This window comes from Apostichopus japonicus, chromosome 1 (genome assembly GCF_037975245.1).
Source record: "Apostichopus japonicus isolate 1M-3 chromosome 1, ASM3797524v1, whole genome shotgun sequence".
Classification (NCBI taxonomy): domain Eukaryota; kingdom Metazoa; phylum Echinodermata; class Holothuroidea; order Aspidochirotida; family Stichopodidae; genus Apostichopus; species Apostichopus japonicus.
The window spans coordinates 18,799,784-18,922,184 of NC_092561.1; the positions used below are offsets into that span (position 1 = coordinate 18,799,784).

A 122,401-nucleotide genomic window follows, 5' to 3' on the forward strand; every position below is an offset into this window, starting at 1 on the left:
AAACAAAATAAAGTCCATGTGATTGGCTACTTACAGCTGCACTACTAGTAAGGAATCTGTTTTACTACTAGGAAATCCGGTGTTACCTGACAGAACATACACCACATTTAAACACGCAGCATGAACAAGAGCAGACTATACAGAGTGAATCGTCGATACACTTATCATTAGAGTCCAATCTTCGTTATACCAAGTTAGTCTTACGCCGAAGGACCTAATGCCTATTTGACGTTTTAAACCTCTTAAAATTAAACACACATAACGTTAGTCACGTTGCATACGCTAATCAATGATCATCTTACAATTAAATGTTCAAAGGACTTACAGGAAATGGGCTTATTGTAGACTTCACTGGCAGCCACTATCCGGAGGACCTCAGACAACGTACGCTCTATGTGCTTCCAATATTAGGTGCAGTAGGTGTTAGCTCTTAGTCCTACGGTATGTATACGTGAATACAAAGGGAACGGGGAAACGGTTGTGTTGTATTACGAGGTGTTTGATTGGTTGTACATCGGGTGTGTTGCGGGTATTTCCAGAGCCGTATATTTAGAACATTTAGAAACAATAGTCCATGCGATTGGCTACTTAACGTGCGCTATATGTTCTTCCAATATCAAGTGCACATACGTAGGCCTACGTGTTAGCTCTTATGGTATGTGTACGTGAATATAAAAGAAACGGTTGTGTTGCATTACGTGGAATTTGATTGGTTGCACGTCGGGTGTGTTGAGGGTATTACATTTAGAAGCACAAATGTCGATGTGATTGGCTATTCAACAGACACATCTGCATTATAACTATGAAATCAGTTTTTGGAAGGCGTGGGGGTTTGACAGAACAAACAGCTCCCGAATTTCTTTTGCAAGAAGAGCCATCAGCGTCATTGACAAGAATAGACTATCAATCGAGTCCAAAGTTGGTGGTATAAGTTGTATTTTTCAGTACTGATAGGTAGCCTACAATCAAAACGGTGTACTTGTTCCCACTGAAAAAAAGTTCTTTGCAAGTAGGCAGCAATCAGTTGTCCTTTTTTGTTTAAGTTTGTGACGTACATGGAACTACCAGCAAGTCAGTTCCTACTGGATATAACAACGCTTTGAAATGCTACGGTTGCATTCATCTCAAATCAAAGACCAAATTTGCAAATCCACCCCTACCTAGCACATGGTCGAGATTTCTTGATTTCGTCGTAAAATGACAGTCTTTGAGCGGTGAGCAACATCAGATAGCAACCAAGTTTGTTCCCAAGAGTTGCGACGTTATTTCCCTGTCAAACTTGCCACTGCCACATGAAGAAAGTTATCATGCCGTCTGCTACAGTCTGTTTACAGACGAACAGAGGGTAGAAAGATGCATCAATAGAAATTTACCCATAATTACTTCAACTTTGTAAGTGTGACCAAACATGTATAACGAAGGCAAAACTGCTTTGTTCCCATATAGTAGGCCCTAGTACATTAATATAACAATCCAACGGCAAGGATGTTGATATTTTGATAGCATATATGCCTAGGTCCCAGTTAGACTTAATTAGAACAAGCTTTACATATATAGACTACTTCGACCCCCAGTGCTGAATGTTACCAAAGTTCGGTCACCAAAGCCTCGAATTTGATTCTGATTCAACGATTTCTTACCAAATACTTTTGAATTGCATATTATGGTGTTACCGTGATTCTATGGTTGATCACCTTTAAAACATTACAATACAATAAACGCTAGTCTAGGCTTACTAAGTTTTATCAGTAATTATTACAAACGTTTTGAGAAGGAATTCACTGCATGCTAATGTGTTTTTCACATAGGCTTTCCTTGACAAGGGTATGCTGGGAATGCTATATTTATGGCACGAAAAACTAGGGGATGCACACAATTAGGCAGATGTAGTATACTGGCATTAGCCTAGGCTTTAGGTGTTAAGGAAAGTTGTGAGGTTTGTAGGATAACTGTAAGTGAAAATGCTTACACTGTAGACTCTAGTATTTAAAGCTTCCAAGAAAGTGTTAATAAACATAGGCATTGCCACTTGAAAAGTATTATGCAACAGCACGCACTGGCGGAGCTGTTAGGCTTGCCCCATTTCTAACAGTTACACAAAAATATTTTGTACGTTCAGTACAGGGAGAAACCAAAACTCTTTTGCTACATGCGGTTGAGCAATAATCCAAAAGGCAACAGCTCCAACGTTTGTAACACATATTAGAACAGACACGCTTTGCATATATTGTAAGTCGTTCAATCTTTGTGAAATAACCATTTTTTGTTAAAAAAAGACATCATCTGCATAATGTAAGCTCCATATTGGTAGCAAAAATTACGATTTATTCGAATTATTTTAGAAATGTTTAAAATTTAGTGCACATATTTAAATATTGCCTTGTATTTGCCACTACTAGGGTTTGTTGACTAGGTGCAAAATAATTACTTTGGTGCACAATTATTGGCTATGGGAGGACTCTATAACCACATTTATTGACAAGGTAAAGGCTGAGCTATGATAAAAATTCACTTCGTATATTGTCTATTAGTTTGTACTTAAATGTTACTGGTTCGATATGTTGATCTTACTGCCATAGAAGAAGAAGAAATGTTTAGTAACGTATTTCTTAGCCGTTTCAATGTAACAAGTAGCAGTGGTTTTCATTACCACCGGCTAACGTTAGATATAATATAATGTTTCATATCAGTTTCCACGAGAAACTTTAGAAGATGGTTTCAGGAATCAATCAGCAATTCTGACGGCAGCAGGCACGACTACAATGATAGCAACAGTGATAACAACAATGAAATTTCATCAGGTTCTGTCCCTGTTTACATCACGTTTGCTTCATTCGATTGGAGAATTGAATAAATTTAATTTAAAAATCCCTTCTATATATTTATGTAAAATTGACCTTCTTCCAAAGCTGAGTTCACCATCTTAAGTAATGCACAATTTGACTGCTTGGATCAATATTTCAAAACTCACCGCAATATATGTTACTCGCCACATTTGAAATGCACGTAATTACCCATGTTCACTTTTCATCACATGCATTACATTTCTCCAACCGAAAGAAAAAATCGTGTAAATAAATCATTTGTAACTATATCGTAACTGTAAAACTGGTAAAATGTGAACGTGATTTGACCAAATTTTTCATGCATGAACAAAATACTGACCTCTTCAATATATTTATATATGTTTAATCAGCAGCGTCAGGGTCACTATCAAAGGGAACAAACAATGGAAAGATATTGAGATGTTTATTCAAAGTGTGAAGTCCATAATTCTGTAGACGTGAATTTTGAAGGGGCAGGTAGTTCGTGTGCTGATTACAGTTCTAACGATAAGGAAGAAACTTGTCTGATTGACATCCAGAACGATCTTAAAGTTATGTTGCATTCCCATGTCAAGTGTTCCAGTCTCAGTATGACCAACAATGCCTGCACTAAGGTGGGCATCATCCCTTAATTCCATTGTATAAAGGAGTTGATACCTAACATTTATCTGATATGAGGAACACTTCTAGACAATTATAGACAGAGTTATACCCTGGTGAACTTTTCTTTTGCAGAGGAGGAGAAGGGAGTGAAGTCCACTTTTCTCAACCTAATTCAAATACATTCTGTCTCCTTCATTCTGCCTCATAAACTATAAAAAAGAAAATATTTATAAAAATAAACCTGCTTATAGCATCACAGACTTCCCTAAAAGGAATGATCATACACAATCAACTGACCGACTTCAAGTACTTTTTCTTGGACTGCAGGTCAGTCATCATCAACACTACAGCAACTTCTGATCCAAGTATTAGCTACTAGTATTAACTACTAGTATTAACTACTAGTATTAGCTACTTGTATTAGCTACTATTATTAGCTACTAGTATTAGCTACCCAGTGTTAGCTATTAGTAAGACTGCAGCGTTCTGACTAATATAGTAGGTTTTTACAGAGTTCAGGTTTATTGCAACCAATGTATGTAAAGTATGCTTAATTTATTGTGTTGCCAACACCTCTGGGACACTCACTGTGTTATAGCAACTCGTGCTTTCCCGTAGCATGCAATGCTACCTCTGACACAGAATAAACAATGTGGAAGTTTCCCTCAAAAGGAAATAACCCTTGGGTACATTAATTGTCGGGACCGCATTAAACGAAACGATATATCGTAACGGATATACTTGGTATTGTTATGCAACATAAAGTAAAGTGACTAAGCAATATTATTCTCTGTATTTCACGCGATGAAGGGAAACGTTCGTCGTGTCTTTAACTTTGTTGTTTACTCTATACAGTTTTCTGGTACTGACCTACTTTTGACTTTCACATCAACAATAGATAGACAGAAAGTCCTCCTTTTTTATCTGGTTGTCAACAGTTGACGTTAGTAAATTCTTTTGACCTGAGGGGAAAAACGGGGGAAGGTGGGGGAAGGAGACTTAGATGTTATGAATTATTCTGTAAAATCGATGGTGCCACTAAATGCAAAATGGTGTTATATTTTGAAAATATTGGAACAATGCTGAAGAAATGCCAACACTTTTCCCATGAGAGGGTGACGTGTTCCCCTTTGATTTGAGATAAGTTTTTGTAACAATGAAGTTGCTTATTTATAACAAAATATACCTTTTACACAAATTGATATGTAGAATATTCAACTGTTTTCTAGACCTGCAGGGGTTTGTATTCTCTTTCGATTTTAAGAAATAAAAATGTAAAATTGTGTTTTCCTAGTTGCAACATTATGTCATATTTTGTAACTTTTAAAACATTGATGCAGAATTTTCAACTGTATCGGTTGTAATATACATAAATATGAATGTACTATACACTAGTTTTTTGTAAATATGTCTTTCAGTGGGGAGGAGGGGGGGGGGGATTACAGAGCTACGCATTGCTAATAAGTTGTTGCACCCCTGTCCTTAATATATGGATCATCATTATCATACAATGTATACATGAAATTATGCTATGTAGCGTTCGATGCATTGATACGATATATCAAACATATTTTATGTAGAAATACTAGTAAAAAGGCAGATAAGTAATGACTTTATGTTTTAACTCTGCTCTTTAATTGAAAGCATTGCAAGAATGGAAAATGAAATTAAATGTTATCTCAAAAGTTCCACTTAGTGATCACGAACTTGTCATTTCATAAAATGAAATAAATAAATGAAGAACTTCTAAGTTACAGTATTAAAAGTTGCAAACAAACTAACTCTTAATGATAGCTCTTAAAATGTAATACAAATTATTAGCTTAATTGAATATCTTTATTTCACATATACAGTGCTATCATTAATTACAACTATAAAATGATGGGAAGCTTTGACCTTTAAATATCTTCTGATACATGTCGCACGTTTGATCCAACCCTCAATCTGAGGTGAGTCGATTTAAAACGCTTCCTTGCCAAAAGTAGCCGATAACAATTGGTCCTTCATTGCACCCCTTCACTTCAACAAACAGATTTATTAATTGGTCCCATGCTGTATCAGTTTATATTGTGTAAGAATCACTCAGTGTGCACTAGGTATTGATGATGCTATTGATATCCGACTAAATCTGCTACAACTGGCGGCGCTATTGTGGTTCCGTTCATTATGTTCACAGTTTTTTATAACTACAAAAAGGTATCTGGGTGACCAGGCTACAGACTAAAGCTACTGAATGTGTCGCTATGCAAATCCGGAGTATGCGGTTAATGGCGAAGTATTTACAAATAATGGTATGGAATAGAGCGACGACATGTAACTCGGGTCTAATTAATGACTATTACATTTCCGTAAATCTGTTAGGACACGAAAACATAGTTATTATGTAACCCAAAAAATGAAATACACACTATTACTCTCAATTCAGTTCCCACCGATGTCGGAGAAGGTCGGTATAACAACAGTCTGACATATTTTGTGATCATTTCTTCGACAGAAACGTTCTGATTTGCTAAATAGAGAGAAGAAATGATAGGGGCAAAAGAAAGTAAAATGTTTATCGTAACGAGAAGATGAAGAATGAACAAATGTGACAAATTTTGTTGCACTGTGCCATTCGTATTTCAGGTTAGTCTGTAGATGTTGAGCTCGATAATAACTATGGAATGTTCTGAATCACGCAAACTTACATATTTTCTATATTATTTCTTTACAATATACATGTGTTACTTGCAAAATTAACTTTGAATGATGGTTTCTAAATATGTGAAAGTATTTTGTAAGTATTTAGATGGCTCAGACAGAGTAGTGCAAGTTACATCCCAACGCAAAATGCTGTCTCAAAGGTCAACTCTGCTTCCTCCAGCAAACTCCATCCCTCCCCTCTTCCCCCCTTTCCTCTCCTATCTCCCCTCTCCCCTAAGTCTCAAATTGAAAGGCATTGAACAGTTCTAAAAGAATCGACAAAGAAAGCAGAGATATAATACATGAAATCAATTAAGCTTCCAAAGATGTAAAGCCGACTGCGTACCATTCAGACTAAAAAGGTTTAAGTCTCAAATTTCTGGACGTGGAATGAAGGCAGTTTACTTGATGGGAGCCTCACAGAGCAGGATGTGTTTCTTTTCCAATTTTGTTTGTTTCTTTGTTTTCAACAACAGGTTCATAAATTTCAATTGGAGATCTATTTACGCTGCTATTTACGCTGTTGGTTGATCCCAAATATTAGTATAGAAACTATTTCAGCAACCTGGTGAGTTTGCATCCTGTTCCTACGAACCGTTGACACTAGTTCTACTAATAGGGAACCTGAAGCAACCACGTGTGATGTCACAGAGGGACACTGACAATTGGAGTGAGTTTATCTCAACATACGTGTCAGTAATTGGCATAATGTTACGTTTACATCCCCCTTGAGCAACACTGGAACTATAGCTTATCTAAAGTATAAAGATACAGTGACAAAGAAAACAAAACACATTTTAAAGTTAGTGTGCAACCCTGACATCACGCCTGTCTGCTCCTACATCACTTATGGTACAATTTGTGAGAATTTTAATTATTTCGTTTATTTATTTTTCTGCCATTAAATCACAGTACATTTCTTAATACATAGTTACAGCATTGAGGCATCGTGACCAGAAGTAAGATCACTTTCTAGTCTGGTCCCATACAAAGTTAAATTATCAATATCTTGAAAACGGCATGTATGAATGAGATACAAATTTCACTTAGATGCATAGAACACGTTCTCTTTTCATCAATCAAAAATAAACTTTTCTCAGAACTATCCTCTTCATTAAGAAATGAAAACTTGACTAGGCCATATCAGTTGCTACTCAAAACCGTGTAGCATATTATGCGACCATCTCTTTACCATTAACTATTATACCTCAGTGAGAGAGAGATTGAAAGGTTCACCGGATAGCCTTTGCCCTGGCATGTTGGGTATCGCACTGGTTGCATCTTCCTTTTTTGATTTTCTTCACATCGGTGTTGTGAGCTGGGTTGAGAAATGGTACGTTATCAGTCCACATTTGAGCCATATGATCAATTAATGAATTATTTGCTGCCAATCTGCTGAAATATATTGCTGACTTAGATATGAATATGATAATGATAAAGAAGAGTGCCTATAGATTATTTCATTTATTTAAGGCAAGAGGCGAAGGAACAGGAAATTGATGTTGGAAATTAGTTGCAATAAGGTTTCAGATATAAAGCCTTATAGAAAACCGTGACACCTACTTAGAAAACTAGTATTTTAATAAAGCTCTGAAGGATAGATCTCTTTCTCAAGCTGTTTATTATAATTATCTGGAAAGAGTAGCCAAAACTCCTACTACAATTAGAAAGTGGAATGCTCTGTTTAACGACTAAAACAGCGATGATTGGAACCGGATTTTTAAGATGCCAAGGTTATCAGTAAATGAAGTGAAGATCCATTATTTTCAGTTTCTTTAAGTTTGATGGGAAAAAAATAATCACCTTTCTGTTCATCTTGTAATACTAAAAACATCTATTTTGGAACTGCACCTATACGTCTATTTTTATTTTCGACGTATAGGAGATTTTGAAACCGAACATGAATGTAACATTTTGCAAAGAAAAACATTTATCGTTTCCACGTGATGATACTGAAGAAAATAAAATGTTTGATAAACGAATCCCTGGATTGATTAAGTAGAATGGCAAGGTGACGGTATTGTTGCCTTATCCAGTAAAATGTATTACTGTTTTGGTGGTGTCAAGGGAGACAAATTTAGTTGCAAGGGGGTAAGTAAGAAAAGAAACAGAATCGATGAGAAAACGTATAAGGAGGTTCTTACAACGAAACAAAGCAAAACTGGGGGAAATAAAGGTCTTCGAGTTAAAGACAATCACGTGTATACGTACAGACTCAGAAAGGGTGCTTGCACTTACATTTGATCGAAGAGAGAAGTTCAAGAAGACGGTGTTACGACTACATATCTTTATATTTAGTGAATAGTATGCAGTATGGCATAAATATGTTCTCATGTGTCGTGTGCTTGTGCATATATTGTAGAACTCTACAATCTGTCAACTTCACTAATAGGTTTAAGTTAATCTACCTATCTATATGTTAAGAATACTTCTATATGTACAGTTATATTTATAAACTTTTTACGTTTTATTTTTCATGAACTTAGTGTAAATTTGTCTAGTTTATGTGACCAATGTACCGATGATTATAATTAATTGTTGATTGAAGAACTTTTTGTGTTGATTAACCACATTTTGTGAATTCCCTCGTTGATTTTAATATTAACACAATGTTTTGTCATCTTGTACTCTTTTTAAATTTTATCTGAAAATATATTTTATCAAGTGTGATAACGGTTTAAGAGGTGTAAATCAACAGAAGAACATCAATGATTTAACCTATACAACTTACTTTACTGGTAAGGCAAGGGTACTTTGTAATCGAAAATGTATTGCCGTAATGATTTTCACGATTTGTTAGTATTTTTCTCTATGTTAACGTATAACTTCCTGATACATTGTAAAATAATTGTTCTGAAACATATAACTGCGGCATAAAACTCCTGTTTTGTTCAATAATTCTTGTAAGGAAAATCAATGTTAAAATCTCTTACATTTATTATGGCACAACATTTTGTTTTTATCTATTTTGTTTTGAGTTTTGATTTCTGTATAAAACAATTGTGAATTTTAAAAAGATTTTTACTTAATTAGGAAAAAACAATGTGTGAAAAAAATTAAAACAATTAGAGGTGATGAATATGAAGGAAAAACTAAAATGATATTAAAAATATATAAATAGGTATTACATTGTTTGCACCTCTTATAGTGACGTAATCACCGAATAATATCATTCACGAAGGAACCGCAACTAATCCACCTCATTCCACTTCCACCTCCAAAAAAGGTGTGAAAAAGGCATACTATACTACTAAGGTCACGTCAGCAGATTTCCGACTGGTACAAAGTAGAAACTCTCCTCGCCGAAAACGACCGTTACTGCGCAATTTTCACGAATCCGATGCACAAACCGGAAGTGGCAAATCGGAGATGGCGCGGAAATAAGCCGAGTCGCTTCCAATACCGAAGCACACGTTAAAACATGAATTATGCATGATCTTGATCACCGGAAATTGCCGTATATGGTATTAGAGCTTCCTTATATAGTGCAAAGACACATCTTCGTTAGAATTCGGTTGAACTCGTTCTCATCTAGCTTCGATCAATGATTTTCTCTGCCCTTGTGGAATGGCGAGGAGAATTTGCAGGTAAGTAACTCTGACTTTTCGGTTCTGTAAGGTTTCCGTATTAGAATGTAGGATATCATAATGTTGGTTTCAAAATGTTGGCAATACGTTAAAGCAGCAATTTGCGTTGATTCTCGAGATTTTTCAATACTTGGTTACTATACCAATGACGTTAACTAAGCTAACTGCAAATTTTCAACTCAAACTATTCCCGAAAAGTGCAAAAAATATGACATTTTCTGATTTTCGTATTTTGAATCTTGGACGTCGATAGACTCCTCCCACTTATAACCTTGTGAATATGTATAACGGACAAGGTACTTTGAATAGCAAGGTAAACATTAAACAAAATCAGCTGAGGAGATGTACGTACTGCGCTAAGGGACAGTTACGCCCTATCTCATTGCATACGATGCTCTAAAAACCCAAGAAAAATTCGTCGCTCCGCGAAAATAAAAGAGCAAGGATACATAAGAAAGAAAGTCATAGAACCAGAAGAACCCGATCGGTACGTAACTTTCGCGAGAACGATATTGTATCACTCTACTCGGTGTTACATAGGCTAGTTACTGTAGTTCAATCAGACCTATTTGTGTGTGACTTACACTGGTTAGGCCTGAATAACGTTATGTACACGCTGTGCATTGTGCACTAAAAGCAATGTAGCTATGAGTGTAGCGCAATGGGGCCGTTAGTTTCCGGACCCGTTAGTTTCCTCTCTTGAAAAACCTTAGCTTCCTCCTCTAACAACATGGGAGAAAATAACGTTTTACAGGAGAAGAAAGTAACGTTTCTCATAAGGGAATGCAATAAGGCATATTGGCTAGGCCATGTGGAGATTTAAGTAGTGCTTTGCAGCAAGGGATTACCATACCGGTGAATGAGTCTATTTTTAGCGCCGAGTCATACATAAACATCTCTTCACTGATTGGTTGAATTTGAATAGGCGGTTTTATAGAGCTGCATGTGATAAATACTAAATGATTCGATGTGTCAGGGAGACACTTCTCAGAATCATATAAAAGCCTTAATTACTTGCTAATTAACGTTTGCTGTGGAGAAAAAAATATGAGAAAGTCTTAGTTTTGTCTTTTGTGATTGTATTATGATAAAAACTTGATAGACACGGAAAAATTGAGGAAAACGGCAACTCAACGCAAAATGCTGTTTAAAGCATCGACGCTGTAAGTTTGGATTTTGTTCACCCGTAAAAAGTGTACAAAAATTTAGCTCAAACATCGTGCCAAGTTCTTGCTTAATCGTCAGCAACAGTACATACGGCTTTACGTTGTTGTTGCACTGTAATGTCGCCTAACACATAGGTTTTGTATACCTAGTAATAGCATAGGCCTACGTACTTTTAGACATAGTTGTTAGCAACGTAGGTAGGGCTTCGCCACACCGTAACTTCTTTAAATTCGTTGTGACAGATTTTATATTGTTTCCTAATCGCGGAACGCTCTTAAATTTATGTATGATACTATTACTACTAGTATTAGGGTTCTGTATTCCTAAGTTAGTATAGGCCTAGGCATATACTTTAGTCATGTACTATTTAGGCTAGACCCAAATCATCATATTTTAATTACTTCAACTTTAAGTTCCCCTTGGCTTTGGCTCTAGTAGTACTAGTACAAGGTAGGGCACGGCGTAAGCTTAGGTAGAAAGTAAGGCTATGGCCTAAGTCTGTTGACTGGAGTGTCACTTTTAGGCAATACATTACTTAAGCCTTGGGTGGAGTGGTGTTTTACTAGACTAATTCTATGCTACAGTTAGTAGGCTATCCTTGCATTTACAAGGCTAGGCCTATCTATATATTCATTTATCCCTAATAGTTATGTAGAATAAACAGCATCCTATTTCCTAGCTGCAGTTTTGCCCACTAGTTGTACCAGATGCACTAACCAACATTTCAATACAAAGCAGGGTTTAATTTTTTTGGAATGATTTTGAACCTTTTGAGACACATGCAGCCTTGGGATTTTGGGATGTAGGTACAACATAGGCCTACATTCTGCTTGTACTTGTAGCTTAGAAATTGAAAATGTCAGTAAGCAGAGATTTTGTGTGGAACTTGTCATTCTGTTTTCTTTTACTGTTTAACTTTCATGACATCATGCCAAAGAAAACAACTTGTCAGTTATACCATGAAGAGAAAGTTGGTGGACCAGATACTGTTTGTAAAGAGTCCAAGCCACGTTACTGACACATAGCTCAAGCCACTCCTGCCAATTTTCAGTTGGTTATAGTGCTAAGGCAGAAAAATATCTTGGATTATGACTGTGTTTGCTATGCATGTAAACTTAGACTAAGCTCAGTCAAAGATGAAACTAGACCTCCCTCTAAAAGGCCTTCGTCAAATACATGTCAGTTGCCAAATTGCACTAGTCAAGAAAATGTGCATCAGACATCAACATTTGTTAACCGTAGCACTCAAATAAAATTGTTAGACATTGATGATGCCACTGCTATTGAGCTATGCTGTAACAGGTCAGGAATTTTTCTTTGCCATGCTCATTACTGTATTCTAACAAACAAAATCATCTTTAAGGATTGTTCCATATGTCTTTCGACAAGTTCAGCAATGCGTTCATACAGAGAACCTTGTGTTGTTACTGCTTATATTAAACATTCACTTAAGACAGATGTCACTATTGAAAGCGATAGTTTACTGTGTAACACCTGTTATCAAGCAGTTTCAAGGTATGCCATGAGCTCAGAGTATTTGGAGAGTGTTAAAACTTCAAAGCAATATCTCTCTGAGTTGTTAGACCATTTTCGAACCACCATACTTGAGAGTGCTGACAAGTGTAAGGTTTATGCCTTTGCACAGTCTTTGTTATTTTTAGGTAGAGAGTTATTAGAGGATAAAGCAATTTTACTTGAAACAGTCTATGATTTTTATTCCAAAAGTTATTACAATAGCTTATCAGTATGGGTTGAAAATAGCAATCAAGACTTGCCAAGTAAGAAAAACAAAATGCAGTTCTTCGCCCAAGTTAAGTCTGCTATAAGTGATTGTTTTATTGCTCCACACATCAGTGAACAGCGTAGGCTTGGTACTCTCATCCGGCGATATGGGACTGATATACTAACATGCTTACATACATCTTCTTCTTTTTTTCACGAGAAAAGGTGGATCTAAGAATGCAGGTAGAGTTACTCAGAAAGCAAAAGCAAGTTCCACCAATTCAGCTCAGCTCGGAGTACTTTTGTAATACACTATCAGAGCAAATGATTCCTGCAACCAAGACCATACAGGACCAAGCAGTCAAATATTCTGGGATAGATCAAATCAACATTGAAGCTGAAATACTCAAATTACCCCCCTTCCTTTGGAATTTCATTTACCACAGCACACTAAATGATGTTGAGAAGAAGCAACTGCTGTCTTGTGGTGACTTCAGTTGGCATACACATTTTCTTCAACAGCTTCATGTATCATCAACAGTACATCGTAAGAAGATGCTGAAGCGTTATTTTATTTGTGCTAACATGTTATATATACTTAACGATAACTGCCTTTCACCCCTCAATTTAGCTATCTCAGACGTCGTTGACAGGTTCAGTTCTTCATCATCAACATGCTTTAATTATCTTTCTTCCTTTGGTGTTACTGTCAGCAAATCCACATACCAACGATTCCAGACACAAATTGCAGCCCAAGAAATGGCTGATAAGCCATCCCTACTTTCTCGTGGCTTTGCAATTGCATCAATCGATAACATTGACAGAAGTGCAAGTTATGCAGCTGTGTCTGCTGGTCAGCTGGACAGGGGATTTCATGGCACATCCATTCAGGCTGTGCAACCCTTGCCAACTTCCACAGAAACACTTAGAGAAGTGACTCTTGCTTCCAACTATAGTGTGCCTTCTACTTCACAGCAGATTGACTCCATTACCCTTAACCAGTATCATGAGGTTCAGTCTTCATATCCATCGGGAGTTCCTACCCGCTTCCATCCTCTTATTTCAGATGTATCCATTAATATTGACTCGTTTTCACTCTCAGATGATGAGAACAATGCACTTACAAACATGAAGACAAAAGTTTTTTGTTATATGTTCACAAAGTATGTATGTCACAATGAGGGGCTCACCCAGTGAAACAGAACAGTCATCTGTACATCACACAAGCATTTTAGGAGAACCTGCAGATAATGCAGAAACAATGAGATATGCTATTGATATTTTGCATGATAAGCATGGAGTTGGTAAAAATATTCAACATCTAGTTGTCGCAGGGGATGCTAAAATATATGAATACATGCATAATGCAAAACGAATGTATGGTGATGATATATATTGGTTGTTACCATACCTTGGGGAGTGGCATCTTCTAAAGAACATACAAGCACCATTAATGAAATTGTATAATGACGCAGGCTTGAGAAACCTACTGAGTATGTTCCATCGTGGAGCTACACATGCTGCTGTTGCTTCAGCATCTGGATTCAGGAAAACTCATATATTTTTAATGCAGTCATGGGAAGCCTTTTATAGACAACAAATTGCAACATTTGCTACAAATCAAGCCATAACATCTCAAGAAGCTGATGTAAACATTTATCAGTCACTTTATAGTTCTGTAAAGGAACAGATCGGTGTGAATGGTAGTAACGTTTTTCATAACATTGATGAACTTACAAACGTGTTTTCATTCTTTCAGGAGAAATTTCTCCCATATTTTGAAACTATGAGTACAGCAGATGCCACTTCCGAGTTTTGGCACTATTTCATCCATAGAGACATGCTACACTATGCTAGTGTGTTCATGGCAATAAGGCTGCGGTAATTCAATTTTTGTACTGCTTCAATCAGAAAGCTTGCTCCCATTTTTCATGCAATGGACAAACCAATATACCTCAAATTGGTCCCTTGTCATATGGCAGAACTGAAGCAGTTTCCACCAGATATTCTTTCCAATTTGAAAAAAGTGCATTTGCTGTCATTATTTCTGGTAATGATGGATGTTCTGTAGCTTTTGATGAAGCACACGAAATGCTAATTAATAAGGAGTTTCAAATATCCATGACAACAACTGGCATGGGAAGCATGTCCCGTCTTCTTCATTACCTACCATATAGGGCTAGAGTACTAAAAAATTTGAAAAGTGAAATTCAGTTCACTGACAAATCTAAAAGGTCTAATGAAAGTCTTCCTCTCTCATTGTTCAAATCACATGAGGCGAATGTCGTGCAGTACTTTGGTAAGTTGACAGATGCTGGTTTGTTTTTTAATGAGGGTCCGCAACCTGATCGCTTACATCATATTTTCACTGGTGAGGTTTCATCAGAAGTTGTGTCGCAGGATCTGCAGATTTTTTATGACAAAGGCGAGAAAGATCTTGTTGCATTTATTCGTTGTGTTGTTCTGAACACTTCAGGCACAAAGCCGCCTAAACGATCCAGGCGAAATTTGAAGACATTCACTGTCAAGAAAAAATCTATTCAGAAGCAATCTTATGAAATTAAAGATAAAAAGTTACAGATATTGTCTTTAAGGAGACAGGTTGCTCTATCAAGGCATCAAATCAGCCTGTTGAGTGTCTATATCAATTTGTTTCCCTTCCACGTGCCATTTGTTGTCCAGATGGATCAACCTTAAAAGCCTGTAAGTCAAAATCTGCATCAGAGTTGCAAAAGAGGTACGCCGATGCCTTCTGTTCAAAATTATGCCCTGCATCTTCCCAAACAAAAACATCATGTATAATTGAAGGTATGTTCATGATCAATTGTCCCCCTTAAGAATACACAAAACTTTCAGAGAGTATGCTCGTTTTTTGTATAGACGTTGGGTTGTTAAAGCAATGAGGGAATTTAATGCTTGTGAAGTACATATTGTTTCGATCACCCGGGAAGGCATGGTTGTAGTCCGAAGGATATTGAACGGGTCCGTCGTGATGGCACTGTTGAGGAGGCACTGTACACTGAAATACTTCCCGAGACACTCTGTCCATCTAATTGGAGAAAATTTCTTTGTGTTCGAAGTCAGAAGAGGTTATTAGTTAATATTTTATCTATGGAGCCCCTACATATTACTAAACAGGCTGATACAGCACCTATTATTTTGATAACTGCTGGTGGTTTCGATGGAGACAACACAGATCAAGCATTATCTGTTTTAAAGAACAACCCTACTATATCTGTAGTCAGTGAATTGACCTCCAATCATGAAGGAGGTGACTCTAGGGTTAGGTTTCACACAGGAAAAACCAGTTGTGAACGAGTAGTTATTTACTCCCCTGATCGAGACACCTTCCATGTGGGACTACCGCTTATGTCTTCTTTTACCTCAAAGCAGGTGCATGTGCAGTTGAGAGCTGCTAAGAATGACAATTTGTTTATAGATATGAACGTTCTTATTAATTTACTAACATGTGATGTCTCCCTTCAGAAGGTTGTATCAAGTCTCATTGACCACATCCCTACTTTCTTCCAGACTTTGTATGTGGTTAGCGGCTGTGATTTTACATCTTTCCTTAAAGGTCACTCTAAAAAGGTTTTTTCTTTTTATGTTCTCTTCAGGGACTGTGAGTTCATCACTGGACCTGATGCTTGTGGAAAACTGAATGACATCATGCATTCCGAAGTAGACCTTCTAGCCTTCTATCGCTTAATAGGTTCAGTCTATTTCAGAAAGCACTGCAGTGCCTTTGAGGCTGAGAGTCCACGTGAACTTCTTTTTCCCTCTGGTTAACAGCAAAAAAAAAACCTTGAGAATCATATAACCTTTCTTGAGTCTATTAGAAATGGACACTTCCATAGGATTTCTGGAGAGTCTGAGTGGATGCCTTCAACAGATGCACTCCGGTTGCATTGGCAGAGATGTTGCTGGGTTCTTACTGTATGGGCTCAGGCATGCTCCTCGAATGTAACAGTTCCGGAATTGACCTTCCCATGGTTGGACTGTTGTAAATGACAAAGTTAGTGTTGTGTGGGATACTGAAGTAAACTTGGAGAAAGTTAACCGCAACATTCACACCTGAGGGAAGGTTGCAAATGCAAGAAAGGCTGCACCCGATATTGGTGTAAATGTAGGAAAGATGGTAAAATCTGTTCCATATTTTGTCAGTGTCAGAGTTGTGAGAATAAAACTCTGTCAAATGTTGATACCGTGGAAATCTCACCGAGTCCCCTAATCCAGCACATCTTGTTAGTCATCAAGAACAGTTTGACAGTGACTCTGGTTCTGACTCTTCAGATGCAGACTCTTTATCTGGTAATGAATTACAAGAATAAGAAAATGAAACTGAATTGTTTGATATTGATGAGTTTGCAAATTAGTTGCTGCTGCTGCTGCAACTGAAACGGAGTATTTTGATGACATTTGTATATAACTTTGCCTCTACATCAACTGGTGAATCAACTTGTTACTGTTTTTCTCATTCTCAGATGCCTTCACAGCAGTCATAGTGGAAAGTTACAGGTTTGGGTTTTGACATCCAACATTATTATTTCCTTTACTGTTAGGTACTAGTGCCCCTTTAAACAGTGAGTTTGCCATAAATTGAGTGCTTACCACTGTGTTGATTACATGAGAAATTATGCAAAAATTATCTCCAAAACTCCTGTCATCATCACGTTTTGTTATACATGTGAAATAAAAGATCAGACTTGACTTTCAATCCGGAATGTGTTGTGAAGCTTTTGTCAATAAACTTTAGATAAAAAGAGTAACTTTTAAACTGCCAAGCAATAGTAGTGAGGTTCCTTTGTTTACTTATGATGATATTCATGGTAGGTTTTTTTTATCAACAAATTCTTGCACTATGAATGATGTACTTGCACTATGAATGATGAGTAATTGCTTTGTGGAGGGAAATATACACAAAATGAACATCTTTAGCTGCCTTAATCCTTCAATACTGGAGTACTGTAGTGATTTATAGTGAATTGGTTTACATGTTGGATGTCAAAACATAAGTCCTATTCTAGACAAAAGTATAGTGTGGTCAAAATTTGTTTATACTCAGTTAAGTTCTTATTTATTTCCTTTTTGGGGTGGAGGAGGGAGAGGGATGGTTGAGCTATAGGGTTCAGTTAGTGGGTGATGGAGGGGAGGGAGGAACTAAGTGGATATTTAGGTGCATTATTTGTGAGAGGTGGCCCTTTTTGGGAAGGGGCTTTTGTGATTTTTTCTCAGTTCACCTTTCACCACTTTGTGAAATTAAGGACTTTCTGGTGTTTTTAGACCAATTTTATTATTTATCTTAATGATAGTGCAGTAGAGGGAATGCTGAAATGCAAAGAAAATTTAAAACTGCCCAGTATCAAACATGACAAAATTTTATCTCCAGTAGTTGCGCATTGTGGCATTACTACATAACCTTTACATCTCATGATCTATTTTATTTTTTTATTTTATTTGTATAAGTATATATTTGAGAAAACTTGATCATCTAGCATTTGGTGCTCCCTAAAACCTGCCTTATTGCCACCAATGATATTGTTTTTTTTTTCTCCATATCTTTTAAATTTCCTTCAGTACTTAATAGACCTTGAGCAATTAAACCTTACGCAAAGTAAAGTTTGTCATAAACCAATACCTTGCCTTGCCATTTTTAAGCACTACACTAATGCTTGCCGATATTATTAAAGCCTTATAAACGTTCCAGGCATTGAGCATGTCACCTTGTTACTTTTAATTTTCTCATATAACACATATTCATATATCAGCTGATCTTGTAACAACATCACATGCAGTCTTTCACTCCGTCCCACAAAAACTTTGTAAAAGACTCCGTCCTTCTTGTGCTGCAGCTTTTGTACGTACCTTCGTTATGTGTTATGCAGAGAAGCTACCATGTATCTGGATTACACTTCATTCCATTATATGGGTTTTTTTTGCCTTTTTTCTTTTTGAAAGTTCTTCAGTACTCCATAAACCTTGAGCAATTAGACCTTGTGTTAGGTTGTTACTGTAAGTTATTTCATATATCAGCTGATCTTGTGAAAACATCACATGCCGTCTTTCACTCCGTCCCACATAAACTTTAAAGCCTCTGTCCTTTCATGTGCTGCCTCTTTGTACATACGTTTGTAATGTGTTGTGACTGGCTCATTGATTGCTGTGTCCGGATTGCTGTGTCTGCATTCTGTACATGCTTTCAACATTTACATCACTTCTATTTTTTAGTCACACCTTTTCTACATGTACATTTTTGATATATTCTTTTCTTTATCTTTAAGTTACTCTTTTATCTTTCATTTTTCACCTTGTTCAGTGCCCTGTGCTATGTTGATTCAAAATCATAGCATACTGTAGTCATACATCTGGTCACATAGCTGTCATTTATTTAAAAAGAAAACTGCCATCTTTGCTCCCTGGTAAGCACATTTCATTATGTGATGTGAATGGTTTAACTATCATCTCTTTCTGTTTTATAATGCTACGTATTCGTTCAACACTAAACAGGTCTTTTAAATTGTAAACACCTGTCTAACTCTACATACTTCATGTATGGTGGGCTTCTTTCAATCATCATATATTATTTAGCCTTGTCACATCATTTATTTAAATTTCTATGTGCATCTTACCTCCATGTACACAGACCAGCTGTTTTGGTCATATACAGTATAATTATAAATATCTCTATATGTTACCTTCTATGCCATTGTAATGTTATATGAATACCCTTTTCATTTTTGTGTGCTCTCCTCTACACATTTTTTTTAAATTTATGAAGCATTATTACATTTTTTGGTATCTTTCATTTCACCTTGTTCATTGCCCTATGCTATATTGATGCAAAATCATAGCATACTGTTCTCCTACATCTGGTCACATAGCTTTAATATATTTAAGAAAGAAAACTGCCATCTTTGCTCCCTGAAAAGCACATTTCATTATGTGATGTGAATGGTTTAACTATCATCTCTTTCTGTTTTACAATGCTATACTTTTAATACTTAATAGTTCTTTCACTTTGTATACACCTGTCCACCTCTACATGCTTCGTGTATGGTGAGCTTCTTTAAATTATCATATTTTATTTTGCCTTGTCACCTTTTTTGTTGAAATGTCTATGTACCACATCTTACCTCCATGTTCCTCCATGTACAGTCGAATTATAAATGTCATATATTACCTTCTATGCCATTTTAATATTATTTACATAACCTTTTCATTTTTGTATTCATTCCTCTACACATTTGTGTTGAAATTTATATAGCATTGTTTCATGTTAAGTACCAAGAAGTTTATAATAAAGATAATTTCCAAGGATAAGTAAGGACTTGGAGACACTTTATCTTTCTTCTTTATTTGGTCTTTATTTGTTACTGGTACTGGAGGACAGTGATGATGGCACAGAATGTTACTACCGATGCATGAAGGATGTCTTCCAAGAAGTATGGTTTAGCTTATCAAAACCAGGATTTGACTATTCAAAAAGACCACTTTGTCTAACATGAACATGTACTTCTAAATGATGAGTTTATTTCCATGTCAACCTCTCCCACCCCCTCTTATCCCATTAGTACCCCAATGGGTTAGATTTGTTTTGTGTTGGCAGCCAATAAGCTTTCCCCTCCAATCTGTTCAATATCACCGATGCCCCCTCCCACCCACCAACAAACACACACATACCCCCTCCACCCCATCCCTTTCCTGTATAGTCCCAACCTCAGCTAGCGTTTTTTTAGCATGGTATTTTGTCAGTGCTCTTTTGATCTTGAATACTCGCAAGCACCGTTAAGTCGATTATAATCGTAGTAACATTCACGCCTACTGATTCAGCACTTACTTAGTTTGGCAGATGCAATTAGCTAAATTTAGCCTATAGCCTATTACAAGTCTACAGTTGGCCACTGCGTAATAAAATACATATTGCCTACCTAACCGCACTCTATGGAATGTCACGTCGACAACGTTCGTTCTCATCCTTTCTATGATTCGTCCTAAGTTGGTGCACGAACAGCATATTATGAAGCTAGCTAGCAATCGTACGTGATACGCACTTCCTATAATAATTATTACACTGCTAATACACTGCGATAACGATATTTGTTTTTAGGCCATTGCATATCTGGCTATATTACAAAATATGAAAGTTTATATTGTCCAACAGTTAAGTTCGTCAAATGTATTTAAGTCCAGACATTGGACAATAAACAAGAATCATCCTACTGGAAAAATTGTAAAAGAGCGCTATGTTTGTCTTTCTGATATATTATGCAAAAGAACATGTAAAAGAATTCAAACAGGATACAAAATCTGCTGATAATGATATTATATGATCAGGGGCGTAGCCAGTATGTAGCACTGTAGGCCCGGGCCTACATTTGTTTTGGCCAAGTTATCTTTTTTTTTAAAAACACCCATAATTCAAATCCATAAGCTTGCTGGACGAGTTTAAGAGTCTATAAACAGGAAAAACTCTTGAAATGAACGTAGCAAGAACATGGCTAAATTAGGTGACCTATTCTTCTGTCATCTAGGCTGTCATTTCTATCGCGTGCTGTTTCATTCAACACTCTAACCGCAGAAAAAGACTAGGATCCGATCTTGTCAGTTTTTTAACATGTAGTTAAGAACCCGTTTACGCAGATAATATGTCAGTTGAGAAAACAGTTGAGAAATTTGCATCAGATGGCAATCGTCGGATAGCTCTCGCCTTCTCTTATTTGGCTAACTTAAACATTTACTAGCTACAGTTGTATCAAAGACAATTACTGGCTATAGTTGTATCAAAGACATTTCTGGCCTATCTTTGTATCTACAAGTATCAGAAGTTGAAAAGTAAGACATACTCTGTACATGTACCTTGCTAATTTTAATACATTATGTAGTATTAAATTACGTACTATTTTCAATCGTTTATTTTTTGGGTTTACAAGTGATATTGAATGAGGTGTCTCAAGTTAGCAAGAGGCCAGGGAACCAGAATGAACTCTCGGGAAGGGCTGTTTCCGGCCATCTGGGGGGTTTGTAAAACCAAAATTTTTCTGGTACGCTCCGCGCCAACCGATGGTGGCGCTCCGCTCAGATAGTCTTGCATACAACTTTGTAAATCCATATCAATCGCAAGAAGTGCTCCCCCCCCCCCCCTTCGAATTCCTGGCTACGTCTCTGGTTGTGACCCGCCGTAAGTGTGTAATTTCTTTTCGAAAGTTTCTTACAAGTTGATCATGTTGTTTTGTTGTGTGTGTGTGGGAGTGAAATCATCGTTATGCCACTTCTTTAAGAGATATTCAGCTGTAAAGTTTTGTTGTCTTCTTTTCAAATTTAGTGCTAAAATTCAAAAAAAGCGTCACGTCACATATCTTGAACATAATGAGGGTCACCAGGTCAGATTACCGACTGAACCTCGTCATATAACACAACCGTTTCCGTTGCCTTTACCATGGAGCTCCATGCTTTTACGTATACATACTGTAAGCGCTAACACGTACGTAAGTGTACCTAACAGTGGAAGCACAGAGATAGTGGCTGCCAGAGAAGTCCACAATAAGCGTATTTTCTGTAAGTCCTTTGAAATTTTAATTTTAAGAAAATCATTGATAAGCGTATCCGACGTGACTGTCGTAATCTGTATCAAATTTTAGGAGTATTTATTGGTTCCTTTGGCATAAGACTAACGTGGTGAAACAAAGAGAAGTACTTTTGGCGGGGCGGCAGTCGGCGGTAACACACAGTGGAAACCATGCTTAACACTTGTTCACGAGAATCCAGAAAATGTGGCCAAAATTATACTTTCGTATATGTTTACTATATTACATATATAAACGGGGTAGGAAGCTTCCAAAGGTGGGGGGGGGCACAACATCAGAGGGCACTTTCTCATTCCACAACCACCATTCGTTATGATATAAACCGATACACACCGGCGATATAACTTTCGGCCATTTATAAAACTTTGCACAGAGAAGTTGTATAGAATATGTGTGATAGCAGAAAAGAAAACGTTCGAACTGAGTCGAACTCATAATGAAAGAAGACACTTACACCGTATTCGTTTACGAACGTTACATACAAGAAAAAAAATTAGAAATAAATATGGAATAACAATAAACATTTCCCGTGATACTAATTCTAAAATTCAGTAAAACAGCGATCTTCCCGCGCTGGGCCGTGTGACACATACCTCCGTAGTGTGCCTATGTAGTCATTGACATTACCCTTGTGAGTAGGTTGGGATATTTGGGAACGCACATCATTTACCGTGAATGGCATTTTTACATTCACGAAGCCTGTGCACCATAGTTAGATTTTTCCATTGGCTTCAGTGTGGTATTAGGCTACACACAATCATGGGATATTAGTATTGTGGAAGATGAAATGAAATTGAACCAATCTTACGGCAGTAAACCAAGGCACAATGAATGCGAACAATAGACCATTGGTAAGGTGCGACGGACTGTGCAAGTATTATGTTACTCTTATTAGCCTGATATGGAAACAAAATGTAAATGCTCACGATGAATTTCTAAAGCAGATTCAATCTTAAAATCCCACAAAGATTGTTGCTTTCAATTTTGCAATTCCACCGAACCTTTCATAGTACTGTGTATACCTTGCCCATGACAGACATTTTCATTTATATATTTTCAATATAAAATATTAAAATCAGGCTCCTACCCCTGCATATATATATATACATATATATATATATATATATATATATATATATATATATATATATATATATATATATATATATATATATATATATATATATATATATATATATATATATATATATATATATATATATATATATATATATATATATATGCTGTACTGGAATATTGTTAAGTCTATTTGCTCTAAAAACTGAGGACTAAATTGTTTAGTTGGCATTCCTGGTATGGTAATGAAAGGGCTAGTAAAATATGTATATCTGGTTACAATATTTAACAGTTAGCATGAGGAACTTTCCCTGTAATTCACAAGCCCTCCTGAAAACAAATTTAAATGGACATGTTAAGTTGCAAAGTGTAAGCTGTAACTTATTAGCTTCAGAAAACTACTAAAGGTCAAACAATGCTGATTGAAAAATTCAGCCACCCACAGAACAAGAACACAAAAGCATTATATTTCAGGAACACTGGTTTATTCAAAAATGTCATAAGCTTGTTATTACATGTGTCTTATTATAGACACAAAGGAGTGAAGGTGTCCCCAAAAAATACTAACCCACTTGTGTTTTCTGTGACATGTGTACCAGTACACAAGGTCAATCTAGGCAACACAACTTCCGAACACATGCCCCATGCAATGATCATGCAATGATCACGACCAGGGTTGTCACCACGCCGGGCGGCGCCGGGCGGTGCTACCCAGCTCTAAAAATTTCCGCCCGGTACTCAAGGTCAATTTCAGCCTTACCGCCCGGCACAAATTAGCCTACAGTACCGCCAATAAGTATAACTTGGTAAAGATTAGCGCGATTCAGTGCAAAACGCAGCTTAACTGTAATTAACCCCGCGGATCACTGTCACAAATTACCCGGCTCTAAAAATGGTCTGGTGACAACCCTGATCACGACCAAATGACATCAACTGCATATGGATAGTGAAACCGTAGAATACTGATGAGCAAGGAAAATAATTTCAAGATCTTTACATGTTGTCTCCAGATATTAATCTTGAAAAACTAAAGCAATTCTTACATTATATCTGCAGTTCACGGTGTATTAATATGCAGCCCTCCCCCCTAGATGTTTGTGCAAAACCAAACTCTCTTATGAATACAGAAAACTCTCGTAATGTAACATATAGTAGCAAAAAGCAGCAACAAATTTTACACCATGGTGAAAAATGTGAACATATGAACATAAAATATCCTACTGGAAACAAACATGCTAAAACTTTCTTATCAACATATATTTCAAATAATGGCAGTCCCTAGTAAAAGCTCAATTTCATAAACCTGTGTAAACATTTAAGATTTCTTATTGATAGCATATGCATCATTTCTGCCACATTCCTAAGACATATCTTTCTAATTACAAACAGTTAGCTAGGTACAGTACAAATTGTAAGCCTCATCTGAAACAACAGGTACTTTGAATTGTTCTGTAGCTGTTTTAATTGTCATATATTAGCATTATAATTATTAAGATCAGACAATTGAAGTAAAACAGACTATAACACATGCCCTAAATGTAATGGCAATGATCTAGCATGGTCAACAGGGAACACTTTCCACCAAAAATAGGAACAGCATAAAATGTGAATAGAGTCAGAGAATTGGCATATATAGAACCACAAATAGTTGCAAAAACAAACAAAACAGAGGACTTGTGAATTCTCTTTCACTCACTTTTGCAGAGGTTATGGCACTGTGGAACTTATATAGTAAGTTTACAATCAAGCATCCTCTCGATTGCGGTACAGGTAAACACAACAGGGGTTTCGAATGAATTTGATGCAGTATCTAGATTTCACTGTGCAACTTATGCTTGTACTTTAATTAAAAGTTCTTGCATTTTACAAAAAAATCCACTTTATAGTTCTCAATCCAGTATTATATGCTCCTTAAAGTTTCTCCACACCCTCTTTTGCATACGCATGAGCTTACTTCTTGAATAATCAAGGTTTACCATTAATAAACATATGCAACTGAAAAATGTGGACATAGTATTTAATAAATCACTATGATAGAAATATGTTCGTCAAAGGAACCAACTGGAACAACCTTTATGATTGTGGATACAATATTCTATAGACATAAAATTGAAATGAACTTAATTATCAAAACAGCAACCATCTTCTTATAACCTGTGTCAATGCAGCACATAACCACACAGTTTAAGACTAAATATGTTTTATATATGTAACACCTGACACAAGTGTTCTGTTAAGACAAACTTCGCTCCACCATACGTTTCTGAAAAGCACACTACTGGCTGTACATGAGCGCGCCAAACCTTTTACAGCAAATTGTCGCCTATAGAAAATGTTGACCTATAGTACACTCTTAAAGCGTAGAATGTCGACCAAAGGTGGAATCCAGGTTAGATAGCTAGCTAGCTAACTAGCTATCGGACGGACGGACGGACGGACGGACGGACGGACGGACGGACGGACGGACGGACGGACGGACGGACGGACGGACGGACGGACGGACGGACGGACGGACGGACGGACGGACGGACGGACGGACGGACGGACGGACGGACGGACGGACGGACGGACGGACGGACGGACGGACGGACGGACGGACGGACGGATGGATGCAAATGTACCACCAAAGTAGTTTAAGTATGGGGAACATAGTAACTCGAAAGAAATTTATGGAATGCAAAAAAATAATAATATCTCACATAAATTTGATGGTATGTGACTTAAAATGGCAAATAAACATAAACTGCTATGAAATGTGCAGAAGAACCTTAAAAACCTTTGAAAGCGTGTTTATTAAGAAAGCGATATTCGATAGACATCAGGTATATTAAAACTGAGAAGCACACACGAAAATATAGGCAAAAAGAAAAGTGCTGGAAGTTACAGTTGAGACTTTCACACAGACAATAATAGGCTCATATATCTCGAAAGTTTCAAGGTAAAGTCAGATATAAACGTAATGCATACTAACTTGTGCCGTCGAGTCGTGTCCGACCCCTGGTGATCACCATGACTTTCATCCTCCAATCCTTCCGGCTCCTGGTTGCCCCTCGCAGTCCATCCAGAGTCAGCCCAGTCGCCTGCTTGACACCATCCATCCATCGTGCTCGTGGCCTGCACCTCTTCCGTGATCCATCACCCATTCCCATCATTATTGATTTTTCCAGGGAGTCGTCCGCTCGCAAGATATGTCAGAAAAAATTTAGTTGCTGCCTCAGGATCTATTCTTCCAGTGGAAGTGAGGGTTTTATTTGTTCCATAATCGAGATGTTCGTTCTGTGTGCAGTCCAAGGGATTCTCAATAGCCTGCGCCAGCACCATAATTTCAAATTGTCTATTCTTTCTCTCATTCCCTTTGCTATTGTCTATGATTCACTCCCATAAAGCACAACTGGGAAAACGAGTACTCTCATCAGTTAACTCTTCGTTATTATTGAAATTGCTTTGTCCTTCCAAATCTTGTTTAGCCCCGTCACAGCAGCTCTTCCAAGAGCTAGCCGTCTCACAATCTCTCCCTTAAAGGTACCATTGTCATCAATTCTAGAACCGAGAAAGTTAAAGTCGTTGTACTATTTCAACTTTGTTTCCATCTAGAATAATTTCGTCCAGCTCCTCTGTGCACATAACCTTGGTCTTCTTAAGGTTCAGGTGTAGACCAGCCTGAGCGCTATGTGTCTGCACACGTTCCATCAGATTAAGGAGCTCTTCTTTGCTTTCTGTGAGCAGTGTGGTGACATCAGCGTATCTGAGGTTGTTGACTCTTCTGCCACATATCTCCACCCCTAGCTCTACATTGTCTAGATTGGTTTGTCTCATTATGTACTCGCTATAAAGGTTGAAAAGGTAAGATAAAAGGATACACCCCTGTCGAACTCCCTTGCCGATTTTGAAACTTTCTGTATCCCCATATGCGGTTCGAACTTTCGCTTCCTGTTCATCATATAATGATTTAATCACATGTACTAGGTGCTTGGGAATTCCCATTTCCGTCAACATGGTCCACAGTGTTAGATGGTCAACACAATCAAAAGCTTAACTGCAGTCAATGAAGCACATATAAACGGGACGCTGGAACTCTCTTGACCTTTCTAAATTCCATCGAAGGTTGGCAATTTGGTCCCGAGTGCTATCGTTCGGTTGTTTGAGCAAATTCGGGGATCACCTTTCTTCGGAATCGGGATGTATATGGATTCCTTCCATCTTTTTGGCCTAACACCTGTGCACCAGATTCGCTGACAAATTACAATTATTACTGTTACGACCTCATCACCCACTTCCTTAAAGAGTTCAATGGGTAATTCGTCCGATCCCGGAGACTTTCTATTTGCTAGTGACTTTACAGCTTTTCTGACTTCTTCCTCAATTATCGGTGTTTCATCTTCGTAGATCCCTTCCGTAAATTGTTTGGTGATATTATGATCACTTCTGTACAAGTCCTCTGTATAAACACGCCATCTCTCCTTTACAAGTGACTCTTCAAAGAGATCACCTCCTGCATTGCTCTTCATACTTCTAACCCTCAGTTTGAACTCTCCTGTGATGTCTCGGATCTTTTTGAAAAACGTCTCTTGTTCTCCCCCTTTGATTGTCTGCTTCAATTTCAGCGCAAGCTCTATTCAGATGATTTTCTTTGTCCTTCCTTGCCTGATACTGGAAATCAGCATTCAGTTGTCGGAACTCTCTATTGTGAATCCCTTGTTTCTTTGCCTCCCTTCTTTTATCTGCAATTTAAATTGCTTTCTTCGACGGCCACTTGCTTTTTGTTTGCTTTTTAGCCCTTGGGATGTTCTTTTCTGCTGCCTTTTTCATGATGTCTTCTACCTCCTGCCACAACTCATCCGGTTCCCTCTCAGTTAAGTCTAGTGCTGCGAAGGAGTTTTTGACCTCTATGTTGTATCTTTCTGGGTTCTCGTTCAGGCTGTATTTGTTGACTCTATCTTGCTTCTTGACCTTCCTCAATTTGATATGAATTATGGCAACTAACAGTTCATGGTCTGTGCCACAGTCAGCACCTGGCAATGTATTTGCTGATTTAACTGCGCCTTGCCACCGTTTACGAACAAGAATATAGTCAATTTGGTTACGGTATTGTCCATCTGGGGAGGTCCATGTGTATAATCTGCGCTGAATACTAGAAAGCCTTAAAATCAGCAACAAAAAGTGCCCATGCAACATTCAAAAGGACGATATTGATGTAACCAAGGTTTAAAGAACATCCAAAGAATACAATAATGCCATCCATCTACACAGTATCAAGTACATAACATTTAAATCTGTAGTTTACCAGCACAAATAAAAAGTATGTTTGTAGCAGGTCCAAAAAGCAGGAACCCTTACAACATATTGTTAGTAAACAATGTTTCTTTCCCTCACCAAACCATTTTTAGTTTTCAGCCAGTTCTTCATTTGGAAGCACATCTGTTTAAATAATTGAAGATTCCGTCCGTCTGTAGTGCAAACTGTCTTGATGTGTCATCGGGCCTTGTGTGCGAGGGACAAACATGAATCCTGCGAACAACTGCTCTTACACAAAAATATTTGTTGTTTGCCTTTATATACTTTTCCTGTCATATATGTTGGGTTGCTGCCTTAATTTTGTTGAATTACTTAAATAAAGTGCTAGAAAGGCAAAAGGGTTCTACTTAAAATCAGAATTACAAAGTTGTTAAGTGAAATTGAGATGTAAAGTTGAAGATTGGCTCAGCCCATCACAGGCACATTGCAGACTATTTAATCACAGGTATCATACTTGGTAAGCATCAGAGAAGTAATTGGCCGAACTAATCCATTATAACTAGAGGGTCATGAAATATAACACGCGGTTTGTGGTAAGTTAAGAATTACTAGGAGAGATTTCACAAGAGCAGGCAGCTATGACCATAAGGGCCCATTATGGTAATGATTATTGCAGACGTGGATTTGAACAATGGGAAAAAGAACATCATCTTGTAGCCCTCATTATGAACGTAAGACACACCGCTGCCATGTAGTGTGTTAAGTCAGTGATGGCCAACACTAAAAAATCTTTTTGGCAAATGAAATAAAATAGAGCAAGTTCAATCACTAAGCAAATTTGTTTGGATTTTTTTCTTTAGTCGTGCAGTTTTAATACCTGATCATGTTTGTTTTGTATAATTATTGTATGTTCATGTAAAATTAAATCATCATTTGTTACAGTATATTACCATGTAACTTTGTTGTCATAAAGTTTTAGATATTTAAGACCTGTGCCAAAAGTTTATGTCTCTCTGCCGATAAATTATAGTGATCTACTGCAGAAAGGTTTCAACTCAATTAGCATGATTACATGTCTTGTGATTACATTGATGTACAATAAGCCAGAAAAAGATCGACCAAACTTTATAAATCAATAATTGCTTGCAGGTTTAAAGCAGTAGATTCAACTTGCCAAACAATTTTAATATTCTAATTGGGATGTATAGTCTGATGTGACTGGTCGCAAACTTTTTTAAATATGTGTACAATTGTACAATGAAACGAACTGAATATACGCTTAGCAACGTGCACACGATGTAATATCATTTGTTTTTCTTTGGCAGAACGTTACATGGATGGAACAGACGGAAGTCTAACTGGTATAAATGTGAAGACTACAATACTTGCGTAGTTGTCTTGTGAATCAATTTTGGTTCCAATACTAACAACATTTTTTATGCACAGAAACAATAACATTTATAATATACAAAATTCAGGTCTCCCAAAACAGCTATACAATATTTGAACCCCAAATTTTTCCCTGGTATGTGATGCTTGCTTCTGCACAGTGTAACTTAAATAATTCATTGTAGATGAACTCCACACTTGGTTTGTGAATTCATCTTCTTTACTAAATGGTCATTTGAGGTCAACAAAGGTCAAAGTCTGAATACCCTGTGAAAGCGTCAGTATAATTCAATGAGTGCATGTTTAATCAGGCTTATCTCTGTCCCCCCAAAAACCTTATTGGAACTGGATGAAGGTCAAAGGTCAGTTCAGTATAACAGTCAACAGGTCAACTTGCAGGCTCTAACCTGTTTTATGAATTTCAAAGGTCATGTGATGTCAGCCTACGTCAAATATGAAAACATAGAAAATGCAAAATTCCAAGAAGTAAATCTTTATTAACATCATAATATGCATGTTGATCCACATTAGTGAGTAAAAGAAGCTTGGATGAAATTCATACTTGGTAGTGGTGGGATCACATTATTGCAAGAACATTGCTGATCATTTGAAGTCGGTAATAGTGAACACTCTTTGTTTGCAGTGCTACTGTTTAATGTTCGTATACAAAGTGTTTGTTTGTTTCAAAGAATCAATAATGAAACTGGCTTTCTGTTCTGTTCTCCAACTGTCCCATGGACACAATTTCAACATTCTTATTGGGATATTTAGTCTGTTGTGACTGGTTGCAAACTTTTTTAAGATAGAAATTCTTGTACAATAAAACGAACTAGCTATACGCTTGGCAACTTGCACATGATGTAATATTTTTCTTTTTTCCTTTGGCAGAACGTGACATGGATGGAACAGACGGAAGTCCAACTGGTATGAATGTGAAGACTAAAATACTTGCGTAATTTTTCTTTGTGAATCAATTTTGGTTCCAATACTAACAACAAGTTTAGTGCACATAAACAATAGCATTTACAATAGACAAACTTCAGGTCTCGCAAAACTGCTATACAAAATTTGAACACTAAATTATTCCCTGGTATGTGAAGCTTGCTTCTGCACACTGCAACTCAAATAATTCATTGTAGATGACCTCGACACTTGGTTGGTGCATTCATCTTATTTACTAAATGGTCATTTGGGGTCAACAGAGGTCAAAGTCTGAACACCCTGTGAAAACTACAGTATAATTCAATGAGTGCATGTTTAATCAGGCTCATCTTTGTCCCCCAAAAAACCTTTGATGACCACAAGGGAGTTATGCAAACTGGTAAACTTCTTGGTTATCACAAAAGTTATCACTTAATTCTTGGACAAAGTGAACTAACTTGCTCTACATTTTGTGAGATGTGCATGTGGTTATGTGGAAAATGAGCATATTATATGACAAGTAATCACAAAGCTACCTAGCTTGCTGGTTTGAATTTGTTTTCAATCACAGTTGAATTTGTTGTCAATTGCAGACAATTAATACAACTTACTTGTAGCTGCTGGTGTACTGAGTGGAATATGATAATATATAACAATGAACAATCAGTACTAACAGTATTTGTGCATGTTGCTTTCCTTCAGGATTTGGGCTTTTTAAACTATATGTAGCTGATCAACTGACCAATCCTGATATCAAAAAACTTACAACTTACTTTAATTTTCCGCCGGCATTGAGTGGAAAATTGGAAGGTGATGGACTGGGATTTGTCAACAAACTTGTCGATAGAGGTATTATAAAAGAAACTGACATTTCAAGGCTTCTTAAAGCCTTGAACCAATTGAAGCTATGTGGAATACAGGAGGACGTTCGGAGTGAATTCAAGAGACGTATGGAAGTTGCCCCTCAGGGTAAGTGATACAATCATAATTCAGTGTTTATTTAAACAGTGCACAATAGAACAAAGGAATGTGTAAACGCTGGGACAACACATCGATTTGGGCTGTCAATGGTCATCTCTTATATAAGTTCAATTCTGCCAATAGAGCTTGGTAGAAACAATACCTGTCTCGTAAACATGAACTCACTCACCAGTATATGGTGCATGAACTTGGGAAGTAGATTACACTTAGTAAGTCACTGGCTGATTTTTTTATTGGCTAGCTATAAGTCAATGGTCACTTTAGCTCGCTAAAAAAGACCCGTAAATAATCTTACCGAACATATGTAGTATTAGTGGACATGTCATACTTGGGTAGTAGGTGAATGCCTCTTAAAGGGTCGGCTACTATCCTTCGAGCAGTTGCGGTTGGGGTTCAGTGTCATTTGAGGACAAAAGGAGTCAAACCTGAAATCATGAACAAGTTAATTCAATAATTATTCTTAAATTGATGAATCATAGACGTCGTAGGTGGGTGCCTCTTATTAAGTTTTTACATGTGTTTGTTCTTGGGAAATGTCAAAGGATATTTGAGGTCAATAGATGTCAAAATCTGAACTTCGTGTAAACTTGATAAAAGTAAAGCCACAATGAATATGATACTCATTATGTACTTAAAGCTTAGTGAATTTAAGAACTTTGATGTTCTTTGTAGGGTTCAAGAGTCACTGAAGGAAGTTAACGTCAATATAGGTCAAAGTCTGAAAACCTTGTTCACATAATGACTCAAAAATTTTTAGGGTAAGTTGTCAAACTATTTTAGAGGGAATAAGCACAATTTCTGTTTCCTTCATTAGTAACAATTGTTAAAAGGGGTTGGTGGCAGAGCTGTGCGTTTAGCTCAGTTAGGTAAACGAGAATGTCCATGTGTTTGTAGAGCATTTATGTGACTGTATTCAACATATGAAGACATATTTCTGGATATTGACAACAATTTTGCATAAAACTGATATAATGTAAAATTATAATCAGTGAAATACCTGGTTGCTGCCCACAAGTGAGTAATTTCAAGTATAGGTAATAATCTTCCGGTTCCATTGTATACTTGGACAAATTTAACTCACTTGTTCAACATCAGTCCGGTAGTTGAATGGCAAAGTAGCACATGGTAGCTCTTTCTATCATTTGATGGTATGGTGGATGTTAATTACCAGCTGATTCCACCCTTTTATGCCAGAAAATACAAATGTATAATATATACACTACTGTGTTACAAACAACATTAATGTGAGGAATCCATGAGAGTGCAGTAACTAAAATTACACCAAGGCATTTTGTAGAATGGGGAACAGGTATTAAGCAATTCTGAAAAGCGATGCCTATATCGTTAAGATTGATTATTGTTTTTGTTATGATGATGAAAAAATTCACAGACAGATTTCTTAGCATTAAGATGAAGCTTGTTAGCAGTAAACCGTGTTATTACTTTACGAATTTCAGTGTTAATAATATTTATAAGTGTGTTCAAATATTTTCCTTTGGATAATATATTCGTGTGGTCGGCATACATGGTAAAGTCCAAATTGGTAGTGCAGTTAGGAAGATTATTAATGTAAATAATAAATAGTAGTGGCCCTAGGATCAAGCCTTGAGGCGCACAACATTTCATTTCATCCAATGGAAAATGGTAGTTAGACATATAGATACAAACTGAGAACGACCAAATAAGTAGCTTTTAACCAGATTAGGGCAGTTCTACGAGTACCATAGTGAGAAAGCTAGATGTAAGAATAGAGTGATCTAAGGTATCAAAAGCTTTTGAGAGATTGAGGAAAATACCACACGCTTATTTTTGTTCTCAAAACATTCAATTTATTTGTAAGATGTGTGATGGCATGTACGGTAGATCAAACTGGTGTTGAAAAATTATGTTGTGTTTGTTTAGGATAGTGTTTTAAAATAGGGTAATATCGTACGTAATAATACCAAACAATAAAGCTTTATTTGGCACATTAATAAAGATATTGTCAAGAAGAGTTTCGCTGTCGGGCGTTAAAAGAGTGGGCTTATTTATGAAACCTTGAAAAAAGTAGAGCTAAGAGTATTAATGAAGTGTTTTAACATCAAAATTGTTAACCGTATACTAATGTACAAATTTATGAGATACAAATTCGTAGCCTATACCAAACAATTAGTTTTTTAATGTTACTATCCTACTTGGAAGTTGACTAAAACTGTTGTCAGACTTGCATGTGATTTTGTAGCTGTAGGAGTTACATTGATTTGAAGTTATTTGGGGGTTTGTACGGTGACTGCCTTTTTCAATGATCCTATTCACAAAATCGTTAAAATGACGCATATTATATAAGTGACCAAAACGCTAAAAATTGATTCATCATAAACTCTTTTAAGAATTCGACGCTTAAAGTTGTAACCAGTTGTACTGATGTTAAATGAATTTCGTAAATATTTCATTTATATTTAAAAGCTTATTAATACGTCGATATCTGCTTTCACAGATAGTTGTTATACTCCCAACGTTGCCAACATCAGTTGTGAAGAGAGTCTTTTAGAAGACGGTTTAGAAGAAAGTAACTCCATCGCGTAAGTTGCGTACATGAATTCATGCCATCGCATTTGAGTAGAATGTCAAGCATTTCATAGTATTTTAATAGTTGTATTGTAATGTACATTTGTCATTTATTATGTTAAACAAATTCCTACTTGCAAACTGAACTATTTGCATGACATTGACAAACTTCACATAGACCCATTTTACATTTAAGAAGATCGTTCAATGTTTTGTATTTTTCTTCGGTTTTCATTTACAGGACAATTATGGATCTTTCATCGAATTCACAGAATATTGAAGTCCGTTGTTCATACTGTAAAGATTATTTTACAGAACCCAAGCGTTTACCATGTTTTCATCGATTTTGTAAGGGATGCTTGGCAAAAGTAGTACAAGTGCACCATGAAAAGCATTTGGAATGTCCTACATGCTCACACACGTGTAACATACCAGATAAAGGATTGGATGGCTTCAAAACAGACTATCACATGGAAAAGATAGTAGAATTTCAAAAGTTTAAGTCTTTGTTCATCGCAAAAGCTATCAATGACTGTTTTGGCTGTTCCGAAGAATCTATACCTATGGTTGCTTACTGTTTTAAATGTAAAAACTTTCTATGTGACCGATGTTACCAACTTCATCTTACAAACAAGATCATAGATGATCATAAAGAGAAAGTGATATCCGCCAAGGATTGCGCATCAGACGGTTTCGATTTGCAAAAATATTTATGTCTAAAGGAACCTGAGAAGTGTGATGTACACGTTGAGTTAACAGTCGATCTTTGCTGCTCGACTTGCAATAACATCCCAGTGTGTTTGACATGCGCTACTGTTGGTCATGCAGAACATGATACTTGTGGTATGAAGTCTCTCGCTGCAAAAGAGGAGAAAAAGTTCATTTCAGTGAAAGAAGATCTGGACAAATGTAAAGAAACGTACGGAGAATTGATTGAACGAATTGAAAAAGCCAATTCCAGTATACAGAAAATTGATAATCCAGCTGCTCAAAATGTTAAGGACCAGAACGAAAGAGAAAGGATTGCAATAATAGATAAGACTAAGGAAATGAAAGACTGCCTAAAGAAAAGTAAAGATAAGTTGGATCAAAATTTGCAAAAGCAAGAGGCGTCGAATACAGAAAACAGGGATAAAGAAATTCGACAAATCAATGAAAAATACACAAACACACTAGTTGAGATTCGCAAAGACGACAAAGAAGAAAGAGACAAGTTGGACAAAAATCACGACTTTGCCCTACAAAAATTATCAAACGAGCAAAAACAAATAGAGAGGAAGATGGAGAAACAAAAGAACGATGCAAAGCAGGAACAGGAAGAGAAAGTAGCCAAAGTTTCGAAAATATCGGAAGCTGTTAATCAATTAGCAGTCAGAATGAATAATTATAACGCAACAAGGGAAAGCATTCGTCACGCTGACGATGACAGGATTACCATACAATGCCTGCCTGAGTTACATATCGCCTGCAGGCGTTTGACTGATGATTTTGAAAAGAAATCCGAAGAACTTGCCACGATACTGAGCACCAAATTTGTCATCACAATTGATAAAATGAAAGGTACCAAGCAAAAGATTCAAAGTATAACTAGTTGCGGAGAAAACCGAATAGCGATCACGGGTATTGAATCAAAAAATACCTCATTTCTTGCTCTTATAGATTCCGAAGGAAAGCAAAGAAAATTCATCAAAACAACGGAACAAAATGCCCAACCAAGATGTTCCATAGCCATTGTTTCAGATTCAAAGGTCGTTACTGTTTCAAAGTTTAATTTGATAAACATTTTTAATACTCAGGATTGGTCAAGATTGTTACATCAGGACATTTCGAAAATCATTTCATTTTGGTCAAACAACTGGCGTTTATCGTGTGTAGCCACAGATCGAGCCACTAAGAAAATATATGTGGGTGCAAGCAACTTGAACATCTATGTTTTTAACGAGAAACTCGGCCACGTGCAAACTCTAGATTTGGCAAAGATCGTAAAATCCATTGCAGAAATTCTTATTCTTGAAAGCGATCTCCTGGTCTGTGATGAAAGTGAAAAAAGTGCCTACATAGTAACGAGGCAAGACAAAATATGGGTTCGCAAACATGAAATGGAAAAGATTGGAAGTATCGAGTATTGTCCAATAAGTGCCTGCACTGACAAAGATGGGTTTATTTTCATGTTGTGGTCCGCCAAGAAACAAAGAAAAGTTGTTGATTGCCGGTTTGCAAAATATAGTCCAGATGGCCGAACTGTAATCACAACAGGACCTCTGGACAAACGGTCAGAGTGTGTAACTATAATGAAGCAATCTGAAGGAAAAGAATGTCTGGTAGCTGCAACAACAAAAATCAACAATATGTTTTGTTATACACTAGTAAGTATGCTACAACATTTCTTTTAAATACATTGTCATTTTCGGATTGATAGTTTTTTAATTACAAACTTATTTCCAGAAGGCCACATACACGGCACATCAAAGTGTTTGGCCAAGGGAATTTTTATTCTGCATAACTTGATCAGAAGTGTATCTGTGGCATTCATTAACATGTTCATTTCGGCAATCATATGACTCATTATGAATACCACCCTTATCTCTACAGTTTGTTGGCCGACAAATAAATAAACTTGTGTGCAATATAATTTCAAACTTTAATGGACAAAGGCAATTACTAATCTTAGTTTATGTTTTCATGTCTCGCTAGCCTCGGTCAACTAATCCTCACACCAAGGATGCCCGCAGCAAAAACCCAGTGGAGAAGGCCATCTATCAATCAAAGTACAACAGACCAGATAACAAAGCCACTTCTGCATTGGTAAACACAAAATCGATTTATATTTTCCGTTGATTGCGCCGCCTTAGAAGAACATTTTCTTGATTCAGTTGATCCTCTCAACCAACTCATTGGCGTTTTATAAACTTTATCGGTTCGGTTATTTGTCAAATATCTTTTTATCCCTAAAAACGTCAACTGACATTACCTTTTCATTTAATTAATTTCAAGATCTAGGTGAAAGGATACACGTTTACTGTGGTAGGAGGATGTATGTTAAACCTGACTATATATGTTAGGTAGGATATCCATCAAAAGAGAAAACTATAAAGAAGATAGCTCTATCGACAGCTCTTTTGAAATTTAAATGAAATTTATATTCAATCATTTACTGTTCGTTGATTGTTGAATAACGTATTGTTGTCTTTTTGTTGCAAAATAGCGAATATCGGACTTAGGTGCTTCAACGTCTGGTTATTCCTCTACCACAAAAACTATGCAGCTCGGTACAACACAGACAGGTTTTGTAGTTATTTCAATCTCTTCAATAAGTACAGGGCAATGTATCATCCTGATTCTGCTGTCTCCTCCAACATAGATAGATTGATAGATAGATAGAAAACTTTATTGTCCATTTCAGAAAAAAACAATACGTTAAGTTCAATATGCAATGTAGCATGTTATAGTTCTTTTCTGATCATGTCTTTTTATGATTCTTTCACCTTTGGTCAATACCTCAAATATCTCCTTTAGTACACAACAGAGGCTTCTGGGTATGAATTCTATGGCTTGGCTTGTAGTACTCTTTTATTCCTCGCCAGAGGCAAAATGAATCTATCATATGCGATGGTGTGTGTGTGTGTGCGTGCGCGCATGTGTGCGTATGTGACGCTTGTTAACACGGTAACTAAAAAAGTTAATGGTGGGTTAACTTCATATTTGTTATGTGCATCTCTCTCATTAAATACAAGGAGCAGTTTGTTTGCTGCGAAGTTCAATGGTCATGTTGGGTCACAGATGTCAAAGTATGAACACTTTGCGAACACGATCAATGAAAAGGTTCATCTTTGTTGAACTTCATATATGGTATATAGATTCAGCTTGTTTAGTACAAGAACCCTATTGAAATTGGTGGAGATCGAAGGTCATTTCGGTCAACATTTAAGTGAAAATCTTTCTTTATTTTGATACGTAGTATGTACATCCAGCTTGGTGAGTGCAAAATCATATTATAATTGGTAGAGGTGAAAGGTCACATGATGTCAACAGGCATCAAATCTGAAAACTTGTTAAACATGATAACTCCAAGTTAAAGCTACAATTAATCTAGTTGGGTCAAATTCAGTTCAGTTAAGTTCTGTGAGGGGGCTCTATAGGTCTTCAACGAAACATACCTGGCATCCAGGTGAATAGAATCTGCTTCAGAATTCATACTCTTGCTTTAAAAATTCTCTTAAACCTTCTATCATGCCCCCCCCCCCCCTCTCTGAGCCTCAATTAAGGTGTCAACAGGTTATCTCAAAGAAGCACAACCTGGCTCTCGGGTTCAAAAGGTGAAAAACATGACAAATTTCTCAAAACTATTCCACAACAATGTTATGTAAGTCTCAACAAGTATTAAAGCGATTGCTAGCTTAAAATTAGGAAAATGTTCTTGGTTTAGACATCTATCCTTAAAAAATCATTTTCAGTGAATGATTTGTTTCATGCCTGCAAGTGATTGCTACAAACCTTTACTGGTTCTCACTTCATTCTTGGACAAATTTAACTCTAAATTAGTCAGATAGATATTTTGTATTTTGAGGAAAAAATGTAATATTGTGACAAGCCCGGCTCCTCCGATAGTAAAACTATATCGGGACTCGCGATAGAAAGGTACTGGGATATCTTGATGCCGTATTTACGCTTCTTCAGGAGATGTCTCGAACGAAAGAAAACAATGACTTCACACAAAAAACAATTTGACAAGATAGGATTTGATTATTGATTCGGTATAATTTCTTCTCTGTCGATTCTCTTTACAAATAAAACTAAATTACAATGATTTGACTTGACTTGACTCCGTCAATTAAACAATTAGGAGTGATGAAATAGTAACGAAGCAATGACGAACTGATCACGGAGCGCTGACGGAGTGATAAATTTTCTGATCAAGTGATAAACTTTGCTGACGGAGTGCCCAAACTTTCGGCCTCCTTTTACTTTTAAACCTTACTTCCATAAAATCTCACTGCGCATAATCAGAAGGCAGCCAATAACCTGACCATCCTGTATTAACTTAATGATATAAAAATAAGTGCACTGGCACTGATCTGCCCTGATTGGTTGGGAGTTTGGAAGTCCATCCCCTTTTCTATGGAAACTTCCATACCACGTGAGAGAAGCTTCTCGAATGTTCCACAGACATAATGGAATCTATTTTGGGAAAAGGCCCTGTACCAAGATTCAATAAGATAGTTAAAAACTTCTCGTGGGAAAACTGAATCCATGACCTAGATAAATACATAAGAGGCCTGTAAGGTGTCTCGATGGAGTGTTTCGGTAACATCAAAGAGATGGTATCACTATTTCATAACATCCCCCTCAATCTTTTAAAATTTTTGGTTACTCCAAAATTTTAACATCATACTGCTTTAACTTATCATTATCTCAAGAAGGTAGAGTACTGTAAGCACATTCACTAATATTCATTGACTTCAATAAATGGTCTTCATATATCTCAAAGGTTAACATCTTGGTTACGAATTGTTAAAATGATCATATGGTATATACATTGACACTATCTCCATGAAAATTGAAATTGAAGTGTACCTCTTCAATATTGATGACATCATATGATGTAATCTAAAAAAAAAAATATCATTAAGATATCTTAAAGTTACATGACACAGCAAAATATGCAGTATCTCTTACAAAATACATTTATGCTTTTCATACATCAATAATACATTTATATCAAAAGTGAAATCATGCCGTGATTGGGGAGAGATCAGAGAATACTAGACTTAGTTATCCTTTAACTGAACAGAAGAACACCTTAGCGTTCCATAAAAAATTCGTACATTAAAAAGAACCTTAAAATATTACAAACTCATTTACAAAACCTCCTCTTTAATGAAGGCATAGTTTCAAAACTGCTTTGAAACCTTGTAAATCATATACATTCACTTCAAGAAAATCAACAAAATGTGACTCGATAGCATGGTGACCCTAGGTATGCACTCCGAATTGAAAGTCTAGTAAAGTACCAAAGTACTAGATATTCGATACCATAAAAGAGACCCCATAGACTATGACATCAACAAATCTTTCTTCAAATTAACATATTACTTAACATCTTGTCTTTTCAACTTCATGATGAAATTTACTTTTGCATGAATAATTGAGGAAAAGAAAATATATACATAATTTCCTCAAAAGATCTATACTTTTATTTGCTTCGATAACTGTTGCTGTAAGCAAAAGTTGCACATCTTCAATGCTGTCTCTGAATAGCCTTCAATATAACATAAATGATGCAATGTAAATATCCCTAAAATATTTCTCAATATATGAAAACCCATGTTGCTAATATTCCGGATATGTTCTAATTGCCGGGTAAACGTTTGAACGAATTCATAAGGAGAAATAAGGTATACTCATTACACATTTGTCATAAAAGATGAAACTAGGTCACTTGGTGGCGTTTTTAACAATAAAGCTTATATTGTTACACCATATAGTACAATGACTTCCACTTAATAGGTATGCAGGTAATTGCAATGACGCATTCCATTCATACAATTGTGGGCAAAACACCTGTTCATCTGAAGGTAATATGCAGTTCTACATATTAACCATATAATGTTTGCAACATCCTGCCTGGATTGCCTGTAATGTTCAATCCCTTTTCATGGAGAAAATTCATTATTTCCTCTGTGTTGGAATATTTTCCTACATTCCACCAAAAATCATGACTCTTAAAGCCTGTTGGAAAACATGGTGTCTGATAAGTGACCAGAACCTGTAATTCACCCAATTTGTATCGAGCACGTTGGACTTTCATGTCTCCTTGTGGAGCATTTGCAAAAACTTTCTTTTGCCTTAATATGCTATCTTTCATGGAAGGATATGGAAGTGCTAATCCTTCATTATGTGCTCTATTCTCTAGAAAGGATGCAACATTCATTGGCTTAGTGGTCATAAGACACATGACGTGATCTGAAGTTACCCCTGGCAAAATGTTACCAAACTCATCATGAAACTCAATATGTGCATCTTGCATGACATTAACATTTTCTGCATTAGAAGTGTTACTACTCAAAACATTTCTCATTCGAGCAACCTTTTCACTTGATGAACCCTTTGTTTTCAAGACATTCCGCAATTTCTGAATGTTGGTGATATTCTTAGTTTCAGAAGATGCTCTTACAAAACATGGTTTAAGCCTGTTATAATTGAATACATCACTAAGAATTTCTCCTTTGAGAGTGGCCAACAAATAATGAGTCCTATCCAAAACTTGATGGATCACTAGTGGTCCACACCATTCTGCAGCAATTTTGCGAGAGTTCGCAGTCAAGGAGGAAGACGTTGGCTTATATAGATACACTAATTGACCCGTTGAATAAATTGCACCTTTGTCCAGTTTTGCACTTATCTTAACATTTTGTGCATCTTGTTGCTTCTTTTGTAAGACTAACATTACCCTAGACAAATGATCAAATCGTTTCTTTAACAATGCGGCATATTCTCCATGAGATTGTGATAATCCTGCCATTGGATTGAATGATAAATTTGTAAGATTTGGCGGCTTACGTCCAAATGCAAGTTCAAATGGGCTATAGCTACCTAACTGAGGAGAGGAAAATGTGTTATGCATAGGCTGATGTTGGGACAAATCGTACCCAATCCGTACCAAACTGATTTAAGTTCACTTTGAGGAAATTTGAAAGAGTTTGAATGTGTCTTTCAACCTGTAAGCTTCCATGATTGCTTACACTGATGAACTTTTGTTCAATGCCTAAAGCTTTACTTAAGAGCTCCACTAATTTTCCTGTAAGAGAAGCTGCCGCATCACTTATAATACAAGACGGTGGACCAAAGGTTGTGACTACCCTCTGCAATAATGCTTCACATATTGTTTCAGCATCAAGAGTCTTAAGAGAAACACATACAACAAATCTAGTGATCTCATCACAAACAACCATCAAATGTTTAAATCCTGTAGCCGTTATGGGCATAGTCTTGAAATCCAGACTAAGTCTGTCAAAAGGACGATAAGAATCAGGAATGCGAGCATGATATTGTCTCAATTTGTCCGGTTTCTTACGGAATTCTTGACAACGGAGACATGCCTGAATATAATTACTGATGCGTTGAAACATATTGCGCAGATAGAAATGCTGTCTAATGGTCAAATATGTACGCATTACACCCTGATGATTACTTAACAAGTCATCATGATATCGAGATATTATCTGTTCTACCATAGTCTCAGGTACGACTAACTGAAGAGTCATCTTAGCATCATTAGTCTCATGCAAAAATATCCTGAATAACAAACTATTACATAACAAATAATCCTCTGCTTGAGAACGAACAGTTCTAGCATGCTTAGCATTACTTGGAATAATGTCATGTGCAAGAAAATCATAAATTGGTTTGTAGTAAGGACAAGTTTGTTGTTGAATTTGCAACTCTTTTACATTAAATGGCAGATCATAGTTCTTGATCAGCTTTCCTTGAATTGCCTTCATGACTTTATTCAATTCCTTTTGTTTTGGAATGTGTCCTGTAACCAAATGATCAATGTTTGTTATGACTGGCTTTGGCTGAGAAAATAATTCTGGTGGTGGTTCTCTGATTACCTCTGGCACTCTATGTCTACTCTGATCCACTAATCTTGGCTCTGTAGGTTGAGAAACACTTGTAAAATTTGGCACAACTAACATGTCAGGACTATATGTATGTCTATTTTCACTCGGCATAGAAATAGTAGGCCTTTGAATATATGTTTCTCTCTTATCAGTAGAAATTACTGGTGTAGTCGTCTTTTGTGACTCAGATTGTGGTCTCTGCGTAACATGATCACTAGAATGTGTTGCCTTGGGAACGGATGTCCTTTCAACTCTATTTGTCGATACTTTGGCTGGGGAATCCTGCTTGGACTCCTTAGTGACTTTATTTGGAAATAAATCTGGAACTTTGACTCCCATTGACCTTGCCATTGACCTTGTCATGATTGGATTAAATGTCTCCTTAGGTGGAGTTGAAAAATCCTCATAAGAACTGACCTCTTGAGCAACCTGATCTATTTCAGAGTGAAATTCCTGTGGTGCTCTAGACAAATAATCTGCCAAAACCAATTCTGAGCCTTTCTTATAACCAACCTGAAATGTATATTCTGACAACTTGAAGAGAAGCTTACGTAAGCGTGAAGTTGCTGGTTCTTGTTTCGATTTAAACAATTCAACAATGGCCGAGTGATCAACATATGCCTCAAATTCTACATTTTGCAATAAATGTTTGAATGCTGTCACATTAATAAATAGACCCATCATTTCTAATTCAGTTACACTATACCTCTGACATGCTGGTGGTAATATCTTAGAGTAATATGCAATAATATTCTCTTTGCCATTAACTCTTTGTGTCAAGTATGATCCTGTTGCTACTGTGCGAGAAGGATGCAGACAAAATTTTTGGTTACCTATGTTCCTTAGTAGAATCTTTGTTCTACCTTTATGCATTTTCACTAACATTCGTGAAGGACACATACGAGATATTAGAGGAAACGGTTTAATAACCACATCTGCATTTCGTGCATATAGTGGAAGACGTCCCTGTACAGTAATGTATCTTTGCTGACCTGGGTAAATAACAAATCTCTGCACTGGCCTAAGGAAAACTTTGGCTTGTTTAATTCTAAAACAATTTGTGGTAAAGTCCAAAGATCCATTCAATTCCTTCAGAGTTTGACTACCTAATATTAAATCAATACCTGTCAGGTTTGCAGCAATTAAAGCAGAAAGCTGAAATTCATGACCTTGAATTTTGACCTGAAATGTTATCGTGCTATACGCATGAATAAACTGACCATTACCCAACCTTAGGTTTACTACATCAACTGAGACTGGTTGTATAGAGGATAAATACTTTGAATTTTGCACTGTAGAAGAAGAAATGATAGAGCGTGTCGCTCCACTATCAAACAACAATGAAATTCCTTTACCATCATGTAAAGTACCTCTTACAAAATTACGTGTGTCCAGTTGAATATCCACATTACGGTCGTTCCCTGTATATCTAGAACTAGGAATATTACTATTCTTCCAAATATTATTTGCTTTACGTTTCGATCTTCCCTTACTTGGTACTTTGTCTGGAGTCACTGTATGATGAGTGCAATCATAAGTGCTCCCTAATGAAAATTCTGTGTTGGTACTTTCTTTACATTAGCCTCTATTTCATGGCTTAGGCGAATTTGGCAATATTGTGCAAAATGACCTCGATTTTGACAGTAGTAACATGTGACTGAAGGATTAAAATACGGTAACCTTCTCCTGTTATTATTCTGACCTGTCCTAGGACCACGAGAATCACGAGAACTATATCTTTGCCTCATATCTTTTGGATTGTCTTGCGATTCTGACCTACGTGACTGATCAAACTTGGTCTCTAATTCCTGAATTTTGGTACACAACTCGTGTATCTCAGAAGATGCAGAAATAGTAGGAGTCTGAACAGAAGACGCTTTGTCGTGCATTGCCTTAAATAGTTCGGAAGAAGCTGTGGGTTGACTTTGGATTTGTAAGTCAAAATAGCATTGCACTTTCATGACCAAATCTGCAATTGTTGCTTGTGGTGATGCAGACATTAACACTGCTGAGCGGCATTGCAAAGGCAGGGTCGAGATGAATTTATCTCTAATTTGGTCCTCGCCATAGCTTAATTGTGCTGCAGCTTTTGAAATTTTGGCCAATGAGCTTGAGCTGTTTCACCTGGCGTATAGCTTAATGCTTGAAATGCCTGTGATTTAGCGTAGGAAGAAGTCCCTGGACTGAAACGAGCAAGGAATTGCTTGCGCATATCAGCAATAGTTGAAAAACTTTTGTTTTCAATCCAGAGTCTGGCTTGGCCTTTAAGTGTTCGCTTAAATATGCGACATATTTCATTAAATTCTTCCGCTACAGCCTCAGGGGTGGTTTGGGACGGCAATTTATGCAACTCTAAATAATCTTCAAATCCCAAATAATGAGCTTCGGCTAAATCTGCATCAATTACATCGCCCTGAAATCGTGATGGCAAAAAATCAGTGGGCCTATGTTTCTGCATAACAGAGGTCGAAGTTTCCTGTTTACTGACGGACATTATGCCGCATACAATCCTAGGCTAGTTATGAGTATACAACATGAGCCTATACTTAATTGAACACACTATCGACCGTTATTAAATACAAATCACAAATATGCAATACATGGACACGATTAAAATAACTTATCGTTACACTCTGATCTCAAATAGGGGTTGGGATACAAATTGGCATGATTTCACTCACCCTTAAGTTTAACTAAGAACTGGTAGTGGAACTGCAAACGATGATTGAAGTCCCTCGGCTAGTAGTAATAGTAGCGGCAGGTAGTAGCAGGTAGGCCTACATCTCGTAAGAACTTCAGATTCGTTCGCCGTTAACATCGGGTAGAGTCTAGGCTTAGATCGCGAAAATGTTCAGTTCTGATGTTTAGAGCTGTAGTATTCTACGTACTAGTTGCGCGAATGTTCAAACGCGAACTGCATGCTGGGTTGATTAACGTTGGTGTACAGATCAGTGGTTCCGGTGTACAGACTTAGGCTAGTATAGGCCGTCTTCCCTCGTAGAGTGTTTCCGTTAGGCTAGGTCGTGAACATACGTTGTGTTCGTCGTTAGGTCTTCGGGCCAAAAAAAAATCTCTGTTCGTTATTGATCGTAACGAACGAAAGTTGTGAAAAGTTCCGTTTTGTTCCTGAAGAAAGCACCCGCTCTCCACCATGTAATATTGTGACGAGCCCGGCTCCTCCGATAGTAAAACTATATCGGGACTCGCGATAGAAAGGTACTGGGATATCTTGATGCCGTATTTACGCTTCTTCAGGAGATGTCTCGAACGAAAGAAAACAATGACTTCACACAAAAAACAATTTGACAAGATAGGATTTGATTATTGATTCGGTATAATTTCTTCTCTGTCGATTCTCTTTACAAATAAAACTAAATTACAATGATTTGACTTGACTTGACTCCGTCAATTAAACAATTAGGAGTGATGAAATAGTAACGAAGCAATGACGAACTGATCACGGAGCGCTGACGGAGTGATAAATTTTCTGATCAAGTGATAAACTTTGCTGACGGAGTGCCCAAACTTTCGGCCTCCTTTTACTTTTAAACCTTACTTCCATAAAATCTCACTGCGCATAATCAGAAGGCAGCCAATAACCTGACCATCCTGTATTAACTTAATGATATAAAAATAAGTGCACTGGCACTGATCTGCCCTGATTGGTTGGGAGTTTGGAAGTCCATCCCCTTTTCTATGGAAACTTCCATACCACGTGAGAGAAGCTTCTCGAATGTTCCACAGACATAATGGAATCTATTTTGGGAAAAGGCCCTGTACCAAGATTCAATAAGATAGTTAAAAACTTCTCGTGGGAAAACTGAATCCATGACCTAGATAAATACATAAGAGGCCTGTAAGGTGTCTCGATGGAGTGTTTCGGTAACATCAAAGAGATGGTATCACTATTTCATAACAAAAAGTCACTAAGGTATATGGCTTTCTGGTTCTGTTTCAATTTTTAGTTACTTCAGGAGCAAAGGTATCAAGATTCTTGCCTCCAAAGCAACAACAAGTGTTGCAAGATTCTGACATTCCTATTGCAAATAGGGACATTGGTACCACATACATCAGGTCAGGGGTAAGTGTATGGACAGCGAAGGTTAGTCTATGAATCAGGTAGTTTTTCCTAATTCTATTAATGTCAGTGAAGTGGTCTGACAAACGTTGTGCTGGTCTAGTGGACCCATACTCTTTGCTTTCGTAATCTGTCATTGTTAAGGGGTCCTCGACCACGACATTAAAAGATGATGAAGATTGCGATAACGATGATCATTTGTAAATAACTTTCAAAATAAAGCAACCCATAGGAATTGGCTTTGCCAGACATTTCAATCTTGGGGGCACCGCACTTAATTAGGTGGGCAGAATGTTTATATGTGAATGCTACCCTGGGGGGGGGATTAATGGGATGGGAGTCCCCATTTGAGAAAGTTTTGATTAACTAAGGGTCCTTAGATATAATCTGGTACTATATTTTGCAACTTGAAGCATTTTCATGTTCACGAATTTTCGGGTTTAGTCTGTCCGATATTTATGTGTTTAATTGAAGCAGATAAAGTTTTTGTTTGAGTATATTTCTTAACCCTACAAATCGCATCTGGGGACACATTTTTGGGGAGGACTGCACGTGCCCTGCACCCCCCCCCCCCCACAGGCTATCACCTGGCAACGCCACTGCCCATTGGAATGAAAAATATTGTTAAAAATAATAATATTATGATGCAGCTGCAACTGACTATTGAACCAGGATTGTATAACCTAATTCAACTTACTATGGACTTGAAACTGTATTTGGACACGACATTTTTGGAACTCTGGATCAGTTTGGAATGGGGGGTGCGGTGAGCGACTGAACTCAAGTTGAATCCGACATCAGGCCCGTCTATCAATATGGTATATCCTCTCCTCTGAAATATGACATGACATTGCTACCGGACTTACAGTTTGAGAATCGACCTGTAAATGATACGATTATTTTCTTTGCGTGTGTTGCTGAACTTGACTTCAAACCTGGTTTGAGCTATAAAATAAATAAGAATTTATAATAAAAGTATGCACCTTTTTTATCACAGGACATAAAGCAACAAGGAAACAGAGAAAACTCTATGGATGGTGGAAAATCTTTACAAGCAATTAAAAGACCTTTTCCTACGTCATCAAATCGCAGTTCACTTACCTCAAGCTCTGGTTAGTGAATTAATAAAACAGAGGTTATGATAGTCTATATGTGACATTTGATACTTTGACTTATTTTATGAATATTAATAGTTTCAGTTATAAATATATAAAGCGGCGCCGGTTGAAGCTTAAAAGGCACAGGTGTTAGTCGATTCATGCCAATTGATTACTTCCTGCTTTATCTATCTATTAGTGACACTTCATTTATGAAGCAAAATAAAACAGTCAAAGGCGATACAAACCCAACCATCATAACTGGTTCATGTGATGGAAGTAAATGTCATGCACAACTTACCAAAACAGCTATATGAATTTTATTCCATTTGGGAGATATCACAGATGTAATATCCCTTCACGCAGCATGTTGAAGACTTGGGGCAAGTCCAAATATTACATGATCCAGCAACATGTGCCATTAATTTAAATGGGGATTTCTACGTATTAGAAAATGCTTATGTTCCGTGACGAAGATTGATTTTGCAAATGCTGAAACTAACATGTTGGACCTGTTAACATGACAATCCTCTCAATGGTTTTGATTGCAAAGCTGGTAAAATTCTACCTTGAAAATATGAAATGCCATATAAATGACATATTATCTATTTATTTATTTATTTAATTATTTATGTATCTATCTATTTATCTATCGCCTATTTCACAATAGCTTAGTTCACAGGTATAAAGTATAAATATAGAATACAATGAGAGGGTACCTTTCTATCACAAGCTCCAATAAGAACAAATCACTGAATATCAAATACGATGTACCAAGATGGTAATGCCTTGACAAGAACAGAAAAAGGTATAGTGAGTTCCACGACCCAATAGCGTCAATAACGATACGACTTCGTCTGTTTTGCTGGTATTCGGTTTCAAACAAATACCATTAATGCTTTTTATAGTTAATCTGTGTAATGTTCAGGTTTAAAAAAAATTATATAAAACGGTTAAAAAGAATACCAGACAGAAAATGTTCTAATTTCTGACGGGCAACAAATTTCTTGAGTTTGTATCCATATCCTACCAAATATATGCATCTTAACTTGTAGAATACATTTTATTTTGTAAGAGAAGACATTAAAGGCTGGTTTTTCTTTTATCTGTTTACAGCAGAAAATGAAATATTTCATATGTAGGATAAGGAATTTATAAGGATGCAAAAGTGTATTTTGATACCCGGAAAACTATCCTGCTTTGTAAAACACAAACTGCTTGTTAAGTAATTTCATATCAACGTCGAAAATAAGAATAGACGTGTAGGTGCAATTTCAAAATAGATGTTTATAGTATTACAAATTGAACAGAGAGGTGATTAATGTTTTCCCATCAAACTTAAAGTTCTATTGGTCGGTAAAATCATGTGTAAAATCTAAAACTGAAAATAACGGATCTTCACTTCATTTACTGGCAACCATTGCATCTTAAAAATCCGGTTCCAACATCGGGGTTTTATCGTTAAACAGAGCATTCCACTTTCTAAATGTAGTGAGAGTTTTGGTTTCTTTTTCCAGATAATAAAGATAAACAGCTTGAGAAAGTGATCTATCCTTCAGAGCTTTATTAAAATACGAGTTGTCTAAATAGGTGTCACGGTTTTCTATAAGGCCACCGTGTTTTATATCTGAAACTTTATTGCAACTAATTTCCAACATCAAGGTCCTGTTCCTTTCCCTCTTGCCTTAAATAAATGAAATAATCTATAGGCACTCTTCATTATATTTATCATATTCAAATCTAAGTCAGCAATATATTTCAGCAGATTGCCAGCAAATAACTCACGTTTCACTGATCATATGGCTTAAATGTGGATTGATAACGTATCATTTCTCAACTCAGCTCGCAACACCGATGTCAAGAAGAACAAAAAGGAAGATGCAACCAGTGCGATATCCAACATGCCAGCGCAAAGGCTATTCGGTGAACCAGGCAATCTCTTTTTCACTGAGGTATAATAGTTAAATAGTAAAGAGCTGGTCGCACAATATGCTACACGGTTCTGAGTAGTAACTGATATGGCCTAGTCTAGTTTTCTTTTCTTAAAGAGGATAGTTCTGAGGAAAGTTTATTTTTGATTGATGAAAGAGAATGTGTTCTATGCATCCAAGTGAAATTTGTATCTCTTTCCTACATGCCGTTTTCAAGATATTGATAATTTAACTTTGTATGGGACCAGACTAGAAAGTGATCTTACTTCTGGTCCCGCTGCCTCATTGCTATAACTATATATTAAGAAATGTACTTTATTGTGATTTAATGGCAGCAAAATAAATAAACGAAATAATTAAAATTGTCACAAATTGTACCATAAGTGATGTAGGATCAGACAGGAGTGATGTCAGGGTGGCACACCATCTACATACTTACAAAATACTTTCACATATTTAAAAACCATCATTCATAGTTAATTTTGCAAGTAACACATGTATATTGTAAAGAAATAATATAGAAAATATGTAAGTTTGCGTGATTCAGAACATTCCATAGTTAATATCGAGCTCAACATCTGCAGACTAATCTGAAATACGAATGGCACAGTGAAATTATTTTTGTCACATTTGTTCATTCTTCATCTTCTCGTTACGATAAACATTTTACTTTCTTTTGCCCCTATCATTTCTTCTCTCTATTTAGCAAATCAGAACGTTTCTGTCGAAGAAATGATCACAAAATATGTCAGACTGTTGTTATACCGACCTTCTCCGACATCGGTGGGAACTGAATTGAGAGTAATAGTGTGTATTTCATTTTTTGGGTTACATAATAACTATGTTTTCGTGTCCTAACAGATTTACGGAAATGTAATAGTCATTAATTAGACCCGAGTTACATGTCGTCGCTCTATTCCATACCATTATTTGTAAATACTTCGCCATTAACCGCATACTCCGGATTTGTATAGCGACACATTCAGTAGCTTTAGTCTGTAGCCTGGTCACCCAGATACCTTTTTTAGTTATAAAAAAACTGCGAACATAATGAAACGAACCACAATAGCGCCGCCAGTTGTAGCAGATTTAGTGGGATATCAATAGCATCATCAATACCTAGTGCACACTGAGTGATTCTTACACGATATAAACTGATACAGCATGGGATCAATAAATAAATGTGTTTGTTGAAGTGAAGGGGCGCAATGAAGGACCAGTTGTTATCGGCTACTTGTGGTAAAGAAGCGTTTGAAATTGACTAACCTCAGATTGAGGGTTGGATCAAACGTGCGACATGTATCAGAATATATTTAAAGGTCAAAGCTTCCTATCATTTTATTAGTTATAATTAGTGATAGCACTGTATATATGAAATAAAGATATTCAATTAAGCTAATAATTTGTATTACATGTTAAGAGCTATTATTTAGCGTTAGTTTGTTTGCAACTTTTAATACTGTAACTACTTGTGATAAGTAAGTGGAACTTTGGAGATAACATTTCATTTCATTTTCCATTCTTGTCATGCTTTCAAATTAAAGAGCAAAGTTAAAACATAAAGTCATTACTTATCTGCCTTTTTATTAGTATTTCTGAATAAAATATGTTAACATCTCGTATCAATGCATCGAACGCTATATGGCATAATTTCAGGTATTACAAAATCGAATGAGAATATAAACCCCTACAGGACTAGATAACAGTTGAATATTCTACATATCGATTTGTTTCAAATGGTATATTTGGTTATAAATAAGCAACTTCATTGTTACAAAAAGTTATCTCAAATCCAAGGGGAACACGGCACCCTCTCATGGGAAAAGTGTCGGCATTGTTCCAATATTTTCAAAATACAACACCATTTTGCATTTAGGGGCACCATCTATTTTACAGAATTATTCATAACATCTAAATCTCCTTCCCCCACCTTCCCCCGTTTTTTCCCCTCAGGTCAAAAACATTTACTAACGTTAATTGTTGACAACCAGATAAAAAAGTAGGACTTTCTGTCTATCTATTGTTGATGTGAAAGTCAAAAGTAGGTCAGAACCAGAAAACTGTAGAGAGTAAACAACAAAGTTAAAGACACGACGAACGTTTCCCTTCATCGCGTGAAAAACAAAAAATAATAATGCTTAGTCACTTTACTTTATGTTGCATAACAATACCCTGTATAGCCGTTAGGATATATCGTTTCGTTCAATGATATCGCGACAATTGATGTACCCAAGTATTACTTCCTTTTTTGGGGGTTTCCACATTGTTTATTCTGTGTCAAAGGTAGCAGTGTATGCTACGGGAAAGAACGAGGTACTATATCACATTGAGTGTCCCAGTAGTGTTGGCAACACAATAGACTAAGCATACTTTACATACTTTGGTTGCAATAAACCTGAACTCGGTAAAAACCTATTATATTAGTCAGAACGCTGCAGTCTTACTAGAAGCTAATACTGGGTAGCTCACACTAGTAGATTATACTATTAGCTAATACTAAGATCAGAAGTTGCCGTCGTATTGATGAAACGACTGACCTGCAGTCCAAGAAAACGTACGTGAAGTCGGTAAGTTGATTATGTTTGATCATTTGTTACTTTTTAGAGAGGTCTGGGTTGCTGTAAGACTTAAGAGTCATGCTTAGCAGGTATTTTTAATTGTTTCTTTATAAACATGTTCTTTCTATAGCTTATATATATATATATATATATATACCGGGTTCGAATCCCGGTGGAGGCTGGAAGTTTTTTTCACTGTTCTTGATTTCCAACTCATTACGATTTTCATATATATATATATATATATATAAATATATATATAATTGAAATTGTAGTGATTTGGAAAATCCGGAACGGTAAAAAAAAATTCCAGCTCCACCGGGAAACCCTTACCACTAGGTTATGGACGCTGATTGTATGTCCAGAAGTTCGAAACCTGTAAGGAAGGTCGTAATTCCACTGTAGGCGCTTGTCACCTGTTTCGAACAATACTACTTCTGTTTTGGTGACATATTTGCCTTACTCTAGGGATCTAACATGATGCACATATATCGCTCTGTCTATATCCATTGTGAGTCGTTAATTCACATCAATTAAAAATAAATTCACCTTTCGGTTTCAACAAATTATGCTGAGCTAGAATCAAAGTGTATACAATGTACAAAACAAATTGTTGTAAACCCTATAAGCAGAAAATGCTATAAATATATATGTAGACCATTAGCTTTTTAATTGCTGCTGTCCTGAACAATTAATGACAGAAAGGAAGGGACACGGGGAGAGCGATTAACGTGGTGCGGCGATGTTGCATTACGGATGGGACCGGTTTATCTTTTTCAGAAGTTTTACCTACCTACCTATTATACATTGTAAACAAAATGAGATCATAACGTATAAACAAACACATTTGTTTGTGTTTCAAATATAAATGGTGTAAAAGTAAGTTGGCCTGACGTTTCGATCCTAGCAGGATCTTCTTCAAAGGCTAAATGACAAGTTACAGTAACAGAAGGGACAAAAACACACATAGAATACAGACAGGTTAATGAGCGTGGTGAACACAAAGAGATAGATGTAAGGGGATTAGTAGACAAGAGATGGAGAGAAGGAAGAAAGAAACCAACAGGGGAAGAGCAGTGGGAGGAGATAAACAATGGAGGGACAAAGAGAGGACTAAGGGAAGGGAATAAACTGGAGAAGGACAAAGACAGAAAGATGAGGAGAAAAAGGGGTGGAAGAGAGCTTTGAGAAGCGGAGTGATGGGGGGAACTAGAGCTAGAAGGAGGGGGAAACAGAGGAAAAGTTAGTCATGTCCTTCCTGAATGTTGAGCCCATGAGGTTGAATGGTGCGAAGGCGTTTCATCTACAACCTCTCTCTGCTGATTCGTATTAGGTCAGGACGGCTACCTTGATTCAATCCCCTGTAGGGACATGTCATTAATTGTATGGTTGGGAAGGTTTAAGTGTTCTCCAACTGGGGTCTGTCTTCATGGTGTTGACTGTGGATCTCTGACCATAGTATCGCTTCTTGAGGGTGGTTTTGGTTTCGCCAACATACTGGATGCCGCAACTCTACAAGAGATCAGATAGATGACATTAGTGGTTGTGCAAGTGATGTGACCCTTAGTCTTGTGTGTGAGTTGCATGCTGTGGCTGGTGATGGAATTGGATTCAACAATGTGGTGGCTGCAGATGATGCATCTCGAAGTACGATCACATTTGAAAGTACCATGCTGAATGGGTGTAGGGTTAGAAGTTAGAGGTGGAACAGCAGCATGCACCATAGGCTATCGTAGCTTTCGTGGTCGTCTGTAGGCGATGTGGATAAATGGATAACTGGATAAATGGTCTTAGAAAAGGTTAACCATAGTTTGGAATTCAACCCAAGAAAGTAGTACTTTGTTCAACGTTATAGAGTAGATTATGTGTCCAATTCAAGCAGTTACTTTTCGGATAGCCAAGTCCCTAGTAGATTGCACGAAATTGTTAGTGGGTTGCTTACAGAAAAGCTGAAGGGCCATCATCATTTAACTGAGAAAATTTATAGAAATGAATAATAAAACAAATTCTTGTCCCACGTCTGCAGCGATTCTTGTCATCACGTCATTTGCCGGCCGTTTTTACAGAAAGTATTTCATCTTATTTTAACTTTTCTTCAAACATATTTTATTCGAGAACGAATGTGAAACGACATATCTCAGTTGAGTGACGTCATTCTGTTTCACTGTTTTGTTGCATCGGCAGAATTGAACCACAAATTTAAAGTTCAATTCGCGAAGAAGAAGGAGTTTTTTTTTTGGGGGGGGGGGGGGAAATTCGGTCATTTTGATCGCATTAGCAACGTTTGAGTTTGGATAAAGCTGGATTAAATTACACAATAATCCAGCAAGTGTTTAACTCAATAAGAGGAGACCAATGTTGGGAAAGTCAACATCAGGAGATCACTCAAAAATGTCATGGAAAATTTCGGTCAGTCTGAAAAATCGTGCTAGTCTATGTTCTATTTGCAAAACACCATTTTGGCCAAACACCAAACACCACACACCAAACACCAGGCTGAATGGAGGAGACAGAATGTATTTGAATAAGGTTTGCGAAAGAAGGAATCCACCCCCCCCTCCCACCCCTCCCCTGCAAAATACAATTTCACCCTTTTATAACTCTGTCTATAATCGTTTGGAAGTGTGTTTTTCTATTAATAACTTGACTGTTTACTTGTTTATAAATTTACAGAATGTGAGGGAGAAGGTTTGCAAAAGATGCCAAGTTACCCATCAATAGGCCCAAAGAATTAAACTTCAATGGAATACAATTCTTCTGTTGAGTCCAAAGATCAGCATTATCATTAAATGTCCGTGTATTTTCGACGTGCATTGTGTGCTAAACATGCAGGAAATAAAGTATGCTTAAAGATTCGTAAAACAGAGATAAATGGAGAAATTCTGTAGAAACTTACAAATATTGTAAGTATAATAACTACGATGAATTATCTTATTTGCGAGATAACCATGATAAAAGTTCACATATTAAGATTATAATTTACAAGGGCAACATTACAATATGGCCAATGTCTACACCAACCTTCGATAAGCTACTTCATTATGACATGAAAAGTTTCCAATTGTACTTCAATTTGCATTTACATCGTCCTCATACAATTCGTTCAATAACAACAACAAAAACCCTAGGAGGCATATGATTAAACCTCACCCCGACAACAACAACAACAAAAAACAGTTCCTCATTCTCTCATTTTAATGCTGACTAAACTTCACTCGATATAAATGCAATGAACTAATTTCCTCCACTTTTGCAATCATACGCCAAATGACGTGGTCATACCGATGTCAAGGTTAACTGTTTGGACCGGTCGGTCCCCTCACATCCGGTAGAAACTGACCTATAACTTCCTGTCGATTCTCATTACTACCATGTGTAATATGAGACTGAACCGTGCATAAAACTGTCCTCATGGTATATATATATATATATATATATATATATATATATATATATATATATATATATATATATATATATATATATATATATATATATATATATATATATATTCATTGGAAACTTCTTGCTTGAAGAGTACATGCAAACATTATCGGTGTGCTACAATTTGTTGGAAATTTGATAAATGCATACAGTTACTTCTCGAATTACTTTTGGAAACAATTCTATTTATCTTACAGTAAGGCAAAGCGATCAGTAGGTATATTTTATTTACCTTCCCTAAATACAAGCTAGCTTTCTTGTAGAGCTTCAATAATTAGTACGGTAATTAACATCTAGTACGATTTTTGTATCTGTTTTGCGTATATGCGCGTGTTTGTGTGCTTATATTGTATGACTAATGCAAGTTAGGTAGCATTTAAGGTGATAATATTTCAGTATTCTAAACAGTATTCTGATCGTGGGTGTGGAAAGACTAAAACGGTTATACTTGAGGGAAGGCGTTATACAAAGGGTACTCTTTCTTTGATTTTGCCTTTCTGTTTGGTTTTAACAGTATTATTGTTGTTCAAATGTCCATCATTATTTACTATAATTTCATTACTTTATTAAAACTACTTTTGTCAGTGAATTATGTACATGTGAGAGAAAAAAAATGGAGGACATGTAACGCTCCAAATACTGGCATACAATAAGTGCTTTGTTATACCTTTTAATGTGATTAATACCCTGTATCATATTGGCCAGTAGCCAACTGTAATTGGTCGATAAAGTATAAAAACTTTCATAACATGCACCAATGTTTACTGATGTAGCACCAATGCGGCAACTGCGTTGTTTAATAACACTTAGTTAGTATTACAACTATTAGAGGTTACAACCCAACCCTCCATTCCCCTCCCCTTCGTCCTCCAACTACTCATGTTCTGGTAAATCTGGTTCCAATACTTCTCGTAACCACATTTTTACGATGCATGTTGTTAGGAACACCATTGTGGTGGACCATTTAATGTGAAATCTAATTCCTGAGAGCCTATATTGTACCTTTCCCAAGCTACAGCCAAATTGTGAGGCTAAAATATCACATGAAACTGTTTTCAGTTAGTTTCCTTTACGCTGTATTGCAAATACTCCATTTGTTCGACCTTCTCTGCCAAGTAATCCAAACGAAAACAAGGTCAACAATTTTGGAGAAGCTTTTTAAGGGTCATTATATCAAACGTAAAGTTCCACAAAGTTATGATTCATAAAACAAACAAAAACTTACCCAGGTTCTTCCTGTTAACTTCGAACCACTTCTTTACATTTCAACAAAATTTATTTCCTAATAAATATGAAGTCTTTTTATTAAGTGATACCTTGTACTGATGTCAGGAAAACATAAACAAGACGAGAATAAAACTAACACAGACAGAATACTTCAGACTTAAAGTACTCTTTTGCCCCAGGCGATTTATTAATATCAACAATATGGGAAAATGATAATAAATAAATAAAAAACATTTGGACAAGAATAACGTTTCTTTCATATGTTAGTCCTATTATTCGTGTTATTCTTTCCGCAGTTTTTAATTCTATAAATAGTTCAGGAATGTACGTGCACAAAATCGAGTTCATATTATAATTTCTTGGTATATGGGAACAGTTTTTTATAGTGTGGGGACTAGTCAATTGGTCAAATAAAAATAAGTTTCTTTAGTATAATATGCAAGATCAATATAAATATAATTTGCGAATGAAAGAATATCATTATATCATATGGTTTACAATGAGGAAGATAACAAGAGACACATTTTTGAAAGTTAGTCCCGTTTGAGCGTATCGCCATATACTGTCAAATGACCACTGCTATCTCTATAACCTCACATTGTCGTTTTCGACAATCGTTGACTACAAAGCCAACTTGACTCAAACATTCAGACGTATCCCCGCCAATGGACTCGTCAATTACAACATAGTATTTTGTTCTCTTCCCAGCTCAACAAGATGGACACAACCGGCTTTCTGCGAGATATTCAGCCAAGTTTCTTCCAGTGTCCAATTTGTATGCAACACTACCAGAAACCAAAACTATTACCATGTCTACATCGATATTGCGGCAATTGTTTGCAAAAAGTTCTGCATGATCAGCGAGAACGGTTTAGCTGCCGTTTGTGTAATTACGTTTGTCTAATACCTAGCAACGGTGTGGAAGGGTTTAAGACAGACACTCATATGGAGTTGATGGTTATTTTTGCCGACATACAAAACGCCTTTAGCAGCGGAGAAACAAGAGAGTGCGTTAGTTGCTCGTACGATTTCAAAGTAGCTGCGTACTGCTTCAAATGTCATGGGTACTTGTGCTTCAAGTGTTCCACTGCTCACCCCAGTGGAGACACGACCGCCGACCATCTTCATCACATGTTGGCGCGAAACACGGTTGACCCAGAGAACCTCACCCTGGATGAATTAGCTTCCCTTACGGAGGCCCCAAGATGCCATGTGCTGAATCACGGCAACAGATTCGCACAGCAATGTTGTTCTACGTGTGCCAATCTTCCTGTGTGCGTAGATTGCATTCACAATGACCATCAGACCCACAGCCTTGACAGCGTCACGTTGGTATCCAAGTCGGAAAGAGAACGGATGAACAACAAAATTGAAGTTCTAAGAAGGGAAATGAGGTATTTGGATAACCTAAAGGGAAGGATTAATAACGTGCAAAGACAATTGGATGCAAATGTTACCGAAAAGAGAAGTAAAATACGCTCGTTGTATGACAGGGAGTCAAGCGAAATCGAGATACGGTTGAGGGAGAACAGCGAAGAGTTAGACCGCTCTCTTGACCTCATAAACAACGAAGAGAATGAGGTACTTCGCGGTGTACACCAGGAGAGAAATGAAGAGATGTTTGCTATATCAGAGAAGTATCAACGTATCATTGACTCGATCCTGATAGAAAACGAAAACAAAAGACAAAGGTTAAAGGTCAAGCATCTCAAAAGAGAAACCAATATCACCTCTAAAGAGCAAACATTAGATAAAGTCTATCAAAGCTTGAACTATACCATAGCAAAGGAACAGAGTGAAAATCTTGAAGAAATTGAAAGGATCTTGGAACATTCTAACAATACTCTCAGCCGATTACAGAATCTCGATACGACAGTGTTCAGTATCATGGGTATGAGAGACGAATGGAAAGATGTTTTGTATCTTCCTGATATCAGTGTGGCAAGCGAACCGTTGGTAAAGGACGTCATTAAAGAATTCCCACAGTTGGAAGAGCTTTCTGATTTTCCGGTCGGGGAGCTAAAGCCAGTTTATATTGATCATGGAACGATCACTGAAGACTCTGTGGTCGATATCGAGGGCATTGATGCAAGAGGATGGCAGATCAACGGGATGACAAGTGTCGGTGAAGGCAGTATCGTTGTTACTGGTAGGGTTTCGGACGAGGCTTCACATATTACTGTAATCAACGCAAAAGGTAAAATGTTACGGCAACCGGAAAGGAAAAAGAAAACTCGACGCTCAATGTACTCGCCATTTCGTTACTGCGCATCGTTGACGGAATCAAAGATTGCAACAACTTGCCAATGTTCATCGAACATATTAGCATTGTTTGATGCTCGCAACGGTTCGTCCAGCAGGAAGGATATCACTGAAGTAACAACTAAGGAAGGATCATCGACGTCATGGCACGTCTCCTGCATGGCAACCAGTTCCGCGAAGAAACAGATCTTGGTCGGTAGTTTTGACAGGCGAGATGTCCATGTATTTACTGATCAGTTAAAACACAGCCATACATTATTATTACCAGACGTGGTACGGTGGCCAAGAGACATGGCGGTTTACCACGGTAATCTTCTCGTGTGCGACGACGAAGGTGGTAGAGCATGCCTCGTCACCATGGCAACACCTCAGGCTGACGAGGACGCGGTAGTGGAATGTAGCCTTGTCTGTGAGCTACCTAAACCAGGGCTTCAGAATAGTGACTGTAGACCCATATGCATTTGTACAGACACAAGTGGGTTTATATATATGTTATGGGATGTGACAATTGCTGGACAGTTAAAGTCTGTACTTGTACAGTACAGCCAAGATGGCCGCCAACTGTTAACAAAAAGACCAGTCGATGGCAACGCGAGATCACTAGCGACTATGGAGACTAAAAAGGGAGAAAAACTTCTGATTGCTACGGAGAGGACAGGGAAATTGTACTCCTACGGTTTGGTTAGTATATACACATCATTCATAACTTAAAGGCATTGAACACTCGCCCCAATCCGCGAGCCGCCCTCAAAAAAAGTTAAGTTTCCGTTGCTTGCAAGTGAAGTTTTCTTCTTGTCGCTACAAAATGCAGACAGTAATAAAACGTGATACCTTGTTATCTTTTATCTGAACCTGAGATGTCCATTGCTGCTATGTACACTGTGTTATGGGTATTGACCGTAGCTACATGTATTGACTGTATAATAGTGTCTCATTACCGACGGTATCAAGCTGTGTGTGTATTTTCTGGGATCGATGGTGGTGTTCATCACACGTTTGTTACACCTCATTCGAAACTAGATCAGAATGCCGGCATCAGACGTTTCTTTGTACGCGAGTCTTCACTCCCTTTAAGGCACAAAATCAAATGTTGATATATTGTAGACCGAAAAAGAATATCTCTATCTTCCCAGTTTGTAATGGACCATGTTTTGTTGTATACCATTTTCAACTTTCAGAGAAATGTTCCTTAAATCTAACTTATAAAATTTGCAACTTATGTTACATATTTTTAACGGTTTCATATTTTGTTCAGTGTTATTGGGGGTTTTGTTGTATATGTTGTTACAAATCACATATGACGTCATAAAGGTTGACATAGAAGCATCCTGTCAGTGGAAAGTTGCATTTAAAGTCATATCATGCAGTCAGAGAATATGTTTTTCTTTTCATCTCTGCAGGTCAAGGGATCATATGACGAATAACCTGAAATGAACTTCTGCAATCAGTGAAATGTCTTCCACCGCCTGTATAATGAAAAGACGTCGAGAACATTACTTAAAACCAAACCTCGAATTGACTTACTTGAAGTTATAGTGACGAGATGATACCATGTGTGCAATACGTACTGTCGAGAACTTTAAGCCTGCGATCAACTTAGCAATTGCGTTCCTCTGAGATGAAGATAAAAGATGTCATTAAGACTTTAACATAGCGACGATTACATTAGATGATAGGCGACATCTGCCACAGACTCAATGTTTCTCCTCTCAATAGAGGGCGTTGTGGTCAAGTGGTTAAAGCAGTGGACTTGTGATCTAACAGGTTCGAGCCCTGGCCAGATCATTGCGTTGAGTCCTTGGGCAAGGCGCCTTATCCCCATTGCCTCTCTTCACCCAGGTGTATAAATGGGGACTTGCGAGGTGACTTGTAAATATAGTTGTGTGTGCCGGTTTGTGGCTGCATCCTATGGGAAGTCCCCAGGGGGACACGTGGTTGTGGTGCACTGTGGTTCCCCAGGAGAGATTGATTGAATTGTGAACACTTTGGTTTGTAGGTGTGTCAAGTTACCAATGACCAGGGTACTAAAGTCGTGTGAGAGGGCTTTGGCCCTGAACAAGACTGTAAACCTAAATAAATAAATAAAATATAACTTTGAATTTTCTTAACATTAGAAAATTATCATCTCGGTAAAAACGGTAAAAGACTTCCCATATAATCCCATATTGTTAGGGTTTGAAACCCAAATATGGAATATTCTGGAAGAATTCAGAGATAATTTCGTAACTCATTGATCTCTTATCTCCTCAAGTTACATGAAAAAATGTCGATTAGCATCTTATACTGCAGGTTGGTCCGTTTTGGAAGTCAAAAACAAAATTGGTAACTTCAGTCACAATTCGGCCAGTTCAATACCAGACATTTCATGGTTTAATATTTGTAATGAACCTTGTGGTGCTATACTATTTATTAATCGTTCCAATGTTACACTCAATTCTGTTATAAAACCAAAGAAGTGTATAACATTTCAACAGAAATATCAGCAGGAAAATGTTCATCGATCTGGTTTAGCTGCTCTAAGATGGTATATGATGGTTTATACAACACCTAATCGTATTCTGGTCATTTGATTGGTCAATTGCTCGTTGATTGCATGCAAAATCCGCTCTATTCCACTCTATGAAATAGAACCATGGGTTATACTTTTTTGGTAGCACTTTTTCAATGGTAAGAGAGCAGAGAAACCTGTCTGTTCAAAGCAATATGTTGCATGAGTGCATTTTACCCATCTTACTATAATAAAACAAATAATGAATGGTTTCCATTCAAGGAATAGTTCGTTGAAAGATGTAATTTGTTCCATTCAACTCGGCTGCGCCTCGTTGAATGGAACATTCCATCTTTCAACTCGGGAAATATTTGCACTATTGCACTCATAACCATTCATTATTTGTATAATATTTGTATGAATGTAATGAAACAACACTTATATAAAATACGTCGTTTCGTTTTAATTTACAAACTATTAAACCATCAAGCATTTGCGTCTCATCATGTAGTGTTAACGTGTTACACGTCGAGTCAATATATAGCTGAAAGGTGTCCATATACCATTACTGTTAATGAGTTCTATCTGAATGACTCTCTAAATGCGGCTGATAACTAGCCTATATATTATATACATGATGATATTAGCATGACCTCAGACCACCACCATGACCTCAGACCATCAGACATGCCTTTCAATCATACCGGTCCCCGGTTCGAATCACTCCCAGATTAATGTATGTCGTCCAGTTGCAGAGTTGTTGACAATGAACAATTCATAATCATGGACGTTAAATATGAATGTAAGAGACTGACTTCGGTCAGTTGCGGTTTTGATAAGCCAATGAGGCTTCTTCGCGAGTTCCTGCTTGCAGGAGGATCTAATATACATAAATTATATGAAAAAAATGGATATGCAAGATATGATATGATATGATATGTATTTTTACGTTTAAATGACTTTTAATGGTGCATGAAAAATAATATGGTTGACAAATTGAACGAAATGATTTCTCAGGGTATTAGAAATAAACATATATATGCTTTTAAGGCCAACAATTATCAACTGCTAATTTCGGTTCATGATCAGGTCTGACATGATTATTAATATTGATCCACTGTCTTATAAACAATTGCACAGAACAATGTTAACGTCAGATAAACATCAGAGCTCTGTTTCAAGTTTCAAGTTTATTTTTCCACTTTCCATATATATCAACAGTAACAGAGTCAATGAGTAATTTACTCATATTATGATGAAATAACAATCAACAAAGTTCAAAATATGCTATAATGGAATTGAAGGAACCAGAAGTAAGTAGAGACTTTTCGAATCTGGACCCTTAACAAACAAAAGAGAATTTCAAAAATCACATAAGTACAGAGAGAGTAAAGAGATAAGGAAATACAGAGAACAAAAATAAAGAGGAAGCGAAGAAAGGTAAAAGCAAATCCTTACAAAGAGACAATGTAACAACTCAGCATGGGTGGTTTGTACTATTATATAAAAGGTAATGCTTGAGTTTTCTTTTAAATGAGTTAAGAGTATTTGAGTTGAGATTATTAAAAAAAATCAAGGGCGTAGGAACCGGGGGGGCTGGGGGGCCCCAGCCCCCCCCCCAGTGAAAAATGTGGAGGGGCGGAAGTATCATTCCGCCCCCCCGGTTCGCAAGTCAGAAAACCCCTTTTTCATTTCCAAATGAGAAAAAAAATCTCATTTGGAGCACCAAATTGCATCTAAGGCCAGGTGAAAATACAAAATTAAGTTTACAAAATGGAGTGCGTGTTGAAGTGTGCTATATTGCACCAAATTGCATCTGAGGCCACCTGGAAATGCAAAAAATTCCAAAGGGGAGGGGGCAACCCCTCCCCTTAGACCCCTCCCCAGGCCGGCCATCAGTCTTCAGCCCCCCCCCCCCCCCCACTCAAAAGTACCTTCCTACGCCACTGAAAAAAATATACTGTAAATAAGACACTAAAAGCGCCTCCCCCCCCACCCACCCACCCCCATCCCTTCCTTCCCTTTCCCTCCGACCAGCCCGCAATGTCTATATTCATATGTGGGCTTCTCCTAATAACAACCTTTCTGGATAAATAACGCAGTTGCAGACTAAGTATGAGTCACGTACGGTGTAAAGTAGAAAACGAAACCATGCCATGGTAGTAAGATATCTTATCATATTGAGCGTATAACGGGATGCCAAGCAGACACAAGGACAATTCTAAAACGCGGAAATAAAACTAAACCCTTTTCCTGTATGGATTGTGTTACACAAACTATCATGTGATAAAGTACGTGGTCAGCAAATCTCGTCAAGATTATGCTTGCGTTTGTTTACATAAGAAATGTTTCGCATGATGTGGAAGACTAACTCATTGCCATATCATGTATTATTATTATTACAGGATATAGAAATAATATACCGTACATCAACGTCACAAAGAAATAACTATACAGTCGGCAGCCATGCATGTGTTTTCTAATGTACTTACTATACCGAGGTATAATTTGTTGAAATTCCATATAGACCTCGTCGGTAAAGGTACAAGTTCGTGTTATACTATCTGTATAAGCCTATATGTCAACGTGTATATATATATATATATATATATATATATATATATATATATATATATATATATATATATATATATATATATATATATATATATATATATATATATATATATATATATATATATATATATATATAAACAAGTGCGGAGCCAATATAAGTCATGATCTGTACTTAAGAATAAATCCGCGATTTCTTCAATCAATTCAGATTGAAATGCTACAGGACTTTGTTCCCCTTAACTAGCACTTCATCTACAAGCTCTATGCACTTTTAGGTTATGCATATCAAGTAGCTTAAAGGGTGTGAAGAATCAGCTCACAAAGAAACGTCTCATGCCGGTAATCTGACCTAGTTTTGAATGAGGTGTAACAAAAGTGTTAGACACCACCATCGATCCCAGAAAATACACACACAGCTTGCTACTGTCGGTAATTAGACACTAGTGTACAGTCAGTACATACAGCTGCGGTCAATACCCACAGCACAGTGTATAAACGATACAGAGATGCACATTTCAGGTCCAGCTAAAGATAACAATTAAGGTATCACGTTTCATTATTGTCTGATTTAAAGCGACACAAACAAAACGTCACTTGCAAGCAACAGAAAGTTAACTTTATTCAGATGGCCGCACGCGGTCTGGGGCGAGTCTTCAATGACTTTAATTCTGTCGTGACCGACCCGGGCGCCTAATTTTTATTCCTAGGACGAATAAGGGTTTCAGGTTTTTCAGGAATTTACAGATTCGTTTGAAATCAGAGTCAGGATTTAGGAAGTGGGTTAGGGATTCAGATTCTGTGAAAATGAAGGATTGTCGTTCATAATCTGAGGTCAAAACTAGGAAAAATGATTCAGAACATGTTTTTTGAAAAAGCGTCACATGTTTGGAATCCAGGGATTTGATTGGCCGATGCCCACGTTCGTCACCTGGGGAAAAAAATACGCGACCCGGGCTTCTGTGACGCTTATGCTGTTCCATCTCTTACGAAAGTAGAGGGCGTTGTTGAAAATACAGTTAGCTCTTTAAACAGTTGCAAAAAATGCCGAAGGGCAGATCCTTTTGATATGCCGAATATAAAAAATTAGAAGAGCTGCTAATCTTTCTGAACTCTCTGAACTGTCAGTATCTCGTTTTTTTTTTAGATTATTTTGTGTTTAATTAGAAGCTATAAACTACCCCCCCCCCCCCATCTATTTCCTCACAATGAGGAAAGAAATAATACTGAAGTCAAAAAAGGGAAATAAACACAGAAAGAATAAAACTGAAAAAAACCGAAAGGAAAGAAACCAACAAAGTCAGTAGTAGACGAAAATAACCTACCAGAATAAAGCAAGGAAGGAGCGAGCGTATTAAAATTAAAATCAAAAGTGACGTAATCTTTCAACTCTCAAAAAAAGGAGTAAAAATTTAAACGGCTGTCCATACGACCACACTGGGATATTTTTCAGGAACCAAGTTGAATCTAGTTACGAAATTCCAAACAACATATCTGCGCTCTTCAACTCTACCAGAAGCAGATTAGCTCCAATTTCACGAAATACGTTCCAGGGAAAATCATCCAAAATGATAGATGTTCAAGGTTATTTGGCCACACAGAAGAGTGAAAGTAGTCCAAACATAGCAACGGAATGGACAGACATCGAAGAAATGTACAACAAAAAGTATGTGTTGATTTCAATCGCTTTTAACTTGAAGAGTAGTTTTCGAACGTACAGTGATTCAGCATGCTTTTGTTGTATGTTAGTAGGCTAGTTCTAATGCTATATAGAAGCGTACAGATGAATGTAACATTAGGCCTAGCTTTCCCGTGTTCATTTACTGTAGTAATACTGCAGACTCCCAATACCATGTTACTGTAAACATTACTCCCAACGTTATGCTATGAAGTATGAGTATGTAGAATTTTTGTATGGTACAGTAGCATCACAGTTCCTAGGCCAGCAAAGGCTATGCAATTTATTAAAGTTGATAGGCAAGGACTAACATCGGCTATGCAAATGCAGAGTTGTAACTTACAAAGTTACAGTAAGTTAGAAATTGTAGTCTTACTTTTAGGGCGAGTTCGCCATGTCTTAGCTTTGCTAAATTAATATAGAAAATATTAACAATAGTTTAAAATTTTCCGACACCGCCTGGTCCAAATTCGCTTACCAGTCAAAACGTCCCTTTACCAAAACGTCCCCGTACCAAACGTCCCCGTACCAAAACGTCCCCGCTTTTGGTCAAAACGTCCCCGTTGGTCAAAACGTCCCCGTAAGTCAAAACGTCCCCGTAAGTCAAAACGTCCCCGTCTATCAGATTCATTCACAGTTGTGAATATATATCAATTTTAAGTTATAATTTTGCTAAGTTATCGGCATGCAAGTTGAATTGCAGGCGCTAAATAAATCATGGACTATATCGTAGAAAAAAGTATAGGCCTACGCAGTATTAGTGAATTAACGAATTAAGGAAAACAAAAAATATTATACAAGAGGAATGAAAAAAGATTTTGGATGCGTATACTATACAATAGAAATATATCTCTATAATATTTTAAATTGAGTGAAATCACTTATCGTTTATTTTTACGAAGTAAAATTTACGGTACGTGCCCCTGTTGATATTTGACATTTTGAAGTATGGAATTTATCGTTCGATTACCTTTAGTGTTGTAACGTTACATGTTTTGCTTGTCGGTGAACAAGTTCTACAACAAGAATGTAGTTTATTTAATATTCTAATGTATAACTTAAATTCAGTAGAGATGCTAAGGTATGTTGTTGATTTGTTGCTTGTCGGCGTTTCTTTATCTGTATATTTAATAAGGGAGGGTAAAGTAGAATTAAACAGGGTATGATTTGTATAGCGGGCTAGGCTACTATAGTACTACTATGGTGGGGGTTGTTTACATGTGGTTCTGCTTGCTTAGGCCTGTGACTGTGAGCTCGTTCTTAGTTATGAACTGATACCTCATTTCATTTCATTTATTTCGTCTATACATAAGGTAAAAGTGGTATAGTATAAACGGGACACTAGAAAAACAATAGTAGTTAATCGAGCTAGCGACCAAAAATAACAAAAAACAAAAGAAAGAAGGTAACAATTAAGAGTAGAGATAAATAAACATGAGATAATCAATACTCAGTCAGCGTAGTTTTCAATTAGGTGGGCTTTAAGTTTTCGCTTCAACGTTACATAAGATTTTACAGTTTTTATATCATTTGGAAGCACTTTCCAGGTTTTATAGCAGTACGTAGTTGTTCAAGAGTAATTTACCGTGTTTTGTGTGATGTCTGCTAACAGAAAGATGGGTATTATTCCTCGTACTGTTACGAATATACTCGGAATTACAGGGATTAACAAAACATACCCTTTATCCTTTGTATTCCCTTCCCTGCAGGTCCGTCGCCAGAAATGGCTGACGGGGCGGGGGGGGGGTTAAAAATGCACAATTTTGCAAAGAGAAAAAAAAGGTCACCGCGTCAAATTTTCATACCTTTTCGAAAGCGAATTTTCAGCGGGGAGAAAAAATCACGACATTTAACTAGGGGATTTTCATATTTTACGAAAGCAAATATTCGGGGGAAAAAATGGTCACCGAATCAAACCGGGGGAACATCGTGTATATGTTCATTCCAAAATTTAAAAAAAAAAACTCATAACCTCTTGTATTCCTTCCCTTTTATTATCTTACTTTGTTGTTTTCAAATAATATAACAAAGTAACACTGTTAAATATTATTATAATTAGGGAGGGCAGAGACGGGAGAGGGGGCTTGGGGCTTTAGCCGTAGTCTCCCTTCTAGACCATTAAACATTAAGAAGGCAGAACGAATTCTGGAAACGGGTAGAAAATAGGAAAAGAATCACGAAAATCAAAAATATAAAGTGTCTTCAGAGAGAAAAATAAACGTATGTGTTGTAGGAAAAGCCTGTCTCGTATAATCCAAGAGTAACTTGTATGTTAACAAACAAAAATTTTTCTTTTTTTCCCCTTCTCTCAAAATATGGTATAGCCTATATTCATTCCGAAACCAACCCGTGTTTAAAGAAATCTATTAACCTACAGCCCTCTTGAATCACCCTTTTCTATTTGTATTATCTTACGTGATATCCTCTTTTCCTGTGAAAACCGGACAACAGCAAATTCTACTGTAGCAATTTATTTAGGTATCTTAGCTGCTACAATATCATTCATTACATGTGTTGATCTTTTACGGTTTTACCGCTGAACATTAATGTTCGATAGAATAGACTTCACTTTTATAAATAGCTATTGGGTGCTTTATGTTTTATATGCAGAAGTTATTGAGCTGTAATTGTAAGGGCTCTTAAACTTAACCTTGATTACTAATCTTTTTCCATTATTTTGTTGTTTGGTTTATAGGTTATGGCATCAGTTGACAGAAAAGCTGCTTGTATTTGTCAAAAATCCTGTCTTTGCCAAAGGTGACAGCCTTTACAAGGTAAGAGTGTACTCTTCCCTAGACAGTAATGAATATTTCTTGCCAAGTCCTGCAAAGCCCTTCCAAACTCATTGGATTTGGCACATCGTGGAATATTTTTGTTATAAGCCATGTGATGAACGGAGTCACCCAAGCCCCCTTAAAGGCATTGAAGACTCGCCCCAGACCGCGTGCGGCCATCTGAAAAAGTTAACTTTCTGTTGCTTGCAAGTGACTTTTTGTTTGTGTCGCTACAAAATGCAGACAGTAACGAAACGTGATACCTTAATTGTTATCTTTAGCTGGACCTGAGATGTCCAGCGCTGTATCGTTTGTATACGGTGCTGTGGGTATTGACTGCAGCTGTATGTACTGACTGTACACTAGTGTCTAATTACCGACGGTAGCAAGCTGTGTGTGCATTTTCTGGGATGGATGGTAGTGTTTAACACTTCTGTTACACCTCATTTGAAACTACCTGTAGGTCAAATTACCGGCATTAGATGAACATTTATTTTTTGTGGGTATTGACTGCAGCTGTATGTACTGACTGTACACTAGTGTCTAATTACCGACGGTAGCAAGCTGTGTGTGCATTTTCTGGGATGGATGGTAGTGTTTAACACTTCTGTTACACCTCATTTGAAACTACCTGTAGGTCAAATTACCGGCATTAGATGAACATTTATTTTTGTGCAAGTCTTCAAACCCTTTAAATGTTTTCCTCTCTGCTCCATTTGGCAGCTTTATGAGAACCTTATCGTAGATATCGAGCATAGAATCAACCCGCTGTCGTTAGCAGAAATAGCCGTGGTCATCGTAGAACAAATCAAAGGTGAGATCACTTTAAATACTCAATTCGTATTTTCCTTGAAAGTTAATCGACTGAAACGTTAGGGTACACACTATAGATTCTTCTCTGGATAATTTGTATGTATGTATGTATATTAGATCCTCTTGCAAGCAGGAACTCGTGAAGAAGCCTCATTGGCTTATCAAAGCCGCAAGCTGACAGAAGTCAGTCTCTTACGTTCATATTTAATGTCCATGATTATGAATTGTTAACAACTCTGCAACTGGACGACATACATTAATCTTGGAGTGACTAGAACTGGGGACCTCATGATTGAAAGGTACCGGCGATAACCACTGAGCTAACACTCCCAAGGCCCTAGTATTTTTTTTTTTTTATATATATTTTTATATCTATTTAAGGCTCTGGTATTTTAAATCCTGAGACACTGTGGAGGAATCAGCCTGTTGTTGTCACAGTGTCGTTGAGAAAATGAGAAAGGAAACAAAAACATGAATCTTATTAAAATTACGTTTCATAAGTTATATACATATAATTTAAACCTGAACTAATTTTTAATTTATAACTGTACGGACTGCCTGATTTATAGACAAAGAGATTGTGTTATATAGGTTACAGCACTGCAGCTAATTATGCAAATCACTTACTATTTAGTAAACAATTAGGAATTGCTTTAACTGGATACAGTAGCTGCAGTATTGAAAAGGGATAGTTAGTCTTTTATGCATCTTTTGTGTTTCTATACCTTTGAAGAAAAAGCTTTATACAGGGGTGTGCCCAGGATTTCAGGAGTGCCGGTTATACTGACCGATTTTTGAAGGTGCTCAGATGCCAAATGCTTGCACTTGTGTACAGTAGCTTTTTAAGCACATGTACAAGTACTAGTTTTGCTAACAATTTACATTTTTTTTTTTTTTTTCAATTTATGTTGAATATATATTGTTAGGAATGTCACGATTTTAGATGAAAATAGTGCTGGGCGGGATTTTCGATTTTTAAGACAGTGCTGGGCAGTAATTTTTAGTGCTGGGCGGGGCCGCCCAGCGTGGGCACATCCCTGTATATATGTACATTTTAATATTCACTTCTTTGTGCTAAAAAACCCAAACAAAACCAAACATACAAATCAAAGTCTCCCATGTTTTAACTCCACCCATCCCCTATCCTCCCTTCTCCAGCCTTTCAAGATTTTCAATGATCTTCTGTGTTGTTTAATTCTCACAGATTATGATGCGGCTCTTGCATTTATGGACAAAATCCGAGAAAAGGTAATCCTCTCTTCATCTTTCTAATATCACCTGAGTTTAGTAACTTGTTTTTTGAAAGGCATTGAAGACATGTCCCAAACCGTGTGTGGCCATCTGAAAAAGTTAACTTTCTGTTGCTAGCAAGTGACGTTTTGTTTGTGTCGCTACAAAATGCAGACAGTAATGAAATGTGATACCTTAATTGTTATCTTTATCTAGACCTGAGATGTCCATCGCTGCTACTGTATGTAGTACACTGTGTGTTGTGGGTATTGACTGCAGAGCGTACTGACTGTACACTAGTGTCTAATTATCAAAGGTAGCAAGCTGTGTGTATTTTCTGGAATTAATGGTGGTGTTTTACACTTCTGTTACACCTCATTCAAAACTAGGTCAGATTACCGGCATGAGACGTTTCTTTGTGCCCCAGTCTTCACACCCTTTAACTGTAAAGTTTTTTAGGTTTATGTCAAAAATAATTCCACTTAAGAGGAACAAGGATGTAAGTGTACTAAGGGATTGTCATCTGTTCGTACTCAGCTTCTTTCCCCGGTTGACTTCTTACCAAATCGTCCGAGATAATACCATTTCGATGGAGCATAATGCCTAAAGGCAGCATTTGGCCAAAGCTGCGAGTCTTTGCATACTATGTTTCTAGTTCCCAACATCATTATTTACAGCTTTTACGAGTAAAATTCACATCAGCAATTCTATGAGGACCTTCAAATTGTAAAGAGCACAGCCTACTTTTAGTTTCATATTCGATTTTCCATTTGAAGATCTTCAAAGAAGAAGAAGATGTTTCAATGAATCTGTTTCAAGTTTGTAAGAATGGACTGGTGGAATTGTCATAAATTTAGACCAAATTGGACATTTGAACAAATTTGAAATTGATGACAATGTTGAAAATGGATAAAATCATTTCAGAATTGGTAGGGGTAGCTTACTTCATATAGGGGAGAAGTTACAGTAAATGGTACATGGTATCATAAACCAAACGCACGAAACAAACAAACCATTGTGAGTCTCACAAGAAGGTAAATGTGTTAATATTCCATTCCTCATTTCCTTCAGCTTTTAGTACCTTTACCATAAATAAATGTTGTTTTTATTTTCTTTTTTTTGTATTTTCCCTTTTACTTTTTTAAAAGGCTAAAGCCAATGAGGAAGCAGTAGTCCTTTGTCTGACCAGAGCAGCAGTAATGAAGCTCGTTAAAAATGACCTTGATGGAACAAAGGTAAGATTAATTTATCATTCAACCCAATGTCCAGTCACTTCATAGGGAGAGTTGGTCAGTAGATTGAACTCACACTGGTCCATCTACTCCTGATTTTTGCCCTCCCCTCTCTCCCCTTCTCTTCCCCCTCCCTCCCCTCCTGTTGAGGAACATAAACAAGAATATATATAAAAAATTGAACTTTATTTTGATAGATTCGAAAAATTGGCCTGATTTGGTTGACATCTACTCAGTTTTAGTAGATTAGTCTGTAACTGTACTGTGTCCTTTTCTTCATTGCAGAATTTATGAATGTAAATTGGAGCTACTCTTTGATATGTTTTTGTTTTTCTTGTCTCTTTTCTGTTCCTCTATGGATTCAGAAATTGATAGAAGAAGCCCAAGCCAAATTGGATGACATGGATGGGGTTTCTACGGTGCACAGTAGGTTCTACGACGTGTCAAGCAGCTACTTCAAGGTCATGGGGGACCATGCATCGTACTACAGGGACGCACTGAGATTCCTTGGCTGTGTCAAACTGGAAGACATCGCAGGTATGTGTATTAAACATTATGAACCTGAGATGTTACCTATATACATTGTTACTGTACCTATATAGATATCCCAGGTATGTGTATTAAACCTTATGAACCTGAGATGTTACCTATATACGTTGTTACTGTACCTATATAGATAACCCAGGTATGTGTAGTAAACCTTATGAACCTGAGATGTTACCTATGTACATTGTTACTGTACCTATATAGATATCCCAGGTATGTGTATTAAACCTTATGAACCTGAGATGTTACCTATGTACATTGTTACTGTACCTATATAGATAACCCAGGTATGTGTATTAAACCTGGGGGGCTCTGTTAGGTAATAAAACATGAACTGGAGATGTTACCAGGGATGTGCCCGCACTGGGCGGTCCAGCTCAGCACTAAAAGTTAACCTACCGCCCAGTGCTGTCTTAAAAATAGTGAATCCCGCATTTTCATCTAAAATCCCGACATTCCTAACAAAATATTCAACATAAATTGGGCCTAGCCTATGCCAAAATCAGTCACGCATGCAAGAAACATTACTTACGGCTCTCAATCGGTCCCTTGTAAAATCTCTTTGAAACAAACTAATAACTTTTATCAGGTACGTAATATATTTCACTAAAAAAATTTTTAAAAAAATGTAAATTGTTAGCAAAACTAGTGTATGTGCTTAAAAAGCTACACAAGTGCCAGCATTTGACATCTGAGCACCTTCAAAAATTTGAAAAATTTCTCAAAGGGGAGGGGGACACTTTAGACCCCTTCCCCAGGACGGAAATCAGTATACCCGGCACTCAGGAAATCCTGGACACATCCCTGTGTTACCTATATCGTTACCTATGTAATTGATTAGTTATATTACCTATATTAGTGGAATGGTACCTATGTTTGTACAATACAGAGAAACATCCATACAGTTTAATACCAGATTATCATAGAAATCTTACCCTTTTTTTTCTTCTTTTTTTTTCGATGCAGAACAGAAAGAAAGAGCTTTTAATCTTTCTCTGGCAGCTCTCTTAGGTGAAGGAGTGTATAACTTTGGAGAATTAGTAAGTAGCTCCATTTACCTTGTGATTCATTCCTCGGTTGCCTTAAGCCATTGTCGTGTTGTCCGAGAGGTGGTCAAGACGGTGGGCAGGGGAAGTGGGGTGGGGAGGGGCAGGGAGAAGGGGTGGTCAGAGGCACTTCGGTTAGTATACGGTAGTGGATTAATATTATCTTGAAAGCACCTTTTTGTATGTTTGGAAAAGTTGTGGTACTACTTGGCTAAGAACTCATGACAAACTCTCATTAAAAGAGAATGTTTTCATGATTTTGTTCCAGAAAGATCATTAATTTGGAAACTTACTGGTATCTTTGTTTTTTTTAATGTTTTCTTCATTTCTTTCTTTCTTTCTTGTGTTTGATAGAAATTTCAAGAGAAACGTTCCTACCTAACAAACTTGTTAGAATTGTCTTGAATTATGGTGACTTCCTTTATACAGAATATTATGAAGTTCGCCGGTGCAGTTTTGGCTTATTATTGTTGATAATATTTACATATTTCTTTTATGAAATAAAAAGAAGGTGACATATGTTGGAGAATCAAATGAAATTCATACTTGCTTCATTAAACCTTCACTTAGTGGAAATATCAATGAAGGTTTCTTACTTTGGCCATCATGGGCTTACTTTCAGTAAAACTCGGTACATTTGGTCAAATCGTGAACAAAGTTTCCTCCCCCCCCCCCCAATTGCTGATTGCAAAGAATCGATCACTGACCTCTGACAATTAGTGGACCTGTGTCATTATCATATATATATTATCATTTGAATACATTTTTGGGGTAATTTTTTGTTTTCCACCTTCAAACAGCTTGCCCATCCAATTCTCTCTTCGCTCAAAGAGACCGATAACAGTTGGCTGGTGGAGCTCCTCTTCGCTTTTAACAGCGGCAACCTCGACCAGTTTGAGAAGATGATGACAACTTGGAAACAACAGGTAAGAAAAAAGGTTTAAAGCCTCTGTCATATTGAATAAGGTTTTTGAAGAAAAAAAGAGGGAAAAAGTACCCTTTGTGAATCTTGGATATAAGTAAGAGTGAGTTTGAAATGATTTCTGACAGAGATCTGCAAATTCTCATTGGGTGTGTACAGTCGGTAGCCAACAGTAAGCACTGTAGAAATTATAACAAACCTCAGCACCAATTTGAAATCGATGCCATTCTTGTCAACTGCCTGATCCAGCTTCTTCTTCTCACCCTCCAGTCTTACCCTCCCCCTCCGCTCCCCCCCCCCCCTCCTTTCCTTCCTCCTTGCCTCTTCTCTTCTGGCCGACCAATAATGGTGTGAGCCAGTAGGAAAGAAACATTGACAGTTAGCTGTGTTATAATTAATAATAACTGCACTCCCTATTGAGTCTAGGGAAGGTCGGTGCCTAATGAGCATCTGGTTGCCCTGACAACAATCAAAACACTTTCTTCACTCCTTCGTGACAAGAAACCTTCTTCAGGAATTTGTCAGTTGAATAATAAAAGTAACCATGAGGTCATAACTTTTATGGGACGCTAAGAAATAGTGTTAGCGACGTGAGATAAAAAAAAGAAAAAACAGCCACTTTTTATAGCCACTATAAAAACCCTTTAATCAAGTTAAGATTGTGTTAATGCCATAAGGTGCAAACTAATGTTTACCCTAGCTTGTCCCTGTTCTATTGGGTTGTCTAGTTTTTTGGGGGTTTTTTTTATTGTGCAAATGTTCAAGAAAATTTCACAAAAATGTTGCTGTTGACAAGCTGTTGCTATTCTAAAGATTTTAACATATATCAGCTATCTGTGGTGATAGCTTATTGACTGATTTAACTAATGAATGAATTATTAATAATTTAATAAATAAATATGTTGATTCTGGTTTCTGTCTCACAGCCTGATCTAGCGGTCAACGAGTTACCTCTACGTCAGAAGATCTCCCTGCTCTGTTTAATGGAAATGACATTTTCGAGACCGGCCAACAATCGGACGCTAACATTCCAGGAGATTGCCGATGCCGCTAAGCTCCCCGTTCATGAGGTAACCCGAAATTGTCTGGAGAGACCTTGATACTTTCCCCCCTTCCCCCCCCCCACTTCCCTACCACCTTTTCTCTTCCTTTATGCCACAGGTACTTGGTTTTTTTCCTAAGTGAACTTTCATTAATACTGAAACCCTCTTCATAATTTTCAGAAGTCAGTCTTCCCCTCTCTCCCTACCCTCCCACCACCCCCCCCCCAATCACCCAGTCATCTCTGCATACCTGTTTCCTGATATTACCCAAATGGGATGGAAATTATACTTCTTATGTAAGCACATGGTTTGTAGTGTATGATCCCACCCCCCCCACCCCCTACCAAACAGAAAAAAACTGTTGGAGTTGCCATTGCATCCTGCTCGAACAGGACAGAACACGGTTTTACTTTTTCGAATTTAGAACAAAGGATCCATTGTGTACTTGATATTCCCTCCTCTCGACCGTCTCCTCCCCAAACCATCTAAATATGTTATTGTTAATACAGGGAGTGCCGGGTATACTGATCGCCGTGGTCTGAGGGGGAGGGGGTGTCCCCCTCTCTTTTGAGAAATATTTCAATTTTTGAAGGTGCTCAGTTCGAAAGGTGCTCAGATGCCAAGTGCTGGCACTTGTGTAGCTTTATAAGCACATACACAAGTACTACTTCTGCTAACAATTTACATTTTTTAATTTTTTTTTTTTTAGTGAAATATATTACGTACCTGGTAAAATGTATTAGTTTGTTTCAAAGAGATTTTACAAGGGGACCGATTGAGAGCCGTAAGTAATGTTTCTCGCATGCGTAACTGATTCATTATTAGTCTGTATGATTTTGGCATACGCTAGGCCCAATTTATGTTGAATATATTGTTAGGAATGTCAAGATTTTAGATGAAAATAGTGCTGGGCAGGATTCACGATTTTTAAGATTTCCCCACCCCTTTTCAATTTATGTTGAATATATTGTTAGGAATGTCGAGATTTTAGATGAAAATAGTGCTGGGCAGGATTCACGATTTTTAAACGGTGCTTGGGCACATCCATGTTAATAGCTACATTCCTTTCCATCCTGTTGATATTCCTGTTATTTCATACACAGGTTGAGATACTGGTGATGAAGGCGTTGTCCCTGGGGTTGGTCAGAGGATCCCTGGACCAAGTAGAGCAGAAGGTCATCATGTCGTGGGTACAACCGAGGGTGTTGGATAATCAACAGGTAAGAAGAATGCTTCAAATCTTTTGAAGGTTTGATAATTTGTGAACCGTCGTAAAAGATTCATATCTCAAACATGGGGTCATATTCACCGTTTCATATTTTTATGAAGTTCACCAAACTGTGCACTGAGCTTATAGTCCATATCAATCACGAAGGTAGTCAGTAGAACCATGGCAGGAAGTTTGAGAAATGCTACCTCCTGTAGGGCATGTTTTTTTCAATGAATTTGAGAGCATGGTGGCCAATTGTCTAAGGCGTTAGACTCGTGATCCAAGGATTGCTGGTTCGATTCCTGCCTAGTTCATTACGTTCTGTCCTTGGGCAAGATGCTCTATGTCACTTGCCTCTCTCCACCCAGGGGATAAATGGGTACCTTTGAGGTAACTTGTCATTTGGGCGCAGTATATAACTGCTGCTGACAGGAGGGATTGTCTCTGGGACAGGTTATCATTGACCAGGGATAATATAACGTCTGTAAAGCACTTTGAGACCAATCCCTGGTATAAAGCGCTTTATAAAAAGCAAATATTATTATTATTATTAGTAAAGGCCAGAAAAGAAGACATTAGCCGGACCAGCGAGCCAGACGGAATAAATAATTAACTATGTTCCTAGATTGAACAACATGCAGCATAGGCTGTTAGAGTGCTGAAGGCCGAAGAGCCTGCAGCATGGGCTGTTAGTGTGCTGAAGGCCGAAGCGCCTGCAGCATGGGCTGTTAGTGTGCTGAAGGCCGAAGAGCCTGCAGCATAGGCTGTTAGAGTGCTGAAGGCCGAAGAGCCTGCATCACACTGGTTAGTTCGGGATCGATCGTCGCATTTGTTTTCAATGGGTGGGATTGACAAACACCATGCTGGCAGGATTTGGCCCTGTGGTTCATCCTTCTGGTGACCCCTACTGTAGGCCTTACGAGAAATTAAAAGAAAACAAAACAAAATGAAAAATAGCTAGATTTGCACAATTTCCTGAAAACTAATTACATTTCAAATCAATTGGGAGATACCAATGATGCTCTAAACAACCAATTAGAAAATTGAGAATCAGACTTTAAATTTGGCTTCAACCTCCGTGTGCAAAACAGGGAATGGTAGCTTTTAGAGTATGCTGGAGGAAGCAAGTCAATATCTTCATATTGTTGAACATTTTTTAAATATCAGTCTATAAACTCCTCAAGAAACTGACTGTATTTGATATTTTCATGCGCACAGATCAGTAAAATGCAGACCCATTTACAAGACTGGTGCGGTTACATCAAGAATATGCAAGTCATCGTCGAGGACAAGGCTCACGACATCTTGGACAGAGTATGAGCAGGTGCAGCCGATTGAAAAAACCTCTCGTTTTGTCGTACCCCGGCTAAAAAATAGAATCGGTATTCAAGCGAAGGAACGGTCCTGCTCCTCAAGGATTTTCTGTCCGTTCCTCAAACGTTTCTCTTTTTACAAGGATGGAAGATTGATAGCTCCAGCCTCTTGTGTGACCGGTTTATTTTTATGACAGACTTTAGATACCAGAAAGGGATAACGTATTCCTCATCTTCTTCCAGAGAGATTTTTTTTTTCTATTGGCAGTGGGGGGGGGGGAGGGGGGACCATTACTGAGGCTTCGTATTGCTAGAGATGGCCCTTACTTACAATTATAACGTTTTTGAAAAAGCGGGACAGTTTTTACTGATGAAAATTGAAGGCAATGTCCTTTTCTGAAAGAAAACCATTTTGTGGTGTAAAGTTGTGGGACAGAACCATGAATGATTTAGGCCAAATGCCCTTGTGGACCAGGAAAGTGTGGATACTGATCATAAATTTGATATCGCTTTTGATGGCACCAGTGATATTTTAGCAATGCAGTGCTTTTAGTGAACATGGTGTATAGTAATATCAGTTATCTGTATTTTTTGAAAAAGTCTCATATTATGTGGAAATAAACTTGTGAAAAACTAAAATGGACATTTTTTTAACTTCAGTCTAGGACTTGGTTAATACAGAAAAGCAAGTGATGAGCTTGAGTCAAAAAGTGGTCGTGGAAATCTTAATGTCGCCCCGGGACCACGACTCATTTGCATACAACGGTTTCTAAGAAGCACCGGAATAGCTTCTTGTTTGCGAAATGTAATGTTTACGGAGCGGTTTTGTCGGACCGTGTTTCTACAGTGTAAGACAAAAACTTCCGCTCATCAAATATTGTAATATTAAATGTCACTTGCTCTTTTAGGTTAGAAGTATTTTCTGCTGATATCATTAAAATAATCTAAATAAGGCCTAACTGTGGAGAGATAAATGTCTTTTGGTAACTATACACCCACCCGAGTTGTAGTGAGGGTTTTTGGTTATAGATTTAATGCCACTCTCGGTTGTAATGTGACCAAACTTGTGCAGAAATGTTTAGGATTAAGTAAATTACATGAGATTCTGTTACTTTAGGGATATTTAATTTTGTGTAAACAAAAAAAACAATAAAGATTTTGTAATGATGTTTAAAAATCGGCTTGAATTCATTATTGTAACCATTTATTTTCCAGTAAAATTTACGAAGGTGGTTGTACGTACTGGTTTCTGTTATTGGTACCCTGAACAAGTTTACCATTTCCTCGCAAGCCTTGGTAGGTATTTGGATTCCCTTCCAACCACCCCACCCCCCTCCCCACCCCCCCCCCCCAAAAAAAAACACCTGTTAAAAGGTTCTGTAGATTTTTGAGCTATTTGTAACTTTTTGGTTTTAAACACATGCAGAATCAACTTACACATGTTCAGATACAGAAATAGATACAAGACTGGTTGGTTTCCACTTATCAAAGAAAATGCTTTTATTATTCATACTGTGTGTAAACATTTTAACATACACGACATTGATACTAACATACAACCGATGCATGACATTAATGCAAAGGCATTTATTTAGCCGAATTATTGCAAATTTGACACCAAGTTGTAAAATTACAGCTTTGTACCTTTTTTATAAATTGCCATAGATTAAAATTATTCTCACTTTGAACGATGGGCAAAATGTCAGTTTTTGTTACGTTTTACTATAATAATGCTAATAGCCGCATATCACTGCTGCTGTAAATAATTTATTTATTTCCCAATAAAGACATATTTATCTGACATCTCCAAGGGATCAGAAACTAAATTAATACAAACCTTGAGAACGGGATTCTTATCAACAAACCTTTACGATTTTGAATCAGAAAAACTGTACATGAGATGCCATTAAAACTAAGAGTTCTCTCTCATTTTCTATGGATATTTCCTAAGTGAGGGTGCAGCTCTATGAATATTCATAAATAAATCGTATATTTACCCATCATGAATAAATAAATAAAGCCCACTTCTTGGGACTGTCCAGTTTGAAATTTGGTGTTCTTTTGGCTAACACATGATATTCACACTGCTCGTACTGCCAGTACGAGTGCTATGAAGCATGACGAGTACAGTACAGAAACAATGGTCCCAAATTGGTGTATTTAGGCTATGAATATGCACACAGGTTATGAATATTTATGAATAAATAACTAATTAGTCCAATGCTTGCAGCAGAGTAAATTAATCTTGGAGGTTGCATTAGATACAGTGCAAACTTTAGACTATGAATTGATTTTACAATTTCAATTCTCTCTGATAGAGACTTGCATTAATTAAAGGTCATCATATATGAATAATTCATCACTTTCTCATGAATACCCATAACGGCAATTAACCATCGGTTATAAGGAAATTGTATTGCACAATGAAATACACCAACATTTACTTGCAAATGTTTCCCAATTTGATTGGCACCATCTTCCAGCTGCTACAGCCAAAAAGCTTCTGGTTTGTTTAGTTGCAGGAACTTTTTCTTGAATAAGATTTGACATAAATTTGTTTAACGAAACAAAGGTAAAGTTGCAAGCCATCACTTACTTATAGCTTTAATACTATACATAGGTGTAAACTCATGATTGAAAAACATGGTTATAGCATATGCAGTTTTTCATGACTATTCGGGCATAGCTTATGAACTGACTAATGGTTAGAGGGATGGCTGTACCAATTTAGCAAACCGAAGCTGTGATAACTTCTTCAAAATTAAGACAATAACATCAATTGTATTCTGTAACATACTGTCAATTGTCTACTGGAACAATACTAACAATTGTATTTTGAACAAAAGAAAACTGCTTGGACTGTTCCATTGTTACAAGAGTCCATTGTTAACATGGTCCATTGTTACAAGAGTCCATTGTTTCATGGTCCATTGTTACAAGGGAAGCAATAAGTAATGTTTACAATGACTGTCCGTGTTAATGAATTAACAAATAAACAAATAAAAATAACCCTTTTATTCAGAATCCCCAAATAGTCTGCCTGTTGTGGTTTCTGCCCATCACCCTTTTCTTCTTATGCTTGCTTCTTATGTTTGCTAAGTTACTTGAACGATCTTTCTTCGACCCGCTGATGATTAGACTTAAATTGGGTCAACGCAGCGGTTTGTTTATCTCTCCATGCCAAAACTAAAACAATAAACCAATATAAAATAATGGCATTAATACTTTTCTGATACTTTATCAAATGTTCAGCTACTCGATTCCTTTCATCGCCACTTTAAAAACCAAAACTGATCAAAGCTTAGAAGTAAATATCACTCTGATACAAGATCATAAAATGTTGGTCCCTATAAAGTTTACTGCTATATTTATATTTGTCCACATTTTTCAAGACACAAATAATATCATAATTAATAACTGGATGGCTCTTCTGTCATGAGGTTTTCATGAGGAAGTTTATGATTTTCATTAAAAAGAATTTAATGTATTCAAAGCCTATAAATTTAGATTAAAAAAAAAAAAATTATTGACATGGAGCAAATGTGATATTTGCAAGAAGTGTTTTAACATTATTTAGTAATTGAATCGTAAACATTTGTCATTGGTTAGAATACAAAGCCTTGCAATGGTCAGTGATTTCTCTCAAGGAAAAAACCAGCCAGCAACTGCTTCAAACTAAGTAATTTGGATGGATTAAACAACACTGCAGTAGGTTCTAAACCATATTATAACTCATAGAATGGTCCTCATACCATGGTCAAAAAAGATGATGGCCAGATGATAAAATGTCCTCAACGAGGTGTTTCCTGGCATCAAATTAACTTCAAAACAAACTTTGTGAAACTGTGATGAAGATTGCACCAAAAAAAAAAAAATTATACCAATTCAGAAACGTTTTTTTTCTCAAAAAAACGAATTTTGAGAAAATGAAACAACATTACAAACTGTAGAAAATGAGTGAAGACAAATATAATGATGATTGAAACCTGCAGGTTGCAGTTTTGGTGTATATTAAAGTTTTCAGCGGAAATTGTTCACGTATTATTAATCATAAAAGATCAGACAAACACGCCACTCACTGTTTTTGCAGTGAGAGAAAATGGCATGTGTCTTCATATCTACTGATTAGCATCGATTTAAAATAGTTAACATTCTGTATATATAAATATTAACAGTCTACATTACTGGCCCCAAATTTTTAGCATTCTCAATAATTGCTAAAACCTTTCTAGAGTACTCTCATGGTGGTTTTTAATAATAATCTCCGAATGATTTCCCCAGACATCGGCGCAAGTTCAATTATACAGCCCAATGTCTGATGAAGTTGCAGCATGTGTGACCATTATTTGACTTTGTAGCATATTTGGGGCTTATGACCCAACAAACTTTTATACCTATATAAGGCCAAAATGAACAAATTTACATGAACCCCCCCCCCTTTTTAAGTAACACACAGGAGACGACATTTCCTCAGGGTAGAATCTGCTGCGCAAAATGACCAAAGGTTCGTCCGCTCTCAGTGTCCAGTAAATGTCTTTCTTGATTTGCCTTATTCTTCATTGTTTACCTCTTCTTTTATTTTAGTGCTCTTCTACTGTATTTGATTATTACTATTTTTGTTTTTTTTAAATACACAGAAAACATTTCCAAATTTTGCTCGTAGATTGTCAAATGGCACATTTTTCGAAAAATTTGAGCAAGTATTGATCTTTGAGCAACGGTTATTCGAAAATGAAAGAAAAAGAAAATATAAAAAAGGATCTGAACGTTAAAAGGATCAAATGCCTCAATGAAATAGAGAATGATTAAAAAAATAATAATTATAATAAACAAAACATGATTCAGAAGATACAACTGCCAAAAATCGATGAAAGATAATTAATATGATAATATCAGTTACAATACACAAAAATTGTCAGCTTTGACAAAATTTACGATCAGCATTTCTATCGGACCAAATTTTTAAATTGTGACTTGGACTGTAGAATTCAAACCTAGCAACCTTTACAACATTGGTTTTATAGACACTTAAGATCACAAAATGAACTTAGACAAGTTTATATAAGGGACAAAACTGTACAAAATTGACATTAAAAGAAAAATGGAAAAAAAGGGGGATGCGGTTTGCCAGTACAAACTGAAAGTCTGAAACCAAACTTCCACAAAAAGTGAGGAATTGACCTGACGACAGGTCATAGTTCAAGTTCACCCACAATGCATCACACCTTGCCAAGTATCAAAGTGCAACAATTTTCCATCATCAACCATGGGATTCGTATTTTGACCAAGATTAAATTCATTTGGAATGTTGCATTTTTTTTTTTTCATTTTTTTTTTAACTTTACTAAGTGATGCAAAATGTTCCCCCTAATTACTGATGAAAAACGGAACAATTTTTATGTAATGATTTGACGGGAAAAAAAAGTTCAAATATATAATCAGAGTGAAAACTCTTGTAGAAATTTGTTGACTGCTACAAGAATGTTCAATTTACTGGCCGTATCTGTACTCCATCCCTCTTTACATTGGAGCGAACCACACGACTGAGACGGATCCTTGGATTATTCAACTAACACTAAACAGGTACATCACTTGGCCTCTGCAGCCTACCTCAACAACTCTGTAACGAGTACTTGACTAAACAAGCTCTCTCACCCAAAAGAATCACCTTTATCCCTCATCAAATTGTCACTTCTGTATGAAATATAAATGCCCAAAAGTAAAATATTTAAGGTAACTTTTAACTGATCTCCTTAGTCGGGGACTGGTTCACCACATTACATAATAAATATATCAAGTCTATGGAGTCACTGGTATCAAGTCTATGAAGTCAATGATAAGTACATCCAGTCTTCCAAGGTACTGATATCAAGTCAAACAGGTCATTGTTCAAAAGCTTGTCAATTCTATGAAGGAAATGATATCAACTCTATCAAGTCACTGGTATCAAGTCACCGGAACAGAGACATCGAGTCACTGGTGTCGTATCACTGGTGTCGTGTCACTGATATTTAGTCCATAAAGTCACTGAAAATACATGCATCCAGTCTGTCACGTCATTGATATCAATTCTTCCAAGTCCCTTAAAAATCAATTCCATAAGGTCACTGATATCAAGTCAACGATATTAAGTCACTGATATTAAGTCCACCGAGTCACTGATGAAACATCCACATCTGATTTATCAAGTCATCATTGACAAAAATCATATTCACCTTAAGAACACAAAGTTTAAATTGGTATTTTCAAATTATAATTGAATTGTTTGCCTGAATCCATACATTAACATGAAAATCAGGCCACACATAAAGAGCCTGCGCAATACCCTGTTTCCCCACATAACTTTGTTTTGATTTATAGATATGATATTACTTTTGTAAGAACTTTTCACTCTCAAACTAAACAGAGTTTCTAAACATTTTATAGCCCCTAGAAGTAATCGCTGGCTTGGATTGGTTATTTTTTGACAAGTTTGGGTGCTTTTGATGCACTTCGATGGAAGTTTGCATCACCAGATTCACATTTTAAAATCCAACTCCAAATTGTAAAGGAGTCAAGGAGCATTGCCATCCTCCCCCTCCTCCCCCCTCTCCTGTTTCCCCTCTGCATAAATAATGGCATGCCCTGGTACATCTGCTTAATAAGTGAAGTAGGGTTTAGGGTATCCATCCATACTAACATGGTAGTTTGGTGATTTTCGTATCAATTTGGTCCACTTCTTCCCATCTTGATTGGCATTCATTATATAATAACAATAATAATAAATAGAACACAGTCTTACATACCGCAGAAACATCAAAGTCATCTCAATGCACTTTAAATGTATGCTAGTGTAAAGTTTTACATACACGGAATGTGACTGGGAATTCTTAAATGGAAGAATTATATTTTGGTTAAGATAACGTGACTGTTCATCGATATGATCTTGGTGCTAGCTAAGACATGAAATTTCCTCATTCATTAGCCATTACAGATTTGCCTATACAGTTTTTAAATCAAACCTTTTATTATTCTCCCCTCGGCCTTTTGTTCTCAAAAGCATTTTCAAACCATCCCAACCGCCACTATGGTTCATTATAACAGGTCCCTCACACGCCACTACGGATCATTATAACAGGTCCCTCACACGCCACTTTGGATCATTACAACAGGTCCCTCACACATCTTCTGCGATGATCGGCTCTGTCTTTAAATCGTACGTAGGGAACCGGCTTTTGGCTTTCAATTCTTCTGCCCGCCTGAGGAAATGTTCCCGTCGCAAGTAGATGCTGTCCTCCACGTTCCGCAGCGTGTTGACCGTGCCAAAGACGAAGATGAGCCTGTAGGCCGAATAGAACCAGCCCATGGACACTAGAATGCTGGCCATCACACCTCGGAGGGTACTGGTATCCCAGAAGGCACTGATGAAAATCATCAGGAGAAGAAAGAAGCCCACCAAAAACGCTGCAATGTTAAACTTCTTGGACGCGTGGCCCTGGATGCGAGCCGTATGTATCTTCTGATAGAGGTCGTTGAGCACATTGATTTTACTCTCTAAATCTTCATCTTTGGATAGCTCTGTTGTTAAAGAAGAAATATAACGTTTTGAGAAATGAGAATTGTGATAAACAATGAAAATCGAGAAATGAGAATTGTGATAAACAATGAAAATCGTATAAAAAGAATTTTTTGTTAAAAATGGAAACAAATGTACAGTAAATAGATGATGTCAAACTTAAGATACTCGATCATGTCTTCAGCCTTGTATGTGATAGAACAATACATCTGTGATATCTCTCAAATGGAATAAGGCTTTTCATAGCTGTTGATAGCTGTTGATAGTTGTTGATCGTTGTTGATCGTTGTTGATTGTTGTTGATGACAGTTATCTCTATCACACAATGACATGTTGGGGCTTTCTCTCGTTGAAAGCCGATTTGATAAAAATCTTCCATTTACTTCTCTCAATTGGAATGACTTTACATAGTTGATGATAATTGTTGATAGTTGTTGATTGTTGTTGATAGTTGTTGATGGTTGTTGATCATTTCCTTTACAATGCAATACAGCCAGTTAATGATAAATATGTGAAAACAACATTTTTTGATATTTATTGAAATATTTGGAAAGCAGATGTCATACGGAACCCTGGGGCCGATCTAGGATTTCAAAAGGAGACATGTGTGGCCCCAGGTCTGTTTCTTGGAATAAATTAAAAATTTCAGAGTGTAACAATTTTTTGCATAATGATGGTCGGGATTTTTGTCTACGTTAATTTCCGTACCAACCGGCCAAAGAAAGTAGCTGTCGACAGTGGTCCGAGCCAGACTCATAAAGGACATCAAAAATTCATTGTGGTTCTATAAAGACCATTCGCAATGAGTGCCGAAAACCTTTACAGATCAAGGGATCCATGCACTTTTTACTATAAAGGCCAGGTCTTCAAAATCTGGCTACTTACTGGCTCAAATGCAATGGATTTCGTTGTTCGCCAGTAGCAAAAAAATAGGAGGGGGGGGGAAGGGGGTGCCTTCATTCCGTCAGTAGAAGCATATTGCTTAATTGTATGAATTTATGAAATTCAGAGAAAATGACAGTAGGAAATTTGATATTTTTAGAAAGTAGATTTCTTTTATACAGGCACAGGGCACTTTTCAGCAGCCTTGGAGAAGGCTAACATTTTATTAAATTAAGGCTCGAAGTTAATATCTCTTTGGAAATTCACCGACAGCAATCATCAATAAGAGATCATCAATAAGAGTGTTTCACAGACATCTCACCTTCCAATCTCTCTTTCTCCGTCTGTTCTCTGAGCTCAAAGAACGCTTCGTAACCGTTGTGGTCCGAGTAATTCATGTCCGTCCCCGGGATCTTCCTACTCAGCGCGACCCTGGCCTCCGTACAGTTCACCGTCCTGTTCCTGCCGGCTTTGTACAATATGAAATCGATCCGGATGCCGTTCGGGAAGATAGGATAGTGGAGATGGCCCAGGTCCGTGTGAGAGTTCTCTCTGGTCTCTATCGTGTTGCCCATCGCCTCCTGTCGAGAGAAACGGACAGAAATACTCGTTTAAATGCAATTTTGTCGTTATTGAGATCACCCCTCGGCTCTATATCGTGTTAGAGGTGTGCATGTGGGTTGTCGACTTTGAATGAATAACAAGTTTCGGTTTCGGATAGTATTAGCAGGGACATAAGTATTACAATGTTGTGTAAAAGTAAGTTGGCCTGACGTTTCGATCCTAGCAGGATCTTCTTTGAACAAAGGCTTTTTTTTTTTTTTTTTTTTTTTTTTAGGATCAAAACGTCAGGCCAACTTACTTTTACACATTCTCCTACACAGGCTCTCTAGTGGATAAGCAGTTTGCTATCACTTTTATTTTATTTTGATTTTACTACAATGTTGACGGAAATAGGGAAGGGCAAAAGGGGAGAGATTGAATGGGAAATTACAGTGGTCTTATCAGATGTCAATTCCCGCCCACAACCCCCCTCCCCCCTAAACACCTGCCACCGAAATACTGCAGACCTCTTAAATACATGCAGGATTAAAAAACACATGTAAGCAAAATGGAGGAAAGCTTACAGATAAGATGTCAAACTTTTCGTCTTTGTTAAGCCTCGTCTCCCAGGAATCGAGAACGTCGCTGTTCTTGTGGATGACTTTGAAGGACAAGGAATGCGGCTCGGAGTTGAGGTCGCCCATCACCAGGACCAGGTCAGCATCTGCCGACGTCTGGCGGGCGTATTCGCTGAGCTCGTAGCTCTGTGTGATTCGGTGACTAGAATACTGGTCTTTGGCTGGTTGATGGGATGGTGCGTACATAGCGTGCATCTACAGGGAAAGGAGAGGAATTGATTCAGAAAGATGGCTATGGTATATAGGAATATATCCCACTTAGTGGATATAGCCAAATCCATGGATATATTCTACTTACTGTAGTTGGTATTCTTATTGCTTACTCTAGCTTCCACACAAAGAATATATCCGAATTGGTGGTTACTGTATATTCAAATTCATGGATATATTCTATTTAGTTGTTATTCTTATTGCTTAAACTCTAGCTTCCACACATTGAATATATCCGAATTGGTGGTTATATTCAAATTCATGGATATATTCTATTTAGTTGGTATTCTTATTGCTTAAACTCTAGCTTCCACACAAAGAATATATCCGAATTGGTGGTTATATTCAAATTCATGGATATATTCTATTTAGTTGTTATTCTTATTGCTTAAACTCTAGCTTCCACACAAAGAATATATCCGAATTGGTGGTTATATTCAAATTCATGGATATATTCTATTTAGTTGTTATTCTTATTGCTTACTCTAGCTTCCACACAAAGAATATATCCGAATTGGTGGATATACAGTAGCCAAATTCATGGATGTATTCTACTTAGTTGGTATTCTTATTGCTTACTCTAGCTTCCACACATTGAATATATCCGAATTGGTGGTTATATTCAAATTCATGGATATATTCTATTTAGTTGGTATTCTTATTGCTTACTCTTCTACACAAAGAATATATTCGACTTGGTATATAACCAGAGTCATGTATATACAGTATTCTACTAGATTGATATTCTTATTGCCTTCTCTCTCACACAAATGGACATTTCCAATGTAAGATTAAACAATTAGGTCTGTACTTCGAAAGTGTTTGAAACTACTGTACTATTAAATTGTAAAACTGCTTGCTAAGCATGGTCTATCATGCGGCAAAGGTTCCTTCCTGTCCAATGCATGAATCTACCATTGTTGTGGTCTCCATGGTAATAAGTATCAATACTGTACGCCTCCCTTATTTACACTGACATAACCATGGCTAGCTGTGTAATAGTTGTGCTATGGACTATATAACTACATGGTTAGTGCACAATATTGTCATGTACAGACGATCTAACCATACTGCATAACCCAAACTTATCTACTTAATAAATAATACATTCCAAGTTCCAACACCACCAGTGTTCCTTAAACTTCCTTTTAATTACATACATATTGAACAGTATTAACATGTAGTGTACACTTGCTGATAGTTGCCTAAACTGTACATATATATTGTACAGTACATACATGTGTATATTTGCTGATAGCTACCTATACATACATTGTACAGTACATACATGTGTTTATTTGCTGATAGCTACAGTATATTTTTATATATTGTACAGTACATACACAGTGTATATTTGCTGATAGCTACAGAATATTTTTTATATATATTGTACAGTATACATACAGTATTGTATATTTGTTGATACTGTAGCTGCCTATATATATTGTACAGTATACTGTATACATACTGCATATTTGCTGATAGCTGCCTATACTGTACACAGACTAGTACTTACATGTGTAGTGTATATTTGCTGATAGCTACAGGTCTATATATTGTACAGTACATACATACTGCATATTTGCTGATAGCTGTCTATATTGTTCAGTACATACATAGTACATATTTGCTGATAGATGTATACTGTACACATTACTTACATGTGTAGTGTATATTTGCTGATAGCTACCTATATATTGTACAGTACATACATAGTGCATATTTGCTGATAGCTGTCTATTTTGTACAGTACATACATAGTACATATTTGCTGATAGATACATATACTGTGTACACATTACTTACATGCGTAGTGTATATTTGCTGATAGCTACCTATACATATTTTACAGTACATACATACTGCATTTTTGCTGATAGCTGCCTATACATATACTGAACACAGTACTTACATGTGTAGTGTATATTTGTATCCTGTACTCATCCTTCTGTATAACACACATGCCAACGAGTTTACCGCCGTACCAATCGCAGTGATCTAACCGGTGGGGGAATCCATTTAGCGTAAATTTAGAGTAACCTACGTCGACGATCGGCCAACGAGAGAAGACGCAACATCCACTTCCAATCATTCCCCTGTGAAACCAAAAAAATACAAATTAATAACATCAGGGATGAGCCTGGGGTAAAAATAATCACGGAGCCTATACCGCAAAAATTGCGGTAAAGGCTCCAGTTTGCGTATGCTACAGTGTGTTAGGATAATAGCTTTTTGTGCCCGAGGTAGAAAAGAAATCACAGATATTCCGCAAATTCGCATAAAAAGGTCATGCCTGTAACATGAACAGATCGACTGCGGAAAATAGTTGTTCCGTGCATGAGTACAGTACCTATATTCCAGGATCTGAAAAACTTTATAGCTCTACATGGAGCCCTTCTATTCACAAACCCTTGAGTGAGATGGACGTTTTAAACCAGCCTATACTGTATAAGGGCCAAATGTCATGTAGGTTTCAGGTAGGATAGGGGCCGGGGAGGGTGGGGGGATGGGGTGTACTAAAGAAATGAGAACATGTTTAGTGTGCACATTAAAACATGCTGCCTGTATGGTGCATGTGCAGTATGCTGAGTTAATTTTTGTACTGAGAAACTCAGAAATTGATATTTAGCTATGATATGTACGTCATTTTTATTAAAACCTTAAATAATTACTGGGTTTGGCTTTACGAGCAAAGAGCTTACCTGTCTCCATACAAAATAAGCACTCTTGCTATATGTATCATACCTAGAGAGAACATTACCAAGCTTAATATTGTAACAGGTTAAGTAGATGATGCAAGTGGATTTAGTTAGACTGACTGATACAAGGGGAAGCAAAAAATTAAATTAATTGGTACCCCCGGTGGTAACCGTAAAAAGTTTTGATCAATGTACTGTACAACCTTAATGCCCGGACCACCCTCATCAATTGACCTCTCAAACTTCGTTCATTCTACCAAAAGAGTCTGTGAGAATTTTTCTATTGTTCTCAATTGGTAGACTTCCCTTATATCTTTACTCTACAGGAAACAATTTATCCAGTATCACAAACAGGAACGAGGACGTAGCAAAATAATATGAATCATCCGCAAATTGAAACTAATTTAGATGCAAAAATGGGCAAATTGCCAAATAATTGCAAAGATGTATAAAGATTGCAGTTTACTTAAATATAATGGAACCATAGTATTCCATAATTTTTAGATAAGTTCTGAGTTCCAAAACTGCTAAATTGCAATAGTTTGAGTAAAGTCTATTTATAACTTAAATACCCAGGTGTTCTAGACATGCACTGTATGGTAACGTACTGTAGATAAGAAGAGTGCTTATATTGTGAGGATAGATTGAGACAGGTACTGTAGTCACAGAATTTTAAGTAAATCCAAACAATCTGGAAAAACTTAAGCACTTATAATGAACACATACTGTACTGCAGCTGGACATAGCGTTATTTAGCTTTACATCAAGTTCCTTCAGTGTATATGAAAAGTTTTCAACAAATTAAGACATGAAAAACTACTTGTGACAAGTCTGATATGACTTGCACCACCAGTAATGTTCAGTAAGCTCCAAACATAGCCTACTCAGAAGTGAAGATTGTCCACTTAAAAGTTCTGCAGACAAACCAAAAGCCATTTATAATGTCTTTTGTTGCAGATATTCCAACCCCCTGCCTGGCCGCGAATATTTTTTTCCCAAACTGAACTGACACTGAAATTATTTCCTCGATTCTGATTGGCTGATCAAAACCGGAATGGTAGTCGGCGTTTATGAATGAATGTATGTGACACTGTTAGTGTTGATCATACCAATCCTCATACCAATCCCGCCATATACAGGCTAAGTTAAAGTATGTAGGCCTAAGTGTGCCTACATGTAGATACAATGTGAGGCTTCCAGTTATCAAGAGCTACTGCAAGGGCGGTAGGGCCTATATTAGTGAATTTGAGATCTCGAACTAGTACGAATACGTATATACGGTTAATGCAGGCCTACTATGTCACCATGTATAAGAACTTCTAATTGTGCAGGTAAACATATGTGTTTCCGTACGTATAGGTTATAATGCTATATACAACTAGTTAACAAGTCAAAAGACACAGACATATCGTCAAATGCCATGTTTGTGTACACTCACTGGCTGACACACACTCGCTCGCGCGTCTTCATGGCCACTACATATTCGACTAGGCCTATCATGATTCATTGACTGAATACATTTTGAATTTATGATTATAAAACTAAAAGTATGGCAACCAAACACCACGGTACATATGTACATCGGCTACATGTATACAATTACAAACGCACTGTGTTTTATTGTGTTGTATACTATACACAATACAATAGGCTACATTACATGTATGTGCTGTGTAGAGCGGAGTCAAGCGAGTAAACAAACGATCGAGGACTGCCTATAATGGGCGCAGTAGTTGGGAATAGTTGCTTCACTCTATACTTTCGTTCAAATATACCTACTAAAAGTTCTGGAAGGTTGCTAATGTTAATATCTTGAATTTGATTGTGTTGATCATACTGATATCGACAGATTATGGAGGATCCATGTTGAAAACTAAAGTATATCACGTGCTCGCTGATAACCAATCAGAATCGAGGAAATAATTTCAGTGTCAGTTCAGTTTGGGAAAAAAATATTCGCTGCCTGGCCTTCCTCAAACTAATCTCCAGGAAATCCAACCTCAATGAATTGACATGATTGCACAATGGGAGCGGAGAAGGGGGGGCCTCATTTTAGTGAACTACTGCAAAGTTAGAGAAACAAGGAACCAGGGATGAGCCTGGGGTAAAAAATAGATCACGGAATTTTTCCAAAAAATGCGGTAGAGGCTCCAGTTTGTGTATGTTTCAGTGTGTTAGGATAATAGTTTTTGTCCCGAGGTAGAAAAGAAATCACGGATATTCCGCGAATTCGCGGAAAAAACCTCATGCCTGAGGAACAATACCAAAAGCTATTGTAATAGACAGCTGGTAGGACGAACCAAAACAGGAAACTATTCCACAAAGGCTTTCACAAAGTACCACAGTGCAAAATGCAACAACTAACCAAGCTTAGGTACCAGCAAATTTATGAAACCTTCCCTGAGTGTATACTTACTTCAGGGTACTGTTACCTCCATTCATCAGTTACAGGTACACCTGCAGCTCAGCATTACATACTTGCAAGCAGCATTGCCAGTTATATTTAAATGCTAGATGTGACACCTTTTTTTTTGCTTCAAATTTCACTGGCCGAAGGAAAATGAAATGTCTAGTCTTGAAACAGCATTTTGGCTTCTATGTATGGGGGGGGGGGGATTTTTGAATGGCCTGCACAATTGAGTGAAATAGTAGCTGAGAATTCTTAAATTCTCCCAAAAAAACATTGATTTCAGCAACATTGGATTGGTTTTTTTTTTTTTTAAACCAAGTTTGACTCCTTAAAAGACTTCCCAACTACAACAAATTGCAAACCCACACAATTCCCAGCCCTATATAAAGCCCTCTGGTCAATTTGTCATAAAATAACAGGTACTTCATATCTGGCATAAATCTCTTCACCCAATCTGGCCTCTAAATTCTACCAGAAAAGATGGCGACCCTGCTTAAGACACAAAATTCCCTGTGGACGCATTTTAACCGTATAAATGTCCACATGGCCCATCGAAGGTCGCTTGATAAACCTTGATTGGTTATTGGTTAATATCGGTAATATTTTAATTAGAGTGAATGTCTATGGACAGCATATACTATTTAATGATCTTTAAAAATATAATTTATAAATTAATGAATGCATCTACTGTATTTACCTTACTATGACCACTCTGCTTTATGATAAACAAAGATTACCAAAAAAAAACTCACCCAGCGAAGTCGTGGGCGTACGGAAGCACATCTTCGCACGCTTGTTTTATGTGTTCAAAGTCGTCCCGAACCCAAAGCTAGGAGGAAGAGGAATGAGGAAGACAAAATCTGATTAGAAAACATTCGTTAAACGGGTTTGATAAAGGAACAGGCAAAATCAGAGAGACAAAATTCAACCACAGAAAAATTGTGAACATGAAATATGTGTAAAAGTGGGAGGGGCCTGACGTTTCGATCCAAGCAGGATCTTCTTTGACAGAGGCTGAATGACAAGTCGATCCTGCTAGGATGGAAACGTCAGGCCCACTTACTTTTACACATTTACTTTAATACATGTAGGTTCTTTAGTGGATTTAAAAGCAGTTTGCTAACAGTTTTGGTTTTATTTTGAACATGAAATATATTAATTTAAGCAACTTGTAACACCCCACGGGTCCGTACGAAACACAAAGCAAACCGCATCCCCGAACCAGGTCATTGAAATTGAAGCGGAAATTAAGTTTGAAATCTGTTCTAATTTGTTTGGTGCACTGTACCATCTCTATGAATGAACTATGAATGAACTTCACGTCCGCTCCCATTGTCCAGACAAATTTACACATACTGAACATTAGTCAAGTTTCATTTCTGAGAAAGTTTTAATCCTCCAATCTTCTGATCTTGTTTTTTCCCCTAGGTCTTTTTTTTTTTGCTTCTTTCATTGTATACCCTGACATGTGACAATGAGTCATGGAAATGTGAAGTCAAATTCCATGCCAAATATTAGAGCCTTCATATAGCAGTATTTACTGTAGAGAGTGAGCTCACAACCTTGTCACCTTAACAACCACATAATGAATTCATGCGTGGATAAAACATAATACACTCAATTTAAACATAGGTAGAAAACCACATTAGCTACAACAATCCTATCTAGTTTGAATATTTAAAATTATACATAAAATTTACCAGACATTATGACTCATAAAAATTGTCTGCACTTCATGTCAAAGAATTCTATTATTTAAACCACGTGGGGGGGGGGGGCAGGGGGGGGCATGGGCACAATGACAATTCATCATAACACACAAAGAAAGTAAATTGAGGTCAGCTATTATCTTGTATAGTACTATTGGTATGGTAGACCACATGACCAACATGATACCAGCAATAACAATGTAAGCATTGAGCCTATTACAATACAGGTCACTACAGGAGCCATTGTGTCAACACTAGTGGTAAATTACATACTCACCAAAATAAACAGTATATATTTCTTTTCATTTTAAATTGCTTCTCTATAATTTCTCTTTTTATAGTGTTGCTTCAAATACTATGTCAGTACTGTACATACAGTACTATACTGTACAAAGTAGGGTGCAATATTACTAGTTAAAAGAATTCCACCTAGGTACTTGGCGAAAAACACACCAACTGCTCCCTACCACCTCCCTCTCCTCCTCCCCTGCTACCCTCTCAAATTACCCATACCACTTACTCCAATTCCTCCCCAATATCAAACTCTCCCCCCCCCCACCCCTCTCCCTCTAGACTGAATGTTCTGATTGAGAGAACTGAAATTAAAATGAACATTATTGCTGTGGGCCAAGTCTGTAACATCCCCATCCACCCCACAACCTAACTAACCCCTCCCCATTGCCCTCCCACTCCCCACCACCCTAACCTTCCCTGCTATACATAATTTTGAAATTATACAAATAAATAATTATATAAATGATGGGCATTTCCACACTAGAGAGGTACAAAAGTGTGACATTGTAGCCAAAAAGTAAATTTGTAATATCAAGCATGGAATTACATTTTTTTGCATTTAGTCACTGTCTTTGACCTTCATGTCAAGCTATACAGCATTTGCTTTAACATACAATCAGTACATGCAATCTAGGTATACCAGCTCTGTGCTTACTGTCTAGAGCTCTGTGTGTGGCCAAAGCATGCAATCAAACTTATTTATTAATTACAAGTTTGCTTGCATGCTTTGGCCCACATTAATTTACCATACAGTCTGGGATTTATTATGTGTGGTCTTACCTCTTCTATAGAGACGATATCCCAGCGTCCCTTCTTCAGTTCTACAGCGAGGGCTTCAATTCGTTCTCTTCGTTTCTGACTGATCATCCATAGACCCCTGTAAAAAACCAACAAGATACATAATTAATATTTAACAAAATCTACTAAAACATGACCCACGGATTAGGAGGTGGGGGAGGGGGATGGGGGTCTGGGGTAGAGATAAAGCCATGAACTGTGACAACTGTTTACTGTAGTGTGGGTGTGGTGACCTCATGTGACACTTTGAACTTCTATACATGTTCTCATTATCGATTTCGGTAATTAATCTCAACAAGCTGCACATGTTGTGGTACACCTTACTAGTAAAATAATACTTGATACATGTTATATATGCACAAGTACAGTAAATTTGATTGGTGTTAGTGATTGTAAATTTAAACTTATTATGAAATACTATAGCCTAATTTGTACAAATACTGTAGACCATGTACTGTATGCACTTTCAATAAGCTTTGTTTCACATACATCTAGAAAAGGTCAGTTAGTTGGCTATTCCTAGACTTTCACATTCCATACTGTTCATCAGAAAACTATGTATGTACAGTACCTCAACTAAGTAAAGTGTAAGTTGTACTTACTTTTTGAATTGAAAATTCACACACACACAAAAACAATGAACTTGTGATATTTCTTCGGCCCTATGTTGTTTTAATATCTACTGTCTGCACCGGTATTTAAAACTTACAAACACGTCTCCTGGTGTATTTTCTCAGCATTGTTTCACAATTAGTCATGGGGCCCATCCAACCCCTTGGGCCCAAATTAATACAATTTACCCTTGCATATGATAAATACAGAACCATGGATCATTCTGCAGTATGTACAGGTATACTCTAGTACTGTACGAATACATATTGTACTACAGCAACAAGTACTGCACAAGACTGAAAAATATTTTAATTAATCCAAGATCAGAATTTAAGGTAACAATTTTTAAAAGACACTGTAATGAAGAAATAGCAACTGACAAGGCTAATTAATTCATTAAAATGTGAACATGTCATGTTGCCTTGGCAGTAATTTTTCATCTGGCAATGTGTTCTAGGAGAAAGTATAGTAAGTACTGTACTGCACTGCACTGTACATACTGTACTGTACTGCACTGTACAGCCCTCTGTGGATTTAGGGCATGGCATTGCATCATCGTACGGTATCATCTGCTGTGCTCACTAATTGTATACTATCTGAAGACAGATCACACAATGTTGCAAGGTCTTATGAAACTTATCACACAATGTAATCTGATAGTTTGGACCATGCATTCTCTCTGACTTACCATTCGTTTTGCTGTAATCAGTAAACTTAGCCTTCACCTTTGACACAGGCAATATCACACCATGTGTATTGGTACATTTTACTCATTTACAAATTTCTTAAAGAACAATTAAGTCCATGTGACGGTGTTTAATTAATCAAACCAAATGTACAGTATGTATACGCATGACTCAATTTGCTGTATGAACAAGAAATCAGCACAAGTGATGTAATATAATTTCAATTTTCCTTGCACAGCCAACATTCAGTACAATAAAAGTAAGGTTAAACCATGTACTGATTCAACTAGGAAATTTGAAACCTCCATACTCCATCCTACTGAATCCATCACCAACTATGTTCCCTTATTCATCACACCTTACACCTTACCACCTTAGGTACATTCCCCCTGAGGTATCCTCCACCAGAAGGTACCCTGCCCCTGAGGTACCCTCTCCCTGAGGTATAGTACCCTACTCCTGAGGTACCCTACCCCTGGGGTACCCTCCCCCTGGGCTACCCTGTCCCTGAGGTACCCTGCCCCTGAGGTACCCTGCCCCTGAGGTACCCTGCCCCTGAGGTACCCTCCCCCTGAGGTACCCTCCCCCTGAGGTACCCTCCCCCTGAGGTACCCTCCCCCTGAGGTACTGTACCATCCCTGTGAGGTACCCTTCCCCTGAGGTACAGTATCTTGCACACCAAATGCCATCCATGATCTACTGTATCCCATTCAGCCTTCTCCCCTCACCATCTGGTTCTTTTATAATGCCCCCCCCCACCCCACCCCCTTTCCCATGCATGCAATCTTTCACAGCCTTGTCAGTTTATATATGATAATATGCTACAATTAGAGAATGCATTGAAGTGATAACTTTACAGTTCACTTCATTAATAAGGTGACAGGTCCTTAAAAGCACAACTAGATGTCTATTATAAAGGGCTCTCATATAGATAACAAAATTATTGTGCAACTACAGTAATTCAATAGAGGCCAACCGATGTCAAACCTGAAATTGCTGACCTGCATTGTTTGTACTTTAGCGAGGAAGAAATGTCACCCTATTTGTTTAAGAGATTGATAACAAAGCCAAGAACAAATACCACCAGTAGGAAAACAATGAACTACTGTGGCGCTGTACTGATTATGAAAGGTAAACAAATTAGAACAATGATAGGCCGACAAACTGAAATACATATGCAAAGGGCTTCAGCTGAAAATGCCTTTGTAGATGACAGAACAGAATATCCAATCAAAGGTTGGATGTTGCTGATCTGTGGAATATACTGTGAAGTATATATATAGGTTATTATCATTTAATCTGCCTTCAAGCCAAGTGGCACCATGCAACTATTAAACAAGTTCAGTAAGTACTATGTAAATGGGTGTGTATACAGGATTTGATTTATATCGATAAGTGTTTGGAATTGATCAGAGGTTTATTAAATATTTGTTCATTAAGATCAACGGGAGTATGTGTGGTTGCAGAGATACATAAGGTTATGCATTAATTACATTGTAATCAACTCTAATGTGTATAGTTGGTATAGAACTTGACTTAAAAAGGACAAGACATCAGTCCCCCAGCATTTGTATTGAGCATGTGAAATTGCATTGGATGCATACTGTATGACATGGAACCCCAAACTCCCAAAGACTTGGTTCTAACTTGTATCTTGTCCATATATATCCATAATTTAGTTAAATATTGCATTAAGAACAATTTTCACAACATTGAGTAGATTTACGATAGATATCTGCAAACTATTTCTGGATAACTTTAATGTACTGCACCTCTTCATTCCCTGGGGGCTGGGGCCCTTCTCCACCCCTTTCTCCCACCCCTTCCCCTGCCCCTTCCCATAAACTCTCTGGTTTGAATTAATCATTACTGGATGATACTTTTTACATTGTAGAAAAAACAAAGTTTGATAAAGGCTCATAAATGGCAGATCTATCCTAAACGAAGCTGTGGTGGGCAGTGGGTGGTGGGCAGTGGGTGGTGGGCTTGGGCGTCCGGCGGTTCCTTCATATTTATGCCCTATAGATACTGTATTATTATGATTAATTGAATAATTGTTACTACTAATTACTTAAAGATCTGGCAATTTTTTGCTTTGTAAAACAGTATTTGATAAATGTGAGATGTGTGTCAAGTTGATAGACTGCATGCACCATACTGTACAGTACGGAAGATTTTGAAAGGAATTTTCATCCTTTTTATGAGTGAAATTGATAAAGCATTACGCATGCATCTTATCCTACAGTACTAGTCGCTATATAACATAATACAGGAATTCGACTATTGGTTGCCATAACGACAATCTGTACAAAGGGAAATATAACAGCTACTGTAACAAGTAATTGGTTAATCAGTGACAGCCCACACAATAACTGTTTACCTCAACTTATGGAATCTTTTTAAGCTGTGCAGTTTCTCTTGACCTGAATAACAATGAGACATTATAGGAGATATAACAATGGGGGACAATGACAACAACAAATTGTCTGAAGTACAGTACGCAGCGTAGTGGTATATATGGTAACGAAATGAATCCAACAACACAAACAATCGGTGAGTGACACAGCGTACAGTACGTAGTCTCGAGGTATGAGTTGGCACTTACGGGCCAGCTGATACTGCCTGAGAGCTATCTCAAATGTAGGTCATTTGTAACTGAGCTGACATTGGTATATATACCGAGTACATAAATTGTGTGTACATGCAACTAGATACGTACAAAGTTACCAGCATTATAACATGCATGTCTTTTGTATGTGAACGGATCACAATGATTGTTCAATTTCTTGATTCAGGACTGTTTATTTTCCAGATCCTATATGTACAGTAAGGAAGTAAAGAAGTAAATATGGCTGATTGCTGAATAAGGAAACTTGGTGTATAAGTTTTACAACACAAATGCTATACATCATGTTCAGTACAGTCAGTACCATGTAGGTGAATTAACACAACTATGTAGTACTGTCAATGTCTTCTGTCAGTTGTATATTTGACAGGCATGGACCCATGGGGGTGGGGTTTGGGTGGGGTGGGGTACGTGGGTACATCCCCACTCCTTTTCACCCCAGAACAAAAACTATAAAGTAGTTAATTATTATTAGCACAACCTTGCATGTACGTCTCAATATAGAACTCATGCATAACCATAAAATTAATATGCCTCAGAATGCAAAAGCACTTCACGTCTAAATTTCTGTAAACTTGTGTTCTGGGCTAAGGACCCTCAAACCCCTTAAATACAGTACTGTATGGGTGTCAGATTCATCAACCCAGCTGGCAGTGACACGGGACGTGCCACCTCCCAAGAATCCTGGAAGATCCCCCATCCCCCCCCCCCTCTTGCTTGCTTGATCAATTCTAAGCCCTAAATATTTTGGTATAGATTGATGATAATGATATAGCTACATGTGACATGCACAATGCTATACTGTAAACAGGACTGGCTGTACGAATATCATTATTGCAAGCAGATCATCTCTATCCCAGGGAATCATTGAGTATTCAAATTTTCCATGTACCTGTAGCATTTTTCAACGATTCTGAATTTTTCACTCAATGATTACTATGCATAGAAAACCGTTATATCCTAACATACAGTATGTATACAGCAACTTAACCGTTTTTGTATAGCTTTTTGCGATGCGACTCTGGATAAATTATGCCCTGTAAATGACCATCTTGCCTGTTCAGTCATCCATTTAGACAGTACTGTAGATTGCTATGCACACTTGCACAGTACTGCAAATATGTACAGTACTGTATAGTACTGTCTTCATGTGTATGGTTTTTAATACACACACTATAATACGGTACAAGTTTCTACTACTTCAGAAACATCAGACCAACTGTGTCTTAGATACACAGATCTATCATACTGGGGAATACAGTTTGTCAAATCCTATCTGTTACTTAAGACTGTTATGAATATATTCATAACCTAATTATAAATCCATGATTATACATTCCAACCTGCTGGTGTGTACTCTACTTATAAGATTATTACATGTTATTGAGGGAGAATAAATTAGACAATGAATGTTCGGTCCATCTTCATATACAGAGCGGTTAGGCTGTTTGGCCTATCACGAACTGACTCCATACATAACAGAATTTATTATAAAATGTTCAATGTACTTTATAGATACAGTACTTAGTTGTTTTACTCAGATATAGGTATTTATGCAGGATTTACCATACTCAGGAATTATTAGATATATGCCATTTCCTAGTGCCTCCAGATCAATGCAAATTATGGCTGTTAGTTGCTATTCCACTTATTTATACAGTAGCTAAATTTGGCCAGATTTGAATTTCCCATCCCAGGTGGACATACAAGAAGCTATGTAAAAGTAGGGAAGTTGGTGTTCCACAGAGCTACAGTACTGTAGAAAAGCATGTGGGTTAGGCCGGTTAGCCATATGTACAGTATCTAAATTTCTTAATTTTCCATCTTTGTGGATGAATAGTTCTAAGCTAAATGTGGGCAAGTTTTATACACGTACAGTCTTTAAACATGCAGTACGGTGGAAACAGTCTGCAGTCTGAATAATGGCGCACACTTATAAGTCAATTACTGTATAGATGTGCAGAAACCTATACTGTAGGCCTACCATACATAAACGTATACGAACACAATTATTATAGCCTATACTGTACTTACAGTACAGTATGTATCCTGTTTAAACTTACATGTAAAGAAAATTAAATGCCAATTTTTTTTTTTTTTTTTTTTTCTTTTAAGTTTATTATTTAATTTAAATGAGCATTATTCAAGAATAAAAAATGTTCTATATTGATACATGAATGTACAGATCTATATATGCATATACAGTATACAGTAATATAACAATTTTGTATGAAACATATCTCAGCCCCTTTACAGGCTGGCACGTACGGCACAAGTACTGTATGTCTACAACTGTCGATCATGTTGTAGAGCTTAAAACTTGTGTTTAATTTTTGGAATTTTTTGTCCAAAGTATGCTGCGAAAGTCAAATTTCACCAAGTACTGTATCACTTTTGTTCCAACCATCGCAGATATTGTTAAGGACACCATGGAGGCCTGTTTGCAATTCTTCATCCATGTAACATTTACAGTCAAATTTGTCTAAGTTTGGATTGAACTTTTCTCAATATCTGTGAAAAATGTGGATGGTTAGAACCCCCAGGGACATACTGTACTGTACTTACTCTAACACTTTAATGTGCTAAAATACTGAGTGCTGGCCAATTAAAGACACACTGCCCACCTGATCACAACCAGACTCAATCATTGTCACAATCATTAATTGGAAAAATTTATAAATAATCTTGCAGACAGTGTGCGTGGGTTAAGCACTGATCAAGAATTTGCCAGTCTTACTGTGAATCACATCGGCTTCAGTCGGGAAACTGAGCATACAGTAGCTATGTACAGTGTTTTCCTGACGGTCTGTCGGGAGTGTGTACTTGGTTCAAATCTGAAACTGCAGATGTAAACTGGAATGTTCTCACAAATTTATGTAACCAATCATCCATGGATAATACCTTATCATGCAACCTACTGTAAATAAGCTACTGTACTGTACAATCGTTTACAGGTCGTTGTGGCGCTATTTACACATTCAGTCGGTCAAATGTGCGGGGCTCACAACGGTCGAGTTGAGGGTGGTCAAGGCTTGTGATTGGTCCGGAACTGTGCAACAGTCATAATTAATAGTGAAAATTAATCTTTGCAGACTACACAGTATCTCTGTACACTAACTGTAGTAGGCTAAGGTGTAGGCCTGTACTTGCAGAGAAATTATACAAAATAACTGTGCACAGTTGCCACAACAAAATAATGCAGTACATAATGCAGTACATAATATTTTATAACCAGCAATATTTTGGAAAAATAATTAATCTGATAATTAGATAAGTAGGCCTGCAACTGTGGATCTATAGAACTACATGTTTTGTGTACGCTAATTAAAGGCATTGGCGACTCGCCCCAAACCGTGTGCCGCGCTCTGAATAAGTTAACTTTCTGTTGCTTGCAAGTGAAGTTTTTTGCTACAAAATGCAGACAGTAAAGAAACGTGATACCTTGTTATCTTTTATCTAGACCTGAGATGTCCATCACTGTACTGTACACTGTGCTGTGGGTATTGACCGTAGCTGCATGTATTGACTGTGCCCTAGTGTCTAAATACCAACGGTAGCAAGATATGTGTGTATTTTCTGGGATCTATGGTGGTGTCAAACACTTCTGTTACACCTCAATCGAAACTAGGTCAGATTACCCGCATGAGATATGTCTTTGTGTGCGAGTCTTCAATGCCTTTAAACTGCACTGAGGCATCTGAGTGCATGTAACAGTAAACTTAACGTTACGTTGACCTGTGTTAAGTTTGACACTGTTTAGCTTCATGCTTCTGAAAGACCTTGTCCCTGTATTTCTAAATGACTACACTATGTCAATATTGAAACATGTTCATGTGTTAAAAATGGATAAGAATCTTTTTACTCAACCAGAGTATAGTACAACTTGCATACAGTGCACTGACCATGAATGTGCTTCTGATTTGTGAATATTGTGGTGTTTTATTGAATGACAATTGTTTGTTTTTTTAGGAATCTAATGGCTATATAGACCATGTATTTAACTCACTAAAGGCAGTATGCACACGTCTGCAACTTATAGGAGGATGCGTTGTAGTTAAAATTATCAATCGATAATTTGCAACATTTAAAAAAAATATGGCAAAAATGTAACATGGTAAACAATATACGTATATTAAGTTAGGAGTGGAACTGAGGTAGGGTAGGGGATTGCACCCCACTCCACCCTCTCACATCCCCATTTTGAACCACACACAAAAACTGTATACTAAGTAGATTTTATAATTTTTCTTTTGTTTTTCTCTTCAGGAGTTGTACATGCATGAATACGGAATGGTGCAATTGGGAAGAAGAGTCCTGGAGAGGGTCATTGGGGGTGGGGAGGGGGTGGGGGGGATTGTTTTTGTCTGCAGTATTGAAGGATGCTCCCAGTCCCAGACCCCTCATTGTACATGTGAAATCAGCCTCATGATCCAAGGCTCATGCCTCCCCCTTTAAGGAAAATCCTGCATACAGTACATCTGTTCTGTCCCTGTAAGTTGGTTTGTAGAAAACTGTCACTACTTCAGCTGTAATTACGTACAGTACTGTATTGTTCATTCCAAGATGTGATTAAAAGTTCCTGTTGCTACAAGTACTTGTCATGAAATATCTTCCATCAAAAATCTTATCCTGATAATTTTTCAGGGCAAGTGTGACACTTCTTATTGTTTGTCCTAAAAGTAGTACTTTTAAACCTGCACTACAGTATTGTTCTCTGTACAAAAATGTACTGTTCATCTTTGCATCTGGGTAAATGAATTAACTGAGAAATTTGATTTCAGCAGTTCTGAAAGAACTTTTAAGTCACTCGGCTGATAGAGCTTACAATAATCTTCGGTTGTATCTTTCCAGATCCGTTATGCCAACAAAAGCCCTGATTATAATCCAACTGCGCATACAAAAGTAAATTGTAACGCTATTAGCTTTACTGTTGAGGGAAGATACAACATACACATGGTAAACGTGTGGAGAATCAGCTGATTTGCGGGGTCACGAACTCCACCCAAAAAGAAAATGGTACCCGTCAATTACTCAAGGCATCGTTACATTGTTCGGGAAAATGATATTTCCCGCCTCGCAAAGGGAAATATCGGACATCTTATTTGAATATTATAATATATTTATGTTACTTCAAATGATATTCGATAACAAATAATCGGCGATTGGACGATACCACTTTGCACAAGGTGCCATCAGGTAGTAGCCTAGACAATGAATGACGAACTGCGATCTCTGTATCGATTGAGGCCCGATATAGGCTTAGTGTAGTCTGTACACAATCAGTCCATACAGAACACATAAAATACGTTCTTACTAGTGAGAAATGACATAAGAATGTGATAATATCCGACATCCTGAAGTAAAATTAAGTACTCACCAGCAATTCAGAGTTAATGCTTTTACTTGTAAAGGTTCCGGCATTTTGGTGTATTTCTGTAGTAGTTGTTCTTAGTAGTGTACACCTAAGCGGCCTTAGAAGATCAGACTGCACCGACACGAACAGTACTGTACGTATATAGTGTAGAATATGTAACGGACTTCAGACACGTCCTACGTAACTCACTCCGACTTCCTATTACAAAGGAAGTAAAAAATAAAGTAACGGCGCCCTTACACAAAGATTGAACTGAAAAGTTTCAAGGCGCTTGGTGACGTATGAGTATCATTTCACGGCTAAACGTGGCTTCAAATCACGGGGAAAAAAAACTGAGTACCTGGATAAAATTCATGAGTTGAACCCAAATATCAAAGTTTTGTAAAAGGAAAATGGAACATGCTTATATAAAGGTAGGTGATGTACCATTATTGTGACCAGCCCAATATAGAGGGATATCAGTTGCACAGTTATCCCAGAAGTCAAGGGGGCACGAGGAAATAGTGACATAAATTTCCTTTATATATATATTTTTGGTTTTTGACTCAACTTGTTGTGGACCATATTTGTTCAGAAAGAGAAGGGCGTCATATCATTGAGTTAGAGCGGCGTGTGGTGGGGTGATGCGTACTTAAAAGAGGGGTGTGAGTAGGGGATAGCCTAGGACCGGACGAGCGTGGAGGTGGGTTATGAATGGAAAACATGAAAGGAAGGGGAGGGGTCTTAAGGGTGTCGTGGAATGAAAGTGGGGGTGAGTTGAAGAGCGGAAATTATGATCAATGGCTTGTTAGGGAAATCGAGGCCGATGAGTGTCACAAAATGTATTGGGGGGTTCACTCGTTATTATGGTTTCGAATGCCCGGATTGGATGTACTAGTTCGCATAGCAAACTATGTTGAAATGATATCAGTATAGGAAAATGATCGTGTTTAGAACAACTGCACTGGCGGGTATTATAGTCCCTTCCCTCTTGGACAGTTGTTGAAAGAATTGTTTATGAAATTGTCACATTATGGCATAAGAGGCACAGGACTAGACTGGATTAGAAGCTATTTATCAAACAGAAAACAATTTACAAATTGTCTTCATACGGATTCTGATTGCATGAATGTTGTTTGTGGGGTTCCACAAGGATCTATATTGGGGCCCTTGCTTTTTATAATATATGTAAATGATATTTGTCATGTGTCAGATAATTGTACTATCATATCATTCGCTGATGATACTAATATTTTTTTCTCTGGCTTGGATCCTGTGGAAATGAGGGCTAGAGTTTGTCATGTGCTTGATGAATTTCATGCTTGGTTTTCAGCTAACAAACTTTCTTTAAATGTAGGTAAGACAAAATATGTTGTTTTCAATGAAGGTAGGAATAGGAATATTCTGTCTGACATACAGATGCATGGTAGTAGTCTAAAAAAAGTGTGTTTTACCACTTTTCTAGGGGTAACTATTGATTCTGGTCTGACATGGCGTCATCACATAAATACAATATCAACAAATATTTCTCGTGGCGTTGGGATTCTTTCCAAATTGAAGCACTACTTACCAAAACATATTCTTCGTTCTTTATATTTTACTTTAATTTATCCTCACCTTACTTATTGTATTACAGTTTGGTCTGGCACGGCTGCTTATAACATTAAGAAACTTTTTGTACTTCAAAAAAGGGCTATTCGACATATATCTTCTGCCGACTATAACGATCATACTAGTAAATTATTTGCCTCACTTAAGCTACTGAAATTACCGGACCTTGTGAAAGTTCATCTTGCTACATTCGCTTATCGCTCTATTAATGGGTATAATCCGCCCACATGTAAAAAATTATTCACTGTTAATAGGGAAATCCATGATTATAATACAAGACAGGCTGGTCACATACATAGACTTTTTCCCCATAGTAACCTGGGTAAACAGAGTATACGTTATCGGGCAAACACTTGCTGGAATTATCTACTTAATCATCATGATCATATACAAAACGATTCTCAGTCACCACGTTCCTTTAAAAGTCAATTAAGCGAGGTTTACATAAGTGATTATTGATCCATAATACTTTTTAGAAATCTTTGTTTGTTTATATCGTTAACTCTGATAACTTAATTATTTTCCTTCTTTAGGGAGTGGCTCAACTCGATAAGCCTTTCAGGTTTTTAGATCACTTCCTTTCTCTTTATACTCAATTTCATATCTGTAAACGTTTGTATGACATACAATGTACCGTATATTGAGAAAAAACAAATAAATGAAATGAAATGAAATGAAATGAAATAACGAGACAACTTAATCGATGGAAGGTAACATTGGCACGGTGAGTTGAAACCACTGTTGAAACATGTGTTAAGTACCGCGACACTCAGCGTTGTATATATTTCAATTTCTGTTTAGAATTCCGGGCGTATGGAAGGCCATGTTAACATTTATTCAAAAATTAGAGATATCTTCAATTAATTTCAGATATCTTGAATTAAATTAAAGATATCTTGAATTAAATTAAAGATATCTCTAATTATTGAAGATATCTTCAATTCAATTTGAGATATCAGCAATTGCATTTTCGATATCTTGAATTTTATTTAAGATATCTCAAATTGATTTTAAGATATCAAGAAGTAAATTAAAGATATCAAAAAAGGAAACATGATTTAAGATATCTCGAATTGGATTAGAGATATCCAAAATTGAATTCGAGATATCAAGAAAAGAATTCGAGATATCCAAAGTGAATTCAAGATATCAAGAATTCGAATTAGAGATATCCAAAATTGAATTAGAGATATCAAGAATTCGAATTAGAGATATCTGGAATACAATTAGAGATATCTGGAATACAATTAGAAATATCCAAAATTCAAATAGAAATATCAAGAATTCGAATTAGAGATATCCAAAATTGAATTAGAGATATCTGTAATTATTGAATAAATGTTAAAATGGCGTTCAATAGGAATCTGAATTTTGGATATCTCTAATTGAATTCTTGATATCTCGAATTCAATTTCTGATATCTCAAATATGTTTCAGAGATATCTGGTATGAATTAGAGATATCTGGAAATTAATTAGAGATATCTGAAATTAATTAGAGATATCTGAAATTAATTAGAGATATCTGTAATTATTGAATAAATGTTAAAATGGCGTTCCATACGGGCGGCCTTTCAATCTCTGTTGTAGATCGACACTTATCAAGAACGGTCATCAGTTGATCAATAGGAATGCCTACTATAGATGTCCCGAATACTCAGTACTCGGAAGTTGCCCATAATAATAATTATTCCTTATCAATTTATCGAAAAAAATTGCTGGATTGTTCACTTGTTTTACTACTTATATAAGTTCATGCATTCATCGCACGGTGGAGGGATGGGGCCGAGGGGGGTATGATACAAATTATGTCGTTGGCTAAAAATGTATGCCATCCCTTATGATTTATGTGTTTAATGCTTCTGTTTATAGGCTACTATGTTATCAAGACTCTCCCAAAGTCTAAAAAATGTCTCTGCAGCGTGAACTTTCAGCTAAATCGGGCAAACATGTCGCTATGATTTAAGGCATTGTTTAACATAAATAGTCGTTTGAAGTTTGAAAGTGGATATAAGAAACACTGTTTATGATGGCATATGAGGATCACGTGAGGGTTACACTATCATGTTTAAATTGCTATCATAACTTTAATATAAGTGGCCTTAAAGAACCATATATTTTACAAAGTAACCGGTAAGCTCTGAAATTACAATTAAAAGTTCGAAAATTGTTTTAAAAATATGATGATTTTTGTCCTTTATTATCATAAATAAAGCAACCTAAATAACACAGTGACGTGCACAGAACTTGAAAGTTGAGGGCCAGGGGGTGGGGGGGGGTGTTCAATATCTCCCGACTGATCTTGGTAGGGGAATGTACCTGGACGGGATATAAGGTGGATCATAAAGTTAACGAGGGTGTGGATGAATGCTACTCACATGGGGTGGGGGTGGGGGTTCGAGGGTCGGAACATTGGTACATACTGAGGCATTTTTAGACTATAAATAAGGTAAATAATGTTAAGGTCTAATCGCAAGGTTGTGCTACTAAATACTTTTGAAGTTTGAAGAAATGTCGCTGGTGATGTTGGGGTTGGGGCGGGAGAGTATACCACCCCCTCCCCACTTTCGTAGGCCTACACCATTGAACCAACATGTCAAATCCATCTGTCGACTTGCACTTGTTAACGAAACTGCGTTATGTTAAGACATCTGTATATCTCTTTAAAGTTTTAACATAAACCAATGTTCTCTGATTGAGAACTGGTATACTTTGACAAAACGACCTATCGGGAAGTTTCGATAGTTATGCAAATGCCCTTTGTCACACAGACCCAACGTAACCCCGACTAGACGTTAAGGAGTTGTCTCTTATATCAAGTTCGATTTTCGATTTCCACATCGAAAACAGCTCTTCGCACAAGTTCCATCGTCATTCGTGAATAGCCTATAGGTTAGTAATCGTCATTGGTGATAGTTAATTCTTTGCCGATATAATTTTCCGACAACTTTTGCTGATATCCAAGCAGCAAACTAAGCTTGAGATTGATAACAAAGATATATGCCTTCATTTCTCCGAGAATACATACGAATCTTCCAAAGCCGACGTCATGGAAATTGACGACGCCTTAGAAAGCGCGAAATCGCTTGGGAATACCCAAATCGTTATACTGGTAGCAACGGTACTGATGAACATCGAAACCGCGCTAACTATGCTAGGCAATGTATTCTTGGCAAAGAATCCACCTTACCACTGTAGTAACCACTCTGGGTTTAGTCTGAATGAGAGCGTACCTTTTGTAGAGGGAGCCTACGCTACCTGTCTGGAATATTCTAACCCTGGTGTGAGTAACGAGACTAGAAAATGTTCTAGCTGGGAGTTTGACACCGACATTTCTGGAAAGTCTATTGTATCTGAAGTAAGTATCTCATTCGAATATCTAAGTTGACTAAACATACAATACGGGTCCAACTGACTTACTGATCTGTCAATGAATATGTATATACATATATATATATATATATATTTATATATATATATATATATATATATATATATATATATATATATATATATATATATATATATATATATATAAATAAATAAATATACATATATATATATATATATATATATATATGCATATATATATATATATATATATATATACATATATACACAATTTTTTTTCTCGAAATTCATGAGATTGTGTGTGTGTCTCCTGTGCTGACGATTATTGGTCATTTAAATAGAACATTATACAATGAAACTGGCAATTTTACTATGAATTGTATAGAATATGATTATTTTTAATCAGAAGTTCTTTTAATGCTACCGATGCCCATCACATAAGTAATTAACGTTTAGTTTTTACGAAAGAATAACATCTTCCAGTGATATTGTAATTGACACTTCGAAAGCTTGATATGCTCGGATGTGTATTGCTGCATCCAGTTCCCCGTACAAAGCATTAACCTGTATAGCATTCTTGTTAACATCTTTTGTAGTAACCCTTTCAATGTATATAATCATGTGAAACATCACTGATGTAAACATTCCAGTCGCATGCGGCCGTAGCTTGAACGTAGGAAGGAAAACAGAAGGAAACTAAAACAAAGTAATAAGTTATACACAATGTCCCCCGTCCATCTCCCTGTTATCTATGGTTGAGATTTTCAGAATAATGAACTTAACCTGGATTAATCCCCAGTTTTGTTCCGGACAGTGGTCATGCTATATCCATGCACTAACGTATATAGCAAACTATATGGGACAAACACCGCACTCGTAGGCCTATTACTACCAATATAGGCTTATACGTGTATTAATTCGAATATATACGCGTATTAAATCAGACAATAAATGGCATGTCTTATAGCTTTCACAAACGAGTTTTGAGAGTTATCGCATTGTAGCCTCGTCAGTGCAATAAATGAGAGATTACAAAGTATATAGTTTCTATCGATGTACACCCAGGAAACGTACCGGTACTTCATCATAGACACCAGCACGATTTAATACGTGTATAGTTTCGAATTAATACGTGTTTATATTCGAATTAATCCTCATATTTGTATCCGAATTAATACGTGTTTATTATTAATACGTGTTTTATATTATTAATACGTGTTTCATATTATTAATATATATATATATTATTAATATTATATTATTAATACGTGTTTATATTATAGCCTTATGATTGGCTAATAATATATACGCGTATATATTCGAATTAATACGCGTACATATTCAAATTAATACGCAGATATATTTTACGATATTTGTCCCACATGGCTTGCCATGAACGTATAGCTGATGGGCACATGACATATGCCAAGGACAACCAGGAAGTTTGGATTAATAAACTGCATTTATTCTTTTTAATCCCTTCTCTGTTTTCTAGTGGTCATTAGTGTGTGACAAAGATGTGCTACCTCGCATATCACAAGCCCTGGTTCTTGCTGGATTTGCATTTGGTTCCATCCTCGGTGGACCAGTTGCAGATAAATATGGACGCAGACCTTCTATCCTTTTATCTCTTGTCATATTTAACATCGTCGGATTGTCAGTCTCGTTCGTACAAAACTACCTTACATTCATCATACTTCGATTCATGATGGCTACTATCTTCAAGGTTTGTTAAATAACAAAATAATTGTGGGGGCGTTGTGGTCAAGTGGTTAAGGCAGTGGACTTGTGATCTAAGGATTACAGGTTCAAGCCCTGGCCAGATCATTGCGTTGTGTCCTTGGGCAAGGCACTTTATCTCCATTGCCTCTCTTCACACAGGTGTATAAAATGGGGGACTTGCGAGGTAACTTGTAAATATAGTTGCGTGCGCCGGTTTGTGGCTGCACCCTATGGGAATTCCCCCGGAGGACACGTGGTTGTGGTGCCCCAGGAGAGATTGATTGAATTGTGCACACTTTGGTGTGTAGGTGTGACAAGTTACAAAAGACCAGGGCTGAGTTGTACACGCTATATGGGTACACTCTTCGGAGTGTAAATAGCGTTCTAAATGCTGGTAAATAATAATAATTATACAAATTCATCATTTTTTACTTCTGGCATTTTAAAAGTAATATTACAACTTTTATGTCTTATTTGCTCATTAACAGCTTCAAAACAATCATGATTTCTTTTTTTAAACTTTACTTCTATGAAATATTTAAGCTTTCAGAACCTGATCAACAATGTAAATTGTAGTCATTTTGGTTTCTTGATCTGTTTTCAGGCCGTACGTATTCCCATTATGAATTTACTATTCGAGTCTCTCGTTCCAAGGCACCGTCCTGTGGCTGGTCTCATCCCGTCTAGTATGGTCTCAGGAGGTCTCATGATCATGGCTGGCATCGCTTATCTCGTTAGAGACTGGAGATATCTCAATGCAGTATTGATGATACCGACTTTAATCATAATGGCATTTTCGTGGTAAGGAATCGCTGGGTTGTTTTTCCCGTCTTAAAGGCATTGAAGACTCGCCCCAAACCGCGTGCGGCCATCTGAAAAAGTTAACTTTCTGTTGCTTGCAAGTGACGTGTTGTTCGTGTCGCTACAAAATGCAGACAGTAATGAAACGTGATACCTTGTTATCTTTTATCTAGACCTGAGATGTCCATCGCTGCTATGTATACTGTGTTGTGGGTATTGACCGTAGCTGTATGTATTGACTGTACACTAGTGTGGGCATTATATGTTCCTTTTTGCGCGAGTCTTCACACCCTTTAACAATATAGAATATATACTCTATAGAATACAGATATCAACAATTCATAGCATTGATTGGAATATCTTGGTAATATTGGCGATAATAGTAAAATATCAATAAAACTGTCTTATATATTTTTTTTTGCATGTTTAATTTGTCTTGCCATTGCTTGAGTCATTAATGTTGAATCATGTTTACATATAAACTGCAGTAGAGGTCTGTTCCTTTCTTATTCTTCTTGTTTATTCATTTTAATATTTGTTTCTGGACGTTCTTTACTAAATGGGTCCAGCATTGGAACACTTGCATCTTGGTAAATGGGAGATATATAGAATAATTTAAAATTATCTCTTTCAATGATTATCCTTTTCCATACTTTTTGAAAATATCGTAATCTCCTTTCTGGCATTATCTCAGAATGTGATGCTACATGCAGTCACCTCTGCCATTTGCGGTACTTTTTCAATCTGGATTTCATTCGAAAATGTTTCACTCTCATTACTATTCCTCTCAGGTTTATCCCAGAGTCCGTCCGATGGCTACTATCCCAAAATAAGCAAGAAGAGGCAGAAAAAACTATGCAACAACTGGCATCATTTAACAACGTTAAGGATTTCCCTTCTCCCGCTCTTAGTTTACCTGCTGAGAACACAAACGATGTTTCGTCTTCTGATAAAGAATCAAACGAAGGGAGTAACCTTCGAACACTATTGCAGCTGTTTAAGCAACCGACATGGACAGTGACTGCGATTTTAAGTTTCAATTGGTGAGTTACATTGATGTGAACGGTTTTACTGTCTTACATATACATAATTGGTCTTCATATACATGCTTACTATAGTTCGCCGCAATTATACATAGTCTTTATTGTTAAGTATGGATGATTAGCTCGGATCTGGAGGGGAGGGGAGGGGGGGTGGGGTAGGGGTGTGGGCCTACATCCGTCTACCATACTTTCAACTCCAACTTACATGTAGACCTATAATTAGCCTAAAGATGCCTCAGAATACGCCATTTCAGGTCAATAAGCTACATTTTCTCTCGGCGAGAACCGACAATGTATATTCAGCTAAATCATGTAACAATGTATGTAATTCAAGATTTATTATCAGAGTAGATCGCTATTAGTATATCCTTGTCGTTGACAATTCCATTACATACCTCACCTCCAATTAATTCATATAATATTAATTAATATTCCTTGCAAGCCATCGTCAGCTCCGTAACTCTCAATATTTATGCTATAGCATAAGTGGTGGCCAGTTGGCTAAGGCGTCGGACTCGTGAACCAAGGATTGCTGGTTCGATTCCTACCTGGTTCATTACGTTGTGTTCTTGGGCAAGATGCTTTATCTCACTTGCCTCTCTCCACCCAGGGGTTAAATTGGTACCTGTGGGTAACTTGTCATTGGGCGCAGTATATAATTTCTGCCGACTGGAAGGATTGTCTCTGGGACAGGTTATCATTGACCAGGGGTAATATAACGTCTGTAAAGCGCTTTGAGACCTATCGCTGGTATACAGCGCAATATAAAAACCAAATATTATTATTAAATATATAGCAATCGCCACAGCCACCACAGTAATTAACACTATAGTATGAAATGTTTCCCGAAAGGTAATGAGGGCGGTATCGAAGAACTTAGCACGCATATACTCCGGATGTGTGACTTGATTAATTCACTTTGGCTTCGGCTTTGAGGACAACGTTTCTGTATGCTGCCGTCTTTGACGAACCCAACCGTAATAGTAATTACCGGCATTGCGATCCACGTAATTGTCATTATCGACTTTGCAATCCACGGTCTCATCACAATTTTGAAAACATTTAAAACATTCAAGAAATTGCTAGACAAGTGCATTTCTCATAATTTTTATTCGAATATTTGAACTCCATAGACAAGGATGTCTCCAATTGCAGTTTTATGTCCAAATTTTCATGAAGTTGTTTCTTCATCTTTTTCTTAAACGGTTGAATTTTCTCACAAAAACAACATCAATGCATGCAGTACTATTGTCTTCGATAATTCCATATTGTAAGGATAAGTAACGCAAAGAGTAATATTTTCGAAGAGTTCAGATAATATAGGTTTATTTAGTAAAACATTCCCGCTTATCTCCTTAATTTTAAATTACATAAAACGAGGTCAGGTATTGCTTACCAACAAGCCTGTGCCTTGAAATCGACAAACTCTACCACTTCGGTACCGAATCGGCCAGCCAGTTCACACGTTATACCTTTCATGGTGTTTCATTCCTAAAATCTACTCTACCTGGGCTATATTCCTGTCTAATACAAAGGTCAAAGGTCTTATCTAAATGGTCCGTTGTTGACATCAACAGCCTCCAATTCCCATCACCCTGTCGATCATAACCACTCCACCTTATCACCATTACCGCCGATAGCAGCTGATTCTACTCATGCTATAATAATACAAACAATGAATTTGAAAAATTGTCTCATCAATTGCGATCTAACTTCAAATATTTGTGCGAAAAACCATCTTTTGATTTGTCATTTTTTCAATCATTGTTTTTTTATTTATTTGTTAGGGTTTCGTGTGGTCTGACTTACTATGGTTTTGCATTATCAACCGGCAGTCTTGCTGGAAACTTCTACCTCAATTTCTTCATCAGTAGTTCGGCGGATTTATTGGGATTTTTAGCAGCAACTCCTTTCATTCAAAGGTAAGGGATCTACGTCTCTTCAAGAAATCGAAAACTATAAATTTCAGCAATCGTTGAATCACTTTGAAATTCACGACTACACAAGGAGAATACTCTAGAATAAGTCATTAATATTACACTTTTAGCCACATTATATATTTTGCGTCACACATGCGTCATCATCCAATACTTTTATACCTTTGTTTTACAACATTATTTCACCGATTTTCCTTTTTTCAGGTTCGGAACTACGCGTACGCTATTGTCAGCTTTCTTATCATCATCAGGTGCTATGTTAGGAATCATAATCCGCTACTACGCGTTGGGTAAGCAAACTTCTTCTAAGTTAGCAATTGTGTAGACAGACAGATAGATATACAGACATATTGATAAATATATATATATATATATTTATATATAAATATAAATATATATATTTATATATATATAGAGAGAGAGAGAGAGATAGACGGACCGACAGACCGACCGACAGACCGATAGATACCACTCAATAATGAATATATATGCAAATGCTCGCATTTGAGTTCATATTACCTGAAAATTCTTTTGTTTTATCACTTGCAGATGAGACCTCGCTGACGTCAAAGATACTCTTGACCTGTCTAGCTATTTTTGGTAGATTCGTGATGTCATTTGCCCTCCTTGCATGTATTCTACTGATGAGTGATCTTTTCCCAACAACCATGAGGTAACATTAAAACAACCTACTGTTGTGTTGTGTATAGTGCACTACTATACTTTCCAGATGGTTCAATTGTTTATATATAGATGGATGGATGGATGGATGGATGGATGGATGGATGGATGGATGGATGGATGGATGGATGGATGGATGGATGGATGGATGGATGGATGGATGGATGGATGGATGGATGGATGGATGGATGGATGGATGGATGGATGGATGGATGGATGGATGGATGGATGGATGGATGGATGGATGGATGGATGGATGGATGGATGGATGGATGGATGGATGGATGGATGGATGGATGGATGGATGGATGGATGGATGGATGGATGGATGGATGGATGGATGGATGGATGGATGGATGGATGGATGGATGGATGTGCTATATATATATATGTATGTTATATATATATATATATATATATATATATATATATATATATATACTAGTAAACTCTTGTTTTTCGTCCTGCCCTAGTATTTAGTCAGTGTACTTATATAGTCGTATGTTACCATATGCAGTCGTAAGAATCTCCGGCTCAGTATACGTATCAATAGTTTGCCGTCGTATTCCGTTCTTCTCATTCACATCAATCATTTGTCGGTCAACTAATCAGTCAGTGAATCAACCAATCAATTCATTCACCCATTTATGATATAGCGGAATCAAGTAATCAAAAATTATAACTGACATCCTGCATTCTACAAACACATTCAGTGCCGATATTCTGAAGTCCCTACTGCAGTCAATGATAAAGATAAACTATCAAACGTAACCCAAGGTGTTGTAAATTTAAATCGAATGTTTCGTCCCTGCAATAATTCAGTTCTAACATTTTTTCTTCTAAAAAAAACAACGTAAATTTGTCAATAATTTATAATACATAGCAAAGTCGCATATTCTGAATCTCACAGCTACCAATATAAGAGCCGTTGATAACAAGGACGGTTGGTGATGCCACGACCCACGTCAGCTAATTTCTGTCATTAAGCGTCATCTACAAAAAGTTGAAAAAGTATTCAGGCCTGGTGACGTCATCAAGATTGATTCTGAGTCACTTACTCAAGCATCATACACCGACAGTTTTGTATTCAATTTTGGAAATGTTTCAAAATATTTGATAAAATCAAACCAAAATGATACCACACGTTAGGATAGATTGTTCAATTGGTTATTCTATGGGCCGTAAGAATGGAACATAACCTGCATTCACTGCCACAATTAAAATATCTGACATTTTTTATCTGTTATAAAATGTCGATAATACTTAAAACAAAACTACATAAAAATATCAAATGAACCTGAAAATGAGACACTGCAAAAAGCAAAAATTAAAAAAAAAAACGTCACACAGTTGCCTCTAATATTTTATGATCATTTTTGTAATTTGATTCGTAGGAATTCAGGAACAGCGATTGTGCATCTGATCGGCAACATGGGAAGTTTTGCGTCACCTCTTGTTTTGTATTTAGTAAGTAAACATGTCTCTCTTAGAAGAAGGGGGTGAGTAGTGGGGCGGGAGTAGTTTTACTGATATCGAAGTGTAAGCGATGCGATGATACCCGGTTGCTGTTTCATACCTACCATGAAATGGAGGGATATCTTGGCTTAAGGAAGTAATTTTATAGTTGAAAATTGTTGAAATTTATAATCTATAGACATTTATAATTCTCTCGCTTTGTCAGTTAGTATTAGGGGTTGTGAACATTATTGATGGCATTGTGTACGGATGTGCATGTTGTCACAGACCAAAAATATTCTTGAACAGTGATAAATTCCTCTCTCATAAAACGAGTGTGTAATTCCTTTTAGCCTCTTTAGATAAGCATTATATGTAAATAACATGCGGGAGGTTTTGCTTTGTAAAAAAAACATCAATGAAATAATATTAATACTTTTCAGCATTTTTTGTTTTCCCTTTCTTGTTCCTAGAACAAATATTTCCGGCACTTTGCACTCATCGTTATGGTGTGTTTCTGCTTAGTATCCGCTGGCATCTCTCTTATCTTACCCGACACCGTCGGCACCACGCAGCCGAAGACGCCCGCTGATCTACAGAAGATGTTTGATAACAACAAGAGAAACAACAGCAAATGCAGGGAAAACAACAAGGGGAAGAAAGTGACGAAACCCGCAGACGATATTCGGTTAACCGGTTACGTAGATCACAGTATTGGATTACAGGCGAGGGACACGACAAGCAAAACTAACCTATTTACTTAGTATAACGGTGACATATATATTTACTTAGTATAACGTGACATCCCTATGTTCCGACGTCTCTATGTTCCGACGTCTCTATGTTCCGACAAAAAGAAAAACATCGGAGCAATTTTTTTTCCCCCAAATTTGTTTGAACCAAAAAAACTAGTTTCGTGACCCCAATATTTTTGTGACCAATTTTTTTTGGAACTCACAAAAATCTTGGGGTATGAAAACTTGTTTTCTTGGTAGAAACAAATTTTTGGATAAAACAAATTGTCCCGAATTATTCCTTTTTGTCGGAACATAGAGACGTCGGAACATAGAGAAGTAACCAGTGTAATCATAAGCCAAAGCATGTACCACGACAACTTTTAAAAAGGACAAACTCCCTCTGATTTCGTTTGAAGTTTCCCGTGTCCACTGCACCCTTGGTTATACTTGCCGTTGAAACGAGAAATTGTGGTAGACATTTACTTGAAATACATACTGCTTTTGGCATTTGTTTATGTGTTTGTTTTAAATGTAGCTTGTGTATGTAGTCAGATTTTGTTTAATTACAAAACCCTCCATAAGAAAAATAATGGCGATCTCCGTAGAGCAGCTTTTTAAAAGCATGTGGTCACGTGAATGATGGGGCTGAATGAAAAGACATTTTTGTCGTCAGAACCTCTTTCACAAAAGAAAGAAGAGGTCTTTGTTTTCTATTTTTTGAATATAAATATGTATTATTTACAATGTTGGAATGAAGTCCAATGTTATTGTAATTTTAATCATTTTAGTATTTGGAACTGATTAGCTTAATTGAGTACTAATAACAAAATTAAGGTGTGTTTAGTTTTGAGGTGATTCGTTCACATTCAAAATCAAACTTTATGAAAGGCATTGACCGTTTGCTAAAATAAAAAAAATGAAACAAAAGCATCGACAACTTGCCTAATTAAGAAGAGTAGAACAAAAACAAAGGAAGCTGGGCAAAAAGAGAAAAAAAGAGAAAATAATTGCTGCCGTGGATGAGAAACATGTAACTTTTTATCAGTTGTCCTTATAGCCTACTTTTTGGAATTACCGTTTTGATGAAAATATGATTAGTATTCATCTTAATCACTCTGTCTAATGAAAGTATAATGTTTTCACCTTATTTCAAGCTGTTTGTACAATTATCTTATGTAAAGTGATGAGCAATAAAGGTTGATGCTGGAAGTTAATACAGTGTTCCTAATTTTCACCAAAATACGGCTTCCAACATTTGTACCCTCCACTATAACGTCAATCTTGTTTGGTTTCCCGAAAACTAAAGCTACATGGAGTCACTCTTACGGACCTTGCGAACTTGTGCGGGGGCCGCGGATTGCGAAGTCGGCAATGACTGCAACGCGAATCGCAAAGCCAGTAATTACTATTATGGTTAGATTCGTCACTGCAGCATACAGAAACGTTGTACTCAAAGCCGAAGCCAAAAGTGAATTAATCGGGTCACAAATCCGGAATCTATGAATGCTAACTTCTTCAATACCGCCCTCATTTCCTCGGAAATATTTCATAACCTAGTTTTGATTTTTCTGTTTAATCTTCTTTCTTCTACACCCTTGCTTACATAGGGATGATCTGAAAATTATTTTTGATCCCAAAAAGGCTAAAACTGAATTGTTTTTTTCCCCTCCTAACTTCACTATATTTTGGTTGGACAAATGGGTCCCCTAGTTTGTTCACACTTGGTAATGAGTGACAACTAAGAATTCATTAAGAATCATTACTATTTGATCATGAATTTTCTTGGGCCAGGCCACATGATAAAGTTATCATCACTAAGACTTAACGTGAAACGTTGTCTTTTATGTTCTCTAGTGTCAACTTATATGACTTAATGCCAGGAATAACCAGACCTGCAGCTTTAAGGGAGTAAGGGGCACGTGAATAAAAATCTTGTGTAGCGTCTATCTATACGAATCCTATCATGCACTTGACAATGTGTAGGACAATTATTTATATGGCGAGAGGTGTCATATACCATATTAAAATGTACTACTACAGAGATCGTTAACCTGCGCTAGTATTTGTTGGTCTATAGACCACACCAAATCACCACAGCATATATAGCAAAGCACTCGTACAGGCCGCTGGATTCGAACCGGATGTCAATACTGTGAAAATTATACTAATCGTGAACTTCTATACGAATCTTCTTTTACTGTGTGAACACCCGATACACATAGAAAACTCATGCAGTTAATACTGTAAATCTTACAGTTTTGTACCACAGTAAAAACTGGGTCGTGCTATAATTCGGTAGCATGTGCTATTAGGATTACAGTAAGAACTGAGGATATGTGTAATTCTAACAAATCCAGTTGTTTTGGGATTTGTTGGAATTACAAATATCCTCAGTTCTTACTGTAAACTTAATAGCACATGCTACCGATTTATCAGATTTGTCAGCACGATCTAGTATTTACTGTGGTACAAAACTTTAGATTTACAGTAGTTACTGTAATCTCTGTGTGAATCGGCTGGTGTGAAACATACGTCTCTTATATATGAAGTCCATAAGGTCACGATGATCGTGCTTTTAGTGTGCAATTTCTGAAACATTATCTACCATCATGACTTATTCAACGAGGTATACTAAGAGATCTTCAGATATATTATCGAAACATTTGACAGTACTATATACGTACACAATAAACCTTTGGTATATAGTTTAATATATCTCATATATCAATGTATGTGTCTGTGTTTGTCGTTAAATGTCTCATATCTATATCATCTTAAGGAGAATATTGTTATGGCATTTATCAGGCAATTTATGAGACAAAAGATCAGGAATATTTGGGTTCATAATATATTTTATAGGCATGAATGCAGGAACCCATCTAAGGTTTATAAACTATCTGTCATTATAGTGATTTAGATAATACCAGATAACCCCCCCCCCCCCGGACCGTCACCCTCCGCCCCGCCACCTCAACCCGTGTAATACAAATGAGGATTAAGAGTTTGAATATGTGAGGTATCTGTGCAATGGCCACGTTTTTTTACACCCAGTGCTTTAGACGAATAGAAAACTGGACATATGTTAGCCAACAACGTGGAAAATAGCCCTGACTTAACTGCGCCAAATTTGGAAAAGACCTAGTTGGGAGCTCAGCTTCTTTGTACGTTTATTAGCAAGACTGACGCAAAAAAATGGTGTTTAACAGTATACTGGATAAAGGAATATTCCTTTACCCAGTATACTGTTAAACACCATTTTTTATGAGAATTTTTTTTTCAAATAACTGAAACTTTAACACAGTACTTATAGGCCATATGGGTCTTGATGTGCTTTCAAATACGAAATAAAGCCTACATGAATATATTTTCTTGACACGAATTTAGAGCAACATTAAGTTGAGTTATCGAGCAATGAAGTTGAAGAATGCAAGTTGGGGTGTCTTGTAAGGCCATAGCGAATAATCTGGCTGACACGATGTGTCATTTTACACTCTGTTACATGTACTTGTTCATTTTAATTTGTTTCACCCGGTGCCTCAATATTTCAGGAGACCCCCGTTTTTGGACCCCTATAGGCCTATGATTGCTTCCCGATAATCATTTTGCGGCAGTTAGCGTTCTAACACATAAGGCACACTGTTT

At 37.1% G+C, this 122,401-nt stretch overlaps 6 protein-coding genes and 1 long non-coding RNA gene across 15 annotated transcripts in view; 5 read left to right on the plus strand and 2 right to left on the minus strand.

Moving 5' to 3' along the window:
* The window catches only part of LOC139970057 (uncharacterized), a 20,107-nt gene extending 19,516 nt beyond the window's left edge, over positions 1–591 (minus strand). Inside the window, exon 1 of one of the 2 annotated variants that reach the window (XM_071975701.1) lies at positions 326–591. The gene's annotated coding sequence lies outside the window, so the exon portion shown is untranslated. The remainder of the gene's footprint in view (positions 1–325) is intronic. The other variant, XM_071975673.1, reaches the window with a different exon arrangement.
* Positions 592–21,796: 21,205 nt separating this feature from the next.
* LOC139970074 (uncharacterized) lies at positions 21,797–51,610 on the plus strand. Of its 4 annotated transcripts, XM_071975712.1 has the most exons (12): positions 21,811–22,141; positions 29,808–29,843; positions 30,760–30,795; positions 31,495–31,761; positions 34,250–34,334; positions 34,562–36,686; positions 37,015–37,125; positions 37,526–37,604; positions 46,907–47,022; positions 48,017–48,131; positions 49,959–50,068; positions 50,754–51,610. In XM_071975712.1, the coding sequence occupies exons 2-12, from the start codon at positions 29,816–29,818 to the stop codon at positions 50,781–50,783; spliced, it is 3,102 nt and encodes a 1,033-aa protein (XP_071831813.1). In that variant the 5' UTR covers positions 21,811–22,141; positions 29,808–29,815; the 3' UTR covers positions 50,784–51,610. The 4 variants fall into 4 exon arrangements, 3 of the variants coding, with proteins under 3 accessions (XP_071831822.1, XP_071831813.1, XP_071831830.1); XM_071975721.1 differs by lacking the exon at positions 29,808–29,843 and having other exon boundaries at positions 21,810–22,141; XR_011793925.1 differs by lacking the exons at positions 37,526–37,604; positions 50,754–51,610 and having other exon boundaries at positions 21,797–22,141; positions 49,959–49,992.
* Positions 50,811–63,193, plus strand: LOC139970083 (uncharacterized). 5 transcript variants are annotated; one of them, XM_071975760.1, is made up of 3 exons: positions 50,811–51,366; positions 57,985–60,219; positions 60,939–63,193. In XM_071975760.1, exons 2-3 carry the CDS (start codon positions 57,994–57,996, stop codon positions 60,960–60,962), a joined length of 2,250 nt encoding a protein of 749 aa, XP_071831861.1. In that variant the 5' UTR covers positions 50,811–51,366; positions 57,985–57,993; the 3' UTR covers positions 60,963–63,193. The 5 variants fall into 5 exon arrangements, with proteins under 5 accessions (XP_071831861.1, XP_071831842.1, XP_071831850.1 ...); XM_071975741.1 differs by lacking the exon at positions 50,811–51,366 and adding an exon at positions 51,737–52,614; XM_071975749.1 differs by lacking the exon at positions 50,811–51,366 and adding an exon at positions 51,737–52,601.
* Positions 63,194–66,079: 2,886 nt separating this feature from the next.
* LOC139969977 (26S proteasome non-ATPase regulatory subunit 13-like) lies at positions 66,080–79,584 on the plus strand. The gene is given in 11 exon segments (XM_071975472.1): positions 66,080–66,266; positions 68,974–69,052; positions 69,776–69,866; positions 71,070–71,113; positions 72,244–72,330; positions 72,693–72,870; positions 73,840–73,913; positions 74,720–74,845; positions 75,768–75,911; positions 76,988–77,104; positions 78,313–79,584. Coding segments are annotated over 11 exon segments (1,140 nt in total). The 5' UTR covers positions 66,080–66,168; the 3' UTR covers positions 78,415–79,584.
* LOC139969981 (uncharacterized) lies at positions 77,116–78,048 on the plus strand. The gene is made up of 2 exons (XR_011793856.1): positions 77,116–77,740; positions 77,858–78,048. It is a non-coding gene; the product is annotated as an uncharacterized lncRNA (long non-coding RNA).
* A 298-nt stretch (positions 79,585–79,882) lies between the features above and the next one.
* LOC139969973 (putative neutral sphingomyelinase) lies at positions 79,883–105,602 on the minus strand. Its single transcript, XM_071975459.1, has 7 exons — positions 105,447–105,602; positions 96,128–96,224; positions 94,097–94,173; positions 90,148–90,331; positions 87,972–88,220; positions 87,167–87,425; positions 79,883–85,964 (listed from the first exon to the last, which is right to left on the minus strand). The coding sequence occupies exons 1-7, from the start codon at positions 105,488–105,490 to the stop codon at positions 85,564–85,566; spliced, it is 1,311 nt and encodes a 436-aa protein (XP_071831560.1). The 5' UTR covers positions 105,491–105,602; the 3' UTR covers positions 79,883–85,563.
* A 4,319-nt stretch (positions 105,603–109,921) lies between these two features.
* Positions 109,922–119,957, plus strand: LOC139966576 (organic cation transporter-like protein). Its single transcript, XM_071969797.1, has 9 exons — positions 109,922–110,390; positions 111,879–112,109; positions 112,710–112,906; positions 113,698–113,949; positions 115,737–115,871; positions 116,091–116,176; positions 116,436–116,559; positions 117,962–118,034; positions 118,496–119,957. Exons 1-9 carry the CDS (start codon positions 110,082–110,084, stop codon positions 118,784–118,786), a joined length of 1,698 nt encoding a protein of 565 aa, XP_071825898.1. The 5' UTR covers positions 109,922–110,081; the 3' UTR covers positions 118,787–119,957.
* Positions 119,958–122,401: the final 2,444 nt, after the last annotated feature.

Bases quoted from the DNA above. Each gene is read 5' to 3' on its own strand.
- LOC139970083 (XM_071975760.1), top strand. From the start codon at position 57,994: ATGGACACAACCGGCTTTCTGCGAGATATTCAGCCAAGTTTCTTCCAG. The intron at 60,220-60,938 runs GTTAGTATATAC...TCATCTCTGCAG, and splicing joins AATTGTACTCCTACGGTTTG to GTCAAGGGATCATATGACGA.
- LOC139970074 (XM_071975712.1), top strand. From the start codon at position 29,816: ATGGATGGAACAGACGGAAGTCTAACTG. The intron at 34,335-34,561 runs GTAAGTTGCGTA...TTTCATTTACAG, and splicing joins GAAGAAAGTAACTCCATCGC to GACAATTATGGATCTTTCAT. The intron at 37,605-46,906 runs GTTTTGTAGTTA...TTCAATTTTTAG, and splicing joins GCTCGGTACAACACAGACAG to TTACTTCAGGAGCAAAGGTA.
- LOC139969973 (XM_071975459.1), bottom strand. From the start codon at position 105,490: ATGCCGGAACCTTTACAAGTAAAAGCATTAACTCTGAATTGCTG. The intron at 88,221-90,147 runs GTAAGTACTGTG...CTTTCCCTGTAG, and splicing joins TACAAATATACACTACACAT to ATGCACGCTATGTACGCACC. The intron at 85,965-87,166 runs GTGAGATGTCTG...CTTTAACAACAG, and splicing joins GGAGAAAGAGAGATTGGAAG to AGCTATCCAAAGATGAAGAT.
- LOC139966576 (XM_071969797.1), top strand. From the start codon at position 110,082: ATGGAAATTGACGACGCCTTAGAAAGCGCGAAATCGCTTGGGAATACC. The intron at 116,560-117,961 runs GTAACATTAAAA...TTTGATTCGTAG, and splicing joins CTTTTCCCAACAACCATGAG to GAATTCAGGAACAGCGATTG. The intron at 118,035-118,495 runs GTAAGTAAACAT...TCTTGTTCCTAG, and splicing joins CACCTCTTGTTTTGTATTTA to AACAAATATTTCCGGCACTT.